Here is a 144,179-nt window from a genome sequence, read left to right on the forward strand (position 1 = left end):
CTTGCGCAACTAAAAGAAATGCGGTATACAATGCGCGATACGGTTTGTTGTGAAAAACAAAGGGTCTGGTTTCCATTGTGCTCCGTATCTCTTTCGCCCGCCTCACAAAGGCAGGTGCTTCGGCGGGAATCAATGTGTGACTAAACCCGGATCGTGCTCTCTACTGTACATTATCTGTATTTCTTTTTCCCTCCGCGGCCCACGCTTCGGGAGGCTGTCAGAAGGCACTTTTCCACTCCAGATTTAACCTATTCTGTTTATTTTTGTCGGAGGTATCACAGTTTATCACCGAGAGGATGCAGCGGTTGTCAGACGGTCATTGTTCTGTCGTGAATAAACACAGGCTGTGGGTTATCTTGACGTGTACGTGATTTATTTATTAGCGTTCTTCCAGGACAGCCATGATTTATGTGACTGACTGAACGTGAATAAACGATTCGGCGGGAACTTAAAAGTACCGTTTTCGGACACTCGAGGTTTTAATTAAAGTTTATATGAAATTCAGAATGGTTTTGACACATTCTTAAGTAGACACAAGTTTCACAGTCACTGCTTTTGTCTTTGAAGCGTGGTTCAAGTTTACCGCTAAATATACCGATAAACATTACATTATTAATATAAATGTCATTTCTATGAACGTAATGGTGAATAACCAACTAGTTACAATTACAATCAAGTACTTTACATGTGCTTTAATGTTAGTCGACGCATCAAAATAAATGTACTTCATAAATGTAATTATTTTTTTAAAAAAAGCACTTTACTTCTCATTACTTTTTTTTAATGTAAGGAATGAAGTTTTGTGAAGAGACAGTCATAAAGACGAAGCAGAAACTTTCATTTGATCTAACTGATATTATATTATTAACAAGCACAGACAAAATATACATACTATGTAAGATTCGAAGCCTTTTTGTTTTACACATGTTCAATTCAATTTGTCTGTTATTAATGATTTACTTTGTGATTGTTAGGACTTCTCAGTGACTGACAAGCATTATTATTTACGTATTTATTTGGATGTTTAATTCATTCATAATAAATGTAAAAATAAATAAATAATGCTTACTGAGTCATTAAGAAGCCCTAAAAATAACAAAGTATAAAACTAATTTATTTATTTTGGTGTAGTATCCTATTAATAGGTTAATAGTTTACACACATGTGTTAAATGTACAAAGTAAATCTGCTCTATTCACTTCCCCTCAGTTTTTTTTTTCCAGAGAGGGAATTCTTGAGAGAATTAAGCTGATTACTTTAGAGACTTTCCCTATTTTCTTTCCAGCTATGCACAGACAGTGACGTTACGTTATGAGTCACGAAGTTGTTTTAGACACAGATTATGACTAGTCCTGGATTACACAGCACTTTTAAGTGTTATTTAGTCCCGATGTCTAACTGCTTCAGTCTTGGACATTGCTTCATGCATGATTAGGAGTATAGATCCTCTTTCATGTCTCTGTAAACTGAAAGTCTGTGAACTTTATGTCAACATCTGGGACACAAACTGCACAGGCAATATCAAAAATGAGCACATAGATTGTGATTGAACTGGACTGTGGTTGTGGATTTCTTTGCATGATCATGATGAATCACTTGTTAAGTCTTTGAGGAATGCATTGTTTACACTGTGTGACCCGATAAGGCTGGAATGTCATATATCCTACCATGAGTTGCTCTTTACAATGTTTTTTGTGCTCTGAAAAATTTGAAATTACAGTTGGATCTTGAAATACAGAGTAGACTAAACTTTCCCCACATTTTAAGTTTTTTATCTTTTAACTTTTTAAAAATTTTAGCAATGTTACTCCAATACTAAGTCATTCTTTGGTCGTTACTGAAGGACCACTAATTTTAACTGATTAAATAACTGTTGGATATATAAAAACAGCTGTTTTAAGGTGACAAGCGTGGCTAGAACATAACGAGAAGAGTTTATTCAATGTGAAATAGTCTATAGTTAATAAAAGAGATGTTATGATGAAGAGACCTTAATAACTATGTGTTTCAGAAATGAATTTGGTTGTTAAATTGAAATATTGTCAGTTCATGGGGACAGATTTGAGTTCTGCTTTGTCAAACAAATATTACTACATTAAAGATATCAATACATTAAAATCAGATCGTCCAATGGCTTTTTTTTTTTTAATATTACGTTCTATTTATTTATAACAAAGAACCCCATTTGTGTGGCTTACATAGAATTGTTTTCCACCCATAGTATTCCATATTGTACCTTCAGATTACTTTTTTGACCCAGATAACCTTATTGTTAGAGACTTGTAACACACCTGTTCCCCATCGCTCCTAATGGTCAACCTTATTTAAATGACTATCGTTCTTGTTCAGTCCTGATTTCTGTATGTTGCTGCTAGTCATCTGTTTTTTTGTGTGTTCCACTTTTCCCCTGCCTGAAGTTTAAGGGAAGCTTTTCTGTTGGGATTACATTCAGACCTTACAACCAAGAAGTGTTTTTTAAGTTTCTCAGTGGCAGTTCCTGTAAGATGACTCTAAGACTGTACTCTGGTTCTTGGAATAATTTTTTTGTTCACCTTGAGTAAAAGAAACCTAAAAAAAACCTCTTGTTTGTTTCCTCCGCAACTGGGTGTCACCTGCTCCAGTGGTGCAGTAGTAAGCGTCAACGTTCGATTCGATTCCCACCTGGATCATAACAGTAGGACTAAACCATGGATACAACCCCAGCAGAGGAAACTCAACTTTTGTCGAATGCAGAGCGCACCCCTGTTGCTGTTTCAAGCCAGGCAGCCACCATGGAACGACATGAACAAGTCCTTGCACAACAAGAAGTGGCAGTTTCTAAACTAGGCCAGGCAATCTCAGAGATCCTGCAACATCTTCAGGCTCTTTCAGCCTCACAGCGGGAAACCGAATCCCAACCCCAAGCTCCAGTATCACTACCAAACTCTGCAATGCAAAACTCTAATATTCACCTGCCTCATCCTGAAAGGTATGGTGGAAGCCCTGGCAGATGTAACAAATTCCCAACCACTTGTAGCAAGGTAGCTACTCTTTTATCTAGGGAAAGCTCTTGCCTGGGCAACTGCCTTGTGGGAACAACTTCCACAACCAGCAGTTTGTTCAAATTAGAGTGGCTTCATTGAGGAGATGAGGCAAGTATTCCATCGTTCAGTAAGCGGACGTCAGGCAGCTAACCACCTACTTCAGTTGACTCAAGGGTCTCAAGGTGTAGCAGAATTAGCTGTGGAATAGTGGAAACACTAGCTATGGAGAGTGGCTGGAATCATGAAGCATTAACTGTTGCTTTTAATCTGACATAAAATCTAGGATGAATTGGTTGCTCGTGACCCTCCAACAGACTTAGAATCCCTTATTGATATAGCCATTCGACTAGACAATCGTCTAAGAGAGAGATGTAGAGAGCGTATGGGAACTTCTAGAACTGTTCCCAGTCAACATTTCTTGGCACACCTCCCTGCCTCAGATGTAGCATGCCCTGAGGAACCTATGCAGCTGGGTCGGTCACGGCTCTCCCAGTCTGAGCGAGACCGCAGGATGAAAGAAAGATGCTGCCTGTACTGTGGTGAATCTTTCAAGTTTTTAGCTAAATTCTTTCGGGAAAAGCCAACTCTCGTCCAGGGAAGGGAGGACTAACAAAAGAAGCGATCTTTCCCCATTCAGTATCTTGTGGGGCTCTTTTGAATATTTATCTTTTGTGGAATGATCAGTCACATCCCCTTCATAGACTCCGGGGCAGCTGGAAACTTTATGGATTTGGAAGTTGCCAGACATCTCGGTGTGCCCCTCACTAACCTTGATGATCCCCTGACTATCACTGCACTAGATGGGAGGCCTCTGGGGTCTGGGCAGGTGAGTCTGCGCACTATACCATTATGTCTTATGGTTGGGGGTCACCTAGAAACTATACAATTTTATGCAATCAAGTCACCAGAATTCCCTTTAATCCTGGGTTACTCCTTCATAACCCCCAGATAGACTGGCCCTCTAGTAACATTCTCAAATGGGGGCCTGAAAAAGGTCATTGTGCTTCATCTCTTGGACTTTGTCTCCTAAATTTCTTCAAGCTACCCCAGGATGGTTAATGACTGCTCTACAGTTACCCAAGATGTCTCCAGAGTTATCACGTGTCCCTTTAGACTATGTGTTGGTGTTGCCTCTAACAACCACCGCACAGACCTTATGATTGTGCCATTGACTTGCTGCCTGGAATGTGCCCTCCAAGAGGGAGATTGTTCTCTCTTTCAGGACCAAAGAGAAAAGCCATGGAGGACTATATACAGGAGTCACTGGCATCTGGCTTCATATGCCGTTTAATATCACCAGCTGGAGCTGGTTTCTTCTTTATTGCTAAGAAGGACGGTGGGCTCCGACCTTGTATAGATTACAGGGGACTTAAAATCACAATTAAGAATCGTTATCCTCTTCTACTACATTTACTACTATATTTACTAAATTGGACCTTCGCAATGCATATCATTTGGTCCGCATTCGTACTGGAGATGAATGGAACACTGCCTTTAATACACCCACTGGCCATTATGGTTCTCAACCTTTTGAGTTGGTAAATGCTCTTGCAGTATTTCAGACTTTGATTAACGATGTACTAAGAGACATACTAGACAGATTTGTATATTTGGATGATATTCTTATCTTTTCCAAGAACCTCCAGGAACACGTGCAGCATATTCACCTGGTCCTCCAGCAGCTCCCGAGAAACCATCTGTTCGTCAAATTGGAGAAAAGTGGTTTTCATGTCGAAGAGGTTTCCTTTTTGGGTTTCATTGTTTCTATGGGTCATATTCAGATGGACCCTGCAAAGACCAGAGCAGTCAGAGACTGGCCCCGACCCACCGCTGTCAAGCAGGTACAACGTTTTCTTCACTTTTCTAATTTCTATCGAAGATTCATTCTAAATTTCAGTGCAATTGCTGCTCCACTAACGATTCTCACTAGGAAGGGTGTTAAGTGTTTTCAGTGGACAGAAGAGGCGGAAAGGGCCTTCAGCAGACTGAAAGACCTATTTACCTCAGCACCTGTACTAACTATTCCAGATCCTGAGCTTCATAGTGGAGGTGAATGCCTCCGAGGTAGGTGGTAGGAGCTGTTCTCTCCTGATGTACCACAAGGGACAACAAACTGCATCCATGTGCTTTCTTTTCACACAACCTTTCATCTGCAGAAAGGAATTATGACATCTGAAACAGGGAGTTATTAGTGGTCAAACATTGAATGAGCATTGGATGAGTGGAGGCATTGGTTGGAGGAAGCCAAGCACTTATTTGTTGTATGCACAGATCTCAAGAATCTAGTCTATATTCAAGGGGCCCAGAGGCTAAACTCACGTCAAGCCCGGTGGGCTTTATTCTTTAATCGCTTTGATTTTGTTCTTTCCTATTGCCCAGGCTTTAAAAATCAAAAGCCTAATGCTCTCCCCAGGCTGTTTGAATTTACAAACGGGGTTTCAACCTCGGTGAAGATCATTCCCCCCCTCCAGGATTGTGGCACCAGTCAGATGGGAAGTGGAGACCATAGTTCGAAATGCACAACAGCAGGAGGCTAACCCAAGTAATGGGCCTCCAAGCCGCCTCTTTTTTAGCAGTGCGCTCTGATGTTTTACAGTGGGGACATTCCTCATCAATAGCCCTGTCATGTCACCCTGGAGCTAGTAGGACCCTAGAGTTCATTGGCAGACGTTTCTGGTGGCCAAAGATGGCTGATGACATGAGAGCCTATGTTGCTGCCTGCTCCATTTGTGATCAGAATAAGGATTCCAGATACCTCCCTCAAGATTTCCTGCTACCCCTCCCTGTTCCTGCTTGGCCATGGTCACATATTTCTATGGACTTTGTAACTGGTCTGCCACCCTCACAAGATAACAAAGTTTAGTAGTGGTTGATAGATTTTCAAAGGATTTTCAAACTGAAGGAAGTTTTGGCAATGGTATAAGGTGGCAACCTTATACCATTGCCAAAACTTCCTTCAGCTCCACAAACTGCTGAGATTGTATTGCAGCATGTCTTTAGGTTGCACGCCTTTCCCCATGATGTTGTCAGACCGTGGTCCTCAGTTTGCATCCAGGTTCTGGAAGTCCTTCTGCCAGCTTATTGGAGCTACAGCCAGTCTATCAGGGTTTCATCCCCAGTCTAATGGCCAGACAGAGCATACTAACCAAGACTTTGCCTGGTGTCATCTAAACCAACGTCCTGGAGTAAACATCTGATTTGGGCAAAATTTGCACACAATACCCTCTGCCATTCCGCAACGGTTATGTCACCTTTTGAGTGTCAATATGGGTTTCAACCTCCTTTGTTTTCTCAGCAGGAGTCTGAGGAGGGTGTCCCAGCTGCCCAGCAACTGGTTCAGCTATGTTGTAGGATATGGAGGAGGGCCGGGCTGCGTTTCTCAGTTACAATAGCAATGGGCCAACCATAGGCACAGACAAGCACCAATTCTTCGCCCTTCGTCTCTTGCCACCCAGGTCTTTGTGCATTCACCCCACCTTTCACATCTCATGCTTAAAACCTGTCAAATGCAGCCCTCTCTCCTGCCACCAGGCCAACCCCAGCACCACAAATAACTGATGATCAGCCAGCATACACAGTCCGGACTGGACACTCGGCTGGTTCAGGGAGGATGATAGTTTCTTGTAGACTAGGAGGGATTTGGACCAGAGGAGTGAACTTAGGTCCCTGCTCACCACATCCTGGACAGGGCTCTTATTAGGGACTTTTATTGTCTTCATTCTAATCAAGCCATTGGGAACGTCAAGGACCGTTCCTAAAAGAGGGGGTCCTGGAATATTCTGCCTGAGTTTCCCTGGGTTCACCACTAGATGGCACCATTTCGGACCCAGATAACCTTATTGTTAGAGACTTGTAACACACCTGTTCCCCATCGCTCCTAATGGTCAACCTTATTTAAATGACTGACTGCGTGTTGTTCTTGTTCAGTCCTGATTTCTGTATGTTGCTGCTAGTCATTTGTGGTCAGAGCTTTTTTTGTGTGTGTGTGCCACTTTTCCCCTGCCTGATGTTTAAGGGAAGCTTTTCTGTTGGGATTACATTCAGACCTTACAACCAAGAAGTGTTTTTTAAGTTTCTCAGTGGCAGTTCCTGTAAGATGACTCTAAGACTGTACTCTGGTTCTTAGAATTTATTTTTTTGTTCACCTTGAGTAAAAGAAACCTAAAGGAACCTTAAAGCCTCTTGTTTGTTTCCTCTGCAACTGGGTTTCACCTGCTCCAGTGGTGCAGTAGTGAGCCTCAACATTTCACACACCGTAGACCTGGGTTTGATTCTCACCTGGATTATAACAGTGTTGTTGATTACTGTGATTTAAAAAAATATATATATATATATCAGCTGTTTGGACTCTGGTTCTGACAGCACCCATTCACTTCAGAGGATCCATTACTGAGCAACTGATACAGTGCTACATTTCTGCAAATCTGTTGCTTTCAGTTTTGGGTGAAACATATAATTTGGCATAAAATTGAATATCTCATTGTGTATAATTGTATGCTATAGGAGGTATTTGAGCCTTGTTGGCTATAAATAAGCCTGGAGCAAGGGTTGAACAGCAAGCTGTGAGCATTGTAGCCTTGAGTGGGCCATTTAGTGAGCTCTTTCGATGGAAACAATGAGTATATGCGATTCCACCCTCACCAAACTTGTGTTCCTCCGTATTATTTAGAAACAGGAAAGTGCTGTTTAAACTGGCTTTGGGTCATACTACAAATGAGCAAAACCCAAATGAGTCATGAAATGAAGGTCATCAGAGTGATAGAATTGACAGGAATCATTTTCGACAGAGCTAGATACATATGCTCGTTGAGATTATGTAAGTTATAGAGCTTTGTTAAAAGTACGACATGAGCGGTTAAATATATATTTATCTATATATTTAAAAGATTGAGACCGAGCACACACATTAAAAAGGAGTGTTTTGTTATTACAGCACTACTGTGAGTATGTCAAGAGCTTAGTAAGAGTTCACTGAGAGAAGGTCAGCGGGAAGCCTCTCTTTTTCTGACTGATTTTCACATTCACAATAGCAACAGAGATTAAACGTTTAATAACCGGAGCGTATAGTCAAACCCTGGTTGAACAGGCTTTTGAAAACAGCATGTATTGTGTATATTTCTGGTGCTGTATTTATAGACGGTTCATGCTCTTCGTTGGTTTCATTTTCCTTCATTTGTCTACTGAGACTTAAAATATCCCCTTTTTTTAAATAAAGCGTGCTTTGCTTTGTCTTTTATCTCTGACTTTTTTTAAATGTGGAGAGTTACGGTTTTAGAATTCACAGATAAGGAAGGGTGTGTGAGGCTAAATGTTTTTAGCTTGAATAAAATCAGAAATGAAAGTGAGCCCATCCAGAGTCTTCATGCCGGATCTGTGGCATGACATACAGTATATTGCATCATGTCGTGCAATCTTGCTATGCTAGTTTTCATGTAACCCTTATAGTATACAATGATACATTGTGTTTCTTTGTCCTGAACGTATTGCCCACAGTTGTCTTTTAAAGTGAGGAACTGTTATAATCGTCACTGTACAAAAGTCACTTTTAAATCTGATGATGATATGAGGATCAGGATACATTTTATGGTTATTTTAGGAGCTGATTGCCTTTGACCCACTTTTTATTAAAACACTTTCTTCATGTCTAAAAAAGTCTGCCGTGGCTACAGAAAAATACATACTTTTGAATTTTAACTTGCACACGAAAAGGTTTTACATGGACACACATCCCACATTAACACAAGTGAAAGATTTTCACTGGAGGATTCTGTTATCTAACCTACACCTGTGCTTCGTCTGTGGCAATATATATATATATTGCCAAAAGTATTCACCCACCCAACCAAATAATGGGAATCAGGTGTTCCAATCACTTCTATGGCCACAGGTCAAGCATGCAGTTGTGAAATTTCCTCACTTCTAAATATTCCACAGTCAACTGTCAGCTGTGTTATAAGAACGTGGAAGCGTTTGGGAATGACAGCAACTCTGAATGTTCAGCATACCAAGACATTTTGGACAACTCCACGCTTCCAACTTTGCGGGAACAGTTTAGAGCTGGCCCCTTCCTCTTCCAACATAACTGTGCACCAGTCCACAAAGACATGGATGACAGAGTCTGGCGTGGATGAACCTGACCGGCTTGCAAAGACTCCTGACCTCATCCCTTTGGGATGAATTAGAGCGGAGACTGATAGTCAGGCTTTCTCATCCAACATCAGTGTGTGACCTCACAAATGAGAGAGATTGACGTATAGATTAAACGCTCTTGTTCTGAACCACAATATAGTTTTGTTGATGCTACAGGGCATTCAAGATAAGATCTAGATATTCTTGGTTATTTTCATATCCTATCAGGAGGCCATGTGAGATGACTAATTTTTCTCCGAGCTAGATATGTGGGAAACACGTCTGGATAGTCAGAAGGAAACTTTGGAAAGGAAACGGTGCTTTACTGGAGTACATTATTTAAGATTTACCAAAGAGACAGAGAGAGAAGTGAGATACAGCACGAACACAGTCAGAAAAACAAAACTAAATTCCCTACCACCTAGTTTCCCTGTTGATGGACTGAATGACTAAAAGAGAGATTATAATAGCACACTATAAATGCTATGGCCAATTCATAACTAAGAAGATTTCTTAATGTTTGCAGAGTTTAGGAAATGTTATATTACTAAATAAGCAATAAGCTTAAATTCTTCTCCTTATGATTATATTTGGCTTGCTGTTCTAAATGTGTCCACTAGATGGCATACGTGACTAGTAAATGAAATCCCACACAGCACCTGGCAGAACTGATGCCCTCCTGTACTGAAGTCCTGTGACTGCTGGAGGAAAAGCTCATAAGAGAGCATTAGAGTGTAAGAATGATAGAGAACCGGAGCATAAAACACATAAATAAATGCATTTATTTGGCAAGTATGTATTTATTTTTTATATAATAATAAAGAACAAATGTAATAAAAAACAAATCTCTATAGTGATGGCAAGAAGTGTGTGCGCATAAGTAAAAATGCATAAAGAATGATTTACGGTAGCAATCTGGCAACCGAGTGATCCTGCAAGCAAGTTCGAGCCTGTCCTTGTCACGTGACCCGCCACTCTGCCCGCTATGGAAGCGTAACCGCCGCAGGTTCGCAGCGGGGGAATTCCAGGTGAGACACCTGGCAACCCGTGATCTCGCGCTTGATCGGAGAAGGTAGAAACCTGACAGTAAACCGAGCGCTGAGGTCGATAAACACGAGTTGACATCGGGTTAACAGAACTAACTCAACCCACAGCTGCGCCATGAGAGCGCTCTGGATTAGGACATATTAATCCAAGGACGTTTCGGATGTTTCTTCATTTCATCTCGTCCCGTTTTGAGAGTTTGTAGACCTGACAGAGTTTGATTGACAGCCGCGAGGTTAACCCGAGGGAGCTGCGTTTAAAACTCTTCACCGATTCAGAAAAGTTTTATGGAGGGATTTTACTAATACATCCACACAGGTAACGCGGTTTCGGTTTCAGTAACCTCGTGTTTGATATTGAACGGAGGTGTTTTGACGTTTTGAGTTGGTGTTGATGATTAGCCGCTAAATGCTAATAGCGCAACAACCTGTTGCTCTGTGTAAAAACATCACCAGTAAACAAGGAAATAATACAACGAACCGTTTAAAAGACAAGGTAAACGCTTGAAAATCTTTCAAACACTAGCTAAAGAATATACCTCTAAATCAGGTTGTCTTGTAATTTGGTTAATGATAAAGTGACTTATTTTGTGTCAGGTTAGCATCCGTTTAACGATTCACCTTTCCAACATTTTGACATGCATTGTCTAAGTGTTGAATGCGTGTCAGCGTGCGGTGAAGTTTCTCCACTAAAAATTCATAGCATTCCCCGCATGGTTTCTGTTGTCCTGGGCGAGTTTGAGCAGGTCCAGGTGCTGCTCAGGTAGACACCCGCAGAAAGAGCGACCCCGAGGCTTAGTGTTTTTTTTATTTTTGTTGTTTTGCTGGAGACGCACAGGACCCACGTGAAGCAGGGCCCTGGGGCTGCTTTGACCGATTTCATTTGGTTTCGTTGCATTCGTGCAAACGCTGCGAGTTAATCATGAATCAAAAAAGTGTCCCGTTGCAGTGATTTTGTTCAATCGCTGGCCCAGTTCAAGCTTGAGTGTGTCCCATTTAACCTCCATTCATCCTGACAATGAAGGATTGTTTCTTTCAGCTCTTTGGGATGATGAAGCCAGAGTTCAGGCCGTCTTTGGCTGTTCCTGTGCGGTTGATGGTTAACTTGTGAGAGTTTAATGGCTCTGTTCTTGCAGTTTTTTGCTCAGGAAGGTGTTTGTTCGGCTCTTCCTGTTTTGCAGCGTTTAGCTAAACCGAAAGAGTCTGCACACTATAATTTTTTTTTCCCCCCACAAAATAAAATCTAGTGTTTCTTTTCTTTCTGGCTTATTAAAATACCCGGTACAGCGAAATAAAGTCAAAATGCAATTTGATTGCTGTAAATCGCAAAAGCTAATATATGGGCTGCAGGTTAAACAGTTCGGGGTCGGTATTAGTATTTATTAAATGTTTTTAAATTGTTTACTTTTATTTGCAGGGATGCGTTAAATTAAATGCGTTAAAAAAACCCAATATTAAACAAAATAATATATAAAAAATAAATTAATAAAAATAAAAAGAATATATATATATATATATATATATATATATATATATATATATATAATTATTTATTTTGTTGATATATATATATATATATATATATATATATATATAGATAGATAGATAGATCAACAAAATAATTATTTTTCAAATAGATGCTTTTATTTTGAACTTTCTATTAATCAAATAATCCAGAAAATGATTTATATTTGCAGACATAAAGCAGCACAACTAATAAAAATAATAATGTTTAATAATTGTAGTAATAATAATAATAATGTTTTTTAAACACAAACTCAGCATATTAGACTGGTTTCTGAAGACTGTAGTAATAATGCAGAAAATACAGCTTTGATCACAGCCATAAATTACATTTTACACTGTTGACAATGTTATCTGTGATTTTACTTTCGTATGGTATGTCTTGAAAGCCTGTGCTGCTAGTTTCAATCAAATCAACGTTTGCAAATCAACTTATTTGGCTAGTCTTAGTCGTAGTTACATTTTTTTCAGCATCATTGCCGTATGATTAGTACAGATGAGATCATAGACGTTGGCAGCTTTATTAGACTGCATTCACTAAAGCACAGATCTGTTTGATCCACATCAGATGTTTTGTCCTTTTCTGGCTGTTTACATCAATTTTGATTTTAACTATGAGAAAGTCTGTCAGTATGTGAGTTTTGTGCATTTAATACGTAGAGAAGAAATGAAAGCATATCTAAGTAATACACTGTATTCTGTTCAATGAAGCCGGCCTCATTTCGCAAAAATGGTGTGACAATCGTATATGCAAGTGACATCAGAGGCTATTAATTATGACACAAAGAGTGTCTTTTTTGTTTTTGCATAATTTCAAATGTAGTAATGTAGTACTTGAGACTAATGTTTTTGTTCTATTTTGGCAAGAAAAATAATTCCAAACACTCAAGCACTGTTTTGTGTCTCGTTTCGTTCCTGAAGGAATCAACCGTTTAAATGATTTGGTTCAATCGCAACGACTCACTTATCAACAGAGACTTGCTGCCACCCTCTGGTGCTTTTAATTTCACATTTAAAGTGTTTCGCAAATTACGAATACCACTTATCAATGATGTGCGTTTGAAATAGCGAAATGTCTTGCAAATTCTTTTTTTTCTTTTTTTTTTTTTTTTTTTTTGATTAATGATTTAATTTTCCTGGTGCATTCCAAATGTCTTTATTATTTTAATTGACTCATCAAATATAAGAATTTGACTCAAAGGTGATGCACAAAAATAAATAAATAATAATAAAATATAATAAAAATAAATAAATGGAAAAAAAATATATATATATATATATATATATATATATATATATATATATATATATATATATATATTTTTTTTTTTTTTTTGAGCTCATTTTTGTCCATATTGCACACTGTACACTCCCGGTACACTAATGTACATGTTTTCATATCATTACACAGTAATGGATTTGAATTTGAGATGTATGCTGACTTGTAGTACTTGTAATAATAGTGCTTACAGTAATGTGACAAACACATGAAAGGCAGACCTAAATGTTTGATCGGTTTCATGACCGTTAGCATGTTTTTGCACGAATGAATCTCCAGCCGGTCACTTGTATGTATTCATTAGCCCAGAATGCCTGACGCTGCTTCACAAACACGTGAACATATCTACACACAGCAAAAAAAAAACAAGTTTCCACTGGCAATGGCTCTAGAGAAATATAAAGTTCTCAGGGAAGTCCCTTATGGCTTGTTCCTATAACCAACTTCCAATAATACCCGACGCGAAGTTTGTGCAACTGGCCCCGGGACGTATGAGCTTGTGTTTATGATGCATTCGCTTGGTTTTTTGTAGCCTACTGTAACGGCCTCTTTCCGCATTGGGCACATTGTGTGAAGAAAATAAAAACCGCTCCTTTAAGCTCACGCACGCGGCCGGTTTGAGCTCAAAATCTAGTTTGTACTTTACACTCTCGCAGCTATGTAAATACCGCGGCGACACCGGGTCGCTTTACACAACCGGTTCGTCCAGTTCCGTCTCATTTCTGACAGGCTTTCGCCGCACCGCAGTTTCTCTACCGTGAGGACGTTTCACTCATTCATGTGCTCGGTTATAGTTTTGATTATAACACGGACTGCAGCGATGCGTCACTGTACACCTCTCACACACACACACACACACACACACACACACACACACACACAGAGAGCACCGGCTGTCGTGTGTTTGCTCTTGCGTTTGGTGTGGCGTCAGTAAAATGGCGGCCTAAGGTTCATTGCTTGTGGTTTCTGCTCTAGAGGGAGCGTCGGTGCGCGTCTCGTCTTGGGCCTTCAATGAATGCGAGTGAGTTTAAACTTAATGCTGGCTGCGCCTTTCAGAGCTGCCGGAGAACGGTCAAAGCACAGAGCCGGTTTTCCTCAGGGGTCGTTCGTCCCGACATGCTCTCTCTGCGAAGAGATCACTTCGGCATATTTTCATAACCGTGCAGCGTTCACGAGCCGCCGAACCAGTTTGATGAAACGGGTTAGACTGTGCGCTTTATGGATTGGTTAATGCTGCGCTTCTATTCATTTGTTTACACACAACTAGAGAAAGGACGATTGATTAATCTCTTTTTTTTGTCTGAACGGTGACTCCCATCTGTCACATTTTGTGTAGTGTGCAGAAATATTGCATCTTGTGCACATCAGGTTTTGTTGATTTCATTTAATGACCAAGTATACTTTTTTTTTATCACATGTATGCATCGAAGTCATGTAAATTTGATTTTGAGCTGCGTATGAGTGCAGCCAAAGTCTCTAGCTTTGCCTGATCTACTGCACTTTCATTTTTTTTTTTTTTTTTGTTTTTCTTCAATTCGTCCACAAGGTGACAACATCGGCTCAAAAGGAAACAGAACAGCAATAACAACAAACTGCTGGAGATGAAACAAAGATATATGCTGGGCAAGGATTCGAGGCTTGTTCAGCTGTACCATTAGCATAAATATAAAAAAAAAAGGAAAAAACTTTAACCTTAACACACGAAATAATGCACAAAAATACTGGAGGACTTGAATTATTAATAGAAACGGTGATGTTTAGTTATTGCTGTTCCAATTAGTGCTTTTGAATCGTGTCCGGGGTTTTTATTGAGTGTTAATTTAAGGCCTCTAAAGAAATGTTGCATTCATTAGTTTTCTGATAATAACCTAATCATCCTTAATTCAAGATTTACGTGATGCATGTGTAAAATAAAGTCTTTTTGAAAGTGAACAAAATTAGCGTGTTCTTTCTTAAAAGGGAATAAAAAAGTTCTTTAATCTCATAATTTAATCAAAAACTTAGTTTCGTTTGAATCATAAACTCACTTAATTTTGATTGATCTTATATTGCTTCTCAAGTAAATATCTGATTTCAGGATATATATATATATATATATATATATATTTATTTATTTTTAAACCCATGTTGTGTTAATCTTCTTCACTTGCTAAAGGTCTTGCATTTTTTAAATGTACCCAAAACTTACAGAAGCCCTTGGTTTAGTCAGTGGTTGATTGCTAGTAGATTTTTTTCCTTTGCGTTCTCTCTTCCTCTACATCTTCTCGTTTTTCTATTAATAAGAAATCTATTCGTGTTGTCATGCATGGGTGGCACGTCCTTTTCGCTGCTGATGACCGAACCTTAAATCATCCACATTTCGTCTCAGTCTACGAAACACCAGCGTTGAAGGACGACTTCAAAGCTTAAATAAACTACCGATCCACTACCAATAATTCAAAGCTCATTGCGATTCCCTACCTGTCTTGATCGCATGTGAGGCAGCAGCTGAGCTGTCCTAGAGACAATCAGATTAGATCCTCTGTCCTTGATCCAGGGGGGATATTTCACATCTGCTCTCCCAGAGTTCATCGCACACATTAGCGCGGTGCTCAAAGCCGCTCCAGCCGTACGGAGCAGAGAACCGAGAGCGGCGTCCTGCTTAAAGAGGCTTATCAGTGGAGGCCCGCGCACTATAGAAACAAACGATACAAATTTAGCAGCGCAGTTACAGAGTGAACCTTTAAATGTCTGCGAAAGCGCAAAAGACAAGTTTAATACGAAACCCGCAGGCAACCGTGATCACCTTTCGTTTAGTTAAAGTGCTGCTAATTATTTACAGTGCAGACTTACCGTTACGTTGCTCGGCTTGATGTCTCGCGCTAATGGTTATGCGTTCAGTATCCCAATGGAATGCATTATGCCAATGCGCTATTATGAATAATTGTATGTATGTGTTTAGTTTTATTTGTTTCTACAGCTGAGGCGCTATATCTCAAGCACCAGCCAACCAAAGGGTTAGTTCAGCCATAAATTAAAATTTTAGCTTTGCAGCTTTCGCCTTTTAGATGAATCCAGACTAAGTTGTGTTAAAAATGGCACTTTTAATCATTAATAAATCTGCTGTTGTCAACAAAAATAAGTACAGAGGACTTCCTGTGGCTTTCTTCTTTAAATAAAAGCTGAGAAAAAGGAAGTAGCATATTCCTTCATTCACGTTAAATGGCAGAAAATGGCAAAAAAATATTTTTTAACTTAAAACTTAAGTTAAATCATGCTTTTGTTGGTATAGTCTAATGGCCGTTTGAATTGTAAAACCTTTCATTATCAAGTAAATATTTTTTAATTGTTTTGTAATTTATATATTTTTATTTTTAAAAAACCCAGCGATAAGCACATTATGGCTATCTAATTTAATGCAATGGTTAAATGAAATGGCCTGATATGTTTCGTTCAGCACCTCGTTCATGTTCGTTTAGTACTATAACTAATAGTAAAGAGGAACAGATGATCGGTTTATGGTGACGATTGATCTGAGAAGTTCTCTTCAATCTTACACCCTACAGCAAAAATCATAAAGACATGGGTGTTATTTGAATGCACCGAAATGAAAATTCAGCTTTTTAACACTATTTTAATAGCCTCTTTGTCTGCTGAAACATTATTTTACAAAATAAAGAGGACAAATACGTTCAGTTGAGTGTGTTTGTTTATATGTTCTTTATTTTTGATATTTTGTAAGACATTCGTGGACCGTAGACAAGACTTATGACTTATAAAATGTTGCTAAGTGAATACACAGATTTTTTTTTTCTTGTTGTTTCTGAAGTTTACTATGGTAATTAGAGCATATTCTTATTTTTTATAGCTTATAAATATTTCTGCCTAAATGGTAATCATAAAATCCCCTCGGATCTCAAACAGAAGAGATTTGTAACGCTCTGAAAGTGAGCCAAAACTAATTTAAAAGTCTTTAAGCTGGTGTTATCCGTTATCTGAAATGATTTCATATATATTGTTTTTTTTAAGGCATCTAATATTTTGATAAATTTCCATTGTCTAAATATTTCTAAGAATAGTTGTCGATTAAAAGTGCGTAAGGCCTTCTTGCATTACTATGCAGTTATACAATGATTATACATTCAGTGGCATAAAATGGTCTTACGATGACGACAATATCGTTTATCACAATTATTTATGGGGTAATATATCGAACAAACGAAAAGTTGTTATCGCGACGGGCCTAAACCAGTCTAAAAACAACCACTTGGGCTTTTGCATGCTCTTCTTCCACTTCTGTTGCTTTGTTTGTGTCCCGGGCAGCTCTCATCAACTCTTTGCCGCTGTTGAAACTGAACCTGACGATTGATTTCTCTCTTGCGCGTCACATCCCTCTCTCTCTCAGTTTTGCGTTTAGACGTACAGAGCAATGCAGTGCGAGGTTATTTCAGCATTTCTGCACCCTCTGCTCACCTGTGCCGTCCGAGACCGGAGGTGAACCCATCTTTCCAGTTTGAAACCCCCTATTGTTTGGTGGAAAGGCACAGAAGAGTTTGAGAACCGAGCCAATACGAGCCAGTAACACAAAAAACATACAGACAATACGCTACAATTGAATAGGTGTGTTCTTGGACAGAATTCAGTTATGTAAAAAATCTTGTTTTAAAAAAAAGTTCCTTTAGTAGAGTGATTAGTGGAGCAATTAACTTAACTAGACATCGTTAAACCAGTTAAGACATCGGCAACTCTTTAAAATTCCACAGTTGCGTAACTCATCCTGAATGTTTATCGCGCGGGTATCTTCTGCTGTAAGGAATATGCACATCATTTTTTTTTTTTATTAGGGATGGAACGTTACAGATTTGAATCATGACAGAATTAGTGGAAAAGATGAAAACATTCATGTTTTTATCATGGTTGATGAAGAGTCGTGTACTGAGTTCTCATTTCATCATGTGCTTGAGTGGGTAAGAAATGGTTCGTGTTACCAGGTAAAGCACTGTAGTCGTTTACTGTACATGGGATACTTGAACGCGATTGGTCGATCGCTGCACATATTCACAGGTCTTCTGCATTGCTTTACGACTCGTATCACTCCGCACTTTTGTCCATTTTATTTGCTTAATACGTAGGATTATACAGCCATCTGCTCATTATCGCAAAATAAACCCCTTCGGGCCGATGACTTGTACATTATAAACATTATAAGTTCACGACTAATCAATCTGTCTCTCATTTCCTCAGGAACCTCGACCTGCTGCTGTTTTCTTGACGCGGGAATGGAAAACCGAGGTAAGCGGATTGGTTATCATGTCAGAAAGACTAGATCTGCGATCGGCCACGGTGCTCACCATTCAAAGTTAATGTGGAGGTTCACTGAATACTTGCCAAATTAGTTTTTGCGCTGATTTTCACCATCAGCTGAGATTAGTTTTAACTTTGCCCTTTTTCGACCACGTATGTTTGGTGGAAAGCGACGTTTGGCGGCGCCGCAGAGTAGCCGGTGAGGTCGGTGAGCACTGAGCTCATGAGGAGCGTCAGGCTCATAAAGGAGGCTGACCATGTGACTCGTAGGTGTGTTGGCTCTGGAGCGAGATATCTGATCACGCTTTGCCCGGTCGACACACCCACAGGCGAAACTCAGCACTTTTTTTTCATTTGCCACGGTGTAGCTTCACTTTTCACCGGGGAATTTCAGCTTCATGGACAGCTCTGTAGAAGAAGAGACCGCCTCATCAGGTAGGAAATGTTAGTTTCCTGTCCTCCAGCAGTGGGGTAGATATGTTGTCTGCCGTTGAAGGTCAAGTGCTTTAAGAAGAACGCTTTAAAATAGAAGTGGCCTTTAAGTGTTCCTTTTCGATTGTGGCTTGTTTGTTTTTAAACGCAATTTATTTAAGATACGTGAGCATGCAGATTGGCTCTCAATGAATAGTCGGCGTACAAAGAATAAAGAAATCCGTTGCGTGTCCCAAAGAATCCGTCCTCCTTGACTTTAGAGAATATCCAGAGGTACGATCATCTGAAGATCTGTGCTGTTTCGGCGATGGTATGGGACTGTGCTTCATGCACCGCGCCATACTTCCCTATTTACAAAGCGGTTTCAAAGTTTCGTGTTTATGAGATTTTGTTAATACTTATCTTAAGCGAAGACATTTAGAACGTAGGTTTCTACTTTTTCTATGATCTACCCGTGTTATTTGGATCTAAAACCTATTTAAAATGCAAATGAGTACATATTTATTACATATACTGGCACAAATGTCTAAACCGCAAGGTATTGCGATTTATTTTTTAACTATGGTATTGAAAAAAGCCAAACACCACGGTGTGGGTTTATTTAGAAAGCGTTAGAATGGCATTTGTACTTGTTGACTGTTTTGGTTCAGTTCAGGGATCGTGCCAGGAAGTGGAGGGACTCTTTACTTACAGGAGTTTCTGCTGTGATTTGGAAACAGTCCAAGAGATTTCCTTGATAGGATTTACTCACTTCAGTGTTTTGGCCTGGTTTCTTGCGGTGTGTCTTGTCCTCAGCGTTGGGACAGAGAGAGATATCAGGAGAGAGCAGGGAGACAGATGGGCAGTGTTGTGTCTAACCCTGGGACGTTATAACCCGAACCCATATACATTGTTTGACGCCGTACAACATTTAAATTCAAATATGACCCATATCTATAGCACTTAGTGACAAAACTTGCCAACGATTTTTTACATATTTAAGTCTCTTTTTTTTTTTTTTTTTTTTTTTAATGAATCAGTCTTATGGGGTCACGAATGAGTCTGAATGACTCGTTAGAACGTGATCTGAATCCAAACGATTCTAAAAAAAGAAAAGATGGCGCTCGACTGGGAAGCAGACGGGAATTGATTGGTCAAAGGGAGTTAAGAATAGTTGCTTCCTGCGAGGCATCATGGTGTACAGTAGTCCTCTACGCGCTTCTGATGATGATTCAGTCCTAAGAGCAGCTCTTCTAGCTCTTTCCCAGGTCGGCAGTCATTATCTTTATGCTAATGTCCAGTGAGTCAGCGGTCGAGCAGCACAATGAGCTGAATGAATCTGAAGCCTCACAAACAACAGCTATAGCCAAAGAGAGTCAGCGTAAGCTAAAGGGATTTTTTTTTATTTATTTAATTTGTGGAAAGTGGAAATAAAAATATATATATATATATATATATATATATATATATATATATATATATATATATATATATATATATATATATATATATATATATAATATTATTATTATTATTATTATTATTATTATTATTATTTATTTATTTTATTTTTATTATTTCTTAATTTTTTTACAACCAAGTAGGGTTTATTTATTTATTTACGACAGTAAAATAATTTATAATATAAGAATTTCAGGATATATTTGAGCTGTGCGTTTAATGACTTTATTGTTTGGATAAATAGTTTTGCCTTTTGGATGGTTTGAATAAAATTTCAGCAACACCCTGTGTCCTTCAGATGGCGCTGCTGTTTGTTTTTGGTTTTTGGAAACAAAAGCTCATGTATTTATTCGCTGGAAAAATGTGTGTCTGAAAAGGGTCTTGCTAATAATTGGCTAAATGGGACTACAGAGCTTGTCTGGGATAAAAACGTTGTAGGGATGCATGATTATGTATTGCTTTTTTTATAGTATTAATGCACAAGTGTGAACTAACTAAGCAAAACTAAAATTAAAACAATGCGTCCTTAACACGTATAAAGAAAAAAAGCAAGCAGAAAAAGTGGATTTTGAACAATTAATTGACATTTTGAGTATCATTTATTCGTGGCATCTGTGATTGTAAATTAATTTAAATGCATTGTGCAGCTTTTAAACGTCCAAAAGGATGCAGAGCACTGAATAAACCAGCTCGTGTTATGAGATGAAAGGCATTGGAGGATGCATAATAAATGCATTATTTTTGATAGTCGTTCAAGCTTGCATTATAAGAATGCGAAGGCGAAGGTTCCTGAAGGCACATTTATCGAAAGGAAAAAAGTCTTCTAAAACTGCGGAAGACCTTTTTAGCGTAAAACTATTGCGTGAAGCTTTTTAAAGGGCAGCGCTGTTAACACGCTCCGCTGGCAGAATAAAACCTTCTGCTCTGTTCATCTCAAGTGCAGACCAGTGGAGATTTCCTTAGTTCTGTCATTATTATTATTATTGGGATGCTTGGGAAATCCTTTAACTGGTACTTAAACAAACAGTTTATATGCACTAAGAGCATTAAACATGTAGCATTACGTTTTGTATCCCATTTAATTTGATCTATTCAGCCCTTGTCTGGCTTTTGTCTGCTGACAGCTTAAGTGAGTTTATCCAAGGTGTGTGTGTGTGTGTGTGTGTGTGTGTGTGTGGAAGTGTTTCTTCAAAACCTGGCTCTGACTGGCACTAAACAGAGCCAGCTTTGCTGTCCTGTCCTCCTCCGCCTCTCTGATCCCAGACTCCCACGCTTCCAGATAACACGAGCCACATCATGTCCTGTGTGAAGAACTCCCTTATCCCGAGAGATTTCATGTAACCGCTTGACATGGAGCTCTTTTTGATATCCCCTTTTTTTCCCTTTCCCTCTTGATGTCTACATAAACAAAAAAAAGTAGTTTTTTTTTGTTTGTTTGTTTTTTTTTGAAAAGAAGTGTCTTTTGCTCAAAAGGCTGCTGTTATTTTAGTAATATACGATAAAAACGGTGTGAAAAATTTGTAATATCGAAATATTAAAAATTCAAACATTTTTTTTCAAATAAAATGTGTTCCTGTGATCAAAGCTGAATTTTCAGCATAATTACTTCTTACCTTCAGTAATCAGTCTAATTTACTGCTTAGAAAAATACATAAATTAAAAAATATAATAATTGTAATATGGCGGATTTGTTTTTCCACTGGATATTTAAACCACATTAATTTCTGAATGTCATTACGTCAGGCGAAAAATGTTAAAACAAATGTATTTCAAAGATTAACATAAACACTTAAACTATACATTCAGAAAAGACTGAAGCTATAAGAGACCAAACTATTTTCTTTGTTCACTTTTTTCTTTATGAACTCAACATAGCACAATATATAAGGAGGCCTTGAAACTCGAAGCCTTGAAAATAGTTTGTTCATAACCAAAACACCAAACGAAAAAAAAAAAAAAATCATTGTAAGAAAACAACATGGATGATTTTGCGCATCCACTCTGACACACCTGTTGTCGTGAGTTTGGTCAGTCTCTCCAGTGGACGTGAAAGTACACCCTTATCTGATGACTCTTTCGTTCAGTCATTACGAATACGCAACCTGGCATCTTTGCTAAATACAGTAAACCCTTCACAAGCATGACTTTGCGTGAGCTCATTAGAAGTTACTGGGCAGTAGACGTGACTACGTCTAAACCAATCACATTACAGCACTGCGCTGCTTAATTACGTTTCTCATCCACGTAATTGTCAGGAATGTTTTCATCACGTTTTGACTACGCCTAGCTGTTGAGCATCAGTGGACGTATATACAGTGAACGCTCTTCATTTCACACACACACGCGTGTCAACAATCAGCCTGTGCCGCCACCTCACTATCGGTCTCCCTCCCAGTAACCCGAACCCCCTGTGATGTCACTTCCTGCCGGTCAAACGCTCCACCTCGGCTCCTGCTCGTGTTGCAGCTGCTCTCAGGTTGCGTTGCACCGTCTAATGCATTTTGGGAAATGAAGGTGTGTAGCGACCTAAGGTCAAGACCCTGAAACCCCCGGCTCCCGTCTCCTCTGGAAAAATCCAGCGGCCGGGAATGAGCGGCATCCCGGGCAGCTGACGCGCTTCAGACGAGCGGAGTATGTTATTTATGAAGCCAAGGCTTCTGGGAGGGGAGGGACCTTCGGGTGTTGTCGACTCGGGAGCGAGCGAGCCACCAAAACACAAGTTGTGAAGTGAGAAGGAGGGCCGAATGAGCTCCGACGTCTAGGATTACAGAGAATAGTGGAACCGTGTTTGCCCTCCCTGCCGCGGGCCCCGGGACAGGCAGAGGACGGGGCGCAGGGCAGGATTATGGGACAGGGAGCCGGCACTCAGACTTTAAACCCCAACCATGCCTACATAACAGGTGAGTGCCTTCGGACAGGACATGGAGATGAGGGGACGCATTTGAACGGCTTTCTCGCGGTCGGTTTTGTTTTTTCCGAGCGATCTCAGGTGCGCGCTGAAGGAAGGAGTCGGAGACAGGCATGGGCAGGTGGGGTGAATGCGCGTCCGGGAGGAATGTGGCGCTTGTGCAATCGGACGTTCTCGTGTTTCCGTCAAGCACGCTTCCTCTCCGGTTAGACCCGGAGACGATAAGACCGTTTAGCTGTCTGTAGCGTACGTCTTTTTAACGGCGTATGGCCGGGTGTTTGCGTTCAAGGAGAAAACCTGTTTGTGCCGTCTGTTGATTCAAGCTGACTCGAGCGGTTTCTTGTCGACGCCGTTTCCAGCTCTGCGACAGGACGCCGATAAGAGGCTCATTCGTAATACGATTCATACCTCGGATGAGAAAGGCTTCTTTTTGAAGGAGGTCTTAAGGTCTGAACTATTATGCTGTCGCTGCCGTGTGTTGCTAATGTCCGCGTCAGTTTTACTTCACACTCAATACTTACAAAAGTAAATCATGGCGAGATAATAGCACTTTTCTTTTTGTTACTGTAAAGAGCAAAAAGAGAAGGGTTCAGTATATTTTACTTCCTTCCAAAAAGCTTTTTTTTTGTTGTTGTTTTTATGCGATTTATTAATATGCTGTCTGATTTAAATTATTTCTAATCAGCCAATTATATTTGCAAGTTGATAACTAGTCGCAGAGTTAGATGTGTGTTCTGAGGTTGTGTGTGTAGTATTCAACTGTTTGACGTTTCCTATTGTTTAGAGTGCACCGTATCAGATGGTTTTGTTTTTTGTTTTTAAAAAATTTTAATGGCAGCAGCATTCCATTCCAAATATAATAAATCAAGCATATGCATATGACTCTGATTCAGCTTTATGTTAAATAAATACAATACATAAATTGTGATAGTATGTTGCATTATGACATATATTGTTTCACTCTATTTTTAATCAAATAAAAACCACTTTTAGTGAGCGGAAGTTTTTTACATTTTTTTAATAGGGCTCATATAAGCTGCAGTGGTTCTGGTGCAGCAGCACAAGTGTATACTGCAAGCATCTTCTGTTGTTTTAAGGTGTTGCTATGAATCTTCTGTTTGTTCTCTAATCAAACAGCATCACCTGCCATACTCTTTCCACTCTTAATGTTTGATCTCTAGTTCCTAGCTCGATCAGTTCGCCCGTTGACTCTTGACCTCCGTGTTTATGTACACACAGTGTCCTCGACGTCCGTGTGTGATGTCCTCTACCATTATCATAACGGTACGGTACTCTCTGTGAGTGAGGCCGTCAGCTCTGATCCGATTCTCACGTATGTCACCGATATGAGAGGAATGCACAGCCTTCCTGAAACAAAGAGCTCATTGAGGCTGAGGCAGTGCTTTGTGGAAACATTAATTGAGGTGTGTGTGTGTCAGGTGAAGATCAGTGCTCGCTGTTGTAGGTTTATTGTGGCCTGTGCTTTGGTAGCGTTAAGTTCATTACCTTATTATTCTGTTTTATCAAGGTTGTGAGGCCATGACAGTGAGCCAGCTTGTTTTCTCTTGTCACTGTGCCCTTCTTTTTTCCAAACAACACGAGGACAGTGTGTTTTTCCAGTATGCAGAAAGGAGGCCTAATTGTCAGACACCTAATAGGAAATGTGTAAGGCTTTGTAAATGTAAGGCGTATAAGCATCTGTTTTTTGATGTTGTGTCATTGGCCAGTCAGAATCAAGCTTTCATCATATAACAGAGTTGCAGAGCTGAAAGATGTTTTAATAAAGCAGTATAAAGCAATAATATGCTTTTTTTAGTTTTTGAATTTGTTTTTGAGTATCTTCTTTTAAAGGTTTTTCCACATGTGTGAAGTGTTGTCGTTGGAAGAATCCCATCTGAGTGAAGTAAACTAGGTCTGTGTGCTGTCAAACCCTTGCCAGATCAGTTAAGAGCATCTAGGCCAACAGAGCTGCCAAAACCCAGAAACATTCCAAAGCACCCCGTGTGTCATACACAACCTGCCTTGTCTTGTGTCTTCAGACCTGTTTAACGGTCTCATTATTCATGCAAAATACAGTTGCGCAGTGAATAACACGGCCTTCTCTTTCCTATGTTACAACATCCTAGCGTCTGTTCAAACACTGGAAATATGTACTATGTGGAATCTATGGAGCAAGCAAAGAGGAAACAAGAACACTTTTGTATTTAATTTTACAGTTTACTATCCAAATTCAGTCCCATGCAAAACATGCTGGGTGCTAGATATTCATTGTCCAGTTATGTTGACAAAAAACGTTCATACAGTGCAAAACCTTAACTGTTTTTTTATGTGTCCTCTTTTGGAAACACAGCGACACACACAGCGTCGCCAGAACACTACAGCGAGAATAATAGATAAACATGCGAGGAAAGAAGTGTGTTTGAAAATAAGCCCACTCTGTGATGTAGAAAAGTGGGGGCGTGTTTAAACGAGCCGTTTTAGGAAGGTGTGGTCGGGTCTTTTTTTTGAAGAATTTCTCTTTGGGTTTAAGCAACTTTTGGGATCTTATTCATGCACTAACAGCTTGTAACACTCCAAAGAGAAAGGGAAACTTGAAATCACACCCCTTATATAATATAACGGTCCAGAAATGAATAATTCATAGGAATAAGTTCTGAATTTGTGGCCACTAGGGCCGTAACGATTGCCACCGGCGGTAGTGCACGTGATACACGCCCTAATGTTAATACTATAACGTTAATAATGTTAATATCCAGTTTCCGTTACATTGCCACGTATGGTATTTCTGTTCTAATGTAATTAATACATGCAAGATTTATTTGAGCCCGACATTAGCGTGGGTCAGTGGTTAGTGTTGATCTGGTTCAATCTCGCCTGTCACCAGCTGATTGTGTGAAATGCACATTAAAAGCTTGCACCTCTCAAATACCTGTGGGATGTTGAGAAACTGGCCTGGCGGCTTGATTTGCCATGATTAGGTCTAGTTATGGTATCGTTTACTAAAGCCCATCTTTTATACGGTCCGTAATGTAACCTGCGCTTACGAATCCAGGAAGAGGGTTTGGTAGCAACACACGATTTGTAAAACCCAGCTGGGTGTAAACTGTTTGGTGGTTTGTGAATTACTCTGAGCTCATGGCTCGTTTGAGTAAGAGTTTCAGTATCCATATAACTGTCCTGAATCGACGCCCTCTGTTGTTGCATGTGACTCATGAGCCAGTTGAAAGAGTTATTCCATTATTATGGAATATTACACTGTTATCAGACTATAAAGGTTTAAACGGTTACTGTGGCAAGTATGTACTGAGTCCTATCTTAAAAAAACCTAGTCTGCTTTCTTTTTCTCTTGTGAAATGGTTGGTGAAGTGGTTTTTATTATTTTCACATGCTTTACGCCCGAAGTCGTAACTGGATGTCCAGTATGATTTGCATCATTTGCTGAATAAAGTGTTCTTATACTGTAGGATTGAGTTGACAGGGGTTCATTAATAACATATCGTCATGTAAATAATCCATGAGAGGCGGTGTGTTGGGGGATTTGTGTTTCATATTCTGATTAGTGCGTATTAAGACCCATATCTGAGATTTAAATACGTTTTAACATCGCTTTCATAAGACAGTTTGGTATTAAATAGCATTCGAATGCTATTCAAAGGACAGATATATCTTTGTATCGCTCTTTTCAAGATACAAGTCCTTGCAGAACATCTTTACAGAAAATTAAGATTTTTAAATTCTGTTTATTAGTAACTGTGGTCAAGTCGATGTCCATAATCTGCAGTAAACAAGTAATACGTGATTAAAAAAAAACCCTTCCTCCTCCTCTCCAGATGATGAAGTGGATCATAGTCTGCCAGAGAGTGATGGAGCACCTCCGGGAGCAGGAACCCCTTCGGGAAAGGGCAAGGGCAAGTTCCCCAGCCTGGGTAAGATCTTCAAACCCTGGAAATGGAGGAAGAAGAAAAGCAGTGACAAGTTCAAGGAAACATCAGAAGGTCTGTTGATATTATAATGAATACGAGCGTGTTCTGCTATTAACATTCTGATATAAACGTTTATCGGAAGTTACAGTAATATGCTTTGATTAAAACCAGTGGCTTAAGTGATTGTGTGTGTGTGTGTGTGTGTGTGTGTGTGTGTGTGTGTGTGTGTGTGTGTGTGTGTGTGTGTGTGTGTGTGTGTGTGTGTGTGTGTGTTGACTTTCTGAACGATCAGTGTTGGAGAGGAAGATGTCGATGAGGAAGCCCAGAGAGGAGCTGATAGAGCGAGGGTTACTGAAGGACGTCCCAGAGAATGGTATGGGAGCCTAGCGGGGGCATTTGTTTTACCGTTTTGTTTTACTCTACTCAAAATCGAAATCATTCATTCGGTCATCAACGGAGCATATTTGTATGCATCAAGTGCTGAATTGTCATTAACGTCACAATGCAAAAACTCTTCATGATCTTACTTCTGCTGTAAGATCATAAAGCTCTTGCATTGTGATGTTACTTCAATCGCATTCAATTCAGCAAAGGATGCATAAAAATATGCCCTGAATGTATTTTTTTTTTCTTGATGGTGGTTATTCTTTTCCGTATTGAAAATAATATAATAACCTGCAATCGGGTGTTTAAAACTGGTTCAGTCAGGGAAGACCAAGATTAATAAAGTTAGTGAAGACAGTCCAACATCAGAAATATCACAGCAAGGGTGCTATGTTTTTGATTAAATAATAAAATAACAATTTTTTTATTATTATTTATAGATATGCAAAGATAAATAATTTATAATAAACACTTAAAGCATTCAATCCCGCCTGACATGTCGTTTTTCTTTGTTCTGTTGTACTCTGTCTCAAAATCTATTATACATATCTGTTTCAGAGAGTAATGACGTGAATCACAAAGCTCCGGTGAAGAACGGACACACTGCTCCAGTGCCTGGAGAGCGCAGGTCAGACACAGGGTCAGAGGTCAAGGCACCAAGGCCACAAGGAGAAGAGCAGAGGAACAGCCTCGCACCTGAACCGGAGCGCCGCAGCCGAGCTCCCTCCGACGTCAGTCGCAACCGTCAGCCGCTGGACGTGGACGCTCGAACACGCTTACCGCCAGAAACGGACCGCCGCAGCCGACTGGAGTCAGACGTGGAGAGACGAGCGGGATCGTTACCCAGAGACAGACAAGGACAGGAGGAGGGACGGTACCGGCGGGATGAGAGAGACGAGAAAGCAGGTAGGGATAGAGAGCGAAGGGATAGAAAAGACGACAGGGAAGGAAAAGGCGAACGCAGGAGGCCAGAAAAAGAAGACTGGCATGGAAAAGTTGAGAGAGAAGAGCGGGAGAAAGATAGGAAGAATGACAGGGATAAGCGGGAAGAGAACAGGGACAGGAAACAGCCGCGAGACCGGAAAGAGGATCAAGAAAGACGGGATGAGACGGAGAGAGTAGACGAGAGAAAGGAGCAGAATGAGAGGAGGGAAGACAGGGAAAGAAGAGAGGAACGGGAAAGACGCGAGGAGAGAGACCGAAGAGATGAAAAGGAAAGGAGAGATGTCAGGAGGCCAGAACCCATGAAACAGGTGTCTGATGGGAAACTCTTCCGGCCTCAGTCGGAACAGGACATGAAGCCCGTCCTTCAGAAGAGCTCGTCTGACATCGGACAGAAGGTCCGGCCGTTTTCAGAGGCCATCCAGAGCAGCACACTGCCACGATACACCCCTGCGGAGGAGGAAACAAGGGCACAGACAGGTAAAGCTCTCACCCTGTTTTTCTGTCAGGAGACGTTTACAGTAGGGCTGGGCAATGCATCGCACAGTTTATCTCGTCAGTAAAGCCGGTTGTTTGATTAGCTGTAAATCTCCATCAAGTGTTGTCAAATGGGCCGGCAGGTAACACAGAGCTGTAGTTCACTGGCAAGCAATGCAATATTGTGATCACTTTTTAGCGGGCGATTCCTTTGCAATGCTGAACGCGATATTGCTTAATCTCCTTAAAGCCTCTTATATAAGACATCTATTTCAAGAGTAGAATTTGTGGAGATGCGTTGCTAGATCTGTCGAACTTCACTGTGCACTCTTGCTCATGAAACAGCTGTATCCTGTATCGACTATTTAAGGGATATTTCAATCATGTAGTCCTAAGTACACCTTTTAAAAGTTATTTTTGTCAGTATTTAGAAAACTAAAACTATGCCGCTTTGACTTTGTGGGGTCTTTTAAAGCGCTCCGCTGTCACTCGTGCCTGCCGCTGTGATTGTGCTGTGCACCTGTGTGTGTTTTGTTATTTGTGTTTATGTGTGTTTGTGCATGTGTCTTGTGCTCACCATTAGGGGCCGTGCGGTTTATTCCTGAGCCCAAACCTGCACCGAGTGCCTCCACTAAAGACTCCCAGCCACACCCTAAACAGGCCATTCTCCCTCCCAAATGGCTGATGGCTTCTTCCTCCTCCACCGAGACTCCCGGTCCCGTCCTCCTCCTCTTCATCATCGTCGTCATCTTCATCCTCCTCCTCCTCCTCTGCTCCCCCCATTGCTAAGCCTCCTCCCCGGACTGTGTCTTTAAATGTAGACGACACCTCCCGAAGTAATCCCATTCCTCCCGTAACAGCAGGAGGCCGTGAAGCTCCGCCTACAGTGCCTGCCCACACGACTCCGCCCACTGTTCCCACCCACTCTACCCCTCCCACTCTTCCCGCTCACTCGACTCCTCCCACGGTCCCCTCCCACTCTACCCCTTCCACTCTCCCCGCTCACTCGACTCCTCCCACTGTCCCCGCCCACTCTACCCCGCCCATCGTCTCCGCCCACTCCAACCCGCCTGCTGCTAAACAGCCGCCAGTGCCCCCTCCCAAACCCGCCCATCACAACAGCAACACTGCACTTCAAGGTGAGTCAGTCTTTGTCCTGTCAGCTTTCGCCCCAGTATGTGTGTCTTCATGCTGCTTTTTTGAGTAGACTCCACTCCCACTGTGCAGGATGATAAAAGCATGAGCCGTTCGAAATGCCTAGCAGTTTTCCCAAGGCCCAGGAAAAAACTGAATCTGTCAACTGGCCTTTAAAATGGTGATGTCAAAATTTGGAAAAGTTTATATTAATACAATTTTTCTGTAGTCTTTAGTGATCCTGAGCACAAAAGTAGCAACAGACAACAATGCATTGTGTGGGTTACAATTATTCTTTTATACCAAAGATCATTAGGATATTAAGTAAAGATCATGTTCCATGAAGATATTTAGTACATTTCCACCCATAAATATATCAAAACGTAATTTTTGATTAGTAAAATTTTAACTTTATTAAAATTTATATTCTAAACTTTAAAGGATTTTTTTTGCACCCTCGGATTCCAGACTTTCAAATAGCCAAAAAAAAACCTAATAAACACAACACGGAGGCATACAAATATTACTGCGTACATTTACTGGGTTTTGTATCCTTCTGTACTGTTTAACATGAATTACAGCAATAAAAATATTAATAAAGCCCATATTCACACACTGAGCAACTATTATCATGTTTACTCCTAAACAACTTTGTTTGTAAATAATGTAGTAATTTAGAAATGTAAAAAATCATTAAGTATTAATCTAAGTATTATTAATCAGTTATTAAACACACACACACAAAGTTCAATAGCAAAACAATTATAGCTATATTTATAAATTGCTTACTAATTATTGTTACAGAATGCTTTATAAAGTCTAAGTGACCTTTTACTAATGCTTAACTAATGATTCATAGTGTGCTGTTATTAAAAAGTGTTTTTAATAATTTGTAATAAATACTTAAAGTGCAGTTCTTAAGAGGTTGCCAAATATTTTCTTAAGGATATCATTGTTTTTTCTAAGAAGATTGTTTTGTGATTGTTGCCGATCAAGTCACCTCAAAGGACGTCATTTGAGCTGCCCGCAGATTAGCCCAATAATCATATTAAGCCTGCACACTGTTTACGTTGTGTCTTAAATCCCAGGAGAATTCAATTCAAGACAGATTAGATGTTCTTCTTACGTCTCCAGCCTGCTGTTTTCAGTGGCTTTCCAAACCTGGGTAAAAAAAAAAAAAAAAAAAAAAAAACTCTCGAAAATATGAGTCGTACGTTTGTGTGTTTATTGCTAGAGTTGGCGTGTGCTGTGTGTAAGCTCTCTTGTAATTATACGATTAAAAAAAGCTCCCCGTTTGAGTTATTTCTGTAGAGTTGTCATTGATTACATGATCGACCATTGATGTCATTGAAGATCACTCATGTGCCTCCACCCCTAGTAAGAATAATATGTATTATATATAGGTAGGGTTATGTTGTAATGCTTAATATTTGAAACCACCTGAAATATTTATGCAGCTGAGTCTTGACCGTCACGTATATTGTCTTCCTCGTGGATTGCTATTCTGTAGATAGTTTTCCACGTACCTCCTTGCCTGTGTGGACGTACTGTCAGTAATTAGCTATATTGTTTCCTACCCCGCAGCATATCGCCTTGACAGATTCACATTTAATTCATATTTAGTCTACAGAGCTTAATTTAACTTCTTTTATTCCTAACAGAGACATGCATGATTTAGTTCGGACCTAATCCCTGTTCACACCGATAAACAATAAGATATAGTTGTAGAAAACGTTCTCGGTATTAAAGAAAGCCAGAGTCCACACACAGCTATACCAATAAAGATACAGAGTAGACATTGAGATGCAGTATTATAAGAATGTCAGCTACACGCAGTACTCATGTCACTTTCTTTTACTTTTTTAATTGCTGGTTACAGCTTGTTTTAAGCGATATGTGTGTTTGTAAGATATGGGTCAGTAAAGAGAAAAGAAAAGTAGAGGGGAAATGCTTTGCGTTCACACAGGCTTCACAGCTGTGCATATTATGGACCTTTTTTTTTCCTCTTCAGATTGAAGTCGGTTATATATATATGTGTGTGTGTGTGTTTAGTGAATCAGGTGTGTGAGTGTCTGCTGCTCTCTCCCTCTGAAGTGCAGAGACAGATGAGCGTTCCAGCGAGATGGACAGGCTGAGACATGTTTGAGCTGCTGGGCGGCTTCATATCTCTCACACACACACACACACACACACACACCTGTCTCTGAGTGGCTCCATCCACTTCTGAGGAAACGCAGACAGTTACACTGAGACTCAATGTTTGTTGTCTGACAGGTTTTAAATGTACTGTTTCACAATAATTCAATCAAAAAATGGCCAAAGCAAATGTACCTGAGAAAGGGATGGAAAAATGTGTGTGTGTTTGCGTGTGTGTTCCTGTAGGACTGTAGCGTATCTGTTTGTCCCACTTTGCAGCTGATGCTCTATCTGCTCACAGACACGAGAACCTTCTGTACTTTTGTCCTTAGCGTTTTTTGTTATCAGTACAATAGAGCAGAACAGAGACCGCCCACTTTGTCTAGCCACCTGGGTTCTGTTTTTTTTCCCCATTCGTTTTCTCCATAGACATTTCAGTCTAGAATTCTAAGCCTGGATAAAAGTAACCTGGCGTTAAAGTAACCACCTTAATATTTTGTCAATTGGTTGAATCCGTGAGGTCATTCCACAATTTGCTGCATTAAAATGAGGTTGGTTTTCTATAGTTTGTTGCAGTAGATTTTGTGAACCGAAAGTAGAAGCGAGCTCCCGCTGATGGTTGAAGGTGTCACTGAGGGAAGATAACTTTAGACATGGCGTGGCCCAGTGGCATGAGAGGCAGGCAGCAGCTGCCCGGGTGTCAGAAACACAGAACACACCATCCCTGTCCAACAGGATCCATTTATAGATGCCCCTAGATACCAGGACAGTCCCATTTCAGTTCCCCTTCTAAAACGGTTAAGAGACTGAGATGATCAAATACTAAAAGAGTCATGAACATGATGCTTTTTTTATTATTTTGTACTGTTCTCTGAGGTCCACCTATGTTATCAAGATGTCTACATTAAAAAACATCATTTAGAATTAATATGATGTTTTTAACCCCTTCATTAGAAATGTTTGAATAGTTGTGGATGATATAATGTAGCAGGCGTTGATCATCTTGCTTTAATAGTACAATATGTTAAAAATCAAGGGAGTTTAGTCTAATTTCACAGTTCACAACCCCTTTTAAAACAGGGTTTTCCAGCCTATTACCAACTGACCCAAGTGTCTATGTTGTTGGACGTTTTGCTTGACATATTAATTTGTATTTAAGTTTTAAACTTATTTTAAAGGATCTAAATATGTTTTGTAGGTTTGACTTCACCGCAGTTTAAGTCACCAGTATCCACCAGCATGAAGCTGAAGTGTCCAATCAAAAGTTAAACAAATAATCATAAGCTTTCTATTACTTTTCATTGCGCTCTTGCCATTGGTCGAGTCACAGGCTGAGATGTCGGGGTGTTTTTATTTAAATCTGCTTTTTACACGGCTTCATGGAATGCTCGATTCTGATTGGTCAGTCGCCGCATTCCAAGGTTTGTTATTCCCAGATAACTTCTGCTTTGCGTCGGGCTGCCGATAAGCCTTTCAGGTTTTATTCTGCGATAACAACTTGCTGGATGTACTTTACCCCCTACTTAGTATTCAGTTCAGAGATAACAAAACAAAAAGAAATGTCAACAGTTAATCACCATCATGTGTTTCCAAACTCTTAAGAAATAGTGGAAATAATATCAAAGTTTTGGCAGAACTGACTTTCAGTGGTGGAATGGAGATAATTCTAAATTTAAAATATATTTTGAAATTGAACAATTTTTTTTAAGGACTCCATAATAAAAAATGACTTGACTTAGATTAATCCACTTCAACTTTCAAAGGTGGGACAGAAATCTGTCAGGTTTCATTACATATATCTGTCTTTATTATAAAAGTCTAATGGGTTTGGAATAACATGAGGGTGAGTAATTGACTGTTGTTGTTTTTTTTTTTGGGTGAGCTATCCCTTTAAGCATTTGGAGGTTTTAATAGGTGTCACCTGTTGAACTAGACCAGTGTTCAACAGCTCGTGTGATTTGTTGTTTGAGATGCTAAAAACACATTTCCCTTCATCCACCCAAAAGCTTCAACATTACAAAGATATCCCAAAGCTCCGCCTCCTCAGTACTGGACGAGCTGGAGATGGCAGGCAGAGTCTGGAGTCTATCTCTCCCTGCCCACCTACCTCAGCCAAAGGGGCGCTCAGCTCCAACCAGGTAGCCCTGGTCCCGTCCCGTCCCGCACCAGCTGACATGCATGTCCTAATGCTCTAATAACCTCACAGAGTCATGCTTGTTTTCACACCCATACTCAATATCTCCACGATCCAACTGCAAATCACTGTGATTACCGAGAACTAATGAATGGAGCTCATCCTACTCAAAAGATATGTAGGTAACCGTGATTGAGGATTAACAGAATAAATCGTAATGAAGATTAAATTCAGAATGAGTCTGGATGTTGTCGGAAAATGTACACTTGTACTAACATTTCACCCTCTTGGGGAAATCGTCTCTGAACAGCAGGTAATGAGTGGAAGTGTCTAACGTTGAGTTTTTGAGATGGAACTGGCCTACGGTTAAGATTTTTGACCTTTAGCCCAGAAACATACTTGACGCAAAGTGCACACTCTCAGAAATGGATGCTTGACCGGCATCAAGGGCACACTTAACCTGCACCGTCACAGTACTCAAGAGAGGAGCTATTTCCTTCAAGCCTGTCTATTAACATGGTATTGAGAAACTAATTAGGAAACACATTCGAGTTTATTTTAACTAAAGACGGGCTCACACTGTGCAATATTTTATTTATTTTATTTATTATGCAAGTGCTGCAGTTTTTATAATCACTTTAAATGTTCTTGCTCTTTAAATTTGGGTGGATTCTGGTTTACAAAGTTGAGAGGTATGGTTAGACCTTCATATTGTAACTCTTCTTCAATATATAATCTGGAGAACCCGTTATCTTAGAATATTAAATCCCGCCCCATCCTGCACTAATCCCTTTTTGATTAATTCCATGGCATGCAAATCAATGTTTACGCATCCTAGCTTGTCACTTTCGTGCAAACTAATCCGATGTCGCCATATGTGCTTAATGTGTCGTTCATTTTGATTGTATTTTGTTTATTTCTACAGTGGATCCCTCCCAGGTCCCCGTCCCAGTCAAGCGATCTCCTCCCATTCCCCCAAAGAGGATGACTCCTGTGACAAAGCGCCACTCAGACGACTCTTCGGCCAATCACCCGGAGCCCCCGTCCCCAGGCCCCACCTCCCTTCCGGTCCCAGCCCCTGCTTCCGCCCGCCCCTGCTCAATCAGACGACAGCAAAACCTCAGAAGCGCTCTCTCCCCCGCCGTCCCACATCCCTCCATCCCCTCCCCGTGTCCCCCAGCCCCCGGAGGTCCCACACGTGGAGCCGCCCAGCCCCACCACAGAGCCGCCCTCGCAGCCGCCCTTACCTCTGCACATACGCATCCAGAGAGCCTTGAACAGTCCTGGCCCCGTGCAGCCCAACCCGGAAGGATCCAAGCGAGCGCATTCGCTTCTGTTCGAGTTACCACCGGACTTTCTGGCTGACGCCCCGGGAGGGGGACGATATTCTCTTCCGGTCACTATCGAACCTCTGCGGCTGTGAGTCTGCAAATCAGTTCATCTCAGAACCCAAGAAGAAATGTTGCTTATTATTACTCCACTGGGTAGATGACTTGCAAATGGTAATAAAAAAATAGTTAGTAAAGTAGTCTATTACATTACACATTTACAAATTTGATTTAAATGGGATTATCTTGAACCACATTGATCAAAAAAACAAGATTTCATTTGTTTTTAGCAACATGGAGTGCATTAAACATCACATTTTTATAATAATAAAAATAAATTATGACTTCCTGCGTCACCATAAAACAAAAGGCTTAAAAAACATACTAAACAGTGTTTTATGAAATTCAAAAATGCCAATAGTTTCCTTCAAGGGGTAGGTTTAGGTGTAGGGCTGGTGTAGGGTGATAGAAAATGTATTACTGCTATGGAGAGTCCCTGTAAACCACAAATGCGTTACACACTTGCTCTGTTGCAGTAAATACACTCACCCTTCATATATTCACTGTCTGTATGATTGATCATTCAGGCCTGAGGATGACGATTTTGACATTGAAGAAGAGCTGCGGAAGCTGCGCCCCGCTCCTCGACCCACACGCCAGCTGGAGCTGGAGCCACGCAGCCGTCGAGGTCTGGTGGGAGACCCACGGGTCACCGTCATCCCCGAGGACACGGGACATGGAGACAGCGAAGACGAGGAGAGCGAAGAGAGCGATTCTGATGGACCCATCAACTACAGAGATGACGATGAAGACGATGACGATGAGGAGGACGTTCCAACAAGTATGATCCTTTAATTAACTCTTACCAGCCGTATGAGGGTTATATGAAGAATACTGTACATGTCCACAAGTGCATACAAAAATTGTGTAACAGTTTTCACTGTAAAACAAGAAACTGGTGAATGCAGTGTTAAAAGTGTGTATATATATATATATATATATATATATATATATATATATATATATATATATATATATATATATATATATCTCATTTAGACATTATAGAATTACAAATCACATGTTTTTTCTATGAATGCTTTAAAGATTTTTGTGCCTTTTTATAACATAGGGACAGACACAAAATGTATTTTTTACAAAAATTACAAATATTACAAAATTGTGTAACTTAATAAACATATATCAGAAAATTAGACATAATTATATTATTTAAATGTCAGTGTTAGAGTCAAAGGTAAAAAAAAAAAAAATGCAGTTTTTTGACATCATTAAAGCACTAAAGAAATTTCCAACCCCAAGTTTGAAGAAAGTGTGCTTTTGAGCAGAAGATTTTCTGTTTTGGCATTCAAGTAAACGCTTTGTCTTCTGCATAATGTGGTGATTTGCTCAAACTCTTTCTTTGCACATGGCATCAATACTGAGTTTTGCTAATGAGGACTGCGTGTGTCCGCTCAGGTGGTCTGGCGACCCGTGTGCAGCGTAAGGACACTCTGGCTCTAAAGCTGGAGCGTCAGCAGGAGAAAGAGCAGTCTCAGGACCCGGAGAGCATCACCTGGAACAACAAGGAGCAGTGGGAAGCCATCCGCAACAAGATCGGCACCACCCTCACAAGGTCTGTGTCTGTTCACCGTGGGTTTATGGGGTCTTTACCGGTCACGCTCACACTGTGTGTATTGTGCACGTTCTCACAGGAGACTGAGTCAGAGACCCACCGCGCAAGAGCTTGAGCAGAGAAACATCCTACAAGGTCAGAGCTACATCCACGGCCTTCCCGTCCCTCGTAGCGGTTGTTGTAGTCGGTCGTACCCGACGCCGTTCCCAATTTAGCGATGCTTCCAGAAAAGATTTGCTTAACATCTGCACGTTCTTTCGTTTCAGCCAAGAACGAAGCGGACCGACGGGCAGAAAGGAGCGAGATCAAGCGCAGACTGACCAGAAAGGTTTGGAGGCACACGTCCGTTATCTGACCGCTTGTTTCTCTGATACGATGATACAACGGGCATCTTCTTTTGAAGGGCACTTTTTTCAATTGAGAATGGATAACAAATTTCTATCTGGATAATTTAGATCGGTCTTGGGCCCTGTGTTTCACCTCATTGAAAAAATCTGTAAAATAAGTATTATATTTTTATATTTTAAAATGTAATTTATTCCCTGAATTTTCAGCAGCCATTAAATACAGTCTGCTTGTCTTGTGCCTAAGAGACATTTCAGCATTGATGTGGAAAAAATTCAAAAGAGCAGTGTTGGGTTTTTTTAGCTGTTTAATGCAGTTTAATTTTCTTTTAAAAATACTGTTAATAATATTGTAAACTTTAATAATATTATAAATGTTAATAAAATCAATAACTATTTTTTTAAACATTATTATATTATACATTATTACAAATAAATTGAATAAAATGATAGTGAAGTTTTGTTAATCAGTAAATTAAGGTTATTTCTCTGATCTCTTAATTTTTTTATAATAATAATAAATAAACGAAATGCTTCTTGTTAGAGCTTTAAAATTCAAAAATTAAGATCATAAAATGTTGACTAATCACCTGCTCGACTTCTTAACTGTCTCTGAGAAGTGGAGAAATAAATGCAAACAAAAACCTACAAACTATCAAAGTACCGTATTGTGGCAAAAAAATATTTTGACTGTTGCTCTCGAGTGTGTATCCGGCGTGAAAGCAGATGTTTCTGTGGTTTCTGCGTGCAGTTGTCCCAGAGGCCCACGGTGGCTGAGCTGCAGGCCAGAAAGATCCTGCGCTTTCATGAGTATGTGGAGTGCACTCACGCTCAAGACTACGACCGGCGAGCCGACAAACCCTGGACCAAACTAACACCTGCTGACAAGGTCTGACCCAATCACTGCTGCCCTCTGCTGCTGACCGATATAACAGCATGCTGTCTTACGTAAATAGCAGAGAGTTACGTAAAAGCGTTTGCACGTAATCGAAAACGGCAAAGCTTCCTTGACAAACTAATTTGAAAAGCCACATGGACACTGAGAGACGCTGTTTTCCAACCACTTTAAAGTACAGGACTTTTATGTTGAAGGTGTACTTCAATGTGTAACTAGACCGGTGTTTATGTAGTTCTTTCTTTCTTTGTCCTCTTCCAGGCGGCCATAAGAAAAGAGCTGAATGAATATAAGAGCTCAGAAATGGAAGTTCATGAGGACAGCAGGATATACACCAGGTGAAACCCTTTTAACCCTTTCTCTCTTTTTTTTTTTTTTTAACTGGAATAATGAAAGGGTTTAGATGCGCAAGGGTAGTCTGGCTTTCAAAAATCATTCTATTATGCTGATTCGCTCCTCGAATTATTTTGATTGAATAGAACGTTTATGTACATGCAGCTCATATGTGTCTCTAGGCAAGGCAAGGAATAAAAAATGGTTAATTGTGAAATACAGTGCTCATCATCAGATTATCAAATGCACAGCTAAACAGATGAGTTTTGAGTCTGGATTTAAATGTTTTGGCACATCCGATCTCTTCTGGAAGCTGGAGTCAAGGTGTGCATTCACCTTCAGAACTTCATATTTGCTTCCAAATGAGTTCAGTTTTCTCCTTGTTTAAATGAAGAACGTTTTGGCACATCAAGTTAATTTCATTGTTTTCAATGTTTAAAGTTTGGCAGATGGAGCCAACGGGGCTATAGTCATTTGGAGATAAAGCTGGGTATCGAGGCAATTCGGTTCTGTCTCGTTGTTTCATTTAGTGGGAGCATATATAGGCTAAACAAGAGCGGTGCAAGAATCGAGCCTTGTGGGACTCCGCATGTCACGGACGTCCGATTAGACTCTCCTATCCTCACCTCTGACCTGAACCAGAAAACCCCACCCAGTCTCTCTAGAACTATTTTATGATCGACCGTATCAAACGCAGCACTATAATGTAGTAGCACTAGCACGAATATTTAGCAAGAATCAGAATTTAAGTGAATAATGTTTACTGTGATGCGGACGGAAACCAGACAAAATTATCTATTTGAGTTCAGCTGAATAAAAGCGACTTTTTTCCTGAAATATTGCCTATAAAAGGATGATTCGATATTTAAGGTCACTTTTGATCAGTTGAATTTGTTTTTGTGGAATAAAAGTATTCGTTTCTAAAAAAAATAAATCTTTGTGAACTCCAACGTTTGGTGGTGTGTGTATACATGGATGTAGGCTATATATGACTGTGTTCAATGAAAGAAATGTTGCATTAAATCTAAGGAAGAAATGGAGAAATGGAGAAGTGGTTGTAGAATAATAAAGTATTCAGCCACCTTATGTTTTTGTTTCTTGAGTTAAGGCAGTAACTCAATGATCATTGTCTTTAACCATTACCTGGACTCTATAACAAAAATGTCATCTTTAATTTCTTTTCGCAGGTTTCATCGGCCATAAAGAGGAAGCCCCAGACAGATAAAAGCTGCAGCTGAAAGCCTCCATCTCACTCCAGCATCCTGTTTCCCGTGATCCTCCTGCCGCCGGGCCGGTCGCTCGGCGCTCTGGAGTCCAGAGGAGGAGGAGGAGGAGGAGGAAGTGATGCGGTTGTGTGCGGGACGCTGGCGCTTGATACTAGACGCACTTCTGGGGCACGGGGTTTGGAGGACCAGTGCTCCGTAGAGTTCCCATGATTCCCACAGCGTGGACCGGAGTGTTTTAATCGTCTTTATGGTACACGCGTTTCTGTGATCAAGAATATGCTTGTTTACCCGCAATAATACTTTTATGGAAATTATGACACTGGAGATAAACTGTTTTAGTGTTGAGCGATTGTGAGAGACTGAGCGAGAGTGTGTGTGTGTGTGTGTGTGTGTGTGTGTGTGTGTGTGAGAAAGAGATACTGTCCACTTATGCCTTAACACTGGTACATGACTTTTTTTTTTTGTCTGACCTTCGATACAGAAGAAAGTCTGTCGACACAGATGCGTGTAACACTGTTTCTGGTGCTGAACACACACTGACTGATGTGTGTGTGTGTGGACCTGAAAGCACATTTTTGACATTCTCAGGACGTCTGCACGTGGTCTCACTTTCCCTTCATGTGCATTTTACTGTAATTTACCACACTTTAACTTTTTCACACAGATAACACCTGCTTTTCATCTTTTGTTTTTACAAACATAGAACTTCACTTTAGATAATTCAAGGTGAATCCCACAAAAACATGCTACATTTTACCTAAAAATTAAAAAAAAAAAAATCTGAAGAATCTGCTTGATTTTTAGCTTTGAGATATTTAAAGTCCCACCCCTAAATTATTCTTGTGTGTTTGATGGTTTTTGTGCTTTTTCTCATGTGCGTTGTTCTCAGTGTTATTGTAATAGATCTTATTTTATTACAGTAAAATACTAATTTTTTTCTTAAACAATATAAAAGTTTTTTCACATATTACTATTCTGAGAATTCTGAGCTTTTTATATACAGTATATATATATATATATATATATATATATATATATATATATATATATATATATATATATATATATATATATATAATATAAAAACAGGAATTATTTTTCTTTTTTCCCCATAATGCCAAAAAGCTTCTTTTTGTGACCCGGACATGTTGTTGACGGGGTTCATCAGCTGTAAATGACGATATAGACTGTACATTGAACAATTTAAAACTAAATGGTTAATGTTACATCATGGAGTCATCGCGAAAATCTTGGTACTTAAATATGAAAACCTTTTCCACGTCACTGCTGGTTTGTTTTTTCTGCCGCCAGACGGCCTGTGCACTGTACAGAGACATGCTGTAGATTGATTGATTGCGTTGTATATCTCGTCTTCCAGACATCAGAAATTAGTTTTAATTGTAATTATAGTATTACACTCTCCTGTTTTATAAGGTGCGAACAGAAGGTGAAGTAATACAATGATCCGGTACAAAACAGCTGTATAGTTACTTTTTTATGTAAAGATATATTAAAAAGATCTTTCAAATAATACATGTTTAATTAAAACCTGAACTGTGAGCATCGTTTGATTTCATTTTTGGGTTTCTTTTACGCATTGATTTATCTTTACAGTTCTTTTTAATCAGTTTATTTGCTCAAACTAAGATTTATAAAATACTGTTTTATCATTTGCTGTAGTTATGGGGTTTGGGGATATAATCCATTTGCATTATTTCCCAGGGGCCTGTAGAGGGCACTATTGATTCACTCAATGACCAGTTGTCTCATGTTTTTTTTTTTTTATACTTACCTGATGGAGAAATTGAAATGCATAAGATGCAATACATGTGTGTTTTTAACACGGTGATCGTTTATAGTGCGTCGTTTAAACCATGAAGTACTTGCGTGTCTGCCGTGGTTTCAGAGTTAAATCTAGCTTTTTTTTTTATGAGCACTCTGAGGCTTTTGAAATGTTAATTATTAAGCGTGCGAGTGGGGGATGCCATTGTGGCTCCTTTATTGATATGTTTATGAACAGCCCACCCATCATGACAAGTTTTCCAGTATCATGAATTTTTAATGGCTCTCCTCTGCTCTCCAACCCTCTTCAGCCCCCGACGCTGCCCTCTCTCAACCGCGTAGGTCTCCAGTGACTGTCTCGCTCTTGCTTTATCAGTCTTTCTCACAGTTAAGTCCTGTTCGCGCCAAGAGGGATAGCTAAAACTACAGTTTTAATAATCAATCTAGTTCTGTGAGAATAGGGACGTCCGTCTCGGTTGCCAAGCTTTCTGCCATCGGTTTAAAGGTTTAGCTACGTGAGAAAATATCGCTGGAATCACTTTCAGAACATCTAACGTTGACAGCAGGGTTGCCAGTTTTTCAAAAAGAAACCCACCAACTGTTAAAATAGCCCACTTTTTAAGGAAAACATGTTTAGAATCCAAATAAAAATAATTTGGATTATTTTACTACTCTTATAACTTGCTACTTCTGTCGAGATTTTGAAGTGAGCATATGAAGGGCACTTTACCATCCCATCTAGACACCTTCATAATGTAGACTTTACGTAGCTCTGCCTCTTTTATAAGCCTCTTTCATTGTTTTCTGCATTCTGTTGTATTTACTTGGTAAGGTAAGGTAAGGACGTACGCATTTACGAACTAAAATGTGATGCCCAAGCTTTTCAATCTGTTACGATGAGCACTTACCAGGATCGACTGTACCCTGGTTCTGGAAGTATTTTCAGCCAGCCCGTTTTTCACCTTAAACGTTCGTCCAAATCTGTATGAAGGGAAACTATCCCTTTGAAACCACTGAGAGATTTTTAACGAGGGCGCTGAAATGTGAATACTTTCCACGCGTGAATAAATGTGAAAGGTTTTACAGGTTAGTTGAGTCATCACATCCTTGGTCAGTGATATCAAGAGCTTTACTATACAATCAGAGAGAATTAGTTGAGAGACGGCTGAAAGAACAGTCATTAAAGTGCTTCCGCTTGCACTCCTTTGCACTGAAGTGTGAAGCCTGACGTATCTCATGCCTGCGAAGTGAAGTCTGAATAATTGCTGAAGTGAAGCAAAAACGGGATAAGGACGAAGGTGAAAGTGAAGATGAAAGAATCTTCCCTTATCTTTGCATAACCCGACAAATGAAGTAGAATCAGCAAGTCTGTCCAAGTCTTCTTTTGGGGTTCATTTCCAGCTGTCTGGGAAACATCCATTATCATGACAAAAAAATCAAAACTTGATTTGACTGTATGCATAATGGAAAAGTTTTTTTCATTCAAAACAGAATAGCAATTGGTCCGCATAAATATTTATGACAGAAAAAAAAAACAAAAAAACAATGAGTCGCTTGTAAAATGCAGATAACTGCACCGTTCTACAGTATGATAATGCGTGCTGACACTTGGCAACCATAAACGGTCTCGGTCACGCCAAGAACAATAACTACGTTTAACTTATATAACTTTAGAAACGGCCACAGCGCCGACGTTTTATTGTCTGCTCAAGTTTCTTAAACTCTGACTCTAGTTGGTGAATGTCATTATGAAGGGCGCGAGGATTTATGTATTGAGTTCGTTCAATGCTCATTTATTGGTGTGTTCACCATTTCATGCGAGGCTACTTGAATGGATAAGAAGTTCTTGCCCAAAGAGGTGAAGTAAACCTGTGAAACCACTGAAACTCCGTCTCTTACCTAATGCCACGTCCTTCGAGTGTCAGCCACAGATCTCCTTCCTCAACCACCGAAACGAACAAAGAATTGATTAGATTGAAGTCATAGTGCGGTCGACGTAGTTTAACTATGCGACCTTTTCATTTCCTTCAACACAATGGTTGAGATGCAATCTGAGAGCGAAGCAAAATCGAAGCGTACTTGGCAAGATTAGCAAGTCTTGGCATGAGAGAAGCTTTGACAGTCAAAAGCTAAATCCAGACATGCAGGACTGACCGACAGCGCCTGCAAATCTCCAATCCTTCTTAGAGACGACAAAGTCACAAAAGCAACTTCACAATCTCATCAGTGCCTGACCCAAAAGGCTCAAAAGAAGAACCTGTCGGTTGCTGTCCCATTCCGTTATGAAGAATACAGTTTGTCCTTTATTTGCAAAAAAATTTCTTCACCTCAAGTGGTTCTTGCACTGATGGAAATTCCCTTTCACTATCCACATTTTGATTTTTCCAAATCAGTTTGGGCGAATCAATCAACTTCTTGATTATGAGCCCAACATCCATCAAGGCAGTACAACATTCAGTCTACCTGAGGGAAGACATCTTTCACTGTTCTAAGTTAATACCGTTGAATAGAGGAAAAAAAATTCTAAATTTTATAAAGAAATTTACTATTTCTTTTCATACGTTTATTCTATGCATCGAATTTAGCATGGTTATAATACATTTTATAAATGAGGCCCCTGATACGTATAGGGGCACATTCGTTTTATTTCAGGAAAAAAGAAAAGTGTAATTTGGAGCTGGTTGGAGTTAAACTTTGCAAAGCTGTGGTACTCCAGGGATTGAGTTTAAGACCAATGGTTTAAAGGGTTGCAAGTGAACCGACAGTGGGTACTAAGAAGTGATTTAAGCCTTCGTCATATGAGAGTGGCGATCAACAAGGGAATTAAAGTAGAAGAACATTCAGGAGGGTGGAGGACGCTGTGATCAGAGCTGTGTTTTTGTTGTAGCACGGGTTTCACAGTAATGGACCTAAAGTGATGGACAGAACAGAAAAGAGGACTAAGAATCTCTCTGATAGAAGCAGAAAACGCTGTATATGTAGTCTTCAGGTAAATACCATTTGATATAGTGTTTACACAGTCTATATTTACACAGCGTTTACAAGGCGCTTTTGTACGGATTTAGCCAAACAGCATACACTTACATCACTGCTAGTTCCTAGAACTGTTTTAGACCCTGTTCTGAAGTAGCTCATTTAATTCCTTCAAATGGAGTTCCTGGAAAGAATATTGTTCCTGTGGTGCGAACACGTGAAAAAGTGGGTAGTTCCACAGTTACTTTGTGTACTACGAAATAGTCTTGCGGCTCGAAAGGCTGCAAAGTTGTCCTAAGACAAGAATGCGTATTGTTTTTGATGAAAGGTTTTGATCCATATGTATATACATAGAGAGAGAGAGAGAGAGAAACTGGAGAAATATCTGTGCGTAAGGGAAAAGCCTGAAGACCTTTGTAGGGTATCATAGAGAATCAGACAACTTAAGATTCGATCAAACACTGAAACCTGAGGAGTCTAATTCCACAAAGAGGCCCAAGACAACAGGATGTCGTTAAATTAAAAGCAAGCAGATCCAGCAGACTCTTTCACAGGACAGCTTGCAACATTAACACGAACATTACCTCTGTTGAACAGATCTCCATCCCTCCTTTTAGGACTTGGTCACTGAAATTCCTGAAAGAAACCCTTTAACCTCTGGTGGCACATGCATGCTCAGGATCATCTTAACAGGACTTAAATCGTAACTTCATACTATATTGTTGCCCACCCTTTAACTATTATATGCTAATCACTCATTGTGTATGTATTTTGAATAACTATGGGATATTTTATAAGGCCATAGCCGTGTTTGGTATGCGTGAATTTTAATGTCTTTGCTTGAAACGTTTCGTCCAATTAATTCCTAGTCAAATGTATCATATTTATGTGTTATGTGTTATATAAATCATGTCAAAAGTATACTCTTTAAGAGCAGGAAAATTCGGACCATGTGGGAGGAGGAACATCGCAGATTTTCTTTCGTGAGAGTAAATTAACTTCAACCAGCCATCCGAGTTCATCACCGACCCCGCTTGCTTCAAAAACTTCAACAGGCCTGCACAACTCATCTCCAGCCAACACCCAACCATTGGCTTCCCAAGGTTTCCACGACAACTGACTTCCAGCCAATCAGCAACCTCGGGATACCCTTTTCTGCAAGGACGACCACAAAAGGGAAAACCTCCTGGTATAAGGCTGAGTTGACCTTGTGGACCGACACCAGCAGATGACATGGCACCCCAAACCACTGGGACCCTGATTTCCAAAGGAAATGCAAAATTGATTTCCATCAGAGAACATAACTTTGGACCACTCAGCAGCAGTCCAGTCCTTTTTGTCTTTAGAACAGGGGAGACACTTCTTCCGCTCTCGGCCGTTCAAGAGTGTCTTGACACAAGGAAAGCGAAGCTGAAACCCATGTCTTGCATACGTCTGTGTGAAGTGGCTCTTGAAGCACTGACTCCAGCTGCAGTCCACTCTTTGTGAATCTCCCCCACATTTTTGAATGGGTTTTGTTTCACGATCCTCTCCAGTGTGCCGTTATCCCCATTGCTTGTACACTTTTTTTTCTACCGCATCTTTTCCTTCCCTTCGCCTCTCTATTAATGTGCTCGGACACAGAGCTCTGTGAACAGCCAGCCTCTTTTGCAATGACCTTTTGTGTCTTGCCCTCCTTGTGCAAAGTGTAAATGGTTCTTTTGGACAACTGTCAAGTCAGCAGTCTTGCCCATGATCGTGTATCTACAGAACTAGACCGAGAGACCAGGTGTTAATTAGCTGATCAGAGCGTGGCACAAGGCGTCTTCAATATTGAACCTTTTCACAATATTCTAATTTTCTGAGATACTGAATTCCCACTCTTAAAATGAAATTTAGATTATTTAATTTTTTTGACTGAAAGATTGTACAAAAAAGAGCAATTCTGAAACCTGTTAGATATAAATATGTGTGTAAAACTTCTCAGTTAAAGTCTCAGTGAATTATTTAATTTTGATTCTTTATTTGTATCAGTGGCGTTAATTGACTGAGTTATATCTGAGAGAATGAATAAATAATACTAATAATATATGTAAATGACTTGACACATTTATGGTCTTGTCTGGCGCCCGAACAACACAAAAAAAGATTTCAACTTAAGTGTTAAACTGAATCTAATTTTGGGGGCCGCCACCGATACAAGTTTTTAAAATGTTCTCTGCTAGTTCAGACGAATGTCTAGTTCTGCAGCAGAAACCCAAAATATTAATTCATGTGGTTTCTGAGCTAAAGAAACAAGTAGGCTGATCTTTCCTCCAAAAGGAGAGACAAGAATAAATCTTTCATGTGGAAGCTCCCTTGTGAGGCTCCTTCAGTTGTGTGATCTCAGTGGGTGGTGTTTGTTTGGTGCCATTCTGTACGGGCTTCAGACTATTGTCACACCAGAGGACCACTCGGGCTACTACGAGCGATATTTATTTTTAATGTGGTCAATATTAGATTTCCAGTGGGAACAGATTACGGTTCTGAAAAGAACAGTGCAAACAGGGTTGCCAGGTTTTCACAACTAAATCCACTCAATTGCTTCCCAAAACAAGCCCAACCATATTCCTGGGGATAAAATTTGCACGATCGAGGTCAACCCACATAGCTAAAAATCAACCTGCAGGAACAGTGAAAACACAATTCTGCTGGAAAACTGTAGACTTGGCAACATTTGCACAGCATGCCATCATGCGGACGTAAACAAGAAGGATATAAAGTAAGCTATAATGCACTTATAGTAAGATCTGCCACAGAAGTCACACATTGTAATCAAAAAGACCAGAGACTGTTTGTGCTGTTCACACCGTCACGACTCCACAGCGTTTTTATTTTATTTTTTATTTTACCACCCACAGAGCCATTGAATGATTGATTCTGATTGGTTTACTGATGTCGTAAGTTGCAATTATGTTTCAGTGATTGCACATCTAAAAAAGTTCAAGCAGGTCATGACCGCGGTTACAGTTCACTTCACCAAATTATTTCATTTATTGCCGAAGGCCTTTGCGGCCCACCTCAGCACAAGAACCAGAAACCACAAAGACTCTGAAGTGACAAACAAATGATAAACAATTTCAAAAAATATCTCTGCTCTTTCTCTCCCATGTTCACGCACACTCACAGTACAGATGCTTACACACAGAAAAGTCAGCCTATGGACCAGATGTTTTTGGGATTTTTTTCTTCAACTGGAGTGGTATTTATACAGATACAGATGAGCGTGTAAACCGGATTCTTTATTTGAAGAAGGCATGTCAGTGTTAAGGGAAAATGAGGTCTGCGGAGGCTGTGAAGTAGTCATTTCTGGGTCTCCGAAGGCTTTCAGGTCCTGTGGGGAATCTACATTATCACTGGCGTGAGACTCATTAGAATATGTTGGACTGGCGAGATCTTCCCTCAGTGATTTAGTTTCAGTCCAGCCCCAGGAGTTTACTTTGGCAAGCAATCCATGTAAAGCGCAGAGACAGTCATACACCCGGGGAATAGTTTAATGAATAGTTCAGAGATACATACTAAAGCAAATAAACACGGTGACATGTTTATTTAAAAACTTTAAATTCACTCCTAAATCTTTTTTACTCAAAGTTCAAAATGATTTGAATTTTCATGGCGGAGCAAAGTAGGTGTTTGGAAAACGTCCCAGTTTTTCCTTACAGTATAACCAAAAACATTGCTCTCGAAACTCATAAAGCACACTGAAGTACTTTGAGGAAGAGTTAGATATCAGTTCAGAGCGATATTTGTGACACACACTAGGCAGGTATCCACTTTTACTGGCCTTATAGAATTAAATGTGCACATGAAGGCTATAAAAACAATTGGAATAAGACATTAAGACATTATATAAGTACATAAAGATTAACTTAACCAAGAAAAACGAGCACCTGCTGCCACTCAGTTATTCACGTCCATATGATAAATGCAAGAAATACATTAACCCTCTCACTCTTTATGGCGCATTGCACTTTCGATGCACAATATAAACTGAAGAGTGAACATTTTTGTTCCAAAGATTTGTGCTGAGCCCTGAAAAGTTTGAGGACCACTCGTCTAGACGGCATCTCTCTTGTGTCTGTTATTGTAGCATAGACTTCGAAGCCCCTGGGCATCATGGGAGTGTCAGGCGTCTTCTTGAGACAGAGTAGTCGTGACTGTAGCTTCAGTGAGCTGGTGTATGCGTGCTCCAGAGGCTCCGACAAGTACAAAATCACTTCAGAGCCAGAAACCTCGAGCTGCAAGGAACTCAACCAGCAAAACGGAGAAATACACATTCGGCAAACTGCGAGACACGCTATCGTTAAAGTTGTTAATTTGCTGTCACTGTGGGATGCACATACGACATTTCCCGTGACGGCAATCTCCGAAAAGCAGTGTTCCTGTGAAAAACATCCTGAGGAACACCAAAGTGAAAGCGTTGGTAATTAATACACCAAACGCGCTTACAAATGTGCTGACCGGAGCCTGAGGGGCCCGCTGTGTTTCATTACCTAACGAGAGGACCATTACTCATGACCTGCTGATCTCAGAGTTACTGCTGCTGATCGACCAGGTCTCTGAGCTTCAGCCTCAACATCATCCCAAAAGAGATGTCCATCAGTCACAAGGACGTCTGGGAATGCGATCCCTCCGTGTATCAACTGAGTCAAAGTTGAAAAGCTAATCTTTTAAGCTAAAGTGTCAAGGATCATATGATAGTGTGTGTATATATATATATATATATATATATATATATATATATATATATATATATATATATTAGTCATTGAACACTTACATCCATGTAGTTCCAAATCGGTAACAGCTTAATTTGTCTTTGGAACACAATTTAAGGTATTTTGCATGAAAACCAGGAGGTCATGAAAACCATTGACGTCAAGTAACGAACACTGTCAAGGTCCAGAGAAGATGAAAGACATCGTCAAAATACTCCATGTGCCATCAGTGGTTCAAACAGTATTTTATGAAGCAACTGGAATACTTTTTGCACACAAGAAAAACAAAATACTGAACAAAAGACACATTTGGTGTACATGATTAATAAGAAAATTGTAATATTTTATTAAATATATATTATGTAGTATATTGTAACACCACGCCAGCGGAGGGAGCCGTCACCGAAGTACTGACTCGGATCCACTTCCTCTGCAATCACTTCCTGTTTGGACAGCATAAAGCCAGAGCTCACAAACTACTACCAGCTCACCCTGCTTTACTAAGCATTCTCATTGTCCATTCTGGCTGCTGTTTGTGTATGATCTCTGCCTGTTTAAGAAAAAATTATTATTATTCAGAATGTGTCGTCCATGTGGCCTGCTGTGCATGAGACATGATGCAATGGTGGCTCAAGACCAAGGTGTTTTCCCAGAGGGTAAATCTGCTTCACATGATCAAGATCAGCTGACGATGCTTATTTGCCTTAGACGTGTGGAGAAAACCTTGGTTTCTGTCTCCATTCCCTAGGTTGGGGTTGTGTTGTCATGTAACGATAACGAAGGACACCACTCTGGATCTGAGGGAAGGCCGTCTAGAGAATCTGGAGGTATGGGTCTTGCTCTTGGGTGTACAGCTCTTAGTATGCGGTCTTTTAATCAGTGTTGCTGAGACCATACTCCTGTCCAGAATTCCTGCCTAGAGGAAACAGTATGCCTTTAAGTGGAGACGTTTTACGTCTTGGTGCAGACAATTACTGGAAGACCCAATCAACTGGCTAGTTTGTACAGTTCTAGAGTTCTGCAGGAGACTTTCTCTGCAGGGTTGTCTCCCTCCTGAAGGTATACGTGGCCTTACTGTTTCCTTCTAGGTGGTCATTCACTGGGAAGACACCCACTTGTTACTTGTTTCCTCTGTGGCATCCTTAGGTTAAGGCAAGTACAGTGGTACCTTCATGGGACCCGGCAGTGGTTCTGGAGGGCTTGTGCAATGCCCCCTTCAAACCCATTGAGGAGGTTTCAGACAAGTTCAACATTTCTAAAGGAATTTATACTATGTAGTTAATTGCTTGTGATTTGTTGTTGTTATGTTTTATTATTATACTGCATTGGAACAGCTCTGGAACAGCCTTGCTTATAACGTTCAGGGTTTGGACACATTGTTAAATCTAGATTAAAGACACATCTTTTCACACATCTCATAACCATACACTATTATATCAGATCAGATGATCATTCACTGCTTGAGAAAAATAACCTTTGCAGAAACCATTTTAATCCAGTCAATAAATCCCATCGTTTTGGTGAATTTCATATGCTTCCAAATGCTCATGCAATTATATATGCAATAATATGTGCTAATCATGTCTCATCAGAGGCATAATGCCTTCATGTCATCAGTGTTGTTTATGCGAGTGCTGCAGGGATGCAGGTAGAAACAGGTGATTAATAGAGCAGTAGAGGAGAAACGGCAACAATATGTTTTGGTCTTGGTTAAATAAGCAGTTATTGTTCAGCAGCAGTTTCATTCTCGCTCAATCCATTAACAACTGTAGAAAAAGGAATTGAGAGGAATACAGTTCGACAGAAAGTTTTTTTTTTTTTGTTTTTTTTTCATTTCATAGCCAATGGTTTCAAACAAGCAGAAGGAGAGACAAACAGAAAACAATACCAGGCACAAACACAGCGCTTATGTAAAGGCAGATGAATGAAACGCTTTGCTGTTTCATTTCATGGGATTTCATTTTAAATGCAGCAAGCTGTTTAAGATCCATCGCTTTTGTTTACAGTGTTGCTTATTATTGCTCTCATCTGAGCGCTGAGGTTGTTTTGTGTGGTTATAGGTTTTAAGGAGGTATGCTGTTTCCTACTGGAGCACATGGTGACGGCTTGGCCACGCTCTGGGAATATGCAAAGCGAGCACTTATGACATTTTGTGAAAAGGGTGAATTGTTTTGTGGCAACAACAGATGCATATGCGCAGCACAGTCCCGGTGTTTAATGTACTAGTATAGTTAAAGATGGTTGAAGAAAGATATTTTGAAAAAATAATTGGTCCTACTATGGAAGTCAATGGTGACCTATAACAGCCTGGTTACAAACTTTTTAAAAAATATCTTCCTTTGTTTTCGGCAGAGCAAAGAAATGAATACAGGTTTACTACTCGAGGCTGATGATGACAGAACTTCAGTGGTGCAAACTGGACATTTTAAACTTTGGGTCCCACTTTATATTAGCTGGCCTTAACTACTATGTATTAAAAAAATACTATGTATATAACAAATAAGCACAATGTATTGTTTGTGTTGCTATTGAGGTGGATACGGGTCAGGTTGGGGACAGGTTTGGTGGTATGGGTAGGTTTAAAGGTGGTTAAGGTGTAAGGGACGGGTTAAATGCAATTGCAGAAATGAATTGCACATGCAAGAACATAAAAAATAAGTGCAATGTAAAAATGTACACAATAAGTGCATTGTACCAAGTGATTAATTTAAGTTTAATATAAAGTGGGGCAAATCTGTTCTGAAAAGATAGCCGCTAGAACAGACAAAAATTGCTCAAATCTTGCTACAAATTAAATTAGAGGAAATTATAAAGAGGATTTAATTACAAACATATTTGTCCTAAAAATAAATGTTTTGCACACAATGCCTCAGCTCTTAAATCTTGAAACTGTTCTCGACGCAGACTTGCCAATTAATTTCCACGTCCCAAATTAAAATGTCCCAACTGGTTATAGTAACAATCACATTTAATTCATCTCAGCCTCTGATTATTACAAACCAGGGCCGGCCAAGGCTGCGCAGACAGTACCAGCGGACGCCCGGCTTGTTCCGTTGCCGTTAACATTAGCACGTGGCATACGCGCTCCTCAGGAAGCCTCGATCGACCCCTGTCCACCGCTCCGAAACGCTCTTAAAAATCGCTCTTTATACCCGTCTGTGCATTTTTAGCCGTGAATGACTCTGCAGTCCGGCGTCCGGCCGGTCTCTAGAAGGACAGATGTTAACATGGACAGACTGACACCAGCACATGTTAATCTCAACAGACCGGAAGGAGTCGACCCGCTGTGCAGTTTTTGAGTTTGGCAGTTCACGCCGGGGTGCGTCTCAAACGCATCGCTGTCCCCTTCCTGTCTGTTCCCTGCACGTCCTCCCATCTGCCGCAGAGTCTGTACAGCACAGATAGAATTGCTTCTTGTATCTTGTCGCGTAGCCCCCCTTGCATCCAGCGCACATTCCTATTTGCCATTCTATTATTTCTGGATAGTCGCCCCCGACCCTGCTTTCTGATTTAAATAACAGCTTTTCAATTTCACGTCAAAGTCGCACTTTGAGTATAAACAAGCGTGCTGACAAGAAATGATCAGATGAGTGTGAAACTTTTGCATGTTGACTTTCGATGTATAATCAAGATATCCATCTAGCCACGGAAAACGGTGTTTACTGCTTGATTCCACTATTTATTTCTTTGTTTGTTTTTCAGTCCGTCAGAGCAAAGCATGCTGACATTTGTTCTCAAACATACTGACTGGTTTTCAATTTCAACATTTTTTTGTGACCAAAAAAAGACACTTAAAAAAATTCCATACAGCTATGAAGTGGCAGATATATATGTATGTATGTGTATATAATGTATATGTATCTACTACACAATATAGTACATATTATCCATTTTCCAAAAGCTCATCTTTGTCTTATTAGCTGAATGTAAAGTGGCCCATATTTGGTTTAACCTGGAACCATATTTCCATGGCGGTGTCTCTGGACGCCCAAAGGAAAATTTGTTAACATCTACATTCACAAAACCTGAAAAGAGCTTTTCCCAAGTCGTGGAAACAAGCTGTCACGACGTAATGCAACAAAGATGACTAAAGTCAACAGATTTGACTAACCTAGCAATCTCTGTGTGAAAATAACATAATGATGCTGCCGTCTTTCTGAAGTTATTTTTACCTGGTGATTTGCCTCTGAATCTCAGGTGAAAATTGGCATTTTGACCCCCTCTTTAAAAGAGCGGATGAATAAACATCTGACATTTAATATGTTGGCTTTCATTATTTTTCTTCACCAAAAAATAAATAAAAATAAAAATAAATAAAATAATTAATTTACAAAATCAACTATTTTGGGCGTCGGTTGAGTTGACATGAATGTCTGTTTAAAAATAGTAGCCATTAAAAAGCATAAAAAATGTATAAAATTTTTATAAATTTTTATAAAATAAAAATTTAAGAAAATGTAGATCAATTCATTAAAATCATCAAAATCATACATTATGATAACAGATATATACGACCAAACAGAAGTGTAAAATACTGTGTAGAAACAAAAAAAACTACTAAAGATGAACAAGATTTTTTATGACTAAGCAGTTTATGCAGTTAGCATCATCTCTTGTGTTTCAGTGAACCTTAGCTTGATCTAAAAGCTCTTCTGATTTATATTTTGCAAGATGTGTCTTTCTATGCAATAAATGCATTGTAAATGACGCTGGAAGCAGCGTTTTGTGTTTAGGAAAGTCCACTGTAGTGATCTCCCAATCGGTTTTTCCCAATAGCGGTAGTCTGATATCTAAAAATATCGAAGCAGAAGCTCAGCAGCGACCGAAGCATCTCCTCTTCCCCAGAAGGCAAAAACATCTGCAAATGTTTAAAGCTAATCAAGCCGACATAGCTATTAGTTATCTCAGCATTAAGTTTTCCATTGACGGATCCGTATGTTTTCTTTCGTGGGTTTTGGCGAATGATTTGTGCGGCGCTGAAGAGCTCCATTACCTCCTCTGTTTGCACGAGGCCTAATCACGCGAGCTCTCTCGCTAATGCTAATTCAGGTGAATGATGGCCTTTCAGGTGGAGTGCTTTGAAGTAGCCCACTGTCTATTAAGTCTTCGCCTTGCTGCGTATAGCGGGTTCGTAATGAAAAACAAAGAAGGCAAAACGAGTGAATGGAAGGGAACACGGAGAGGGCTGCTTCTGGTCACAAACGGACGCTGTGTGATTGACCGGACCGAAAATATCCCGCGCTGTTCTTCAGAGAGGCTTCACGCGGGAGGTTAATAGTGACCACGGCTCTGTTAGTTCACGATGCTTATTACTCCGTGAACCCCGTGTACTCGGTGAACTGTGATTTTATACAGATCCGCTTCCTGAAGGAAAATATGGCTCTTTTAAGGAGACTCCGAGTTGGATTTCACGTGCAGTTAGCTGAAAGAAACAGGCTGCACGTAAATCTAGAAATGAACACCTCACGCTGGGGCCAGAGTCACCAAAATCTTCTTAGAGAGAACAGCAGTTTTTTCTTAAGGAGAGCGAAAAACAGTACAAATAAACAAAAACTGAGGAAATTCTGAAGAAATGTATGTACTAGATATTCAGGTCTAGCCTTAATGCATATTCCCTACAAAAAACAAATATATAATAAATATAATATTGTCCAAAAATTATTCAGAACCCTTTCAGCTATAAAGTTCCAGTGCCTCAACTCCTTAATATTTAAATGGTATTAATTACTTAACAGCGTAGCTTTCAGCGTCATTCAAATGTTCATTAATGTGTGTAAAATTCAAACTTCATGTAAGGAGGCATATGATCGCTAATAAGATCATATTGAAAGTAGACAAAACGTCTCAACTGTGAAAGAGAGAAATGAGATGAGAAATGCGTTTGAGCTCATTAGCACAGACTTTATTGAAATCGCTTCTGAAACGTAACATTTAAAAGAAAACTTTAATAAGCAAGAGACACAAACATCTCCACTTAATCTTCTGCTGCTGCTTAGGAGAAACAGCTGAGATATTTCTCCTCTGGGTCTGCTTTTTAATATCTTCTCAAGAATTACCTGGTAAACTGTTAACCGTTACAGTGCTGCTGGGTTTTGTCTTTCATCTGTGACGGCACTGAAACGATCCTGTCCAGATCTCAGACCCCGCGGGTCCTGCTCCGAGCTTCATCTCAGGGGTCTGTCGCTTCTCAGCTCTCTGCCCTCTCAGACGCAGCCGTTGCCAATGGTAACGTTTTTAATTGCTTTGCCCGAGACGGTTAGCGACGATCAAGATCCGCGTGGCTAATGTGATATTTACCGGAGTCTATCTGTTATCTACGGTGCTGCTTGCTTGAGCTTAATGAACACATATGTTTCTCGTTGACTGTGTTTATTATCAGGCAGACTCGGAATCCCTGAATTAAACTAATTAGATTTGATTCGCCGCGGCCATTTCTCATCCACTGTAGCTGTGTGCTGGATTCAGCGGGAGAGATTACGCCATACGACAGAAAAGAGAATTAGCTGCTCCCGGTAGGACATTAAGACACCGAACCCCCCTTTGAGGACCACTGCTGTGTAGTCCAGCTAGTAAAACAGGGGTCTAATTGTTTAGAATGGGAAAGCACCATAATGAATGGCCACATTTAAAGAAAGAGGGAGGATATAACAAACAGCCAATTCTGTTCATAATAATAAACGCATATTAAAAGAATAAAACAATAATAGTAGTATTACATTAAAAAAAAAAAAAAAAAAATATATATATATATATATATATATATATTTATATATAATTAAATATTAAATCATTAAATAGATATCTTAACAATTAAGCTTATATATAATATATATCAAACCTTAATTGTTAAGATATCTATTTAATGATTAGACAAATGTGATTCAAAAATACTGAATAAATAAATTAAACATAATATTTAAACATATTCTGCAACAGTCTGACAGGGACTTATTCCTCCATAAAAATGGAATGAAGCAGGTGCATGGATTATTCTTATTCAAAGCAAAAATTAGCATTGAAAGCAGCGTCTGGCCAGAGCAAAATTTTTGTGAAGTGCTACAATTTCCCTTTCAGGAAGTTTTCTCTCCAAGTTTGTGATTTAGTCTGTCATTAAGGATCGGCTCTCCCTTGAAGAGACAGCTATCAACACTAGTTCATTAGCGGCTCTGCATTGATTCAGGCTGGACAGAAAGAAGTCTGCCGGGTTTTTTTACGCATGCAGTAGTGTGTATTATAATGAGGACGAGTGAGAAGACAAAGTGAGTGTGAGTCAAGCAAGGAACTTGATGTATGAATCCCAATTATCTGCAGCACACATTAGAAATGCAGTAACCAAAACTTTGCTTCGGTTTGCTGTGCGTCGCGTATTTTGACCACGTTCTGTGCAAACAAACGGTGTTGGACAAATACGAATCCTGTGCTTGATTTAAAGTACACAATCGAATTCTTATTATTTAAAGTCAAAATGGCACTTTTAGATGGGGTCAGATTTTAGGTCCCAGGTCAGCAACAAGTTTTAGCAGTTGTCAAATGGCTAGAAATGGCTTCAGAAAGATGGCAGCATCGATATGTTATTCTCACGCAGAGACTGTAAAATCTTCAGCAATCAGTGTAGCAATAAAAAACCTGTGGTTTTCCCAAAGGTTTGCGTGGCTATAACTCGGTTATTGAATTAATAGATCTCTATTCATGAATGTTCAGCATGTGCAGAGCGTGATTAATGTCTCGATATTAGGTCATTTCGACAAAAGCATTTTTGCTTTGAAGGCTTTCTACGTGCCTTTGATTCATGACGAAACCAATACTCTTTGGATCATTCTCCATTAAACCTTGGTTATTGCAGAACTGCTGGCAGCTGTCAAACACCTCCCACACCAGCCGCCTGCGGAGATTAATGGGACTCTGTGAGACATTAGTGTTCACATGAAGAAGAGATTAAATGTTGCCCTTGCAGCGCCAATAACATGACCCCTCTGAGGTACCTTGACCTGCTGCTGGTGATCTCAGCACCAGTTACCGCTGAGCAGGTCTTCAGGAATGAGCAGAGGAGGATTTACCCACATCTTGTTAGATGCCATACAACTAAGAATGCAGAAATTGTGTTAGATCCGACACGAATGTGCAAGATAATGAAGAGCTGGGTGATGGTGCCTCTGGAAATGCAATTTTCTTTAATCTCTCTTTCTTAACAGCCTGACTTAGACTATACTTGATGGCAGTCCTAGCAGAAACAAATTATATATATGTGTGTGTGTTGCTTTGTTGTGAAAAATAATTATAATCATGATATACTCATGTTCTTACGGTTAGTGACAGTAAGAGTACGATTACCTGAGAATATATATTTTTTTGTATAATTGCTGAAATTATAGTCGTTGTCCCACAGGCTCAAGGCAATGGTGTCACCAGCATAGAAACACTCATAACCCTGTGTTAAATAATTAACATCTTTTAAGGTCCCGTTGTTCTCGTGGAATAACTCTAGAAATTTCGATCTCATAGGGTGTTGCGGCCGGGGAGCAAGAAAACACACAGACTCCAAAGTTTATTCCCAAATACAATGGTCTATATAGAGTTTTACCTCATGAAGCCAATGAAACAAAAGATGGCACATGTTGTATACTTGCCAAAAGATATGTACTTATAATAAGATAGATATCAAAAGGAAGTTAAGAACATATAAGGAATACTCTTGAACAGCAAAATTGCCTAAGTATTGCCTAAGTATCAAAATGACCGATTAATGACCGTCTGAACCCTTCCAACATCCAGACACATGTATCTATGAGAGATGCTACAGAACAGTAAGGAAAACGAAATTGCACGTACATAGAAAAATGGAGGGAAAGAGTCCGTGTGGGAATGGAATAAAGAAACAGAACTGTAGAGAGGGAGAAGGAGGTTTGCCTTACTTTGCCTTGCTGAAGGTGATAGCCCTAGCTAATTAGACGTGTTTGAAAACTGCATATATTCTGTGTTGGAGCAGAGTTGGAGCTAAACTCTGCAGAACTGTGGCCCTTTGAGTTTGGGAATCGAGTTTGACATCCCTGTTATATGTGGGGGCCTGTACCATGAAGCAGGTTTATATGGACAACCAGGTAAGTTTCAGTTTAGTGCCAACTCTGGGTTTTAGGTACCATGAAATTGGTTTGGCTTTAAGCAGTGTTCATCTCCTTACGCTCCGCAGCTAACCTGCTCCTGGGCAGGTCATGTTCTGGTTTAGAGAGCTGAAATTTGACCAATCGGCTTTAAGCAAAGTGACACATCTCTGATGCATCTCTTACTCCAAATATAAGGACTCCGCACAGTGAAACTTTAAGACTAAGAGATGATTATTGTGTGTAATTATTTTATATTATTTATAGAATTGTCCATTACAATCCATTACAAAAGCCGGCTTAGTTTAATAGTAATTATTAAGCTTTTATTTGAAATAAAGATAAATGCGGATAATATGCCATATAAATAAGCGTTGGAATCAATAGCTGTCATCTGAAGATCTAATGTAACGGTTACTCAGCTTCATCCTCACAAGTCACGCTTTCATTAAGATCCTGTCTAAACGTTCACATCCCAAGAGTAAAGTTCCTCCCAGTCTATTCCCTGTCAAGCCGCAGAGGATTAGAGGATTATATTAATGGGCCAATTGTATTTATTCTGCCATTTGCTGAAGCAGAAGTTATTTGCTGGTCTCAACACTGTCATTATCAAGAACCACAACCATTTCCTATGTCACATCAGTAACACATTGCTAGTCTGCAGCTTCTTCTTTCCACCAAAGGAAGCTTCTGACCGAATCCCCAGAAGACAGTTGCTGTAATGGACACTGTATATCAAAGTCATTTAGTCCAATTTGAGTCCAATCAAACACATTCCTCCAGCCGTCCTGAGATCTCTGTAAGCAGTCCTGTTCATCTCTTTTGTGCTTGTTAGATGGTTCGTGACCTCCTCGAAAACTGCTGCCGTTACTCTTCTGCTGCCAGGTTGTTTTGAACCAATCACCCAATCTTGAGAATAAACAAATAGTTCTATCATGACGACTCTCAGAGGGACCGGTAATGTACATGAACATGTTTGGTCTTGGCGGAACAGATCTGCTACGCCATCTTCAACATTTTTTATTGTGATGCACCTGTCTAAATATGAATATACAGTATATGGCACGCACACATATGTACATCTACATATTTCAAACATATCGCTGTTAAGTAAATCTCAATATAGGAATTATATTTTCAATATTAAATAATTCAGTGTGTTTTTGTATAAGGGTTCTGATATAATGACTGAAAGTGGCATTTTTAGTTTCATTTATCTCAGTTCTTGGAGGGCCACTGCTCTGCTCTGTTTAGTTCCAGCCAAACACACGCACCATTGGACACGCCTGGTCATTGATTGGTCCCTGATCGACCAATCACAATGGAGATATGACCATACGATCATTTAATCCGATTGAGCTACAGGCATGACAAAAGAGAGACATCACTAACTAGAAAACGAGGAAGTCCACCATTTTACTTCTTGTATGAAGGTTTATGTTTATTGTAGCCTCATCAGCTTGCACCTATCATAAAATTAAAACTATCAAATCGTAATATTCAGTCTTTTTGATGATTTTTCAGAGTTGCAGAACGCATTCGCTTTTTAAATGTAATCCATCGCCATGAACATCCGGTCTCGAACGATATCCATGATAAGATGTCCAACTAATTTTATAAGTATTTCGAAGCTAAAAAAGATTACAAATATTAATGTTTTGTGCACATTGATGTTAAGTAATGAAATTAATAATACGATTACATCTATGTCCTTAAAGTGGCCGTAGCCTTTCGATCAATTTTTGATTGGTTTTAGTGAGAATGTGAGATCAGTGAATACACAGCAACAATTATATATACACTCGGATGAACCCACTTCAACCGACAAAAGGGTTTTTTGAGACTTTATATCATCTTACATTTTTTCCACATTCTTACTGCATTGTTCATTTTTTCCAGTCCTGGTGACCATTATAGTGGACATGAAAAAATATAATAAAAATGAGTTGGCACAAATTTTTTTACTTATTTCTATATTGGATAAGAGAAAATATAAAGCAGATAAACATTCTTTTGTTCATTAAAAAAATATAAAAAAATCAGGTCTGAAGGGGTTGAGGGGTGTGTGTGTGTGTGTGTGTGTGAGAGTTACTCATCTCATTACTCATTCATTCTCTGTTGCGCTGTGGTTTGCGAGCTTTGGAGCTGCGTTGACTTTGAGCTCGCCAAAACATGAAAGGTGGCGTTTCGTGCTCGATTGCTCATAAAGAAATTCCTTGTTACAATAATTACTGATACGTATGCATGAATGCACGTTTCACGAATGAACCCAAATATGTGTAAAATGTCTTATGTGCGGTCTAGTGTACATACGAAGGAATTTGGCGACTCGGGCACATAAACACGACTGTCCATCAATCATAGCGGGTGCTCACCGACGAGAACGCTGTTTTTCATGAATATGAGCCTGTCATTGGTTTGCTTTTATTTTGAGGCAAAATCCTCATTGGATGTCTTTTGAGGATGCATTCCTTACTCTTGCTGTCTTGGTCTGATATGCATGTGTTCGTGCCAGTTTTGGAGCGCGGCATGCTTTGTTTCGCACTCCTTATCCCAGCTCAACATTTCTTGCCTTTTATTCTCTCCTTTCTCCCTCGTGTCTTCTGCAGCTGTGTAACCCTCATGAATGATGCATCCTGCTGCCTTCTGATAACAGACCTGTTGTGGATCCGGCAGAGAGAGAACATATTAAAGTTAAAGCACCTGGTGGTCAGGAGCTCTTTCATGTTTCTTCAGAAATCCTTCTAATATTATAATTATCAAACATTATTATTATCAATATTTCAAATGCATTTCTTCCAGATTATTTGATGAATAAAAGGATCGAAGGCATTGTGTTTTTCAGTTCTACCTGCCTGTTTATTAATTACCTCATTTGTTCTCTGTTCATTTAAGCCAGTATTTCTCAGTTCCTGTGTCTTGTATTTATGTAATGTGGTGCATGCTTTGTTGTCTTTGTTCTGCTCCTCGATTCTCTAATAACTTAGTTTAAAACTGTTTATAGGGTTCCCCTTCGTTGTGCGTTTAACTCAGCATGGCAACACATGACAACTGGAGTAATGATGCAAAAAAACACAAAGAATGCTTGCAGGATTGGTGAGCGAAGAGAAAAAGCATAAATAAATAAAATCTCCCTATTCAAGGAGGTCAAAACTAAGGCTCTTGGCTCGGTCATGAACATGCATGCACACACACACACACACACACACAGAGTACATTAAAGCTCAGTTTGTTTGGTTATGCAAAACAACATTTTTTACACTCGCGTCACACTCTTTATCTTACGGGGCACAGGTCCTCCTCAGCGCTCTCTGGTTACCATGGTGAAGTAAAGCCTGGTCTTCTCAGCCCTGCAAACCTGTGTTGTTCCTCAAGAGAGCGTGTCTGTGGATTACAGAGAGCTAACAGACTAATATGTGTCATGTGTCCAGGGATGAAGAAGCCACTTGAATGAGGAGCGCTACATTCTCATACAACAGAGCAGATCAATCCAGTAATTGAATGGCTGACATGAAATGAAGATATTCACGAATAATGAGTCAGAGCGTCTGAAATAAACCTGATGTTCAGTAAACGCATTAGTCTTCTTGTTTACCACCACTTTCCTTGATAAATCACAAAGAGTAATGCACAGTACTGGGTAGTAACATATTGGTGGAATCGGTTTCCTCAATATCATAACTACATTTTTATTTGTGTAATTTGTAATCCGCATCCCGCTATAATTTTTAATCGAGCTACAGCATAAAACTAACAAAGACAAACACTTGCACTCTTACAAATATAGTATTACAGCGAGCCCTTCATTAATAATTAACAAGCATAAAAATTAATAATCATACTTTTAAGTATTCCGCTGGGCATCAACAAAGCTTGCTCTGTTGTTACAACCCCTGGCTCAGAGGGAAGCAAAAATACAAGGAGGCTCAAAGGAAAAAGGCTTTATTAGCTCGAAAGTAATTGGCTGTAACAAAGTAAAAACATAACAGAAAAGATAACAATGTTAGCTGTGAGCGTCAGTATAGTCAGTAGAGCTGTAGAGGTGCAGAAATGTTTAAAACGATCCAAAGTAAAATCATCTTTAACGAAAGTGAATGAAAACATCCTGCAAAGTTTTAATTCCAAAAGTGCACCGCCTATAAAGTTATTGTTTCTCAAAACAAATAGTAAAAAGTCATTTTTACAACCAATCTCGGGGCGTTTGATGTTGACTCAACGTGAAATATTAGCATATCGCCGCCCACTTGTTGGTCTTTTCTGAATGAAAACGCACATTCGTTCTTCACCACTAGGTGTACATTTGGAGAAGTAAAGTAGCGGTTTCCCTGGTAACGCCGCGCACAAAGCAGCAGAAGACCAATCACAGGAGGTTTGGAAAAAATGATTCGTCTAGCAAATCGTTTGGGAGCCGTTGAATAAATGCGTATTAAGAGACAGCGAAAGTGTTTTTTTGACCTCGCGTGCCTGTCAAGCTGTTGTTGTGTACTCCCAAAATCAAAACATGAACCTTTCATAACCCATAAAGTTTAACTAGCAAATACTAAATCAAAATGTATTTTACAGCTGCATCAGATGTAAGATAGCTGGCCTACATTTAACTGCTTTTCTAACAAAATTTCCCTGACAATTTAATACGTTTTTGTGCTTAAAAGCTCAACAGTGGTATCATTTCTTCTGCCTTCTGCTAGTTTTCTGTTATCATACAAACATAGTTTTTTTTATAACCGTTTAATATGGTATATAGGTTAAAAATATATACATCGTACAGTGTTTGTGTAATTAAGCATTTTATTTCCAGTACATCCTACGATACAGGGACAATATACACTTGTTCCTACATACAATATTACGTGCTTACTGCAAACGCTCCTAAAGCAAAAACAATTTTCAATGCACAACGGCAAATCAGCTATTCAACGTTTGCGCGCTGAAGCTCTGAATGTTGCGGTCCTAAGGCTGTCGCTTAATAGGCTGGCTGGGGCTGTGAGGACCTTGAGAGGAAAAACACTTAATGGAGCATGTGGCTTTACTAAAAGGGCTTGAGGGTCGAGGGAACGAACCGAGTCATTTTGCTATTCAAGGGCTCAGACAAAAAAAACGTGCGTCAAAATTCTAAGAACGATACAATTTACTCTCATTCCTATGTTTAAGAATAAGAGTGATTCATAGCGCTTCCTGTGTGTTAAGACTAGGTCTCGGCTCCTGAATTCTTTTAGAGAGCTGGAGAGGTCTCCTAAGCTGCTTTGGAGCAACAAAATGGCAGAGAAGAGGGAAAATACGACACACAGTTACGATACAAACCTGATTGTGAGGTTGTTTTTGTAACCGACAAAAAAGGAAATTTAATAACCTCCTCCACTCAACCAGTCAATATTTTTATTAAAACTATTTTTTGTTGTCGGTTGGAAAAACGCATTGCAACAGTGACGAGACATATTGGGGTACTAACCAATCAAATACAACGGAAGAAAACGTAATGACGGAAAGTTGCGATTTCAAGATGGATGGGTTGTTTAGTAATCAGTCTGGGCATTAAAACAGTTTGATTCATTTAGGCTGCTTGGTCCAAAACCGCATGCCATCTGTGTAGGTACTACATTGTGTAAAACCTACATTGTGAATGAAATCCAGATGTACTGTATCCGCCATGTTGGCTTTGTCACAGGCCATTATAAATAGGTTATTATAAACAGTTGGTGGATCAAGATTTGCTATATTTGGCTTTTTGGTTTCGATAAAACATGTTGGTGGAGCGGCAAAATAGTTTTAGGTGATGGTCACTATTAAATGCCACTTTTTAGATTTCGATCAAATCAAACGCCCCTAAACAAAGGTATTTGAAGGTCGTGCTATAATTACGTTTAGTCCCCCAGTGTGCAAGCCAAAGCCAATTATGGCAATGGATGAAAACCTTCATTTGATGCTGAAGAATGGAGAAAGGCCATATCGAACGCTTCGTTTTTTGCTGCATGAGACTCGATTGACGAACGTGCCTCCGATGACATTTCTGCTAAATGATATTATGTTGCATGTTTTGTGATACTATCAGAAGTGAAATGTTAAAGCAATAGTTGACCCGAAAGTGTAAAATCATTTATTCACCCTCGAGTAGTTCCAAACCTGTAAGAATTTCTTCGTTCTGCCGAACACAAAGGAAGATATAATCAGTAATTGGGCCGTTTTGGGTCACCATTGACTTCCATGGCAGGAAAATAAATTACTATAGAAGTCAGTGTTGACTTTTCAAAATATCTCTCTTTGCGTTCGGCAAAACAAATAAATTCATACAGGTTTGGGACTACTCGAGTCCATTTTATTTGAGAAAGAGCCTCTTCAGATGTTTGTTTTTTATCCATACCACACTATTATCAGGACTGGATGAATTGGGCAGTATGGGAAAACATAGAGCTCTGCAATAATCTCCAGGGCCTTCATCTTTGAGAGGCTAGAGATGATGGTGGAGATGACACTCTGATGCTGAAAAACAGCGTGTGGCATTCAGATCTGATTGAAAAGTATCTGCTTACAGCAAGGTAAAATGCACACACCTGCAAATAGATGCACTTTTAGCTTCCTGAAAGACAGATGGCATTTCTGATAGGTAGAAGTGTGAAAGACAGCAGGGCTGAGTGACAGCTTGTAACACGCCAGCTCACGCCGCCTGTAGAGGCTCGACTCTTATTACTGTTCATTACAGGCTGCATGCTGATGCTTGCTTGCGTGCGTGTGTGTGTGTGTGTGTGTGTGGGCAGTTGCATTACAGGTAAAGGGAGGAATTAATAAATGTAGCTGCAATGTTTTATTCTATTCTTTGCCTGTTTTTGATTGCATGTTTCTTGGAAGTCTCATTTCAGATTGTTCGGTTGCATTACTATTTGTTAGCTAGACGCAATGTACAGGTGTACAAAAATGTACAGGTGACGACATTTGTGAAAAATGATGTTACGTTAAGAGTTGCATGGTTCGTGACGCTTCCAAAAGTGAAATATCCAAAAACAGATGAAGTTGAATGCCTTTGAAAATAATAGTACATAATAGTGTTGAGAAAAGCAACACTAAAAAATTGGCAAATATGTCATTTTAGCTTGCTTTTACTAGTCTTTGATCTGTTTAATGGTTCATACACTTTCGACTCTACTCAATACTTTATTCAGTTCATGTTTTAATTTGCTAAGTGGGCATAATATACATTCAGGCAGTCATTATCACAAAATAAACCTGATGAGGACCTCGACGCAAAGCGAGGGCAGGAACGACTCTTGAACTGTGGGTTTATTTCGTTATAATGACTACATCACTTTATATTCTGAGTAGCTTGTAGCGCTACGAAGGATAGATTTTCAAAGTAGCTTCCCTGATGTAACTCTGTGAGGGCCATTGTACAGGACATTAGCCGGTAGAGATAAAGTTCAATGCGGCATCAATAGACTATTTGACAAAAGAGCTCGTTGCATCAGTACTTGACACCTGGTGCTACTTTGTGTAGTCTTTCTGAGGAGATGAGTTGCATTGCACTTTACAGTTGGGTAACATTGGCTTAGTGAAAGGATTTGAACAGTGCCTTAGTGAATATGTTTTGGACATAGGAGAATAAGTATAAATATATATGACAACTCCCAATATGATATATTCCCTTTTTCTTTTCTTTGTCTTTGTCCAGCCGTCCCTGCTTCATTTCATCCTATTCAGCCTCAGGCTTTTTTCTTTTCTTTTGTTCACGTACTTTTAAGAATCTGATCATTTCATTATCTATATTTCATCATAAGGCGGTCTCATTTACATTCTTTTAATGAGCTGCCCTCACTTGGATCAGTGAGACGTGTTTTCTGGATTATGAAGATAGCTGCGTGTTGCTAATGCTCTTCATTAGATGTCATGTTGAGCTCATCTATCTTCACTGGGGTTTCTACTGCCTGGCAAGCCTACTCTCATGTATATATGTATAGATGTGTGCCTACTCTCAGGATGAAATAGCTTTCGCACATCGCTGTGGAGTGCACATTGCTTACTCTTTCTAAAACACGTCTCGTTTGTTCGGATGACGTTGACGTCGTCGGTTGTTTTATCAGGAGACTTGTTGCTTAAAAGAAAACGTTCCAGTGCTTCTTGAATCCGTTCGGCTAAATCCTCTGTGTAAAAGAACCTAATTTCTATTAGGTTGTCCTCCACCAAATGGTGGAAAGGCCTAATTAATAAGCTTGCAGCAATTTGAAAGTGATACAAGAAAGTGGCCCTCTCAATTATAAAAGAAGCACTTCACTAAGCAAGCATCTTGTGATTCGTCACACACGTGTCATCATGAAACAAAACCAAATGAATGCAAGCTACCAAAAGTGCAAGAAAAAATAAGATGTGTTTCTAAAGACCTGGCTAGAATAAAGTAAATGGAAAACCCGCAATTGAGGGATGTATTCATAGCAACTTACTAAAACAGGAGCGAGTAAGCAATGTTTAATCACTTGAGGGTTCATACATCTTTGTAGTCAACACACACAAAAAGCCTGGATGCCAATTATCATATATTCATCAAAAGATACAATAGCATATGCTTTATTCTATTATATTTATTATATCAGTTGTGCCAAGTATTAACAACCAGCAAAGATAACAGGAATCAGACTCAATAATAAATTATAATAATAACAAAAAGTCTAAATGACTGTGCAGATCACTCCACAAAAAAGAAGCTTTTCATCAAAGATGTAACTAATCCAGAAATTAGACTGAATATTCCGCTAACTGGCAGGTATGCACCATTATTTCAAATACAGTACCCATTCATAACTTTTTTAATACAGAACATGCAGTCCTCATGGGTTGTATGGTGAGTGTATAGAACAGTTCAGTTTGTAGTCCAAGAAAAAAAAAATTGTATTACATTTTGATGCATACTTGTGTTTTTAAAGAGATAGTTCACCCCAAAATATAAATATATATTTACTGACCCTGCATACCTCTATGAGTCTCTTTCTTCTGCTGAATATGATAACATATGTTGAAGTATGCTTTTAAATGACTTCTATATAATATTGTGAGAATGTTTGCTAAACACATTCTTTAAAATACGTGTTCAGCAACATGAGGGAGAGTAAATGATGACAGAATTCTTCATTTTTGGTTAAGCTGTCCCTTTAGCACACACAGTTTCATAAAAGCAGCTCTCAATTCCAGTCTCTAAATTCTTTATAAAGGTAAAACTAACAAAATAATATTAATAAATACATTTTAAAAAACAGCATATGCTGGTTGGATGCGTTTTGAAAAAATGGCTGCTGGTTTAAGCTGGTTCTCAGCTGCTCACACTTGAACAGCTTAAACTACCTCATGACCAGCTTAAACCAACAGCCATGCATCAAAACATACCTAACCAGCATGCTTTTATTTTTTGCTCAGTTCATAGAGCATGGATATTGGAATTGAGAACCTTTTTTTAGGAATTATGACAAATGTATGAAAAATATATGTTGTAGAACAAAAACTGTTAATGTCTGTTAACCTTGGACCCACAAACTGATGCCTAAACAAACCCATATATATTTTGCCCATCAACAAATCAGATTATGTTTCTGTAGGTGCTTACTGTCCCAGGTTAAAAAAACAAGTACACTTCCATAATGTAATTAAAGAGCTCTATTTTTGTGCACTAGTTTTGTACTTAATATATTAAACATGATTCTTTAGTACTTCTTAAGATAAAGTTAAGATCATCTAAGTGTACTCAACTGTGCTGTTTTGAGACGCCGTGAATATGAACTAAAATGCACTTTTAACATACTACCTTTGTTTTCAAAAATGTATTTAGTTACGACTTGTAGCACACTTGAGTGTACTATTGTATGAAAGATGCTTTTAAGTGTGCTACAAGTGGTAACTAAATACTTAAGTACTTAAGTATTTAGTATCCTTCTTGTGTAAACGTTTAAGTATCTTTAGCACTTAAGAAGTACTAAAGAATCATTTCAGTATATTAAGTACAAAATTTGTGTACAAAAAATTTACATTATGGAAGTGTACACGTTTTTTACCTGGGATCTTGTAGTTTCTTTTTATACCTTTCTTAAAAATGCAACACAAATACAATGTCACTAAAATCACTTATCATCAACAAAATTACAGCTCAGTACATTTGTTAGCATCATAACAATAAAACAATTGACTCGGTGAGCTAGTACATCTAGAAAATATCCAGAGGCAAGGCATCAAATACACTTACTCTTGAGTTATGAGGCATCTAGTAGGCCTATGCTGTTTTTAGATAGACCAAAATCAATGCAGTTAATTGACTTAAATGTACTGCAATTAAAATTCACCAAGCACTTATGGGGATTCTTCAGTCCACCTTTTAAAGGTGCCATAGAATGCATTGATACGACATTTTTAATTGTTCTCTGATATCTACATAGAAGGTATAGGGGGCATGTGGCTTAGGTTTCTTTTTGTGGAATGGTCATGAATAATAATGTTGAGTTTTGCTCTGATTGGCTGTTTTACAGTGCAGCTCAGTGTTGAGCTCTACTGACTGGCTGTTTCACGGTGGGCTCCTTTCAGTAGCTCACACAGTAGCGAGGAAACAAAGGGAGGAAAATATATATTTCAATACTTTCTCTCACAGTTATGTGGTTGGGTAATTATACAATAACTGCAGAACTTCTAATGATTCAGGGGTTTTGGTTCGGTTGTCGACTGGCCTAGAACTCCCTGCATGTCATTTCCATGTACAGTTATTATTCAACTGTGCCAAGGTAAATACAGTTCCCATTCAGAAACTTCAGAAAAGCCCCACTTGAGCCTCCAGGCCTGCAGCCTGGAGGAAACCTTGGCTCTTGCCAAGAGTTCCATGTCATCATGTAACGCTAACGTCAGATGCGCTACTCTCACCGGTCATGAGTTGCCACCCTCTCAGACAACACATTGGTAGTCTCTTATATCAACCACCAAGGAAGTCTGTGCAAGCTGCTGCACCAGATCCTTGTGTGGTCCCAGGGGAAGCTCCTGTCATTAAGAACAGTGCACATCCCTGGTTATCTCAATATGGGAGCAGACGTCTTGGGGCCAAGGCCCGGGGAATGGATGTTTCACCCAAGAGCTAGGCTCAGGTTCTTTGCCACTCGAGAGTCCCCTCTGGTGCTTTCTATTTCATCCCATGGTATAGACTTGGCCAAGTCTTTCACCCCCACCCAGAGCTGCGGAAGCTGTAGGTGTGGCCACTGATGGGGCACAACTCGTAGCCTCTGGTCCCATAAACACAGAGTGTTGAAATTCTGGTAGCGTGGGGATCTTGTGGGGAACGAAGCTTGAGTTCCTGAAGGGGAATGTCTCTAGGTTACGTATGTAACCAAGAGACATTTTTCAATTCTATGACACCTTTAAACTAAAAAATTTTTTCTTGAGATTTTAAATGGAATGAAAGAAAATGAAGCTGCCAAACACAATGAAAAAATAAAACATACAGACATTCCGTTTTTGCTACACTTGACTGTAAAAGCACAGTAATATATATGCGTATATAAAAAAATAAACACTTGCTTTTTTGTTTGGAATATCAGATATAAAGCTAATCAAACTGCATTCATTACAAATCAAAATCAACATGTTCAGAAATTATTGTACGATTGAAGAACTGCAATGTTACATTCAACTAATACACATAAAATCAGCATATAAAATATTTAGCTCTCTCTCTTTATATACTTCACGAGCAAGGACCACGCCACAACTGAATACATAAATAATAGTTTATTGGTCTGAATGTTAGGGATGAGTTAGAAGAGGATGATGAGGTATGGGGGATAGAATGATGGACAAGTTGATTAGGGCGTCTGGAATCGATGGCCCAGAGAGACTCAGGGTGGGGGTATCACCTCATTTGTATATTTTGGCCAGACGATTAGGACAAGATTGATAGAGGCGTGGCATGGCCTTGCTCCCGACCCTCAGTTAACTAGTTATATATCATGAACTTCAGAGAAGAGCTTCTTGTGAATTTTGTCCTTGCTTCAGGACACATTCAATATTTCACGTATTTCAAGCCAATTAAATGCAATTCGATGTCACATTTAATGTGCCATTGTTCCAACACTCAATAGTAATTTAGTGTTTCTTCAGTGGGGTTTTCTTCACTCTTTAAGTAAACTTATTGGGAATGTTCTGAAATGGTGGATTTCAGACATCTGTCTGTACACCTCTTCACTGTAATTGAACAAAAAATGGCAACATTAGAAAAAGTTTGTTCAGGGGCTGTAGTAATGGAGTCATTTGGAGAGGAAGCCACAGTAAATGCAGAGTTTGGTGTCGTCAGCTGGTCTTCAGCAATAATGGCTAATAATCCATCAATATTTATTAGTCCATCATTTATTTTTCCATTAGGCTCAGGTTCAAACCGTTTACTCTCTGATCTGTATGTCATAACATACCACCTTTCTTCACTTTTGTCCAACCTCACAGCAAGTTCTGGAGCAAGACATATTTTCCCATAATTCCCCTGGAGTATCCATCAGTGTTTGCGACATTTGAGAAGAGTTTTTACATCTGTTTCCCATGTTTTTTCTATTTCCCCAATGCTTGTCCTCTACCAGTCCAATATCTGAGAGATAGAAGAAATGAAATATATAAACAACTGCTGAAAATACTTTTCAATTTTGAGCCAGTTTCCTCCAAATGGAACCCATCTTCACTATTTGCTTTTGTAGCCTATCTTGCTTTTGATTGTAACAGCAGCTATTTTCACTCACATGGAATTGAATCATCCATTGTTTGCAGACTTTCTATGAATGCTTCTTCATTTAGATTTTTGGGTTATGTCCTCAAAACCAGACAGGATTTTCAGACCCTGAAAATCCACCGGACATCGAAAGTCTGGTCATTAACCCTGTTTTTAATACTGTTTTCGGAAGAGGCTAATTGTTGTGTTAGCGTTTCTTCTGAAGGAAAACCAGGGTCAATCCACATTACAAAGTAATGAATGATGAGGAGCTGTTTAACTCTGTCTCTCTGGTTATCTTCTGAATAAGCAAAACCTGAGACAGTATTGAGTACGGTGGAGCTGTATGCTTTCCAAGATTTAAGAAGTGGCTCTTCCGCTCTTTTTTCTAAAATTCAGTAGTGGAGATTTGAGTCACCTCAGATTGCAGGTCCTGTTGAACTCTTCTGGACTGGGACCCCCGTGGGATCCTCTCCAGGCCTAGTCATACTGGCTTTTTTCCTGTCTCTGAAGGTGCACAGACTGACACTGGCTCCCTTGTGGCATTCCTTGCTCGGTTAAGCCTATTCTGATCAGCTCTGGTTCGAAAGGGTGGGCAAAAGTCTCTAAAGCATCTCTTGAAATTCTCATCCAAGAAAGCATAGAGGACAGGATTGAGACTGCTGTTGGTATAGCCGAGTGCGATACACAGGTGCCAGCTGGCAATCACAAAGGGGTTCTTTTGGTTCACGTCTACAAGTGTTTTGACAATGATGAAGATATGGATAGGTGTCCAGCAGATAATGAAGGCGGCTACCACTACCAAGACCATTCGAGTGATTCTACGCATGTTTCTGTCCTTCTCCTTTGAGCCAGAGAGAAGACGGACACTTCTCAAACGTAGGATCATCAGACCATAGCAGATTGTGATGACTAGCACCGGTACCACAAATGCAAAGATAAACACACAAATCTTTGTTACTGTGTCCCAGTACCAGTCTGGATCAGGGAACTTCAGCATGCAGACAGTGGCACCTGTTACGGAATGAATTGAAAAAGTTATAGTCAGAATTGTAATTAGATTTGAAAGAAGGTTAACTTTTGATAGCTTTCTTTTATCAAGACATATCTTCTAACAATAACAACTTGCTTTCTAAAAATCCTGCTACTAAATACATACTCACCTTGGTTTGTCCCTCTGGTGACGGCCATTATCATGATTGGCACTCCAACAGCAGAGGAGAGAATCCAGATGCACACATTGATTATTTTCGCCTTGATGGGGGTACGAAATTCCAGCGCTCTCACAGGGTGGCACACGGCAATGTAACGGTCCACACTCATCATAGTGAGGGTGAAGATACTGGTAAACATGTTGTAGTAGTCAATAGCTATGATGATTTTACACAGAATCTCACCAAAAGGCCAGGTGTTCATTAGATACTTGGCACTCTGGAATGGAAGCGTAGAAGTAGCCAGAGCATCTGCAAGGGCCAAATTGAAGATGTAGATATTGGTGGCAGTTTTCAGCTTTGTGTATCTGCAAACACAGAAACAATAGAACAGTTTGTTAGGACACACGTATGGGTTGACTAATGTGGTATTATACTTTGTAGTTTATAAAACTGGTGTGACACAGTGGCTCCGTGGGTTGAAATGTTGCCTCACAGCAAGTCCTTGGTTTAGAGACCAGCTGAGCTAAACCATTCTGTGTGAAGTTGCATGTTTTCCTTTTGTCTATGATCTGTCTTAAATCACCATGTGCTCTGTTACAATCTCTGCCTGCATATGGGCATAGATAGGCCTGCCGAGAACAAAGAGCAGCAAAATGTGGTAGTGCTAGTTTTCACCACAAAAACAAGTCTAGTTAAGTCTGGATAATTATAAATCAGCAGACCATTCAACAAATTCACTTAAAGGAACAGTTCACATGACGGCATATGTTACTCACCTCCAAGGTATATATGACTTTCTTCTTTCAGATGAACAGTTTGAGTTTTGAAAAAAATTATCTTGGCTCTTCCAAGCTTGGTAATTGTGGTAGATATTGGTTTTTATAGCTTCTTAAATCGGATATATCCATCATAAAACTAACCTATGTGCCTTTGGGGGTTATCACGTGTTTGGGGGTGAGAAAAATATGCCATAATTTTCATTTTTGGTTGAACTATTGCTTTAACATCACTGATTCATTCATTAATGAAACACTGAGATCTGAACAGAGAACGTTTGCTTCACTTCACTGGGAAAATCTGTGTTTTCAGTGCTAATGCCAATCCTGTTCAATCACATTTGAAAGTACCTTTTAAATCACCGTTGAAAGTACTAGTACAAAGATTTTGCTTACCTCTGTTAACATGGCAAAGAATGAAAGCTTTATTAGACCCAGGTAAACATGCATACTTTCCCATAGACTTCTCCCACAATTTATTTAATATAATACTCTTTAACTGTAAATACTAAAGCACAGCCCTAGTCATCATTAGTTATTATAAAGTGGCATTTTAGAATGTAATGCATTTCTCCAATCTTAACATTCATTTTAAACAAGCAAAATGATCTGCTAAAAGGGTAAATTTATGTAAATGTGCCCAAAAAGCATTTTATTAACATTTATTCAAACATAGTTATGGATATTAAGACACCCCATCCCCTTCCCCTCCCCCATCTTTTCATTATCAACCATTTTGCTGTCATCTTACGTTCATCATGTGCTTGTAAAGTGCAAAATGAGTTTACCGCGAGCCATCGTGGAAGAAACACTTAATGTTATGCAGCAAATAAAAACTGTTTTTGTTCCAAAAAGGTAGCACAATAATTTAGCCTTAATAAATCAGATCAATTAGAACGCTTTGCTAAGAGCATAACAGTAAATATTAATTGTACGTGCTTTTTGGACTAATGTCAAAGCTTTCAAAGCGCTCTATCACCGTTTCCGCATTGTGTGTGTATTAGATGGAATGAATCAACAAAATAAGCAAAACCATGCAATGGAAAAGAAAGCACCAAAAATGTATATTGTTTTTGAAATGCAATTTGTAAAATACAATATATATATATGACGCAAAACACAGCAAGGAAATGTTTCATCTTGTGCTAAAACGTCTAAAATCCAGGCCTGGTGCCAGTCAGTGAGGCATAATGTAACAACTACGGTTATTAACATGAACACAGCTGGTATTATATAATAGTTATGCAAGTGCAGATCTCATATCTTGCTGATCATACGCTGAATTGTGCTACAGACCACAGGTTGTGGGTGGAGGTGTTTTTGTGAAAAGCTGGAGAGATGTGATTTCCCAAAGGAGAGAAGCATCTTAACGGACTACATTTATTACAACTCCATTTATTACTCCCAGCTGCATGTCAGGTTGACACGAAGCTCAACCTCAAAACCGTTGGAGATTAAGATCCCCCAGGAAAGTCTTTTAATCGCACATAGTATTTGAGAACGCATTTGCAGGTTTATTTTTTGCGTTAATTGGACAGGCAACACAAGTATGCTATCGACATCGAATTAAATTCTTCCTTTTGCCCAACAACAAAAGAATACTTTGAAATGTGATTCAGGAAAAAAAAGGGAAAAACTCATTTAAAATAAATTTTAGTCATCCCCAAGGCAGACAATTTGATCTCCATTTTTCGCAGGTAATTGGCAGTTATGTAAATGTCTATGAATCACATTTAGTCCGCAGAGAGAGCTCTAGAGAAAAACCATCTCATCTCATGGCTATTCCCAGAGCAATCGTCCAGAACAATTGGCGGTGCAATATAAGCTCTTGCATTCTCCACTTTTTTATCTTCATCTGTAGCTATCATCACAAGCCTGCTCATTGCTCAGTGAGATTTAAAGAGTTTCCAGGATTGAAAGTGTCTGGAATGAGAAGAGCATGAGAAAAGGGCATGAGCTGGCTTTGGCTGAAAAAGAAAAATATGACTTCATTGGATGTTGATTTGTTGAACTATATACTGTATGTTTTTATTCCTAATGCGTGTAGAAATATGACAAAAATGCAGACAGCCCTTTAGAGGTATGGATATAAATGGAACTTGCCACAATCAGCTTAGTGAAGCTTAAGCATGAAAGATGTCAAACATATAGAAGATGATAATGATTAAATTGAGGAGATAGCTAGGTATACTTGCAAGCAAGTAATTAAATCTGCAATAAAGTCAAAACAGGTTAAATTAAGCCTGCTGGTTTTGCAAGTTAATTATAAGGGGGTTAATAATACAGTATAATTATGACTAAATTATGCATATTCTTTATTCTTCTAATTTTTCAAATATCGTTCCATTCTTATCCACATTCATTAAGACTGTTTTATACTTGAAACATCACATAAGATATTATCTTGCATAAATAGTCTCTTTTTCATTCTTATTATTCAATTACTGCAAGGTACGCCGCAATATTTTCTTAAACATACACCTTTATCTTTTCAAAGTTAAAGCTGAACAAAATGTGCTCTATTGTGTTTCCCGTCACTTTCAATCACTAACCATCGCTGAAATCGTCCTTACCCTATACCACCCCAGCAGTCAAGTGTGTTAAGCCACTGTCAACAAAGCATTCATCTCTAGACGTCTCAAACATTCAGCTGATGTTCAGTTGAGCACTTTCTCTAAACACCCGTGGGTTGAAGAGATTTGGATGACCTGTGGTCTGAGGACACGAGTTGGGTGGATTCACAGAAAAACTGCAGAACTTTGCGTGATGTGCACTCACATTAATGTTGTTTTCATAGACAAAATCTAATTGTTTCAACGTGAACACTGCAAAGTTTTGGCAACAATTTATTTTAATAGTCTTTAATAGTCAATTGACGTCTCTACATTCAATAATGAAATGTGTTTTAGCTAAAAAAAAATACTGTTCAATCTTGTCATTATGCATTACTGATACTCTATTCTCCTATTTGATACTCTTCAGTGCTTTGACACAATCTGTATCATTAAAAGCACTATATAAAAATAAAGGTTGAAGTAACTATGCAACTACTAATTTGATTTGCCATGTGGAAATCTGCTTGGGCCGAAAGGGACTTCATGGGAGCTATGCTTCGTACATTTATATTTCTGATAATGGTCAGTGAACCTTAATTTGACCAAAATTTGGCTAATTTGATCCCACTTTTATTCACTATTTTTGCAACTTTTGACCCCCTGCTGTTAACAAGGACCAGCATAAACAGGAAAGGACCAGTATAACCATCTTAAACCAGAAAAGGACCAGTATAAACCATTTTAACCTGAAAAGGACCAGCATAAACCACCAAAAGACCAGCATAAACCAGCAAAGGACCAGTACAAACCATCTTAAACCAACAAAGAACCAGTATAAGCCATCTTAATCTCAGTTTTTAAACATACCTAACCAACATATTTGAGCAGGGAAGTGGGTGGAAGTCATTGTCATTAATATGCCACTGTTGTAAATACTGTATATATGTAAATTTTTTGCTCCTTTAAAAATTCACATACTTCCACAACAGATGTTTGGGATTAGCCAAAACAGAAACCAGTCACCTTATTACACCTTATTATAAGTCAGTGAACCGTCTGAATGATTTTGAAACTTTCAAGGTTGAAGAAAACATGCAGTTGGTTTAAGAAGCGCTGTTTAGTAAAGTATGTCGAGCAGTTTGCTACGTCTTCCATGACCTGCCATTCTGTGCAAGCTTCCAATATGGAGAACCATACGAGCAAACTGTGTTCAGCACTTATTTATTGGGCATGTCTGGAAACTGCTACTGAATTTGCATAATTCATATTTGTCAATCAGGTGGTAAATAAATGCTAACAGTGCATGCAAATGAACAACGTGATCAGAAAGCGCGATTCATCCTTTTTGAATTCCCTGTCTGTTTCCTAGATTTCTATGATTGTTTGCATATTTTACCTAAACTCGAGAGCTCCAACAAACTGCCTCGCAAGTGTTTTGTGCATGAAAGTCAACAACAATGCGGATTAATTGGCTTCCAAGTTTTTGGATTAGCATCCCTTACCAAACAATTCAATTCGTATTTTGGCTCCATCGGATGAAAATACCTCCTGATGTTTGCGTTCATGCTGAGTGTTCAGAATTAGCTCAAAGTGAAGTTTGTTCGGCTTGACCCTCCCGTGAACGTATCCGTCAGCATATAGAGTTAAACACAGACTCCTGTCTTATTATCCCAGAAAACCAGGGCTAAACCTGACAGCACTGGAAACATTTGTGCTTATAATACATCAATAAGGATTGCAAAGGTTATATGCATTTCTTAACGAAACTTAAGGTAGGACTGCTGCCTCACAGCAAGGTGGCATCTGTTTTGAGACAGATGACCTTTCTAATGGATAGAACTTTTTCTTTTCTTCTTTTTAAATTCCTCACACGGTCTGAAAGACTACATTTTTGTTTTGAGCACAAGTTTCTCTGCATTCTCTGCTTACACGCTGTTTTACTTTGTTCAAAAAAGAACATTTTTCTATGCAACTACATTCATCTTAACTTGTTTAAAGTCTTTGTGATGTCAAGTAAGCATGCCTGACAGGGATAAATCACACATGATTCTTCCCCAGGTGTTTCACCCAAGGGCACGAATCGTGCGACGCAGATGAGCGACACACTCCGCAAAATAACACTTTTGTAAGAAATGTCACTTTGGTTTGGTACAAACGCACACTTTTACCCAAGGCTAAACTTCTGCGGTCGCTAAATCAGAGCGTAGATTCATTGTGTTCACCATGAGATGTCAGAGCAGCTCCAAAAAGTCAAAAGTACCATCCGTTTGTGTCCCAAGTCTTCAGGAAGTGTGTGAAACCAATTGAATCTTCACAAACTATTAATCATCACCATCCACCGTCACTCTCAAATGATCATTTACCCTTAAGCGTTTAGAAATCGCAGTCCCCAGAAGCGTCCATCTTATTTAGATGACACATTAATTGAGGGAATCATGGGAAGTTAGAGGGTATGATTAACAAAATCGGTTTCACCTTCTTCCTCAGCCTCAAATGCAAAATATCACTCAACTGAACTAATGATTTTTGTGAGTAAATTATTATAACCTTTATAGACCTCTATCTGCCCGTTATGGTTTTAATATTGTTGAGAAGTTGTTCTCTTTAAGGGTAGGGTGTCTAAAATACTAGATTTAGGAATTGGCAACTAATTGGCAAAAACTGTATGATTTTGTACTAACCACCGTTAGATCTGGTTGGGTCATGTGCTTAAAAATATTTACATACTAATATAAAGAAAGCTCTTCGTGTTTACTACATTCACAGAACACAAGGGACAAGCGAAGTCTTAGCCAGAATTATTATTCAAGGGTGCAGAACATTACTCACAACAGCAATGTTTCATTTATGGGATGTGAAAAGCCAAATGAAGAAAGCCGAGTTGAGCAGTTTGTCGTTACCAATAGAGTTCGATAAGAACCTGTTACAACAGCTAGTCAACGGTGCTCGAACGTGACAAAATCACGATGTAAACAACAGCTGTATGGTACTGCCGTGATCGTTGGCACCAATGGGATTCAGCAAATTTGAATATCCCCATAGATGAAACAAATTTCAGATACTCATGGGACACGCGTTTGACTGGAGAGCGTGTACAAGGCGTTTGCATAAAATGTGGAAACAAAGTTTTAAAAGAATTCTGGTTTCCAGCACATAAGCAGAACCCTCACAATTAGCTCAATGTCAAGCTCACGCTGATTCAGTACGCTTTTTTTAATATTTGTTCTTTTTTTGTGTTCATCTGTTCCAACTAATTTATTTTCTGCCTACGAAACGAATCCAATTAATTCTGGTATGTCTACAGTAATACAGTATATGTCTACTGGCTCTGAAAAACAGGAGCCCTGGCTCATGGCCATTTACTGTGCTCGAATCTGAACACCGTGCAACTGAAATGTTTATACATCCATTTTAAGCAGCGGTACGTCATGTTTTCTCTAAAAGAACAACCCATCTGCGTATTAAAGCGTTTCCTCGATAAGTCACGCCGATTAAAATTCCAGGAAATTATTCAACCAGTTAAACAATTAATAGGATCGTTAAATTGCTAAATTAAATTCCCAATAGTGTTTTCTTCTCAAAGTGTTCTTCAAAATCTAATCATTTTACTGACAACCTGACATGTGTAATTGCGAGTATGTTTTGGGAGGGTTTTTTTAAACGTTTAAGTAGACACTTACAGCATTTGCATGCTTTTGTTTTTTCACATACGCCGTTAAACTCATACACCCCTTTCATTATGCTCATTATGACTCACATAAAAACAGTTCATGGTTAATGACACATCGTCATATGCTGATCAATCTAATCCGCTCAGAAATCACTGAAGCATGATTATGATGGTTCATAGTCCACCAACGATTGGTTTAATCACACTATGGACTGTGTATTACGTAGCATACGCTGCATTCACGTTGATTCGATTTCTCGAATGAAGTGAGCAACAATATCACGCGGTTATTGTGGATGATTTTGACGTCATGAGCAGGATGCTGAGTTTGGACCGTCTGCCCGGTTGGCTGATCTGCAACTCACACACACACACACACACACACACACACACACACACAGAGACACAAACTGTGCTAAGATGGAAGCGTGCTGAGAGATGCTGCCGTGAGTCAGGCCGAAACACACACGCACAACTATATATAATGAAGACATTATGCATTTCTGAGCTGCATATAAACAAAATTAGAGAGAAAAAATTGTCAATGCTGACAAGCTACTATTAAATCAAAACAAAAACGAGCATAAAGGAACGTTAAAATAATAAAAATCATTCATGCACTGTATTTAAGGTATTCTGAAGCCACATTGTGTCTTAACTGAATGAAGGCCACTGAACATCTTCTTCTGTTCTGAAGTGACTTTGTGCTCTCCAGCGGAGTGTGAGATTACAGTAAAGAGGATTCTACAAATACAGGTTTGGACAACATTGAAAATATACAAAAACCATACCTGTAATTAAGATTAAGTTTGCAGTTGAAATTAACACTCGATACCAATAACATTTATTATTTTTTTAAACTAATGAATGAATAATATTATATAATTAATAATTATATGACCTTGAAACATTTTTTTCTTCAGCGAATGAACTAATACATTTTCACAGCTTCATACATGGCTTTTCTAAATAGTAAACTTCAGGGATGTATGACATTGAATTTTTGCAATTTAGAATTTTTTGGCGATAACCGATATTTATATATATATATATATATATTTTTTTTCATTTTGATTAAGAACTATTTTTTTAGAATTAAATGAACAGTAATAATGTTATTTTATAACATACTCTGAAGATTTGAAAATAACTATAAAAAACCCTTGTATGTTCCTCACAGCACTTTTAACATTTCTAAATGGTCTAAAGCAAAAGAGTTCATTTAGAAATCTTTTAGAGCTCATAATTATATAAACTTATACCAAGGGGTCGTTGAATGCTGGAATCTGATTGGCTGACAAATGTTCTAAGACAAATAACCAAAACTCACAATCACACTGGCCAAACAAAAATATAATAATCAGTATAATAAAAATGACAGCTTATTTCCATGTTTTGCCCCAAATCTAAGTTTTATCATGTATTCTATCTACTCTCTCTACTTCAAAAACACACGCACACACACATTAACATACACACTGTTTTATTTGTAACATCAACTATAGCAAAATATTTTTTTTTTCCTTATGCAAACTGATTTATTCATTTTTTATAAATATATAGTTAACCTAAAGAATAAAAGCTATACCATACACTTAGAAAAATGAATGAATTATGCTTAATGCTTATCGACACTAGAGGTGTCAAGATGAGTTGAGACAAAATACAGATGCTTGTTTGAATAGGACAAGTTCTAATACTATTTTTGATCAAATATTTGTCTTTTAATTATAAAAGAGTTAAACAGTGTTGTTGTATTTTGAGGGTTGTAAGTAATGGTTAAGTAATCTACTGAAGCCGTGAAAAAAGGCTTTTGTATGACCAGTGATGAGGCAATAATAATTTGCTCAAATAAAATATTAAAACCCCCAACACTGTTAAAATGTAATATGAACATTATATATTATAACAAACACCTACAGGGGTGCCAACAAATTATCCTGTTTATGAGTGAAAAACAATCTGATTGGGCATCAAATGAAAGTTTGGTTGTGAGCGAAAGCTGTGCTCCTCTCAAACTCGAAAATGATATAATAATGTTTTTTAAAATGTAGCATAGTTTTTTCCCGCACTGTGCCGGGTAACATTAAGCCCTGATATCATTTTTCATATCGGCCCGATGCAAAAATTCACATTTAAAACCATTATCGGCCGATTCCGATATAGGTCCGATAATGTGGTGCATCCCTAGTAAACTTGCTCATTCACTCACCCGGTAGAGCACAACATCTGCGGCACAAAGCATTTGTCTGGGAGTCCTGTGAAACATGAGTCACGGTAAAAAAAAACAAACTCAAAGCTAAAATGTCACTGTTGCTTCTGCAAATGTGTTTTTATCTCATATTTGCTTTTCTTAACACTGTCTGGGTTTAGAGTCAGGTTTTGTGTGGGCGGTATGTTATTTTCAAACACAATAGAGCGTTAACCTTTTAGCAGACATTTCATTTCTAAACAACCGCTGCCGCGTTCACATACCCGCGCATCTGTGGATGGAGCTAACCACGGTTTGTATGCCACGCGCTGGACTTTCCACTCCGGCGGTACCCCGAAACGTGAAATAAGGAACATAATATCATTTGCAGAAAAGTTGCCAGAGGCATATTTTTCCAATGAGTCTGGCTTGGGTTTGGAACAACAGGAGAGAGATTATATATTCCTTTTTAAAAAAGGCCAAGCGTTATTAGGTTTCCAGCAATATTCCACGGCATTAATATATTTTTTGGACGTAGATGTAGTACATCTGCCTGTGGGTTTGTCTATACTTAATGGCCACCAATATACAGTAGAACACCGAGAGAAGGCTTACAAAAAATGAACGGCAATTACAGTCGAAACTCTTTCCATCACAAAGCCTTCCTCTCCGCTCGTTCCACCTGCTGCTTCTAACCGTGTAGTGATGCTGTGCTTGTCTTGTAGCAGACAGACTCATTTGCTGGACGGAATAATGATGTTGTTGTTTTAAAGGCTTTCTAGTGCAGCCTTAATAATCAGACGCAGGTCTCCTCATCCGCAGAGCTCTCAGTGATGGCTGATGAAAAGACCCTCAGACAGGCAACCGACAAGCGCCTTGAGCTTCAACTCAATTGTGCGATCCGCCATCATCATCATCTTCTGATGTAAAACCCCGGTCGTGCCACAACGTATTTTCCTTCGCCTTCATTCCAAAATAACCTCATTTTGTTTCCTTCTCGCTTCTTGCCCGATCAGTCATTTCCTGCGCTCAGGCTCGCTCATAAAGTAATGCTAAGAAGATTGAATTTTTACTGCGGCAATTTCAGCACATTTGGTCCGCTCCAATGTCGCTGGTGACCACTGCTGCTAAATGGCCGTATATTTCTTCTCATCTCCAGCGAGGCACTGCTTGCGTTAGAGAAGAGCTTTACGACCTTGAGGATATTTTGAAGCAGGGCTGAGTACAATATAAACTGAATTTGTAACGACGCCACAAAGGACGTCGAATTGAAGTTTGAATTGAGATGACGGAAAGAGAAATGTACAGAATTGCAATGCAATTATAGAAAAATAATAATAATGCTAAATTAAAAAAAAATTCTTCCCAGTGTTATGACGAAACGAGCCTATTTGGAGAGCAATACGAAGTGTTTTGTTGGTTTGAGCTTTAAAGGTGAGGTGAACCATTTGGCCGAGATTCATGTTGGTAATGCAAACATTTTGAAAATGTTGTTTCAGTACTGAACATCTTGAAAAAAAGCTACAAACCATAATAACTGTTGCTTATGCTCATCTTATCTTCATCGGTATGTAACTTACAATTTTCTAATTATTCAAAGCGAAAGCACCTCGTGTTAAAGCTGAGCTCTGCGCTTCTCTGAGGCAGAGAAGAATTAGTGCTCAATTAGTATGTTGATTAAAGCTGTCTTTGTAGCGGCACCTCAGTACCAGGAGAATAGAACAATTACTCTCATTGTGACAACCCACAGCTGCTGCGGCTCCTTTTTTACGCAATGTCATTTTCCAGACATCCCAGCGACTTGAAGGCTCTCGCTGTGGCTGTCAACTACGGACTGATAAATTAAAAAGATATTCCGCTTTGCAAAAAAGCTTTTTGAAAAGAACGAAAGGCTATTAAGGCGGTGAGTCGGAGCCCACGGTGGAGTTTTACAGATCCTTCGTTTAAAAGGATAAGGTTAGAAATGTTATTTTCTTAGCACCTCCTGTTCGCCTCAACTCAACAAAAGCGCGCATTTCCTCAAAGAGAGATATTTATCACGTCTGAATGCCGCACTCTGAATGAAATGGACCAGAGTGCACGAAAATGAGTTGAGCCGCCTCTTGAGATAGCTATGGTTGTGCCCATAATGCTATTTCCGTCAAATGGTCTCAAAATGAGGTCATTTCCTGTCCTAGCTTTCCTTGCTGATGGTATCGGCAGGAGCGCATCGGTGAGCTTCTCTTCTCTCAGGACTTGACACCTGATAAACGAGCCACTCGTCAGCAGCCCAATTAACACGGGGGGAGATGCACATCTATTACAACCATGGACGGCACCAGCAATCAATACCCGATAATGTATCTCTGCGTTGTTTCCACCGCACTCGCTGCAATATGAATAGTAAAAAATAAATAAATAAGCACATAAAACCCCTTTGGCAATCATCTAAGATTGCTGAACCCTGGGGTTTAAGGCATGAGAATAATTACAGAAGTACAGAAACGCATGACCATAATGCTGTGGGTTTGCAAATGCTGAAAAATGAGCTCCAGTAATTCTTTTTTATTTTTTTTTTTCCTCACAATGTCCATTTGCTCCTTTAAGCTGGAAATCTGACTCACACGTTAATTAAATACAACAAACCAACACATAAAGTGAGGTAGGAGTTGCCGCAACTATAATGTTCACAGTTTAGAGACACGTTGCACAAATGCTTGTTTTTCTATTGCAGTGGACTTTCCTTTTTTTCCTTTTTTTTTTTTACTAATATTATATTTCATCCTATTGTTATAACAGCTTTTATTCAGTCAATTAACTTTAACAGAAAGGCTGAGTATTGACTCTTTTGTAATTCTTATGTTGTATTTTTTTACAGTATATATATATATATATATATATATATATATATATATATATATATATATATATATATATATATATATATATATATTTTTTTTACATTCTGTTACAAATATATCTGTCTGCTTCATCATTCATTTACTGGCATTCAATAATTATGTTGGATGTTTTCATTTTGATTTAAATCTTATTATAGGCTACTTAATGGCAGTTTTACATTGTGACAACTTACCCCATATAGTGTGGCAACATGCGTCACTAAAATGTCGTAAAAGGTCAGTATGTGCTGTATATATGTTGCTGTTGTTTCAAGGCAATAACTGTAAAAATGGTTCAGTTGAAACTATAACTATAGACACAGATAGATAGATAGATAGATAGATAGATTTCGAGTGTGTTTGTTTTGTCTCTCTTACCTGACCACTCCATACATCACTAGGATGTTTCCTAAGAGTCCCACCACGCAGATAACGGAGTACAGAGCAGTGATAGAAATGGCGATGATGATTCCCGCGGGGCTCTTTACCGGGTTAGGCTCGGTGTAGTTCCTCCCGTCGGGAACGAAGCCCATCACCTCGTCGGGGAAAGTGACATTAAACGTGTTCATGGAGTAGAGGTCGGACATGTCCGCGCCGGGGATGACGGACGGCTCCATCGCTTCAGCGTCGCTGCCCAAAGTTGCGCCTCACGGTTCGAACGCGAGAGAGAGAAAAAAAATGTAGAAGTAGCTGTAATACGAGCTCGGTTTGAGCAGGGCTCGTAAGCGGGTTACGAGCTCGAGTCCAGCCGGGGTGAGAGACGGAAAACGAAAGTTTGTCTCTGTCTACAGGTGTGAGAAGCGCTCCGCTCTCTGAAGGGATCTGATCCGAGCCTCAACCTTGCGCTTTCTTATGTGAGGGAGAGCTTCGCTACGTCAACCTGCTTTATTCGGATTCCCGACATATAATGAAACTCCCCATGGGATTTATGACAGCGAGGACAGATATTTGACAGCAGCAGCCACAGAAAAAAAGCAGAGAACTAAAGGCTAAAAACACGTCTGGCGTATAGATTCAGTGATGTGAGGCTCCATTTGTGTCTCTTTATTTCACCTGCGCCTGCGATCATTTAAAACATAGAGCATTGCAAAGTAGCTCATGCTATTATATGCTTTTTATTGATCAGTGTTGACTTTGCAATTCTCTCATTTTAGTTTGAACAGTATTTCATATATTTGTTTTATTGTTTCTTTATAGGGACAAAAAAAAGTAATCAGAAGGTCAACATTTACCGGTTTTAAAGTCTATACGAGGGCCATCGGTAAAATCCTATAATTATTACAGCAAATGCATTGCAGAGGTTTTCTGAGTGTGGTGTTGTGTGGTTGCTAGGATGTTCTGGACGGTTGCTATCGCATTGCTAGTTGGTTGTTGGGGTGAGTGTTTACTGTATAGGTGCCAGTTTGATGAAATAGTCGCCAAGTGCTGTTATGCTATTATGGTCTCTTAATGCATTTTAAAAATATTTAAATAAAATAACTTCCTTACACTTATATTGCCAATGTGTATAAAATTCTTAAAGTTAAATGGCAGCAAATGAATGAAGACCTCCTTGATTGGCTTAAGAACTAATGCAAACCAGTAGAAACAGGACACAAAGAACAAAATCTATCAGCACCCCAGTATTCACTGTGAAGCAATGTTGTCATCCTTGATTTTTGCCTTTAATTCAAGACTGTGTTCAAGGTTTGAGTCTTGAATTCGATTTCTCTGTTAACAACATCTTAATCATTGCAGAGTTGGAAGATAAATGTCATATCCTTTATCATTATTGGCTTGAATGAGCAGTAACAACATCATTGTCATTTCAGCCATGACGGTGATTAGTTCAGCCAATCTGGGAGATTAGACTAACATTTCCACATAATGTTCGGCGGTTACTTCTGTGGCCTGAGAGTCCACGTTGTAGTATTGTTGCACGGTATAATCCATCCATGAGTGACACAGTGTCATCTGAGGACCCCAAGACCACTGGAATCCATCAAAAGTCTTCGGCCTTGTTCCTTATACAGAGATTTATCTACTTTCTCTGAATCTTTTGTTGATGTTATTCACTGGAGATGATGAGATTAGCAAAGCCTTTGCCATTTGACGTTGAGGGACATTGTTTTTAATCTATTCAACAATCTTCTCACGCACTCTTTCACAGATTGGAGAGCCTCTGCCCGTCTTTACTTCTGAGAGCCTCTTTCTATTACAGCTAGTCATGTTACAGACCTGACGTCAATGAACTTAATTAGTTGCTAGGTGTTCTCCCAGCTGAATCTTCTTGCTTTTTCAGCCCTTTGTTTCCCCCGTGCCAACTTTTGTGAGACCTGTAACAAATTAGAAATAAGCTCAGTTAGCTCATTTGAAAATATTTTATTCAAATAATGCAGGGCGTGGTGTCATGACTATGAGCTAGCAGTTGGATCTGCAGAAGCTTGGCTTGGACTTCAGTCTCTCGGCTCCAGGTCATGTTCATTAATGCACACTTGATGCACACTACTCCGCAGACTCAGGTTCCAGATGAAGCACTTCTGTGGAGACTCCAATTACTAGAATCACTACTATGCAGACTTGGGCTTCAAATGAATCACTGTTGTACAGATTCGGGCTCCGAGTGAATCACTTCTGTGCAGACTCAGGCTCCAATTACTCGGGTTCCAAATGAGTCTCAATTTGAGTACACTAATGCTTCAAATGAATCACTATTTCGCAGACTCTAGCTCAAAGTGAGTAAACTAATGATTCAAATGAATTGCTATTGCACAGACTCATTCTCCATATGGATTACTGTGCTGACATTGTGTCGGGCATCTTCAGGTGACGTCAGACATACTTCGACTTAATTTTTCTACAGTGGAAGGAAGTGGAAATGCCAACACAGTCTCAGGACCAATTTGTACGTATTTTATCAGCTGGCAAATATTTGGCTAATTCGTACGACCTCACTCATATACTTTTATACGATTTGTCTAAAACCCCATATGACGAGTATGTTTAGGGGCGGGGTTAGGTGTAGATGATCCATACAAATTTATATGAATTGGCGACTTGTAAAATATATGCAATTTTTCAAAGATTTCAAAGGATGATTCTTCGTGCTTAGATCCTTATAATCTAATAGCTATTCATAAACTTTAAGCCTAACCATTATGCGGCACCCAAACAAATGTGACTGATCTTTTCAAACCGTTCAAACTCCATCCAGTGGAGGCGATTCTGGATCCTTGGGTTGCTACGGTTACAGAGCAGAGTTCTGGGTAATAACGGCTGAATTAAAGTGTGATAGTATTTCTGTCTTCTCCTCAAAGTGTCAGATGAAAAGGACGTGCACTGCTCCACAGGTCATGATAAATTATTTTGTTAAGTGCAACAATTACTAAATTGTTTTAGGACCGAAAAGCTTCTGAAGTTGCCGTGGCAACGGAAATGACTATTGAGAGTTAAATGGAAAAAATAAATAATGAATGAAAATCAGAAATGAATGAGAAAACAGACTTAACAAGTGAACATTTAAGTGAACAATTACGCAACATTCTTGTGAGAGACGCTTGAGTTTTAATGTTTGGATCCTCGGGTGGTGATTTAACCTAAGGTCTATAACTATGAAACATCAGTATGCGCTATATGTGCATCGGTACTTGAATGACACTTCAGATTGTGCATTTGAGTGAGGAGAGATGAGATAATTTTAAAAGCAATCAGACTTTTCGTTATCAAATGGTAGAATAAAATGCTTACACAGAAGCAGGGACTTCAGACATACAGAATATCATGATGAATTGGGGGTGGATTTCCTTGACTTCAACCATTAGGCAACCATCCAGAAAACCTCTAGCAACCACTCACACCTTAGCAACATGTACTAGCAATGCTTAATAAGCACATCTCTCACATTTCATATTCTTTTGCTAATCTAAAAATCCAGTCTTATTTTTATAGATCTTGTATATCTACGTATTGACTGGAAAGCGCCCGCAGTCTCTGGCAAGAATCAAGGTTGTCTCTAATGTCGCAGGCTTATTTTTAACTATAATGCACTTAGGTTTGTTTTTACCCACAGAGAAATGGTCTCGGCAGCGAGCTTTGGTCTTGGGGTTTCTCAGAAATAATCAATAAATGTATTCTGGAGAGCATTATATGCGAGCGCTAATGACTGCAGAATAAGACGAGATAAATAAACCCACAATAAGATTTGCTTTTAAATGGCACTTAGTTGATGTTGGCCACTTTTCAAATGCATGCATACGAAACACTTAATTTCTACCTAGAGTCTTTCTTTCAGAGAATTTTTCTTTGACCATTTTTACCATGACTAGCTCAATAATTGCTTATGCTACAAAGATCTGTTTCTCCGTCTGTCCGCCTGCCTTCATGTCTATATCTGTATCTGTCTATTTATTGTTGGACAAAGCCAAAATAACAAAACAAAACATTTCACTACTATACCCTATGTGAAAGAAAAAGAAACGAATGACAGCAGTCCTCCCTGACTCCCCGTCTAAAGCAAAAACAGGAAAAAAGCAATAAAGAAAACAGACACCCAATCCCTGCAGCCTTTGTAGTGGGAGACGTGCTATTCACAATATTTACAGTAAAGTACAAATTAATAGTGGTGTACTCGCCAGATTACATAACTCAAAGTCCATCCATCCATCCAATATCTATATATTGTCTATTTAAACAATGAAGAAAAAGCGCTAAACATTTTTGCCCACCACTGTATCTCTACTATATCTGTCTGTTCACATGCACATATATAATATATATATATATATATCATTAATGCTTTATTGACATGTATGTATGTTTTAATATGTTTTGGTCGGGCTTAGACAACACACACACACACTTGACCTGCTGTGTTATCTGCAGCCAGATTGTGTGAGAAAGTCAAAAGTGTGGCAAATCTGTTTTGACGTCTTGCTCATCTCAGATCCATCTGTTTTTCTGTGCACTACTTGTGTCTGCTGGCTCAAAAGACAGACCTGGAAAGCTCACACATCTCTCTTTCTCTCTTTCAGTTTTGTAAGATCCAATAAGGTACATGACTTGATATCTAGACATCACCCCCGACCCAAAATGCATTTTTGACTTCACATCACATTTTTATTCAAGACTTTTCTCTATCCTTTAAGCATAACGAACATTCGGAGGAAAAGAGTGATGAAGTGTAAATTATCTTGCCGATGGTTTTTGCGATGTAGGTGAGATACCTTTCTCGTGCAATATCTCCTTATTACTTTATCTGCCGATGCATGCTCATTCTGGATTGTCTCTCCGTGGTCTCCAGATGGTGGCCCACTCAAGAGGTGTATGTATCTGCATGGTACTGGCAGTAAAGCCTGGCAGAGGTGCAGGACACCATCAGTAGGATTATCTCTCATCTGTGACAGAGCTACTTGCCCAGTGCATTAACACGACATGAAGTGTGCCGGATGAATAATGCTTGGCTTTTTTAGGATTGTGAAATATTTCTAGAAAGACATTTAAAATTGGGTGGCCATACGTGCCTTTTCCCAGGACGCATAATGGCCAGGATTTACTTAAAACTTTTGTAAAATACTCTACACAATGATAGCCCCACCAGCTAAAACCAGTTTAGGCTGTTTGGCTGGTCTTAGCTGGTTTAAGTAGAAAGCTAGACGATTATTTAGACGTAATCGTCCAATCTCTTAACGGCTCTAACCAGCTAACCACCAGCATTACCAAACTGATGAAGGATTACCATGCAGAAGAAATAAAAATATGTATATACGTGCTTTTGCTATATTTAAAACTCTTTTTAAATATGCTGGTGTTGCAAAGCATTGACGTAAAGCATCATAGTTCACTTGTGTGCTTTCCTTGAGTATGCTTTAAAGAATAAGATAGAACCAAACCAGGAAAATGCAATGTATGGGCTGCCCGTGCTCACAAACAAACCACTTTTCTTTTCTCTAATAAGCCCTCTTCCACGAGACTCCGACAAACATTCACACATTATAAAAAAGAACCTGGGCATGTTTCCCAAATTCATATTTCTGAGTGTAATTACAATTAGGCCTCCTTTAAAAGCTTTTTACAAATCCCGCTAGATATACTGTAGTGAACTGCAATTAAGTGGTTGTTTATATTAAAGGAAGGTCTGGCCACTCACATCCCCCACCAATAAGAGCTGTGAGCTCAATGCAATCTCCATACTTGCTTACTGCTAAATGAAAGTCATTAGCACACCTGAGTCAAAGATGAATCACTCACCAAATACGCCGTTATAGTGACTCTAGGCTGGCTGCTGGTGAAATATGGCTCTTTTAGCACTAGAGATGATAATTACCAGACTGTGTTTCCCCCCTGCATTTCTAATGTGGTTATATGGCTCTTTAAATAGGAGTGTGACTATCTGAAACACGGTTTAATTAGACTGACCTCCCATGTCCAATCAAAGTAATGGGGCATTTAGTAAGACCCTGTGTCACTTTCTCTGTTACTGTAGTCAGGTGCTCTGTCAAAGTATAATTTGTGATATTAGTTTTATCAAATCCAGGCAATACAAAACATTATTTCATACATTGTAAGTACATAGTAGTTAAGGCCACCTAATATAAAGTGTGACCGAAGCGTAATAAAAAGGTTATTATTGTGTAGCATACATTTTATACACAACAGTGCCGATTAATTCTATTTTTTTGCTTAGCCAATATGAAAATAATTCCAATTAATTCTGAATGAATCTGTGGATTTGAACTAATCTGTCGAATGGATGATTCAGTAACTCACTAAGATAGTGACTTGTCGCTATCTCGTTGGCAGTTTTAGTTTAAAATTTAAAAGCATGATGCATCTTTTTTCTCTGTCATTTCATATAGTAGTTCTGTTATCAGCATTCTCCATTGAAAACATTAACTCTCTAACCTTTATGCAACTGCAATGAAATGCTTTCAGGCAACCATTTTTCACAGAGTGCACCAGTATATGCATTAAAGCGAATGTTACAAATCTATTTGTCATGTTGACAAAGGTTTATTAAGCACCTGGGCTGGCTTATGGGCTGGCAACAATATATAAATGAATAAAATAAAACATAATGCGTCTTTTATGCTGATTGGCTGCTGTTTTTTGATAACCTACTGTAACTCAAACATTTTGTATGTTTGTCTTATCGATCAAACATAAGTTCTACTCGAACATAAGTGCCCTGTGAAGTCAAAATTAAGGATATTCCACCATAATTCCAGTTTGAAGAGAACATATAAGTTCCATTGAAAGAGCACTGAATCATGCAATCAGGTTTTTTAACTAAGAGTAACATGCAAAATATGCAGAGCGGTGGTATGCGAGGACTGGAATTGGGAACCGCAGATCTAACTAACCGAAGTTTGCATGTTATGCTGGAGCACCAGTACACAGCAGTATGGAACTGAGAATGGCTGCTCTATTTAGGATTCCCAATTACTACCATTTGTATTCACATACATCACGACCATGTTCAGGAGAAGGCTATATTCCCCAATGTATATAACCCCCCTCCACATATCAAACTCATGACCCTGGGTCTCTTTGGTGTCAGTGCCGTACCAGCTGAGCTACAGGAACTTCCAGCGTCAATTATATTGCAAGGCATCTGACAATAAATAAATAATGACCCCAGTGGCTTGACATCCCTTGCTCTCTTGAGGTAGATCACTGAATTGCACAGGCTTGTTATTGCTTCCATATAAATCCATATATATTTGGAGACAGGCACAATTTACATTATTTTAGCTGCTGACCAAAAATTTTTTCAAGTTACTGTTTACATAATGAATATGGGCTTAATGTGCACGATCTGAGCATTCATTTGAGTATTTTCATCAAAAAAATGGAAAAATTCTATAGGTTATGAACCTCCCCCTTTTTTCAAGGGTCTATGAGTAATCCCACAATAAAAGCCATTTCGTGGACAGGCATGGGCTGTTCTGATGTTATTCCTACATCAGTGAAGAAGGTGAAAAGTCTGGAGTAGATTCTAAGTGTGTCATTTGCATTTGGAAGCTGTTGCTGTAAACCCACATCAAATAATGCGACTCTATCCCAGTGAAACAGACAACTGTTAGACTTCAAAAACAAAACGAATCCATCAGAAAGCTAGCAGAGACATTAGGACTAGCCAAATCAACATGAGCTCGGCAACATAAACAGGCCTGGATGTCCGTTGAGAACAACAGTGGTGATGATCTGAGAATCCTCTCTGTGGTAAAGAAAACCCCTTTCAGAGCATTCAGCCAAGAGAAGAACTCTCTCCAGGAGGTCAAAGTCCACAATCAAGAGAAGACTTCAGCAGAGCAACTGGAGAGGCTTCACCGCAAGGCGCATGCAAGGCCAGATTATACCTTAAAACATCTATAAAAAGCCAGACCACTTCTGGAAAAACCTTCTTTGAATGGCTGAAATTATGACCTGTACCAGAATGATGGGAAGACAAAAAAAGTGAGGTAAAAGCTTGGAACTAAAGCATACGACGTAACCTGTAAAACATTGTGGAGCAGTGTGATGATGAGCTTGGCTTTCACTGACTCTAGGATACTGCTGTTTACTGATGATGAGATAGAAGATGTAATTAATTCTGAAGTGTAGAGGAAAATAAACAAATGGATGATGAACTGAAACATACAGCAAAAGCAACTCAGGAGCTTTTGAAGATAAACAGTGGAATATTCTGAGGTGGCCAAGCCAATCTCAACCCCAATGTTCACGAGCTCCAGACTTAAGGCAATCTTCAAAGGAAGCACAGTGTCTAAAATTGGTTGTAATTCCTAACGATTTTCTGTTATATTTTTGTTCAACTCCTTGAATTAAGTCTGAACTTCCGTTTCCTCTTGATTGTTTATTTTTTTTATAATGTTCTTGTGGGATAAAGTGCCAAAATTATGAAAATTTTGTCAGTGTCCAAGTATATTTGAACCAGACCGTAGGTTAGGAACATTTGCCCTGTTTGCACTGAACTTTGACCTTGAGCTCTGAACATTCATTCAGTGCTTTCACAATGACGACATCACCCCTCCAGAGGTTCATAACCCTACTCCAGGACTCATTTCTCTGGTATTTTTTCTAGAAAAGCCTCTCTAAGGCATGTCACCTCAAATCTAACTGTATCTATAGTCATTCTCTGTGACGTTTCATAAATGTCATTTATGATGCGGTACTTTCGCCCCTGGTCGAGAGTTTTAGTCTGAACTAAACAGCGTTGTAAAACTGCCTTCCTGAAAACAATGCAGATAATCAATATTTAACTTCCAGAAGCCTCTGATAATGCTGTAGTCGACCGATTTCATTGCGTTCCTCTTTTAATAGCTTTGGTTGTTAATTTATTAGGAACACTGATAGAATCTGAGACTCACTTGTTCCAAACCTTCTAATAGTTTGTACAGTTTAACTAATTATTGGCAGCAATACATGTATTGGGAATTTATTGATGTAAAAGAGTTAAGAATGAATAAGTGTTCCCTATCCCAAATCAGCTCCTCCGACTAGCGGCTTTGTACAGGAAAGGTAACACACGGAAATCCTGTTTTCTACAGGTTTATTAATAAATAACTGCACACGCATCCTGCACAGAGCCAGAAATAAACAATTATTTTCTTGATCTCGGAACAATTCGCGGTATTCACAGTTTGAGTTTTCAGGACTGAACATTAGATGAGTATAAAATATTGATTGTCTTTGTACACCAATGCAGAGCCTTTTTCTAAGGTTCTCTCAAGAACAAGAGAGAAACCGGACCTAATTATGCAGGGTGCCGAGAACATTGCCAAGATGAATTCTTTAAATTTGCATCACACTCTCTTCAAAGAACAGCCCGTTTGAGCCAAAGATGATTCAGTAGCAGCTTGTCATAGTTCCGTTCAAGTTAAGAGTAAATTACCCTTTTACTTGCGTTACAATTTATATTGCATAAATAGCAGCGTTAATGCAGATGATACTATCAAAATGTTTTTTATAAAATGAGACATCTAAAAAGAAACTTTTCTTTCATCTCTTCTTTTAGCATTAGAATTCAGGACACAAGTCCTACGACGGACCTCTGATGTTCTTTGCAATATACCTCATAAAATCTTTACTGAGTTGAAAGGCTTATTAGTGATGTTCACTGAAGCTAGAGTTGTGAATTTTACCAAATTTTGGGGTTATGGATTACTAAAACTATCCAATGGTTAGCTTAATATGTTCAAATGCAACAAAATTAGTAACCATCGAGGCATGCATTTCCGCAAAATGATCTGCTTAACAATATAGCACAATGCATCTTGAAATCTACCAACTAGTCCTGACTGTTTCCCAAACGTCTGTTCTTTGGACCACATCAGATGTGCGTTATGTCCAGGTAATGAAGTAGTTCTACTAATTAATTGATCCGGTCACTGTTTCAGTTCAGTTCAGGGTTTATTCAGTTTACTGTTCTGTCTTGATTTTATGGTCACATTTTTTTTTCTCCTGCGCTATGTATTGTTTCTAAGTGGATTATCTTATATCTTTTGACTCAAAGCAGCAAATAGATCCTCTTTCTCATGTTCTCCGAACCCATCATGCCAGTTTCAAGGTTAAATTTGATGTTAGACTATTATAGTTAGTCACAAAAACATTTTCAGTTATTTCTTTGGCATACAGTTCTCTTGTATATATGTAGCATTTCAATACAGTCAGCCGAATTGTTTCAATCGAACTAAATATATACTGTAGAATGCGCTGCATGTCGGCTCGCGTGCTTTTTGCACGCATGCTATTGATATACCAACAACTGCTGTAGTTCCACCCACTAAATTTACGTTGCTGTTTGCGAATGCTCATTCAAACCGCTTTTGAAATAGAATCCGAGAGCCATGTTGGTAGCAACATGAATTTCGTGTCTATAGTAAACGCTTTTAGAAAACGCATTCCAGAATACTCCAGCAACTACATATAAATCTACCCAAACAGCAGGAAATCGCATTCGTATGCCATCTTCACAAAAGACGCCGTGTTTAGCAGCATGGCTTATAATTTACGACACAGCTGTATATCTTAAAACGTCGAAACAGCTCGACGTGGGCAAAAGACCTCATCTACATAGCCTTTGTTTGACGGATTACTCTTTTGCTCGCAGTGAAAACCGCGTAATGTCACAGCAGGAGATAACGCCTCTGACAGGTGAGCCAGAGGCCAACCGCGTGCTATTCACATCTCGAGGGCGCTCTCCCTCTCTGGGCTACACAGTTCAGCCGACAGCATCGTTTGGTCTCGACACGGCAGGCTTGCTAAAATCCATTAGGTTGGTTGATGGCTGATGGGGTAATTAATAATTAAGGTTATTGTTCAGGAAAACACTATTATTATTATTAATCAAAACACTGTTCGTTTGCTTCTCCCAAAGGGGAACTGGCGAAAATATCGTACCTTTTTTCAGAGCTCATTTTCAAAGTTCGCTGAAATGAAATGGAAATGTTGGAAGCTGCTAGCAGTGGCCGCGCGCTGATGCTGTATGGAGGCGTAATTGCTTTTAAAATGGATAAAGGGGAAAATACACTCAGCGTCAACTTACTTGAGGCTATACACAAGTCAGATTGGTATAAATATTTAATTCGCTCATTCTTTTGTTGTTACCAATCACACAGAGCGTATGGCCAGTGAATATACGCAACGGCCTTTCTTTTACCTAAACACCGACAGTATATCAATCAAAGCCCTTTTGCTATTTCTTTGGGAAACTAGAAATGAAATTGTAAGAATGTTATCGATTTTAGGAAATATGTTGCATTACGTTACTGGGCCACAAATGGCTTAATCTTTAGTGCGTTCGTGTTTGCTGTTGGTTTAATAAAGTGACATAAACAGTACATAAACAGTAGTTATCAATAGTACTTTATTTTTAAGTCCTGTTCCTCGTGTACTTGTTATAGTAATTGCGCTGAGTGATAACTAGGTAGTAACCTTTAACCGTAGTTACCTACATTATCTAGTATATCCATAGGTACAGTAACTACACTGTATTACTTATAGTTCATTTAAAAAGTGGACTATCAGTATAATGTTACTGAATCATTGCCTTTATCTCCTTGGCCAAATAGTATGTGGATCTGAGAAGTGTTTCAAAGAGTTAGAAGCTAGAGGATTGATTAGTTAGCAGACTGTGATCGCATCGGCTCACCTCACAGAGATCCTTTCATTAATATATATATATATAAAACTGATAATAAGGGCATCTGGGAATGACTATTCATGGTATGCAGATTTCATTAGCAAGACAACCTGTTCGTTAGTCTTTCAACCTCATACAGCACAGGTGTCATTTTCTGAAGAGAAAAAAACTTCTGTGGGCGTCATCCAAAAGTAAAAGGAAAACTCGGTAATTAATGTTACATAAAAGTACTTTATGCTTTTCGAATGCTGGGGGAACTCAGTCTCTTGCTTTTTTCTTGTCTTTTTTTTTTTTTTTTACCTGAAATCAATGAACTGTGCTACAGAGAGATTATTGCTAAAGATTTCAACAAGAGCTTCGTATCAAATGCGTTTATTAATCCGCAGCGATCTCTATCTATTATATAGTGCAGTCATTCAATGCTTGTACCTAACGTTTCGATTTTGCTTTGTTTATAAACACGAGCGCTTTTTGTGTTTCGTCAGTTTGCGTGGATGCCACTCACAGAATACGCGTCGATATCCATAGAGATATTTCTGTGAACATCTCATTAAACGAGCTCAGGAGGCTCATTAAAGGGAACGGGAGGCACTTGTTTCAGCTGCATTGACTTTCAAAGCGCATCAATGTAATAATGGCCACTTTGAAAGCGATATTGACTGCTATATATATTGACAATGCTAAATTAGTTAATATAGAGGTTACAGTATCAGATTTATTTAGTGTTGATAAAATAGGATTATATTCTTTTCATGTATGGATGCATAAGGTTAGTTTACAAATGCGGATATTTCGGCCAAGCAGATGATGAAATGTAGTTCAGTTCAACTTTATTGACCCAGTTCTTTTTCTTTTTTTTGCATTAAACTGACTCACAAATCACAAGGAATGATTAATTCATGAATTAGACTGATCTGACTGCCACAGATCGTAAGTTAATAACTCAAAATGACTCAAATGATTGGAATAACGTGATCATAGCGCTTGAGGTTAGAGGTCAAGTCCACATTGGTAGTGTTTATTGTAAATGAGAAATATATTTAGGCTGTAACTAAAGTTTATGGTGTGTATGATGTACATCAGCGGGTTGTTTCAGCTCATTGTACATTAAATGCGTCAATGATGCATGCACGTTTTATTTTTATTTAAATGCAATTAAATGCATGTTGTTTTGTGTTTCATAATATTTCATAATAGTGTCATACTCAACATTTTAAAGGGTCTAAAACTTGCCTTTAAGAACTGCTGCCTACAATTTATTGTAAGTTAAACCAACACATTTTCATCAACCTGATTTTTTTTTTTTTTCAGGGATAGAAACAGCGAATGCAAAATATGGGAATATTTTGCATTCGCTGTTTCTATCCCCGAAAAAAAAAAAAAAAAATCAGGTTGATGAAAATGTGTCGGTTGCACGATCTTATAAATAAAACATGCTTAAAAAAACAAATCAGCAAGTTCTGTGTCGCCGCGTGTCTCTAATCTTTTTCATAGTCTTTCGTCTGTCATGCATATGATCTTCATATGTTATTTTATTTATGCATTTTTTTAAATCTATTCATGTATTCATATTGAAATTGACATTTAGAGTTCAGTCCTCCTCATTGCTGCACATAGCAAGTCACAGAATCTCAACCATTTCTTGTTCTTCTCTGGGTAACAGGCAAAAACACCTTAAAAATGTACTTTTTTTAAAGGACAAGGATAAGGAAAGGAACGTTGATTCATAAAGAAATTGGGAAAGTTTGACTAGATTCAAACATACGTCATTAGGCATGTGATTCACCACGCGGACTGTTAAATGTCAGACCAATACCCGGACGATGTTTTATCATTAGCAGTGACATTAGTGTTAAGGATGGCAATTTCATTGGTAAAAGCTGCAATACATTTTTTTTTATACACTTCACCTGTGATGATCAAACATCAACAGGATGACTGGATGTGGACTAACGCTAAAGAAAAAAAAAGATTCATAAAGGTGTTACAATTGTCTTTTTTCTTCTTCTTTTCTCCCTGAAAGAAAGTTGAATGAATTCAGTACGAGTTCTGTAAAGCAAATGGAAAATCTAAGTTTCATTTTAATATGATTCATGAACACAACACTGTAAACTGTATCAGAGCGAGGCTTTCTGTACAAACACATATCATTGATTTTTTTCTCCTTCCTCGTTATAGACTCTATAGGCTTTAGGAGATACTGAAATGATGTACTATAAAAGGTTTTCATGCGTTCAGTGCCAAAATGCACCTAAATATACCTAATATATGCAGTTATCAAACTGAATTATAATCAAAATAACTCGGCTGAATGTACATGATCTGACAAGAACGCTGTATTGTATTTGTTATCATATAATGCTTATATAGGATTTGTTTTGATTTATTAATTTAAATTATAGTAATGAGAATCTAGCAATAGCCAATGGATAATGCTAACTGCATTCATCTAAAGTATCTGAAAAAGATGAAATAAAATTTCATTCAACCAATCGGTTTCTTTTGCTTTAGGGAAACTATTGATTGATTGACGGATTTCTCATTAATATTTAATAATAATAAAATGTGTGAGAAACAAATGTGACCTGGACATATTTTCATATGCTTTTTTTCCACAGCCCTGGTCTTCACTTTCATTATTAAATTATTAAATGGCATATATGATATAATAATAATAACAACAGTTCAAATTTGAAAGGCTAAATAGGGTAGTCTGTATTAAATCCATTTATACTCACTGTATATATATATATATATATATATATATATATATATATATATATATATATATATATATATTCACTCAAATGTGAGAATGTTTTCATGAGAATTAACTATAAGGATACAAGTTTTGTCACAGCTCTAGTTACAGCAGCCTTGACTTTCGTTATTAAATGGCACAATGAACACAATGCAATTATAACAAGCATTAAAATCGTACAGTACACACTGAAACCTAATGAAAATGCTAAATATCCTCATTGCAATTATGCAAATAAGCGTGATAGCAAGACTTAAGCCACACCAGCAAGGTTCCGGCATGCCACGTCCTATTTCGTCTCTTTCACAGGGCTATGGAAACATGAAGGTACCGTCTAATTGGTCCTGACACAGCTGACCTTCTGCTGGACCTTCTTGATTGATAATTCCTCTAAGAGGAGGCAAAGTCTGTCAGAAACACTGATTCGTGACAAGCTGAACCCTAAGTCAACAAGGCAGTTAGCTGGCTCAAGGAAGTGTTGCTGTCACTCAAAACTACATTGACATAACAAATAGTTTTTGATACGTTTTAAGCTGTTTGAGCCAGGAGGAAAACATCAACGCCGTGACATATTCCAATGCTGCTTTCACAGAGCAATAAACCTTATATCTTATATTTAAAATGTCAGTCTCAATATCTGCAGGCAGTAATTAAGCCTTCGCATCAAGCCCCTGGGGTAAGGACACGTTATTCTTCAATGGACCAGATATCGAGGAAAAAGAAGCCAGCAATTGTGCAGCACGCATGTGAAGTCAATAGCGTCTTACGCATAATTCCCATGCCGTAATTTGTGTTGGTTGATTATTCTAAAATGGCAGGAGGACAGAGTGAGTAGTACTAAATATTTTCTTAAGGCAACTGCATGCTTCACGTCCTCCGAACAGCTACCAGCAGAAAACTGCATGCAGCGTAGTAGCAATCTTTGAAACATAAACCCTGGTAACGCAAGTGTCACGGAGAGACGCCGCTGCAGGCAAGGACTGATGAGTCAACACTGTGGTCTGTGCTGAATCCCACTAGCAACGAAGATGAATCAGACATGCTTCCATCAATTGAGAAACCCACAATATGGCTAAAACATATGCACTGTAAAAAAATGGCAATTACGTTTCTCTAAACTGCAATATTGTGTAAAACTCTTACCTTGAGAATTTGTTTTCCGTAAATGAACTGTGTGAATAAAGCCATCTCTTTCAAGCTGTCAAGAAGCATCTTATCATAGTGCAGCCGGCAGTCCGGTGAAGGTTAACAGGGTTTTTTACGCTTTTTCCATTCCAATCCCTCATACACACTTCCTCTGGCTGAGTGTTTCTGTTTTTGGTTTGCATCTGGCATTGCTTTATTCAAGGAAAAAGGGTCAGGCTTTTCCCTTTGAGTAAAATAACAATGCTTTCCGCAATAAATGTTGGTTCTTTTCATTTTAAAATGATACGTTATTGGTATGTTATTTGGGGTAAACTGAATATCGAATTCATAGTTTTCGGTCACGTGACCGGCTCGAAGATATCGAGGCTGAAAACTGTAACACAGACCTGTTTACTTTCTGCTAATATTTGGATCACCTCTCAAAATAATAAAACAAAGGTATGTGAAAGAAATGCATGTTAGCAATCCATATTAAGCACTGTTTGCTAAACGGTGTGAAAAAAATGTTGTAATAACACTGTATTTTTAAAGCGGTAATATTAATGATGCATAGCTACATAGACTGCGTAAAAATAACTGATGGTCAGTGGAGTAAAGCTTTGTTTCACTCTCCAGGTGGGCATGTGTGAGACGCCACGTGAAAACTATCAATGGAGGGTGGTGTTTTGCTGTAAACTCACATTGTAAACTTACATAAAAAGAATGGCATTACAAAAGCAGAAACAAAAGATCATATTTTCATAGATTACCAAGGTTAGTTTTATAGGTTAGTATATCCGATTCACAGAGCTTCAAAATTATGGCCGCTATCCATAAGAATTACCAAACTTGGAAAAGCCAGGACAGATTAAAAAAAAAGGATATGCTCGTTTGAAAGTGTTTGAAAGTCATTATGGGGTTTTATGTTGTGATGGCACCACTGGTATGAAGGTAATATTTAAATATACCTTATTAAATCAATTTGTAATTGTAGTAATTCATGGATATGTATTTAACTAAGGAATAGTACTACAATGAATGTACATGACACTTAATATAATCAACTCACATTGCAGAAAATATCAGCTAAAATAGATGTTTAATAGATGTTCTCCATTTTCTTTTTTACTTGCATAAGCCTTTTGTCACTATGCCACCTGTTTCTAAACTCTCACATCATTACCTGGTTAACTCCATCATGTCCATATCATCCATTCAACTCTGGATATCAGAAAACGTCAGTCTAGGGCCATTCTGTCTTACATCTTCTTTAAGTCACTCAAGCAGCTCTATTTACAGCAATGCACACAGCATACTGTACAACCACAGCCATTCAAACCTAATGTCATTTCAGATTTAGTAGGTTTTACATTCACACACAACTTTATAACCACCACAGAATGAAATCTTGCGGACTGAGCAGCTGGCTTTTGTGATGCACGTAAGTAGGTTTTTGAGGATTGTTTTAAGTGTGAACGAATGTAGGATTTCTCCACCTCCTACAGTAATTAAGAAGTAGGTTATCATCATTGCATTTTTTAGATGTCCCAGTTGCTGCTCAGAGAAAACTAGGATGTTGGACTATTTTTTTATGATGTATCTGGCTGCTAAAAAGACTGTCACCACCTCTCATGGTATGGTTCTGCAGTTTTCCTTCAGCATAAGGTATATAATGAAGTTATTTTTTGGTTCTGTGATGAAATTATAGGGATTCAGAGTGAAAAGGAAACCTGCTGCACCTATCATTAACTGTTTTTTGTTTGAATAATTCAGGAGTAGTATGGAGTGTCACAAGGCTCAGTATTAGGTCCTCTGTTTTTCTAATAGGCGTTCACATTGTATGAGAAGGAAATATGTTTCTTTATCATTAAATGAACTTTTTTCTTTTATCATAAAATGGATTTTTCACCATGGTAACTATAGTATGTAATCATAATAATCTGCCCTAATCAAAATGACAAATTAGAGATATAATGAACAACCTGGGCATTTTTTCTCTTTTTCATGAAATGATCTGTAAATGTGATCTCGATTATAAACTTCATGTCTTAGACTGTACTGTAATTGTACAATGGGGTGGTTTACCTACTTATTTATGTCAACATAATAAAAATGTGCAATGGTTCATGAGTTTAACCTGTGTTTTAGCGCCACTTAGAGGACATGAAACGTGAAGTAAGGTATATAAAAACTGTGTCAAACAAAAAATAAAAATACTGTACTGTAAATAAATATAATTTCACAGAGCAGATGTGAGGTAAACAGACATTTACAGTCAAGGCAAGACTCGACTATAAATTAACTGTTGGGAATGTGTGAAGGTAGTGTGAAAACCCTACACAATGTCTCTCTTTGCCCTGACTGATGTATGAATTATAGCTGAGACTACCTCAAAATCTTGGGTTTGCTTCTTTAGCTGACACTGACCTGCGTTTAAAGGAGCTGATTTGTATGAATAAAGCCTGCGTTTGTGTGCGTGGTGAATGGCACGACTCAGCTCTGCAGGTGATGGTGAAAGTGATAGTTGTCACACCTGTGCTCATAAAGAAAGGAAGAGAAGCAAGCTCAGAGAAATGTGTGTCTCTTTGGGTTCAGAGGATACGTACTGAAAAAACAGACTTAATGAAAGGACACGCACGAGTCTAAGTGTAACGAGCGAGGTAAACGGCACAGAATTGTGCTGGTAGAATAAAGGCAGAAATGTTTGAAGTGAAAAACCTGGTCTCATGGCATAAACATACTTGGGTGTACTTTTTAGAGAGACACGAAATATGTACCAATAAGTATATATCATTGCAGTTTCCAAAAGAAAGGAACAGTTTCAATACATAAAGCGTTTTAATGAATTTAATTAAGCGTAATTTTTGCGTTATTAGAAGTATATCATGTTATGACTTCAAAACAATATTAATATGCTGGGAGAGTAGAAAAGTAATGCTTTTGAATGTTAGCATCACACATATCGAGAAAGTAGGTTTATACAACGTTGCTCTTAGGTGTTGAAAAGCTCAAATCCTATGTAACTACGGTTTGACAAAACTGATCAAATCTGAATAAAAGGATGTTGAAATGGCACGGTTTTATCAGCAAAAACGTTTTCATATCAGTTTTGAATGTCAGTCAAATGCACGTGAAAGGATCAGAATTATCACTGGCTTGTACAAAGAAAAAAAATGGCTTGCATTTTTTTTTTTTTTTTTTACCTAAAAATGAATATATAGGTGTGGTAAGTGTGAATATTTACATTTTAGATGCATTGCACTGTTATGTGTCTCAGATCAACACACAGCGGCGTTTCATTATGAATCCATGTTTTTAAACTAAAAGGGAATCAATGATTCAGCGAGCCATACTGCTCCGCTTCTGAAGGAATCAATCAAATCAATCTGAATGAGAAATGGGGTTCGGCCAAAATGGCGACTGAGTAACATCAACGTGCTGAAGCTCTATTTTGTTGACGCATGTAAAAGGGTATTTAGGTTGATAATGATTCCATAACTGATCTAAGTAAGTCTTTTTTCGTTCTCAATTCTCAGTGAGTGCAATGGAAGAAGACAGGCCTGTTAGGAGTTCCACACATTCTTATGCGAGGAAATCTCTAGATGTCGAGTTCAAGGGAACTGAAACATCAAATACCTCTGGATCGAAAATTCCCCTGCCTGAAATTCCTAAACCGCCTTCAAAAAAAAAAAAAAACTGCAAGTGAATGGAATGGAAGTTGAAAATGAAATTGGAATAGAAGTTTCCCTGCTGAAAAAAAAATGCTAAACCAGCCTAGTATTCTTTGGGTGGTCTTAGCTGGTTTAAGCTGGAAGTAGCTGCTTTTAGCTAGTCTCCCAGTCTGGCAGGCTGAAAACGTGGACAAAACCACTCTAAAACCAGCCTGCTGACCAGCTTAAACCAGCTATGGTCAGACAGTGGAGGGGCATGAGGGACTTGCCACGCCGCCAGAGAAGCGAGCTGTTGGACTCCGTAGTCCTGGTGATGACTGCACATGTGTCCCACTGACGGGCTAGGGTGCCAGGCTGTTTATCCCTTCTGACCATCAGAAGCAGAAAAACCATCTTTAGAGTCAGAAGCCTGGCCGGTGCTGATTCTAATAGTTCAAAAGGGGTGTCAGCCAACCCCTCGAGCACAAGGGCCAAATCCCATGACGGGACGGTTGCTCTGATGGGCAGCTTCAACCGCTTGGCTCCATGAACGAAGTGGGCAACTAGAGGGTGCTTTCCCACAGACATCCCATCAATCAGAACATGGCAAGCCAAAATGGCGGCAACGTAAGTTCACATTCATATGCCTAGGAATGTAAATTCCTGTCCCACAGGATAACTTGTCTTGCACCCAAAGCAGAACCTGCTGCGCTAGCTCTGGCAATTTATGTAAGAGACTATTGAAGTGTTGTCCACCCGCACCAGGGCATGGTAGCCTCTCAACTGCTGGAGGAAATATTTCAGGGCCAGAAATAGAGCCAACATTTCAAAGCAATTGATGTGCCATGCGAGAAGATGACCTCTCCAAATCCCTTGGGCTGGACGGCCATCCAAGACGGCTCCCCAGCCCGTGAGGGAAGTGTCGTTAGCATCTTGCAATGACAACATGGACCTAGACTGGGACCCAAAGTCAGAAATCGGGGTCTGAACATAGAAAGGGAATTAAGCCCCTGGCACTTTGGTATGAATGCCATACAACCCCTAAAGCATACAAATGCCATACAACCCTTAAATAATAATCTCACAAATGCTACCCGGAACCTAGTGGCAACAGTGTTGACCACATCGCCAAATAGACTGGAAGGTGAGATAGGGGCATCAAGGAGGAAGTTGCGATCCCACTCCTTGATGCATTTGAGGTTGAGCCACAAGTTTCTCTCCGTGGAAACCATGGTAGCCATGGAGCAGCCGATGGCACGGGCCGTCTGCTTGGTTGCACAGAGAAATAGATCTGTGATCAAGTCCTTCAGCAGGTCAGCCTGGTACACCTGCAGAATTGCCATGCTGTGCTGGGCAGCACTAGCCTGACCCCCTGTCCGAAAAAGCTTTTCCCACCAGCAAAGATGTTAGCCTGCAAGCAATTCTTCAACCTGGGGCATCATTGTATAGCCCTGTGCCTTCGCATCAACAATGGTGGAATATATCAATATTGATGGTATGAAGACACAGGATGAAAACGGTTTACCCCACGAACAAGAGAGCTCGTCGTGGAGAAAAAGAGGAGAGACCATCGTTGATGCCCCTACTTTCGGCCACCTGACAGAAATCTGTCCTCCAACTTTGAGTGCTTAGGGGTCTCTTGCTTGATGTAAGTGTTTGTTTGCACGAGTAACCACCTCGAGAAGTTCTTCATACGCCCTCTCATCACAAGAGGTGCGCTCGGAGGTGGCACTCTTCATCTCGGCAGAAGCAAGGGAAGAAGACTCCTCCGCCTGTTCACAAGAAGCGCTGGAGCGTGCTTGAGAAATGGACAAAAGAGCCTCTCGATCCGCTGAGAGGGCAAAAGAAAGGGGTGGACCTGTCTCACGAGCCTCTGCCAGATCGACACGCAATGCACAGGAATGTGTTGAGAGAGCGACGGCTCGCTGTTTTTTTCAGAAGAAGCACTTTGGTCGAGAGAAGATCACAGTGCTCACATTCTCCCTCGAGCCTGAGGACTGCGTGTTCTTCCTCAAAGCAGAAAGCGTGCAGAGCACCTCTTTTCTAAATCATTCTTTCTTTCACACCCACACGCAATGCGGTCCTTGAAGACAAAAGACCTGAGGAAGTTTCCGTTTTATGCCTATTTATAACCTCCAGGTGTGCATAATGAAATGATGTCACCTAACCAAGGTTATATGAGCCAAACTTTGCCGTGTTTGACACACATGCTTCAACAACCAGTCGCACAACGAATGTTCTCATTAGCACTATTGAGTGCAGCATTGAGAGTAGCTTTTGAAAGGGAACACAAAAGAAAGAGGGGGAGAAAAAGATAGGTAAACAAAAAAGACTTATACTCATTCCTGATGTTTATTCCAGTAAGGTTTCTTCTGTTCTAATTCACATCTTGTTCTATAACAAATTTTTGGGTATTATATTGTTTAATTATGTCTTTTTTTTTTTTTTAAATGCCAGAGGATTGAGAAATACTGTTAAAAGAAATATAAGTATAAGATGTTTGACAAACATTTATTTCCTTTCTTACTCAAAGTACTTGAGGACAGTTTTGAACTGGAAGCACTACCACCGATCATCACCCTTACTGCCAAACCCAATAAAGATATAGAATGCCTAGAAAACTGGAGGTCAATCACCCTCTTAAATAACGATTCTAACATTTTAGCTTTAGTTTTAGCGAGAAAATGAAAGATGTTTATTAATACAATTATTGATTAATCCTAATTGGGTATTATGGTCGAAACGTCACATTACAAACATTACTAATAAAAGATTTAAATCACAAATGACAGTTTTCTGCATTTTTTTTTACTTTTACTAAGATTTTGATTCACTAAAGCATACATTTACATTTCAAGCTCTTGTCAATCTGGATTTGGAAATTAATTTTGTAGAGCTATCAGGACATTATACAGAAACAATAATAGTGCTATTAAATTAAAACTTCAGAAGAATGGCTCAAAATCCCTCTGGCCACTGTGCAGGACTTGTATCTGTCATTCTCAAGACAAATTGATGCTGTATTCCCTGCCAAAGGAGGCCCTACATCATACTAATGAATCATTGTGGTTTAAAACAAGGCGTTTCAGCTTCATTGTCCAACCCCTGTATATGCATGTTAATTAATCTTGTTTGAAATTTGAGATTTATTTTATTCATTATTTAAGACATAAAAACTGAATAATTACTGAACTGAAATATAACAATAGACATTAAAAGAAAAAGAGGTTGTGTGCGTCTTACATCTTTAAGGGTTGCTTATTATAGTGCAGTGGTTATTCCTGGGGACTCACAGCTCTGCATGCTTTGCATGTCTCCCTAATTTACGCACCTGATTCTGATCATCAGCTCATTAGGAAAGAGCTCAAATGAGTGTGTCGGATAAGGGCGACATGCAAAATGTGCAGAGCTGTGGGTCTGTACTGTTATAGTGGGCTCTATAGCTTTATTTATCATAGGCATTCAACTACATGTCAACTAGCAGTCATTAGAGTATTAGTAGACTGTCTGCTTAATATCTTCTAACACTTTATTAGTCCACAACATACTACATACTGACTATCAGAAAGTACACTTGTTCTACTAACCCTAAACCTGCCCTAACAGTCAACTCTGAGAGTTAGTAGACATGTAGTTGTGAATTAATCAGAATTAGTTGGCATGTAGTTACAGACTGACTTGTCTGAAATGGACTGAAAGTGTAAATGAAGTGTTTTGTAAAAGCATTTTTAAATAACCAGCTCCATACGTAATTAGGAGCAAGTCCCCAGCTAACAGCAAAGTTATGAACAATCGTTCTTCCGGTAACAATAATAGAATGATTGCTCAAAGTTATTGGTTCTTTTATAATGTTCTCAAATGTTATGTTAGAAATATTCTTTATACATTGTTCATGGAATGCTTACAGTATATTCAAGGTTTAAAACTGCTTGTTTCAGAATGTTCAGGAGAGAAGTACCATTCTATAATGTCTGCAAAACACGTTGCCTTAAAGTTTGAATAACCAATTAAAAATTAAAAAAAGTTTAAACAAGCTAAAAGGGCATGGTTGCTTCAACAAATGTATTTTTTGCTGGCTTATAATCAGGTTTAGTTTACATTATTTGTTCAATGCAACAGAGCATTACTTTTTAGGGTCACTCTTCACTTTTCATTTCTGGACTTTCTAGACATTTCACTTTAAAAGCTTCGAAAATGTGCCACATGTATTTTATTTATTTATTTTTTTCTCAAGTGAGGATGGGAATTTTCCTCTCGGCCACCGGAGCCAGCAAAGTAACTGTGTTAGGCTGCTGTTCATCTGGGTATCATAACTCCTCCGGGGGTTAGTGCATATTTCATGAAAATGATTTTTACAGCAGGCTCTTCATCATTTACCTGTCTCTCTCCACTCGCCCTCACATTCCTCCTACTCTCTGTCAGGGTCGAGGCGTTTCAGCTTTGTCTTTTGATCTTTTCTCAGTTCATAATGTTCTCTGCCTTGCTGGTTTCTCTGACATTTCTGTACCTGCTGTATTCCAGCAAAATGAAAGGAAAAAGAAAGTTCTGTTCTTCTTGATGTTTTTCAGGAGGGATGTTTTCCACCAAAGATGTGTTCATCGTCTTGTCAAGTCACCTGCTTTGATGTTCCAGGCATGCAAACTCTGTGGGTGTGACGCTGACTGCAGTTTCTTCTCCTATTGGTAGTTAATGCTTCACATCTCGACTTATTTACATAAACTCAAACTTTTCTTCAAAACTTCAATGCATTAAAGTGGCAGTGCAGTGCAAACTGCATGCTGTTTGAAATTTATTTAAATGTATACATTTATATTGAATGCAGTGGTGATGCTCACACACACTTGTGGTGAGGAAGTTGCATTAAAATCTGAAATATTAAATGCGGTAATGGGAATAACGTTGTTTTAAAGAAACAGCATTATTTTTCCCAATAACAAGTAATTAGGCGTATTACTGTCTTCCAGTTTTACAATAAAATGTGGCGCTACTATATTTTAATCATAATTTATTATAGGCTCAGTTCATCTTAATAGATGTGCAGGCTTTGCGTGATTCGTGTCCAAAAGACCAGTTATTAAAAAACGTGGATCATTATGAAATTGAAATTGCAGATCTGAGGGTAAAGGATAGTACAGGGATTGTACACCTAGAAATTCATCTCTGATCTTTAATTACGGTTGTGGTTAAGACCACTGGAAGTGCCCAGTACTAAAAGCTAAAAGTAAAGGGTTCCTCGGGTTAAACCAGCTATCCTTGTGGCACCTGCATTCTTCTAACATCTAGGGAAGGTTTTCCCATGGAACAGAAACCCATAAGATGGAGACTAAGATGCACCTTTTATCACCTATGGTCATGTCAATGGTTAGTCAAGAAACAACAGTTCCAGTGACTATCTTGAGGGACACAGGAGCCTCAGAAACCTTTATTTTGCAGAATGCGTTGCCACTTTCATCTTGGAGCGACACCGGTACTAGCGTGCTTATTGGGTTAAACGTCTTGTCTGTTTGTTTGCATAAAAAATGCCATCATCTTAACTTGTGAGTTATTAGTTGGATTGCGTCCCTCTTTGCCAGTGGAGGGTGTGGATATTAAACTGGGAAATAGTTTGGCGGGAGGCAGGGATTGGCCTTGGCTCTTCACCTCCTGTGGTTTTATCTTTTCCAGTCCCAGGTCTGGACGAGAGTAACAAGAATTTCCCTGAGGTATTTACAGCATGTGTTGTAACTCGATACATGATTTCTGCGGCTCAGCCAGAGTTATCCTCTGATCCAGGTGTAGTTAAACCAGCATTTTCCTTGCCTGATGATTTTTCTAATTCCCTTTCAGACCTAATGAAAGCTGCAACTTGATTCTTTTCTCTCTAAACTTTTTGAAAGTGTGATATCTGATGAAATTAGACATGTTGCTCAGGGTTACTTCTTACAGGATGTGCCAGAGAAGTATCGCTCTTCTTGTGTTGAAAGTGTCTCATGATGAACTTGCATGTCACCTAGGGGTTAAAAAAGACCTGTGACAGAATCCTTTGTCACTTTTTTTGGCCCAAATTATAGAAAGATGTGTTAAAGTACATCAAGACATGTCATACTTGTCAATTAACAGGCAAGCCAAATCAGATTATAAATCCTGCCCCATTTTTTCTGATTCCAGCTGTCAGTTCACCATTTGAACATCTGATTGTTGATTGTGTGGGCCCATTACCCAGATCGAAATCTGACAGTATTTACTTGTTCACGGTTATGTGTGTTTAGAATCAGTTTAGAATCAGTGGTGAAAGCCCTAACGCAGTTCATTTCTGTCTTTGGCATTCCGAAGATTGTGCAGAGTGATCAAGGTTCAAATTTTACTTCTCACTTGTTTTCTTGGGTTTTGAAGCTACTGCACATTAATCACAATAAAGCTAGTGCTTATGTGCACAAAGCCAAGGAGTTTTCAGTGTTGGCAGTGTAACCCTGTATTATAAAATACATTATATATTTCTTTAACATTGTTTATTTGTGTATTAATGAGAATTAACTGAATAGTGTGTAAAAACTATAAAACTATAAAATGTACGTTAATTGTATGTCAGTAAAATGATTGACATAGTGGTGATCATCCAATTGCGTTAGATTGGAACAGAAGCCCCGCCCACCACGTTACCTGCTAGCGGTAGGCGCCATTTTAGTTTCTTTCCGAGAGATTCATGAGACGAGCAGCAAAATAACCGAGAGGCAGAAAAAAAGAGCAAATTTAGTTTATTTTCTTCGGACTTTGGTGAGTTCACATTTTCTAATGTAAATGGTTGTGTATGTGCAAATTCCAGTGCCTTATTCTTAAATGTAATTTCTCACGAGTTAAGAGAAGTCTGTTGTTTAACAGGAATACATATGTTAGTGCTTAAAGTTCGCATTGTGTAACGATAATTATGATGTGCTTGTGTAAATGTGTTATTGCCTGTATTTATGCAGGTCAGGGTTTTTTTCCCCGTGCTGGAAATTCGTTTACTTCAACGAGTCGCATGATGGCGAGCCAACCCACGAAAGACTCGACTGAATTAACCTCAGAAAGGGGTAGGAGACTTCAATTTTACCTTTCTTTTTTACTGTTTTTGTGGAGACGAAGCTATTTTTCTTCCTTTGAATTTTCTTCATACCAAACTTTTCCGGCGACTCTTTTGATTCAGATCCAATCGAACCGAGTTAAATGAACTGAGCTTTTCTTCTGTATTGAACCAAAACTATTTGGACCGAATAGTTTGAACTGAATTGAAGGAATCGGTTTACCAAACTGAATCTTTGAACTGAAGGGATTGTAAGAAGTCAAACGATTTTTTTTAATTATTCTTTTTTTTCTATTGAATGTTTATTTCCTTTTGAATTTTGAGTGAAATTTGTGAAATGTTTTCACTGAACTTTGTTTTTTGAAACTTATTGAGAGGTTTATTTTTTTAACATTATTTGTTATTTGATAGTCTGATGTTCTTGTGACTATTTCATGGAGTGAGTTTATTCTAAACCCTGTAGTTACCGCATAATATTTTACATCGAATTGTAATGTTCGGATGTTATTTAATTTCTCTTTTATTATGCAATATCTAATTGCTCTTGTGAATTCTGTGAGTTTTGCTACTTCATTATTTCTGAAAAACATTCTTCCAAATACATCTTTATTTCTCTATAAGAATTTGAGTTTATTAATATACGCCTCCCTACTGGTCCCTAGATGAGTGAATACTGCCTGTAACTGTAAATTAACACAGGTGTTACATCAGCAAGTGAGGTATGTCAAAAAAAATGGTTTTAGTCTCAATGATTTGGTATTCGGACACACTGTTCAGAGTCCTGATTTTCTCTTCCTCATTGAGGATTGTTGGGTCTGCAACATTTGTTAGTAAATTTGATCTGTTCAAAGGCTATTGGCAGGTTCCTTTGACCCCTATGGCTCAAGAAATTTCTGCCTGCATTACATCTAAAGGGTTATTTTCTTATTATGTTATGAGCTTTGGTCTCAGAAATGCACACGCAACTTTCCAGCGAGTCGTGGCTGGGTTTCAGTGTTCAGTAAATCATTGGACCAGCACTTGAGTCGTACTGCAGACTTGTTTTCTGGTTTTAAAGATGCCGGTCTAACTATAAATCTAGGTAAATGCGAGTTGTGACATACATTGGTAAGGTAGTTGGACAGGGCTGTGTGCGGCCAATTCATGCCAAGGTTGAAGCCATTGATCGATTTCCTGCTCCTGTTACGAAAAAGAAACCAATGCGTTTTCTGGGGTTAGTGAGTTACTATCAGGGATTTTGTAACTTTTCTACTCTAGTACGGGTCATACTTTTTTGGCTGGTCATTTTTCTTTTTCTGTTTTGCAGGATGAAGTGATGTTATTAGCTGTGTTGGAGCTTTTTCAGGCAGATTTAAAACCGTTCCCTTCAGTTGCGAGGGGCTCCTTATCCTTCCCCCATCGTTGTTTTACCCTCATTTTTCCTTACTTTATTTATTTTTTTCTTTTTCATCGTGTTGACTTTGTTGCAGCTTGCGAGCTGGCCGTGACGTACAGAAATGCTAAATGACAAATAATATCTTAAGCACCATCGCCAGTCCCATTTATTCAACAAATATACATTCATGGTTATTCTAATCACAAGTTCTATCATCTTTTAATGCTAAATCAACACAAAATCATATGATAATGCAATAAAGATATAATATGTAGATTCTATTCCCAATGTGTCCATAGAGAGTTGATAATACTTACAATATTAAATTTGATCGGTGTCTCTCACGTGGTCATACAGAAACAAATAGTGTAGACTAGTGTACAATAATGTATTCTATTCAGTGTCCTTTTCATTAATTTAACATATTTATTTCTGGGGACATCCAAGTTATTTGACATTTTAATAGTTAGATTTATAATGATGTATCTCAGTTATTATCAGAAGTGACTAGCGACTAGAACTAATTACTTTAAAGTAACATGCCAAACACAGATTTCATGTAACATTGACCAGGACTCCAGTTAAGACTTCAATCAGGTATATCATCAGTTAAACTAAATGCAAAGCTAGTTAACATTAAAAATGATCTTCTGAAAGGCATAAAATCGTTGGCTTCAGCAAAGCTGCAACAAGTTCCCCAATGATTTGCATATTTTTCAGAAAGCAAACATTAGAATCTCAGTACCGCACAAGCGAGCTGTAATAACCCGTTCTCAAACCTGCAATTATCACTCATTTTCTAACCTCACATAACAAGGAATACAGATCGCAACAAAGCTTTGCTTCATACTCGTAATGAAGAGCTTTATGTCATCTGTCAGCCTCTTAAGTACTCCCAAGACCAGCAGCACAGTAATTGGTTACTCTGCATGTTAATGAAGGTGAAGAGAAACATGATTTCCGCCAGCTTTATTAAAAAGAAAACGAAGCTGCATCGCATTATCTTGATACGAAGTCTTTGACGAGGTAAATATAGTGGTGAACTTGAATTTTTAGTAAAGTGCATGATAGATACAGTACAGTCTAAAGCACTGACTTATGATATTTCTTATTATGATGAATTAATAAGAATGTATAACTAAAAAAAGAGATCGAATGAATGAATTGATGAAGAACATTCTGTACGGTCAAGAAATACTGTACATGAGTAATTGTGAGTAAATAATGTGTGTCTGCAAGCACATATCCCTGTATTTATCATTTCATATCTTCTCTGTGCTATTGTTATTGTATGCAACTACATAAATTAATTCATTAACAATTTGTATTATAATAACTAATGAATGAATCTATTTTAAAGTTGTTTATAAAACTGAATTACTGTATATGACAGCAACATACCAACTATACTATTACCTAAATCTAAATGTGACGTGATGAAGATACAACAGTCAAGAAATGTATGTTTAAATAATGAGAAGCAAGTGAATTATGGAAGACGCAACATGTAGAATAGTAAATATTAATGTATACACACACTGCCATTTAAAGGTTTTCAGTTTGAAAATAATAATAGTAATATTTTATTCAGCAAGGATGCATTAAATTAATCAAAAGTGTCAGTAAAGACATTTATAATATTACAAACCATTTCTGTTTCAAATAAATGCCACTTTTTAAAATGTTCAATTCGTCAAATGTAAAAATAAGAAAATTTATTATTATAGTAAAAATAAAAAATTATTATTATAGTGTGAAAAGTCCATATAAGATGCAAAAATGTACTTAATGGCATTAATAATAATGCATTGACATGAAAGCAAATGAATATGTCCTTATCTGTCACTGATGTTCAATCTGTAGTCCTATAGATTCTGATTAGACAGTCTTTCTTCAGAACTTTCTTCTCTGATGACATGTTCCTAATGCCATCGCTGTTCAAATAAAGGCAAGTGGCCGTAGCAGAGACACAAATGATATTGCTGATAGCAGAGCGTCTCTGTGAAACAGGAGAGTGATTGCCCACTATTTCATCTGCCTTAGCTGCAGAATTATTTTTCTCATTTAGTTATTATTGTATTACAGACCTATTGAAATGAGATGATGCACGTTGTCTCATGGCTGCAAGAAACATCAACATGAAGAAGGTTTGTATGAAATTAAAAATCCAGTATTGTTCCACAGTGTAGGACCACAGTTTCTGTGGCTCATCTGGTCTTTCTCCTGCACTGCCAGTCTGATTTTTTTTTTTTTTTTTTAAGAAAGACTCCATAATCCAGATCCTGTCTTAAAACCTTGTATCTCACTGCTGTACTCCATAAGGCCGAGACTTAAATGAGCCATTAAACGCAACAATGTTGCTGGCTACCATCTCACAAGCAGTGATGGAGCTATAAGAGCTGTCATCTGTAAGTGAGATAGAGTTTGATAGATGTAAGACCAAAAAAAAACCAACCCTTCTGCTTGTCAAAGTGCCAGATTGGTATAATCAGTGTCCAGCCGGCGGTGTGAAATCTCTCACTTTTCACATCTCTATGTCTATGGGTGCTGATTGTGTGCTTGTCAGGCACAAGAGCTGATCTCCACAGGCACGGAGGCAGAATGAGTTCAGCCGCACATAGTTTCTCAACCCCACAGGATGAAAATTTCACCATCTCGAACCTATTTCACACATCTCACGTTCCTCACTGCGTTCCAGCTACATGGCAAAACCACACAGGAAATAAAGCGATATTCTTCCGTCATAAATTGTAAAAGAGACACGTCTTTCATAAGGTGTGGATATTCATATGGTGGTTAAAATCCAAATAGGCAGTTGTCTGTGTTTCGTTACATGTGAATAGTAAGTGTTTGTGTGCTGGCCACGGCATTTGTATCTCGCATCTGGCAGATGTCTTCTCCAAGACATGATCCTGGATCAACATTACTGTCCAAAAATGTAGAATTATCCCAAGATCTACCCAAAACGTATTCCTAAAATCAGAGGGAAATGAAGCTGATTATCAAGGGTGAAGCATCTAATCCTGGTCATAAGCCTACTATATATATATATATAAATATCCCTCAACTCTGATTGGTTGATTGGAATGTTGATCCAGAAACATCTTGTACTTGGTGAAGAGAGTTTATTCAATCAGCAGTTTATGTAACACATATAGAGAGAAACAAATACAGAGGACAGCACAACTCTATCTACAGTGAGGCTTGTGTGGAAGAAAACTGTCTGGAAAATGTTTAGCAATAAGTGCTTTGGTTGTCCTTAGAAAACCTTGTCATTATTCACCATGATGGCCTGCAGTAAACTTGCTGTGACCCCGTCCTGCTCTCATGGAATAAACATCCAGTTAAGCAGGGAAAGTGTTACCTCTAGTGCCCTTAGCTCAGTGTTTGTTCAACCTTTCCTCTTCACTTTATGTCTTTGATTTTCGTGTCCCAACAGCTTGACACATCAGACTGCTCGCAGGGCATTGTCACAGTATGAAAGCGCTGTCTCTTGTCCTAGAGATTCAGGTGCGGTATATGATTCTTTTAAACAATTCTACGTAAATGAAACGAAAGAAATGCTTAAAGGTTTACGTGACGTGAAGGATAAACGCTCGCGCTGTATAGAGGTATGAATCACTGAGGCCACTGCCAGAAGAACTGCTGCAAGGGCTGAGCAGCAAATCTGTCTGAATTTCCTGGCTAATGTAACTGTGATCGGTGGGAACGAGCAAGAGCGTTTTCCATCACGGCCGGGATGCCGTAAAACATTAAATCATGCTGTTTCGTACAAGCAGCAGAAGAATTGAACAAAATATTGACCGTTACTGTTATTGCCTCCCTTTCTAAAAGACGGCTATGCAGTATTTTTGTCATTAAACAAGATGCATTAAGAAATATCACACGAGCAACAGTGATCTTGTTCTGAATGTATCAGCGGGGCTTTAATTTTTGCTTCAGCTATATTGATATTCAGAACAATAGATGCAACCTAAATTATAGAGACAGTATTTCTAGTTATTTTGTTTTTCAAGTCCATTTAAAATAGCCCAGAATTCAACAGACGCAGAATAAATGATCGCATCAAAAGGCAACAGGTGTAAGTCATTGAATTATTCCCTCAGCCGAGTTATTCAAATGTACAGATTCGCCAAGAAATGAAATAAAAGTAAAATAAAACTAGGGCATGCATCATTTTCTGCTGCAGTCTTCCTTATGCACCTTATACAAATATACATATTCTTTTTCTTTGCCAAAATAATTACTTTTCCAAGAATGTTTTTTTTTTTTTTTTTACAAAAGCAACCGTTTGTGACAGTACATGGTTGCTGCAGTCTTTCATCAAACTGAGATTTTTCTGGAACACAAAGGCTGCGGTCTGGGATCTAAGCAGAGCTCTGTGGGTTTTTTTTTTTTTGTTCTGACTCAGCCTAAATAAATGAATCAACTTTTAGACAGGCCCTAATTTCATAACGGAGGGAAACAGCTTCAAGGCCATGTTAACAAATCAGAGCTGACAGCAGAAAAGCTGTGGCCCAAGCGTGCTGAGTCAGTGTTTGAGCCAGAGCGAAGTAGAGCCCAGGTCTGCTCAAACACTACTTTCACCCAACACTGAAGCGTTAGTGCACTTGTAAAGGATAATGTACAGTCATTATCAGTTGATACAGTCATTAGTGAACTCTGAGAGGACGATCAGACCCCAGTGTGAAGTGGAGTTGACTGCACATTAACCTGCTTTTTATGGAGCCACTTACAAGCTAAATAAATAAATGGGCCCAAAATATTGATTTGAGGGCATTTTATTGTCTATTATAGGAAATTTTCACAAATATATTTTGACACAAATAATGTATATGGATACATAGAACTGCCTCACATTTGATCCATAACACACAAGCAAGAATATCAGTGTTGAAGGCTTATATTCATATGCATTTACGTTTATATCAGTTGTGTACAATATTACAATATTTGTTTCAAAAATAATTCAAATGAAATGCAATCAGTTAAAAGCAAGTGTTTTTGACCCAAGTACATCTTTATACATAATTCTTAAAGTGTCCTTCTGTATTAAATATAAGGTGTAAAATATACTATAAACTATAAAATAATGTTATGAATTTAAAATGTAAAACTGAACTATACTGCAACTAAAAGTACAGTTAACTGTATGCTAGTTAACACATTACAATAGGGTCCTGTGACATGATCAATTTCCTGTTTTCCTTTGTCTTTGGATTGCTCTAAATATTCTTTTTAAAAGCCTCATATAAACACGCCCCACAAATCCGCATCACAGTGTGGGTAGATTTGCATAGCACCGCCCAAATGTCTCGCTGTACTGCTGTTGCTGTCACCACATCCGTGCCCTGCATAATCCGGCCAATCACAACGCCTTCAAAAGCTGGCCAATCAGAGCGCAGCTTGCTTTTCAGAAGATGAGCTTTGTAAACAAAAAAAAAACAAATGTTGCGTTTTAAAAAGACAGCAACAATGTATGTATGTGTGTGTGTGTGTGTGTGTGTGCATCAGCAGTAGCATATAAACACTCGCATGGCTGCAAGTGTGTGCTTTAAAAAAATTTATTTTTGAGTTAAGCCTGCTTGTTTTTCACAAGAGCAGTGATGTGAGGATGAAGTCTGTCATCCTGGGTGTCCCTCTGAAAGGGATTGGGCCTGGGGTTTCTGGCATGGGAGGCGGGCACCCCAAGGAAGCCTCTAGAGTCATTTGCTAGTGCGCCTCAGGCGAGTGAGCTTTAGCTGGCCTTACATTAGCATCAAGATCATTGAGGTATGAATTGCTATCGATGCCTCATATATTACATTATAGATCTGCACATCATTAACCCGCACAGACGGTGTTTTGTTAGCTCGCAGTACGTCTGGGTCTTTTTGGCTTCGCAGTTTGCCGGTGCATCGCTGAGTATTTATTTACACATTTTGCATAATATTCTCTCATTTCGCGTCCGTTTCATACTGTTAGTCTATGCTAATTGCACGACAGGTTAAGACTGCATGGCTGTTTTGTTGTTTGTTTTGTGTGCCTTTTCTTTTGTCTTATCATCAGAATTATTTAGCATTTGGCTGCAGCGGGTTCCTCCGGGTTGTTTTTGGCACCGAGGGAGCAGCAGCTGTTTGTTGTGAAGCTGGAAACTCTGTAATCAATCTACTTCTATCTCCTGTGTTGTCACTGTGCCTGATTTTAAAGGTTTATCATCCTTTTTAGGACGCGCTGTTTGTCTGCCCTGAGGATACTTGTAGCTCTACTGTTTCATTTTCACCTTTTTGTTTAGTGGCTACTGGTCTACTAACCAAATGTGAGTGGGTGCAGGGACTGAACATCTCCTGAATCAGACTGTTCGGTATATTTATTTAACTTCATACATTGCAACTGATTATAAGTAGTAAGTTATGCACGTGCGTGTATTATTTATATATTAAGATGGTATAGCTGGTTAACTCTCTCTCATCTGTGCAGGAGCATCATGGATGGTTTATGTGGTATAGATCACTCAGTACTGACAGCTCCCAGTTGTAGCAGAAGAAAATGACCGTGCATCACACTGACATTCATGTAGGTAATGACTATGGCTGAACACAGATCTAATCGAATTGTTTACAAAAAACAGTATGGAATGTCAGTCAGAGAGGATTTGAGGAAACAATCTTCTGCAGCGTGAGAACGGTTATTTACCTCGTCAGGCGATACCTGTGAAATAAACAAAACATACAGATGGCAAATGTTTGTCATAGGGATGCAATTTCAGCATTTGCTAGTTGTAGGCTAGTCACAGATTGTTCTGTTTGCATCTTTTATTATTATCATTATTTTTATTATTTATCTTTGCCATGCACGCTATGTATACTTTTAAACTGCATTTTAAACATGGACACTTCCATTATTGATCACATTGTAGGATCACAGAACTCATTCATCCATCTTGAAGGAATCACCATCCAAATGCATATCACCATGAGAAACAGTTCTTGTCTGAATAGAGCTAAAGTTTAAAATTCTAAAGGATTTGAGGTATTAAAGAGTGTAGCACAAAAATCAATCTAATTTCCCTTTTACGTTAGCTTGTTGCATGTGCTTCTACTTAGCCTTTCTAATGAAGTCAGTTGTTTTGGCTCCCTTTGCTTCCTCAGTCTAATGGACAAAGGAATTGACCTTTACCCAGTATTAATTCAAGCTCAGTATGTCCGTCAAAGCCAAAAATAAACAAAGACACTAACACTTTCAGAAACCGGTGATACATAATGAACTGAATCAATTAAATGCACTTTAAATGTATTATTAATTATTAGCTTAAACCGTGTTTTTTTTTTTTTTCCAAGCATGGAGACATTTTCTTTTAATTTTATGTCAAAAGCCTCTTAGATTTTGTTTAATGTTACCTTTTCAAAGGTGCAACCATCCAAAGGTACAAAAAGATGACAGCATTATACATTTTTAATTAAAGTACAACCCAAATTCCAGAAATGTTGGGACGTTTTTTTAAAATTTGAATAAAATGAAAACTTTCAAATCGCATGAGCCAATATTTTATTCACAAATGAACATAGAGAACATAATAAATGTTTAAACTGAGAAATTGTATCTTTTATCTACTAAATGAGCTCAATTCAGATTTGATGCCTGCTACAGGTCTCTGAAGGCCTAAAAAAGCAAGAAAGAGCAAATGGGAGAAAATCTAGCAACTAATTAAGTGATTTGACATTAGTCCTACAACATGATTAGCTATCAAAGAGATGTCTTAGAGAGGCTGAATCTCTCAGAAATAAAGATGGGTCTTCAGGTGCTCAGACGACACTCCATCAATCTACATCATTCTGTCATTATCATTACTAAATGGGCTCAGGAATACTTCCAGAAACCACTGCCTGCAAACACAATCTGCAGATGACAACTAAAGCTCTTTCATGAAAAAAGGAAGCCATGTGTGAACACGGTCCAGAATAGTGGGCCGAGACTCATTTAAAATAAACTGTTTCAAAGTGGAAAATTGTTCTGTGGTCAGATGAGTCTAAATGTGATTCTTGTTGAAAATCACAGACATCGTGTCCTCTGAGCTAAAGAGGAGAAGATCTTCCAGTGTGTTATCAGCGTTCGGCTCTAAAGCAGCATCTCTGATGGTATGGGGGTGCATGAGCGCATACGGTTATGAAGGCAATATGAATCCTGAAAGATATATAAAGGTTTTAGAGCAACATATGCTCCCCTCCAGATGACGTCTATTTCAGGAAAGGTCTTGTGTATTTCAGCAGAACAATACTAAACACATACAGCAGCTGTTACAACGTCATGAGTTCATAGTAGAAGAGTCCTGAGCTGAATGTGACCTGCTGCTGTCCAGGTCTTTCACCCGTAGAGGACATTTGGAGCATGATAATTAGAGAGTATTATAATTTATAAGACACAATGAACATTTTTTTTTTCTCAAACCCCTATAGGATATTTTTACAAGTGTGTGAACATTCGACCTGCCCTATAACACTATGATACTCTTAGGTTTATATAATAAATATTGCATTTTTTTCAGTTGAAAGTATTAGCTCCCATTCGCCTCAATATTAGCTTCCCATGGAACAATAATAACCAACACCTAACCACTCACAAGATGTTACTGTGCAGATCTTAAACTGTCAAGATATGATATGGTCCATTATAAATTAAGTAGATGTAATATGGTGTTCATTGTGTGTGATAAATAATCACAGTCTTAAAAGTTATAATCGTAAATATATTATAATGTATTATGTTTATTTTTATGATTATTCATGAGGTGCTATAACACCTCATAATGTTTTATAAACTCAGGCTTCATAGAAAGTATTACCCTTTTTTATTTCACTCAACGTGAAAGCATGTTCAGGGTTGTATAATAACATTGAGGAGCGTTTCCACTGCATTAGTGAAACTAGTGTTGGTAATGGTCGTCACGGCTGTCCTGACATGTCTACATCTGCAGGGCACCTTGCAATCACAGAGCACTTTTCCAAGTGAAAGCCCAATATGTATAGGGAAGGCTGAATCTGAGCAGCTGCTTTTTCCAGAAATTCAGATTAGCCTGCAAAATTAAAGATTACAATGTCAATGTTGAACTTACCTAAACAACAATCTAATATTTCTGTGTATCTGTGATACTGTAATGGCGTTTTTTGTTATTGTTGGAGCTTGGCAAGGTTTTCATTCAACTTTCTTTTTCTGTTTCTTTCGTGTTCTGATCTCTGGTATTAACCCCTTGCCTGCTGTTTTGGACTCTGTTTAAGCACTATCCCTCTGGGGCCTGGATCACGTTCTCTGATCGAAGACCACTCGTGACTTGCTCTCTTTATGTCTATATGTTTGACTGTGTTTCACAGTAAAAGCTTGCACATATATCTGTGCGCCTCATCAGCTCTGTTACACGATTGCATGGAAAGAAACCATACCAACATTCTAGTAAAATTCTTCTTCCGTGTTGCACATATTTTATTTTGTATTTTGAGTGAGACAAGGGTGAATAAACAGAACAGTTACATTTTGGGAAAACTATTCCGTTCACTGTCCTTTTACAAATGACTGTATTTTCATCTTAGCAATATTTTCTCCCAAGGCTATTTTAGCTTTCCTTATACCCGCTGTCTAAATGTGCAGTGCACTCTGCAATTACAACCACTTTTCAAAGTGAAAGTCAAGGATATTGAGAGGGCCGGCATTATTGGTTACAAAGATTTATGGCAAGCAGAGAAAATCTGTCAGGTAAAAAGTGGTTGTCAAAAAGAAAAATACTGTGATGTCATTTTAATGCGTTTTAGTTGCTATTATCAACCTAGAAAGTCTAGCAATGTTGTTAGACATTTTTAAATAAATGTAAAAATTTAATTATATATTTTAATAATTAAATACGTTTATTTTACATAATGTATGTAAAATTACATTTTTTTAATTTTTATTTTTATATTATTAAATAATTAGGCATTTGCCATGATTCCGTTGCAAGGTTGTATATTTAAAATCAAGTACTTTACATACTGAAATATATTAGTCAACTTATCAAAATAAATGTATTTCTTAAAAATTACAATAGAAAAGATTTAAATGTAATATAATTAATGCAATATTTAAGTATATATTCAATACAGTTATTGATATGCATAGAAAAAATGACTAAGATATGTGGCATTCAGTAAACAAACCATTATTTCTAGTCGTTTTTCTCTATCCATATACTTAACTGTATATATATATATACTGTGTACTGTAAATGCAGGGCTGTCACACATCTATTTGGTGTCATATAGTTGGTTTCTATAGCTGAAGCCTTCACTTTCGTGCTTTTATCTGAGGAGCATCGGAACACACAAAAGATTTCCCATTCCTTGCTTTCGGTCTCCTACTCTTTGAGCTTCATACAAAGTGATGTGCATGAGCTCAATCATTTCTATTTCTCTTGTATGATCTCTGTATACAGAGTTCACTTGGTTGATTGATGATTCATTTTAATTATGTGCAAGATCGGGGGGGCGTGAAAGCTCCATTCATGTAGGGAACAAATACAGTATGTTTATCATAATTGTGTGTCATAAGAGCCATCCTTACTCAGAGAACAATTTTTAACTCTTTTCTGTATGGAATTTCCAAATCAATGACATCCTTCATAAATAAAATGATTTCAATATTCTTGACATTATTGGAAGTGCAATAATTTACTGTACATAATGTAATAAATACTGGATTTGAGTTTTTATTTGATTGCTTTTTTTAAGCTAAGTTTAAACCAATCTCATGATAATTCACATTTTATGTAAAATATTGTTTCTATAAAACAGGCACTAAAACATACAAAATTACACCTAAAAATGGATCCTTATGAATATTGAAATTGCTGCATTGATTTTTTTTTTATTTTATTGCTTTTAATTGTCATGTCAATGGCCTTGTTTGCAACTGCATTATAAAACTGCTTACTTGATACGAAATGATACATTTTATTCTGTTCCGTGTGATTTCCTCTGCCAAAAATAGGCCTTTAAAATGTTAAAGACTTCATTTTAAACCCTTAAAATAAATAAGATTCCTGAAAAAGCTGAATCTTTACTTGTCATTTAATGTCTAACTTGCGTGCCTTGGGCAAGAAAAGACTCTCTGACATGCTGTGACTGACAACAGAACTATGAAATACACCAAAAACACAACATGATTACAAAATGATACTTGTGCGCTGTAATCAAATCTTTCAGATTCATACGACTGAGAGAAACACCCAGTCTTCTTCTCTATCCTGAACAGTGAGTCTTGTGACTTAAACCTCGGAGTATTAGAAATTGTTTGTGATGTTTAATGGACATGAACTAATAATGACCAATGACCTTTTGTGCCATTAAAACACTTAATATAAGAACCTCACACACAAACAGAGATGACTAGGTGAACTGCCTCTGGTTTCTGTGAACAAGGAATCACGTTCAATGCTAACCTCAGTTTAAGCGTCAAAGCGACGGCATGAAATCCAGCCTCACTCACACTCGTTCACAGCGAGCGGGCTTATAAAGAATTCATCACCTCATCGGAAAGTGGGAAGCGGCCCGTAAACATCGTCTTCATCTCTGACAATGTGTTAATCAGGCCGCACAAGTCTTTCCTCGGGATCTGATTGCTGAAGTCCGCTTGCAGCACCACACTTGTGATTGCTCTCGTCGGCCCCTGTGATTATGTCATTGCTCTCCACGTTTGATAAAAACAGAGGCTGCATTGAGCTTATCCCTTTATGGATACTTACTATAAAATAGTAAATTGAACATGTTCAAAAATATAGTTTTATGTTATCGTGTAACCTAGTGAAGTTAACAGTTTTTGCTAATTAAGTATTGAACAGCTTATCTTGAAAAAAATGACTAACATCCAATATCTGCATACACACTCAACAAAACAAGGTAACCATACAAACTCGGAAAAGCTTTTGGCAGAATACTGCGATAGATTCATACAAAATGATAATTCCTGCTTTTGCTTGGCCGAACTCTGTTTCAGAGAGTTTATTGCCACACTGAGTTACTTTACTTTTTCCGACGCAAAGAGTGTATCCCATATCTGAATTCATGTGTGGCTTCCATAGATTTTGACTTCTAAGCCATCCACTAGAGCAAGCCGAACCTCTAAAAAGGGTTATGATGACACAGTCTGCAGGTGTCTGAATGTGTTTTGTAATGTGCAATTTTGGATCTTTCTTCAAAAAGGCATTCATTCCACAGCCCTTCTGTACAGCATTTAAACTCGTTTTCCAGCATCAGCAAATCAGTCACTACGGAAAACTGCATTCAGTCCTATTGAATGAATACTCAGGAAAATATATATATTTTCATTTAATTTTCTTTACAACTAATGTACTCTCAGATGTTAAAATGCGAGTTGGGTGGCAACAAAACTTGGACTGATCTGGAGGCCATATCCAAATTATTACAATATTTAGATAAGGAGTTCAATTCCATTCCAACACACCTAAACATCTAAGCAAGTTCCTCAAGCAGTCCAGGTAAGAATTTGTTCACTTTTTCATAAAAGCATGAAACTATAACCAAATCATGTATTTTGTGTTATATCGCCTGAACTAAACATCATAAAACATAAAAGGTGATGTCTACCCCCATGTTTTGATGGACGAGGATTACAAAAATACAACAGCATTAACTTTTCAGTGGAAGAGTCAATGGTGAAACCTGTAACAAATGAAAAGGAAATCACAGCATTCATAGTAGTCCATATTATGGCTATTAATATTTTCTTTCTTTAATCATTTTTTTTATTCAGTAAAACCATAAAAAGCAGTTTTCAAGAATGCCATCATATATTTCAGTGATTTAATCGTCTTAGGTAAGTGTATTTTCCTTCTTAGGTAAGAATTCTCATATTTCATGTGAATTTTATTTACTACCGCTCTCTGGGACCGGAGTTGCCTATTATGTTATCCACAAGCAGGAAGTCAGAACTACACTCATTGATGTATTTAAAAATTCCCAGACATCATTTTGGCAAAACCTCTTAACATCTCTGATCTAACCAACATATTATTGTAAATTAAGGCTTGACCAAATTTGAGGAATTTATTTAAGATGGTAGTTCTTCAGTAGCAATGTTAGCACGTCTTCCTTCACACAGTCTTAACCCATGTTAAAACTCTTTTATACCTTAAGACAAAAGGGTTAGAGACAACAGATGCTGTTAAGACCTCCTGCTGCAAATCTACAAGACATTCCTGAGGTTTCCTTGTTCACTTTTTATACTTTTCACGCTGTAAGTCCTCAAATTGTCCTGTTTACGATCACAGGTACAGCACTCCACTGTTTTAAGTCTTTTCTCACAGGTAGGAATTTTAGGGTCTCCTGAGGAGGAGAGGTATCCAAGGAGCATTAACTGGTCACAGAGGTTCCTGAGGGATCAGTTCTTGGACCCTCTGTATTCGCTACATACCTAGCTCCCATGATACAAGCCTATGGTTTCTCCTACCATTGGTAGTGATAGCCTGCATCTCAAAATTTTAACCAGAGGATCCATCGGTAGCTGCATGGACCTCAGGCTGCCTGGCAAACATCTCGGAAGGGATAAAGGAACATGCAGCTCAACCTGGAAAAAACTGGGCTTCTTATCTTTCCTGACAATCAACTACAGCATGATTTCTTCCTTATAAAGAAAACTTGATCATTTAGATTTGTATTGCACAACATCAGGAGGATCAAGTCCTCCCTAATGGGATTGGTTTTAGGCTGGAATACTGCAGTGCTCTTCTGATGGATGTTCATCATGCAAAATAAAATCTCCAAAAATAATTCAGAATGCAGCAGCGTGACTAGTTTTTTAACAAGTCACAAGGGTTACGTCACACCTCTCTATATCTCCTTGCACTGGCTACAAGTTGCAGCACCCATCAAGTTCAAGACACTTATGCTTGCATATAGAACGGCCATAAACTCAGCACAAATCTACTTCCCTTTCAGAAACCTGAGGTCTGTCAGTAAGCGATGCCTTATGGTAACAATCTCTTTCAAGAACATCTTTATTCACTGTTCCTGGCTGGTGAAATGATCTTCTTACATGCACAGTAATTAAAAGAACACCTTACACGTTATCTGACAGCAACAATAATTCTATCCCATACCTGACGCAAACCGCACCTGCATTAAATCTCCTTTTTATTGTGAACTAATTAAATATGGAAAAAGAGCATTCCTTTAATATAATCATTACAGCTGTTCTTTAGAGACCGCACTGATCAGCATATATTGTATGGAGTAAAAATAGTTTTGATTATAGGGTCCGTAACCCACCTGTGCTTATCACCATCCGGAATGCCCTCACACCACACCCTACACAAATATCATTCCACTTATTGCATAATAGTAGTTCTGACTTCCTGTATGTGGATAACATAACTTTGGCCCCATAGAATGATTGCAAATACTGCAATTCCACAGCAATCATTCTCATAAAGTCACTGAATTCACCTGATTGCGTCGCCATCTGAGTTTGATGTTGCATCATTGTTAAGAAAGAACAAGGATGTATTGGAAACAGTACCTTTTACCTGAGAAGAAAAAATACACTTAAGATGATTAAATCACTAAAATGAATAGGACCGTATTCTCGAAAATAAAATGCATTTTTTTAATGCAATATTAGTTATCAAAGAATAAAAATAGTCATAATATGGACTGTTGTACATGCTGTGATTTCCTTCCCAGATTGCAGATTTCACTATTAACTGAACAGTTTATGTTGTTGTATATGGTATCATTGTAATCCTTGACCATCAAAACATGGGGGTAGACAACACCCTTTTTTGTTATCTTATTTGGATCAGGAGATATGGACATAATTTGATCCATGGTGGAAAGTTAAGTTACTGTGTTTTTGCGTTGGCTCCATTTCTGAAAATGTTCAGGGCCACTAACTATAAAAGTGTACAAAGTTTCATGTGTTTTAATGAAAAAACATTATTTTCAGATATCACCTGAACTAAAGGTGTGTTGGATTAGAGATGGAGTTGGAGATGGGCTCTCACTCTGGTCCAGCTCACTACTTTCATTCTATCAGTCAGTGTCTGGCCTTAAAGTATACTTACAGACACCTATCACTTCTGTGGATAGCTCTCTATACACTCTACGGGAAGTATTATTTGCTTTCAGACAAACTTCACAAAACAACTTTCAGCCGGAAACCATGATTTTTGATTGGACCAATTTAAAATCGCACTTTATATAAATGGCAGTCATTTCACTTTTTTCAGTGTGGTCTTTATTACGCTTTCCTGTTGTTTGCCTCTGTTTTGTATGATGGATGGAAGGAAGAAGTCTTGTACCAGACTAAAGTCGCTCAAAAGAAAATCTCCTTAAGAACGATGAAAGATCTGCATCATGATTTGTTATTGAAGGCAATTACAAGGTCTCTTGCTATTTACTGATAGAGTCAGCTCTCCTGCTCAGCTGTCCAGCTAATTTGCAAAGATCACCTTGTATTAATCACACTCAAGACAAAGTATGCTCATACTTTATTTGAAGATCCAGTTCTCTATTAAATCTATAAACTAAGAGCTCCTAATTAGTTGTTTATTAGTTAGTAAGGCAATTGTTTAGGTGTGGTGTAAGATCTAAAATAGTACCATGCAGAATAAGTTGTGCTTTAAGTACTAATAAATAGCCATTATGCTAGTAATATGTTTGCTATACAGTAATAAGAAACCTGTAAAGAACCTGTAGTCTTTAGGAGACTCAATAGTTTGATATTTATGCTTTGAAGGCTAAAGAACGTCTAAAAACCTAAATGTACATTTCCCTCTTAAGACCTACTTCTGTTGTAGTGTAAAAGGCTATAACCTATAAGGTATATACTGAGATGAAATTGACAGCCCAGGTAACCATAGTGTCTCGCCGTCACTTCCCACATCAGCCGGTCCTGCCACCTGTTCACGATCCCAATCACCAGAGTACTGATCGCCCACACCTGTAGTCACTCACCTGCCTCCGTATAAAACAAGCTCACTCCATTCCTTCAGGCTGATCTTAAGGTAGCATACCTCCTGCTCTGGTCACCTTTCTGCCTGCTTGCCTGAAGGACTTCTCTGTGCTTATGATCATACTTGAAGGAAAGAACTTTGACTTGTATTATTGACGTTTGTTATCGAGAATTCCTCTGGTTCACGTTGAGTTTGATTGATGGCTGGAAGTCGCTTGATGCTTTGTTTCATCAAATGTACCTCTTTGCTTGAACTCAGAGTCTGTCTCCTTAACCAGAATGTGACGCATGGAGAGAATCAGTAATGCCCCTGATAAGCTGATGTGACTTTGAATAACTATAAACACTGATGGGATAAAAAAGTTCTTCATAAAACATTCTATTCCACTGTTTGAGAAGCATTGCTTTAATTTGAAGCTGGCACAAGCATTGAAGACATTAAATAAACATTATCACAAATACACACAGTTATGAGTATCTACTGTACAGATTATATGTATAGGCATGCACACAAAAATGTATTCAATCTGTTGCATAAATCATCCCTGATAGTTGTTTAATTGTTTATAAATTCACATTTTTGAGTAATTAGTGGTTCATTATACAGCCCAAAAGAGAATTTTAATTTGAGCAGTTTATGGACAAATTGTTTAAAGTTTGCTGAGCTGCAGTTAAAGCATAGGTGTAGCAGAGGAAATGCATCAACGTCCATGGAAAACCTCAATAGAGACCCTGAATGCACTACCCCACTGTCATTTGGCAAAAATATGTTGTGGTAGTTTACAGATGGTTTCTTCTATTGGGAAAAGACAGGAGAAAGTTCAATATCCCCATGAAAGCATCTAAGTGTTGTGGATAGTGTGGGTAACTCTGGCCATGGAGACTCTACAACAAGGCAATCTAGGATCTGAGAATTTATTTTATGAAGAAGCGGAAAAATATATCCTAAGGAAAATGTTTGGGATTAGCTCTTATAGCTTGGATTTCATTCTTCTTGCATCATCTCCTCTGGAGCCTCCTAACTTGCTTCAAGGCAAGTAGGAATTTACTGAAGAAAATAATTAGCCAAGCCAAGCATTTCAAAGATGACATGGTGTGATATATAACCACAGCGAGCCAGGAAAAATCCACACGATATACCAGACCTTGATTACTGAAAACAAGAGGCATATGCATATAATTATGTATATGCATATTCTTATTGATTGACGAAGACAACACAGGTGGATGTAATCAAGGAAAAACAATGACAAAAAATGAAAAAAAAGTGCACATTGTGGTGCTTAAAATGGCAGTTAGGAGTTGATATTTTTGAAAGCAAGCAAGCAAAGGTTTCTGTTTGTTGTTCATTGGTTTTAAAAGACCCTTTCAGGTGGTGTTAAAATTTATTCTAGATGGTAACATTTTGAGTTCACTGAGGTCTGGCTGAATTTGAGGTCATGATTACAACGACACACCATTGTTTGAAAGATCACGATACTCCAACGTGAATCCACGAATAGGAAAACATGTGTTTTAGAACTATCAAGTGAAGTTTGCAATGTTGGCCTAACCAAATTTCACGGGAAAACCATGAAAGTAGCAATTATCTATGAATTTGTACGATGAGAACATTGAGATTCTATACTATACACCTTTTTCCTGAACACAGAAGTAAGCCTATGAGGCTTCCGGTTCGTTAGACACGTTAGGTAAATAACGTGCACAAACAGTAAAACTTTGCATTTCAAACCTGTGTGCTCATAATTAAGATAATACATGACAATAACATAAGACACATCCATTTTCAATATCAAGCAGCAAAGCGAACAGTTTCGTACAGCTAAAAATAGCAGGAAGCAGATGAGACCGGAAGCTGGAATTTAGAAATGGTCTAGAAAAAGTGGAATAAGCTTGAAGCATAACCTCCACTGGGGTGTGAGCAGATCATCAAAAACATAGGAATGAGATGTATGAATGCTAAATTTGTCATATTTTCATCCTTCACTGGTTTATAACGGGATTTTCAATAAAGGAAACCTGATCATTCTGAGCTGGAATATACTCACACAACTTGAGTCTTGAGACCTTGGAAGGACTGATTATTCTGTTTGACTTCAGAGACTATTTAGGCCTTCTTCCATCATAAAATCTGAAATTCTGGCATGATAGTTTGATTAAAAATACGTTTGTACCATTTGTGTAGTTTCTTTAATGAGGCTACAGTATTATTTATATACACAGTTTTTCAATTATAAGTGATTAAGTGATCAAAAATCATTTCAACAATCTGATATTTGTTTAAATTTGGTTGCTGTCTATTTCTTCAGAGAGCATATTATACAACAAACTAATTCAAAGAGGGCCAGTCATTAAATTTTCAGTGGATTACACAGGAACGCTCTTGTATTTCTATTTTTCATATCTCAAATAAGCAAGGATATTGGACAAGTTTGCAGTCTTTTTTGTTATTTTTTTTTAACGGCTGAATTTCATCATCTGGCTTTCTTTTTCTTTTAGCTATATTATTTTGAAAGTGAAATTAGATGTCACGGCTTGGGGGGCCTTTTTCCACCGAAATGCTCAACAAGTCCATCCATTCATTTTCCAAATCACTTGTCCTCTGTAAGCTGTTTTTAAGGCATAGCTGAATACTGCAGTCATCTTCCATTAACCCTTGAAAATAACTATTGATTAAATAAGTGCTAAGAATAAGACAGAATAATGAATGATGAAGTATGAACCAGGGTTTAATTTAGCACGTTTAAAGTTATATCAAATGAACTATGTAAATATTGTGCAATATTGCATGCATATAATTGTCATGGATAAATATATGACCAGCATGTTAAGTTCTAACAAGCTAATAATGAATAATGAATGAATGACTGAATTAACCAACGAAAAAATAAACAAATGAATAAATGTTTTTTATAGCCTTAGGGATAAAACTGGCTTTGAGATAAAAGTGTCTGCCAAATGTAATTTACTACAACAACGGTTCCCTGTTCAATAGCATAGTTCACAACGCATTACTTTAGCAGTAACTTGAAAAAAGTCATCTGATTCCTCTCAGATAGGTCAAGGAATCTTGAGAGGTGAGGTGTCCCAAGTTGCAACATCTAGCTACTGGGGTGCCTCAGGGACCAGTTCTTGGACCACTTATCTTCTCTGTCTAAATGGCAGTTTATCTATATCTAAGTTTAAGTCCATTCTTTGTTGAAGATACGGAAAAGGTTGTCCATGCTTTTGTGTTTGGACTATTGTAACATCTTGGTTTGAATCAGCTCTCTCTCATTTGCAGCTTGTTCTGAACTCAGCTGGCAGACTTTTAACAGATATAAAGAGCACATTACACCTGTGTTAGTCAACCTGCATGGGTTACCAGTATGATACACAATACATTACCAAGTATTTCTATGTTCTTAAAGCTGTGGATGGTCTATCACTTGATTATGTTACCGATTTAATTAGTGTCTGTCAATCCAGCAGACCTCTGCACTTAAATGATCAACTACTCTAAATTGTTCTGGGATCTCATCTAAAATGTAAAGGTGATCATGCTTTCTCTGATGTAGCCCCTAAGCTTTGGAACGCCTTTCTCTGTCTATAAGATCTTCTCAGACTTTGGGTATTCTCATATAGAATTCAATGCATGTCATATATATATATATATATATATATATATATATATATATATATATATATCATCACTCAGACAGATTTAAGCATGTTATCTAATTGCAGGAAGACGAGCATCATTAGCAGAGACAGCAGCGGTCAGACGTTCCCTAATTCGTTCCTCACGCTGTGCTCATTACCTTCCAGGTTTAGTTCTCCTTTCTCTGCTTCAGTAACAATATCATTTGTATCATTTTGTAATTCAGCACAACAGGTTTAACTTGGAAGTATAAGTTTACTTGAAGTGCTTCAGAGACTTTGAAAGACCATCCGCTTTTTTGCAATTTTGTTTCTCAGATAAATTAAACTTATTTGGTTTGTTGATATGTTTCTTTTACCTGAAACAACACAAAGAGTTCCTTAAAAGTAGATATAACACTACGCTATGCCTTTTTTTTAATGAGCATATCGAATAAGGATACTGCTAACCTTTCATTTGACATGGCATTTATTTCAGGCAGTTGTTTAGTAATTTGGCTTAGAAGGTCAGTTGCTACATGTGGGACCTTACAGAAAACACCCCTGCGTTACAGTCAGACGAACTCAATGGTCAAAACATACCTGTTTGAAGACTGAACTAAAAAGTGAATCGTTAATTTTACCCGATATGTTTATGCTAGAGCCATGCATAGATACAGCCCGTGATGTATGTGTTTATTGTTTGTTTGCTTGTTTTATACAAAGTCTGAATTGAAACTAGCACGATTTATAGGTAAATTAAAGCTACAAATGTTAACAGTTACACAGGGGTTATATCTGAATATTTTCACACACACGCCACAAACACATTTGTTTCGATGAATCGTGGGAACTTTTCATGAACTTCTGTTATTTTTGCACAAACAACATTTCCCTTCCTACCTTAAGCCTAAAACTACCCCTTACGTAAAACCAGTTTGAACTGTTACACTTTCAGATAAACTAAATGTACTATTTTTATTTAGTTTTTTTTTTAGGGACCACAGACACACAGGTCCCTCACCTCATGTGGGACCCACAATATCAAAAATGTCAGGTTTATTATATCCTTGTGGGGACATTTGGTCCCCAGAACGTAGCATAAGTTCACACACACACACACAAGTTGTCCCCGAGCAGCATGACATAAAACCTTTCTTATCCCAAAAAGACCTAATTAAATAGTCTGCCTCTCTCAGACACTTTCATTCAAGTTCACAATCCCAGATCTGCCCTGCAGCTGTTGAATTACCTGTTACTACAAGTGGATCAATAGAAGACGTGCACAGACTTTCAGATTCACCTGGTTTGGCACTGAGAAGGAGAGAGTCTTACCGGTCCCTCCTCTCAATCAAGATGCTTTCATTGCAAAATAGTAACTAATAATTTAAGCATGCAATAATACATAAGTTTACTCCCAAGCCTGTTTTTAAAAGCACTAGTCAATATGCATGCTAATAAGCAACTTGTTAATAGTGAGAATAGGTGCTTCGGTAGTTTTCTGTACTTAAGAATTGCAATAAACGAAGCATAAAATCATATCAGTTCTCCACCACACAATACTTCTCATGAAATTAGTCCCCAAGACAAAAAGTGTTCTTCCCAATGATTCATGGCACAGTAATAATCTCTGATTCATTTGAGCTGTAAGACTTTTGAGTGTGGTCATAAGAAGTAGAGTCTACAGAGATAGAAGAGCGAACGCTTGATGTACGAGGCTGTCGAAGCAGCTGTGAATCCCATTACAAACACGGCTGAGAAAAACGGCCAAGATTGGGCGAGCGAGCACGCTGGCGAGAGTGGATGTAACGGTCAATGAGCGTCCAGTCTGTATGGGGCAGAAGAGGTGCTTCTGGACACATGCTGCTGCACAGCCCTGCCGATGACAGGAAGGATGTAGAAACCAAATTAAAGGACGATTTGTTGCATTTTGGCTAATTTGTGTTATATTTTGTAGTATAATCAGGGCTTGACATTAACACCCTCCAGCCGGACAAATGCGGGGGGATTTCCCACTAGCCACTCTGGCGGGTTGAATTTTATATACACTAATAATACTCAGCATTAAAGCTTGTCCGAGAGAGTAGATTTTTTTTTGAAAGGGCAAGAGAAAGAGAGTTTAAATGAAGTCGCATCTAGTGATGCCTGTATGCAGGTTTCATACAGTTTAATCTGAGAATATTTGTTCTCCATTTAAATAGGTTCTTTTGAAAGTAGACATTTTACTCTCTCTCTCTCTTTATATACTTTTTTTTTATATCTGTAAGGCAAACGTATACACTAACTTGCAGTCAAGTTCACAGAGACCGAGACCGAGATCTTTTTTCCTTTCATTATTTTGTCATTTTGTTGTTTTCATTATTTTGCTGTTACTATGAGTCTGCACAGAAAAACATAAAGGGGGACAACCCTACTTCTTCTTTCAACCCTCGGGGATGCGAGGTGATCCTGAGGCTCTTGAGATGTTTTGACATAGTCTGACATTTGTGTTTTTTTCTGTTACTTACAACACACTATTGGTCAACATGTAATTATTTTGTATTCAGCACAAACTGTGCTACAATAATAAGTGAAAAAGATGGATGTACATGCCTGCATCGTTCAGGAAAAAAATATGCGTTTTTGAAAAAAAAACTGCATCTGTATAAGACCATAAAACATTTATATGAAGTAGATTTTGTAGTCATAGACCCACGCATTCTTTTTATGATAAAAGGGACATTTTATATCCAAGAAACAAATTAATATGTTTAAACATATAGAAATATATTTATAAAGTATAATTGAGAAAAGAGTATTATTAATAAACATGGCCTCTTAGACCCATTTTATATCATAGAGAGCATGGAAACATCATTGGGAATTATAAGGAATTTAGATACAATGAAGTACCTGTTATATTCAAAACGTTTCACGCGATTGCAAACAATTTTAGTCCGAAATTATACCTATATAAACTAAATATAACCTGTAAATATGTTAAGAACAGGTTATGCTAGAACAGGTAAACTAATGCTAAAAATGAATTACTCATTAGAATGATCGCTCTGTAGCTGAGACAAATTCATATTTCTTCTTCCAGACACAAACATTATGAACTAGGGCCACGTTCACACATCAGCAGAATAGGGCTGTCGGTTAACTTCACACACAAGTTCGGTTATCTACGGGTTTGACAACCGCATTCTGTACATTTTCACTGCATTCCAGGAGCACACACGCTGTGTGAACAGAACAGGACTGGACTTCTCGTTGTCAGTCACGTCATACACTGCGAGTGATACGAATGACTCTAAAACTTTGAGCTTTACGGATGTCGCCATCTTTGATATTTCTTGGGTCTAGAGGTCTTCACGGGCCTGAACCCGTGAAGACCCAAGATGTACCTTCAATGTACTACCGGACCTGACCATTATTCAAAAGTTGAACCTGAACCCGGCTGAGAAGACACAGACTCAACTTCACCCGATCGGCACATATTGCACAGCAAACTGTTATCAACGACTATAAATAAGTTGCGAAAAAAAGCTTTTTGGCGTAACTACTGTTAATAGCCCTCTCCCTGACTCCCCGACGATACATACAAACCTCCTTGCCAATAAATTTACATCTATGTTAGGCTCTCCCTTGCCGACAGAAAGACACTTCCTAATCTACTATTCCAGCTTTAATAGTCTACTTGCTGTCACGGTCGGTGACAAATGATTAATGCATTACTATTTTTTTTTATTTTTTTTTCTCCCTCTCAAGTCAACTTTGACTTATTTACCCTTTTGAAGCACAATAATGATACTTTTATGTAAGTTGTAATAAATGATGTTTAGCTATAAACAAATTTCGGGAGGAGCACGCACTGATAATTAACGCGGCTGGCTTCTCGTTTCCTAATCACGCAATTATCCAACCAGAGCAAGAGAAGCCTACTATAAATTCGCACAAGCTTCTTACCTCGATATCTCGTTTCCGAGCATGGTATCCAGCATGTCCGAACAAGACCAATCGCCAGAAACCTACGAAATCGAGGACGCCGAGCCCTCCACGACTCCGCTGAGCAAGCACGCTAACGCCCGCCGGAACTTCAAGCGAGCGCGGCCGCGCCAGAGGCAGGAAACTAACGCGAGTGACTATCCATTCGCCAACGCGATTAAGATCACGTTCGCCTCCACCTGCCAGACGTCCTCAAGCTTCCCCAGCTTCTCCATACCGTGCAGCCTTTTCTTCCGCTCCATCCGCAACAAAATGGACAATTCCGGCTTTGCGTCAAGCACTCGCAAACGCGAACATTCCGTTCTCCCGCCGCGCTAACAAAGCCGAGCTTCTCTCGCTGTACTCGACTTATCAAACAGGCGCAGCAGCCGCCAAACATTTCTCCTCCAGCCAAAAGAAAGGAAACAACTAGAAGAAGCCGTAATTCTCCCAGGGAAGACCGAGAAGTCAGCATCTGCACCCGTATTAAGCCTCCGCCCACCAGGAGGCGGCAGAAGGCTCCCAGCTACTGCTAGCAAAGCCCAGGACCCAAACACCAGCAGCTCTTCCTCCAGTTTCCAGCAAACAACCCACGCAGCAGGCACCACGGCTCCAGCCCCCACAAGCCATCAGCCTAGCCTGTACCCACTCTGTTCATTGGATCAGTTGAACCCACACCAACAGTACTCTGCCCAAGTCTCTCCCGACCATGCCTGGCAACCAGCCCCCAATACACTGTCCGTTATTTACCAGCCTCAAGTTTCTCCTATTCCTCCAGGACCTAACTCGTCCATTTCTGTTCCCACAGCCCAGCCAGCCATAGGTGCCAGCACAGGCACACAGATGCCTCCACTGACGATCCCAGCCGTACCACCTCCTATTCCTCCTCCCCTCCCCTATTTTTCTGCTACCAGTCTGAACCCAGGTTCAAGACCCCCCCCATCATCTTTACACACCTATTCTTCTTTACCTCCCTATCTTTTCCACTCTTTTCCCTAGATCCCCTGCCATAGCCGCCGTGAGCTCCAACCCACCCCCACAAGTAGCTCCCATGAGTTACCCCCGCCATCTCTCCCCGCCCACCACCCTTTCTCAGTATCCACTGCTAACCCTCTTCCTATGCCCTCAAATGCTGCGCACTTTGGACCCCACCCCGTCCCCAATTCCATCAAAGCACAGATCCTTGCAGAAATCCAGGATGCTGGCACCAGAAGCGGAACCCTATGCAACCCAGGTGCTTCTCTTTTCACAACTAATATTCCAGCGAACCATCCTTTAAGGTCCCTCCTCGAAGCCTCCTCGACTCAATCCTACAAGCAGTTTCTCACAGAACCCTGCAATCTTACCTGACCGCTTGGAAATGCTTTAAATCTTTCCAGGCAAGGTATAACCTCCAATTCCCTGATTTTTCCCTGCTATCCATCACTTCTTTCATCTCCTTTCTTAACACCTCAAAAAACCTGCAAGTCAGTTCTATTAAGGGCTACTTGAGTGGTATCCAATTTTTCCATAAACTCATCCACGGCATCGCCTCACCTCAAATAACCAATGCTCAGACTTCACTTTTAATCAAGGGCATCCAAAGAAGGCATCCCTCCCGATCCGACTCAAGGATGCCCATCACCTCGAAATTCTCTCAAAATGCATATCCACCCTCCGCAGAGGCTACTCTTCTATCCATACTGCTCGCACTCTCGATGCAATGTTCATTCTGGCCTTTTCGGTTTCCTCAGATGTTCAGAATTTACAGTCAACTCCAGATTCGACCCAAATATTCACCCCACTATTTCCGACCTATCTATCGTAGACCACGAAACCGTATCCTTTTTCATCAAACAAAGTAAAACGGACCAGACCAAAAATGGGCATTTCATATATATTTTTAACCTCCAAACTCCTACTTTTCCCCTTCAAACACTTCTAGCTTTCCTCCAATACAGGAAATCCCAAACTAAAACTCCACTCGACCCTCTGTTCACAGATGATTCCAACCACCCCGTATCTCGATTCTGGTTCCAAAAGCACCTCAAATCAGTCCTATCTTACTCCGGAATCCCATCAAAAATTTCTCCACACATTCCTTCAGAATAGGGGCAGCCACCACTGCAGCAGAGAAAGGTCTCTCCCAACAGCAAATCCAAACCCTCGGCCGCTGGTCTTCTAACGCATACAAAAGCTACATTCGTTCAGACCAATCACTCATCAAAAAAGCCCTCCAGACCCTAACCAGTCCCAACAGAACTCCAAACCTACCACCCCGCAGGAAATCACCCAAGGCACGGCATCACTCCTTCTACATCGGCCAGCTCGCTGTATACGACCAAATACAAAATCCGCCACCGCAGCGGCCACCCCAAGCAGGAACATCGCACCCACCGCCCTGGACGGCTCCCGCTATAAACAGCCATATTCAAAATCTGCCACCACAGTGGACATACCAAGCAGGAACATTGCACCCACCGCCCTGGTCAGCTCCCCGCTATAGGCGTTCAGTATACAAAATCTGCCACAGGAGTGGCAATGCCAAGCAGGAACATCGCATCCACCGCCGTGGACCGCTCCGCAGCAAACGACCATATACAAAATTCGCCACTGCAGTGGCCAGCTCAAGCAGGAGCATCGCACCCACCGCCATGGACCACTCCCGCCGTAGATGACCCTATACAAACCTGCCACCGCAGTGGCCAACACAAGCAGGAGCACTGCACCCACGCCGTGGACCGCTCCCGCTATAGGCGTTCAGATACAAAATCGGCCACAGGAGTGGCAATGCCAAGCAGGAACATCGCATCCACCGCCGTGGACGCTCCGCAGCAAACGACCATATACAAAATTCGCCACTGCAGTGGCCAGCTCAAGCAGGAGCATCGCACCCACCGCCATGGACCACTCCCGCCGTAGATGACCCTATACAAACCTGCCACCGCAGTGGCCAACACAAGCAGGAGCACTGCACCCACCGCTGTGGACCGCTCCCGCCGTAGATGCTAATACACTCCCACTGCCTTAACAGCGGACCACTCTAGCTAGAGTACTGCACCCACCGCCATGGACCGCTCCGCTGTTCACGACAGTATACAAAACCTGCCACCGCAGTGGCCAACACAGGCTGGAGCATTGCACCCACACCGCCGTGGACCGCTCCCGCTGTAGATCATGGTATACAAACCTGCCACCGCAGTGGCCAACACAGGCAGGAGCATTGCACCCACCGCCGTGGACCGCTCCCGCCGTACACAATAGCACACAAAACCTGCCACCACAGTGGCCAACACAGGCAAGAGCATTGCACCCACCGCCGTGGACCGCTCCTGCTGTACACGTCAATATACAAACCCTCCACCGCAGTGGCCAACACAGGCAGGAGCATTGCACCCACCGCCGTGGACCGCTCCCGCCGTGAGATGACGGTATACAAAACCCGCCACTGCAGTGGTGGCCAACACAGGCAGGAGCATTGCACCCACCGCTGTGGACCGCTCCCGCCGTAGATGATGGTATACAAACCCGCCACCGCAGTGGCCAACACAGGCAGGAGCATTGCACCCACCGCTGTGGACCGCTCCGCCGTAGATGATGGTATACAAACCCGCCACCGCAGTGGCCAACACAGGCAGGAGCATTGCACCCACCGCCGTGGACCGCTCCCGCCGTAGATGACGGTATACAAACTTGCCTCCGCAGTGGCCAACACAGGCAGGAGCATTGCACCCACCGCCGTGGTCCACTCCCGCCAGAGACGCACACTCGCACCCACTGCTTCTAGCAGCAGACCGCAAAGCCGGAGCTCCGCACCCACTGCCGTGGGCAGCTCCCGCCAGAGACGGTCATTCACACAAGCTGCTATTTCAGTGGACTGCTCTAAGCCGGAGCCCTGCACCCCACCGCCGTGGACCGCTCCGCTAGAGACGCACACTCGCACCCACTGCTTCTAGCAGCAGACCGCAAAGTCGGAGCTTTGCACCCACCGCCGTGGACAGCTCCGCCAGCGACGGTCGTTCACACATGCTGCTATTACAGTGGACTGCTCTAAGCCGGAGCTCTGCACCCACCGCCGTGGACCGCTCCCGCTAGAGACGCACACTCGCACCCACTGCTTTTAGCAGCAGACCGCAAAAGCGGAGCTTTGCACCCACCGCCGTGGACAGCTCCGCCAGCGGCGGTCGTTCACACATGCTGTTATTACAGTGGACTGCTCTGGCCGAGTACTGCACCCACCGCCGTGGACCACTCCCGCTAGAGACGGCTCACGCACACCACTGCCTTCAGCAGCAGACTGCAAGCAGGAGCATTGCACCCACCGCCGTGGACCGCTCCCGCTGTACATAACAACATACAAACCCGCCACCGCTGTGGCCAACACAGGCAGGAGCATTGCACCCACCGCCGTGGACCGCTCCCGCCAGATATCGACAATATACAAACCCGCCACCGCGGTGGCTAACACAGGTAGGAGCATTGCACCCACCGCCCTGGACTGCTCCCGCCGTACACAACAATATACAAACCCGCCACCGCAGTGGCCAACACAGGCAGGAGCATTGCACCCACCGCTGTGGACCGCTCCCACTGTAAATGACATTATACAAAACCTGCCACCGCAGTGGCCAACACAGGCAGGAGCATTGCACCCACCGCCGTGGACCGCTCCCGCCGTAGATGATGGTATACAAAACCCGCCACCGCAGTGGCCAACACAGGCAAGAGCATTGCACCCACCGTCGTGGACCGCTCCCCGCCGTAGATGATGGTATACAAACCTGCCACCGCGAGTGGCCAACACAGGCAGGAGCATTGCACCCACCGCCGTGGACCGCTCCCGCCGTAGATGATGGTATACAAAACTTGCCACCGCAGTGGCCAACACAGGCAGGAGCATTGCACCCACCGCCGTGGACCGCTCCCGCCAGAGACGCACACTCGCACCCACTGCTTCTAGCAGCAGACCGCAAAAGCCGGAGCTTTGCACCCACCGCCGTGGACAGCTCCGCCAGCGGCGGTCGTTCACACATGCTGCTATTACAGTGGACTGCTCTAAGCCGAACATTGCACCCACCGCCGTGGACCGCTCCGCTAGAGAGACGCTCACTCGCACCCACTGCTTCTAGCAGCAGACCGCAAAAGTCGGAGCTTTGCACCCACCGCCGTGGACAGCTCCGCCAGCGACGGTCGTTCACACATGCTGCTATTACAGTGGACCGCTCTAAGCCGGAGCATTGCACCCACCGCTGTGGACCGCTCCCGCTAGAGACGCTCACATTCGCACCCACTGCTTTAGCAGCAGACCGCAAAAGCCGGAGCTCTGCACCCACCGCCGTGGACAGCTCCCGCCAGAGACGGTCGTTCACACATGCTGCCATTACAGTGGACCGCTCTAAGCCGAGCACTGCACCCACCGCCGTGGACTGCTCCCGCAAGAGACGCTCACATGCACCCACTGCTTTTAGCAGCAGACCGCAAAAGCCGGAGCTCTGCACCCACCGCCGTGGACAGCTCCTGCCAGAGACGGTCGTTCACATATGCTGCTATTACAGTGGACCGCTCGAAGCCGGAGCCCTGCACCCACCGCCGTGGACCGCTCCTGTAAGAGACGCTCACTCGCACCACTGCCTTTAGCAGCAGACCACAAAAGCCGGAGCTTTGCACCCACCGCCGTGGACAGCTCCGCCGGAGACGGTCGTTCACACATGCTGCTAATACAGTGGCCTGCTCTAGCCGGAGTACTGCACCCCACCGCCGTGGACCACTCCCGCTAGAGACGCCACAACATTTTCATGCCCACTCTCCTACACCTACATAATATCATCCTAATACCATTCCAATTTCAACTAACATATCCATGCTCTTCCTCCTTTTAGCTAAGCCAGTAGCTTTTTTTGGGGCCGCTTACACGTGTTTTCGGCTGCTGTCTTAATTGGCTTTTGGGGGCACTCAGGGATCGGGTCGGACACGAGTCCTGTCCGCTTTCACGGACAAGAGGAAAAACTCTGGACTCGGTAGTCCACCTAGTTCGAGCCCTCTCCCTGACAGCTCGCCAAACACGCTTACTTTTTACCGTTACTATGATTAATTATACGTAAGTGCGAACTCGTGAAATGATGTTTAGCTATAAACAAATTTCGGGAGGAGCACGCACTGATAATTAACGCTGGCTGGCTTCTCGTTTCCTAATCACGCAATTATCCAACCAGAGCAAGAGAAGCCTACTATAAATTCGCACAAGCTTCTTACCTCGATATCTCGTTTCCGAGCATCCCTCCACCACCCCAATCTCCATTCCTCCTAGTTCTACTATCCCCTCTCGGGGCACTCAGGGATCGGGTCGGACACCGAGTCCTGTCCGCTTTCACGGACAAGAGGAAAAACTCTGGACTCGGTAGTCCACCTAGTTCCGAGCCCTCTCCCTGACAGCTCGCCAAACACGCTTACTTTTTACCGTTACTATGATTAATTATACGTAAGTGCGAACTCGTGAAAGACTATTTTTTAAGACTACAGTTATTTTATTAGCAAAAAAGCACAGACCAATGCGTAAACTTTACTGCATTGCATGTTCAATAACAGTCTCTTTTTTTAGTAAGAGAAAACTGACTGACACTGGCAGGTGCGGCGTTCTCCGATAGACTCAAAATAATAGATTTGGACCCAGATAATTCGAGACTCACACCGCCAAAGAAAATGCAGTTGTCAATCCTGAATACAGGAGACCACTGTATTCTGCTGCTCTGTGAACGTGGCCTAGATGAATCCTCACGATTTGAGCTTAAACTACTAAAAAGAATCATTTCAGAGGGTTCGGAATAAGTCAAATATAACAATTTATTATTACTAGTCAGGTAAAATCGTATCATGCCAATTACACAAACATTTAGAAGCCAATTCGGAGTTACATTTGTGTCAATACAAAACATCATATTGTCAAAGTTAGATCTAGAGTAAAAGATGCATACCTGACCTTTAGAAAATACATAGTGTGGTGTAAGGAGACACATCCACACTACGGGCCGGTCTGGCTACAGAATCACGCCTGCCATGTTTTGTCACTCTCCTTTATATACTCAGACCAGACCATGAGGTTTTTGGATCAGTTGTAAAACTAAAATAAAAATACTTTTTGGTTTTTAGGTTCCCGTGCTCCAGGGTCCCAGGGTGACGTTTTCAGAGACCTTGAAGGAACACACACCCCTTCTCAACAGAACGCAGTTCTACAAAATTTTGAATCTTTTCCATAATACAAGTGATATCTGTGAAATTGAGACCAATTTATCAATTCCACCAAACATGAAAAATAAACTACAGGTTCACATGACACATGGTATATAATGCCTTATTCTTAATCAACTTTGAACCAAGTCTTTTGGGCAGAAGGAGGGGAGGTCATTTGCTCTCTTTTTGAAATTCTTCGTTCCTTTGGAGATCCCTTCTCAGATTAGTTGTATTGCATGGAAGGTTTTTGGTTTCAAGAAATGAATTCGCTCCTTACAATGATTCTTGACATAGAAAGCACCACTAATAAGGGTTAAGACGGAAGGTCATGACTCACAACTTTGTCAATGTAAATGGACTCTGCAATGCACAGTGCACTCACCAAATTTAACAACTTCTTAGTCAAGAAATAGGCAAAATTAAAAATAGACCACAGGAAAAAGTAAGCCTTTCCTAAGTATCTAAATAACCCAACATCGTGCTCTCACACATGACACCACTCAGACAAATAAAGATATAGGTGTTTGTGTTTAGTTTTTGGGCTGCTTCCCAATTCTTGAAGCAACAGCAATTAATTGTAACACTGTGGTCACCATGAAAGGGGAACAATGGAGAATTTTCCCAGTTCGTGGGCACAGTTTGTAATGCCGCAGAGCTCCATTCATCATCACACAGGGTACGCTAATGCATATCACAGCTGAGGTTCCTGGGAGTGAGTGAGAGAATGCAAACACGGTAGAAGAAAGACTCGGAGATGAAAGAGACACTTGGTGCCTTTTGTGCAACAGGATTCAAAGAAATTGACTCATAGAAAATGAGCATGTAATTCAAGCTAGCCTATGTTTTTTTGTTCATTGTTCTTTGCCGTAAACTCTTCACTAAGGA

General features: G+C 39.3%; 2 protein-coding genes and 1 long non-coding RNA gene across 5 annotated transcripts; 2 read left to right on the forward strand and 1 right to left on the reverse strand.

Moving 5' to 3' along the window:
- Positions 1–22,686: 22,686 nt before the first annotated feature.
- On the forward strand, positions 22,687–41,510 carry phactr4a (phosphatase and actin regulator 4a). Its single transcript, XM_043217091.1, is given in 16 exon segments — positions 22,687–23,053; positions 26,892–27,056; positions 27,277–27,357; positions 27,927–28,790; positions 29,371–29,494; positions 29,496–29,926; positions 34,064–34,195; positions 35,117–35,285; positions 35,287–35,610; positions 36,107–36,360; positions 36,996–37,152; positions 37,232–37,287; positions 37,419–37,480; positions 38,248–38,385; positions 38,653–38,729; positions 39,912–41,510. Coding segments are annotated over 16 exon segments (3,105 nt in total). The 5' UTR covers positions 22,687–22,998; the 3' UTR covers positions 39,928–41,510.
- Positions 41,511–49,635: 8,125 nt separating this feature from the next.
- LOC122323349 lies at positions 49,636–108,978 on the forward strand. Of its 3 annotated transcripts, none has more exons than XR_006246995.1 (3): positions 49,636–50,097; positions 50,190–50,268; positions 108,687–108,978. It is a non-coding gene; the product is annotated as an uncharacterized LOC122323349 (long non-coding RNA). The 3 variants fall into 3 exon arrangements; XR_006246993.1 differs by lacking the exon at positions 108,687–108,978 and adding an exon at positions 61,149–61,692; XR_006246994.1 differs by lacking the exon at positions 108,687–108,978 and adding an exon at positions 50,588–50,759.
- On the reverse strand, positions 67,086–85,452 carry oprd1a (opioid receptor, delta 1a). Its single transcript, XM_043217092.1, has 3 exons — positions 84,843–85,452; positions 72,403–72,758; positions 67,086–72,253 (listed from the first exon to the last, which is right to left on the reverse strand). The coding sequence occupies exons 1-3, from the start codon at positions 85,079–85,081 to the stop codon at positions 71,724–71,726; spliced, it is 1,125 nt and encodes a 374-aa protein (XP_043073027.1). The 5' UTR covers positions 85,082–85,452; the 3' UTR covers positions 67,086–71,723.
- Positions 108,979–144,179: the final 35,201 nt, after the last annotated feature.

Source organism: Puntigrus tetrazona, chromosome 19 (genome assembly GCF_018831695.1).
Source record: "Puntigrus tetrazona isolate hp1 chromosome 19, ASM1883169v1, whole genome shotgun sequence".
Taxonomy (NCBI): domain Eukaryota; kingdom Metazoa; phylum Chordata; class Actinopteri; order Cypriniformes; family Cyprinidae; genus Puntigrus; species Puntigrus tetrazona.

Bases quoted from the DNA above. Each gene is read 5' to 3' on its own strand.
- oprd1a (XM_043217092.1), bottom strand. From the start codon at position 85,081: ATGGAGCCGTCCGTCATCCCCGGCGCGGACATGTCCGACCTCTACTCC. The intron at 72,759-84,842 runs GTAAGAGAGACA...CTGTGTTTGCAG, and splicing joins GTGATGTATGGAGTGGTCAG to ATACACAAAGCTGAAAACTG. The intron at 72,254-72,402 runs GTGAGTATGTAT...ATTCCGTAACAG, and splicing joins CACCAGAGGGACAAACCAAG to GTGCCACTGTCTGCATGCTG.